A 128,990-nucleotide genomic window follows, 5' to 3' on the forward strand; every position below is an offset into this window, starting at 1 on the left:
CTCCCAACCAGCCAGCTCCCTTTTGTCCTGGATCGTTGGTAAGCTCCTTGCATTTCTGTGTCCTCCGTGTGCGGAGGGATAAAGGGAGCAGGGTGCCGCACAGACATCTGTCCCGCAGATATGGTGCGAATGCGTCTCGGTGATATGGATATTAATGCACTCTGTGGATTCATTCAGGCTGTTCTATATGGTCTATAATGCGACACTCCTCCCGCTGAGGACACATCAATTCATTCAACTCCCCTGACAGTGCAGCCTATTGTTACAGTTACACAACTGTTATATGTGGACAAAGCCATATTGTTTACAGTATAGAATATGGTTTACAAAAAGTCCAGATGTAACCATAAAATGTTATTTTCATCATCATCCTGTAAATCCCCAGCACCCGCTCCACACACTCGCACACAGCCCTGCAAGATGAACTTAGATTAAGTACCTCTTCATCAACAACATTTATTATTCTCCAGAATATTCTAAATGTGCTTGAGATTAAAAAGGAATATTTTCACATTTCTTTTAAAATAGTTTTAAAAAAAGGTCATCCATTTATTAGTTTGCTGAATTACTTTAAGAAAAACATATTCTAATCCTTTATACTTTGATATGAAGCCATTTAGCCATTGTGTTTTATCTCTCCGTCATTGGCTATCCTTTACCGTTAGCTATTTCCACAGTATATCCATTACTTTTGGCAAATAGTTCAACTGTTTCTCCATTATAATAATTGTATGGAAACATTAGTTGACGTTGAGTATCTTGTTTTCTGAGTAATTGTGGCCAGTGCAAAAGCTTGGATCAACACCCAGCTGAGTCAGGCAGATCCCAGCTTATTTGTAGGAGTCAGAGTTCATCTATTCTTGATTCTGATTTCACCGACTCCTCTAGTTCTCATTGATCAAGTCCGAGGACTGTGATGGTCGTTCAAAAGCTCCAGCTTGTGATTCATGAAGTCGTTCAAGTTGGATTTTGAGGTTTTCTTTAAAAATGTTCATGTCAGTTTTCTGAGTCACTGCGGGACATCTGTATGCAGACTTTGCTGATGTTTACCAGAACCCATTATTCTCTCTATCCGTGTCACTGACCTTTAGCCATTTCACGATGTCGCCTATTTAACCAGCTCTCTGTTTTAACCCCTGCAGCCATCAGTTTATGGTAATAGCCCACTTTCTCTGCTTCCTTGCAATTGCGTTGATCTGCTGTCAACACAGCTGACTCAATAAGGGGATACTTATTCAAAGAAAACAAACCAAATGTTTGTCTTTTCTATTTATTCCAAATTATATGAGTTCCTCCACAAACTTCCCTCTGCTGTCTATGAATCACTGCTATAAATCACTAATAATAATGATAATTATTTATATAATCATCATTATTATTTCATGCTTTTTTTTCACTGTTTTTCACTTTTTCTAGACACCCAAGGACACCTTACAATATATCATAAATAAACATTGGAATAACTAAAGTAAAACCAAGTGTTACATTCCAAACTAGGCAACACAAGAAAAGTTCAAAAGTTCAACCAAAGTATAATGTCCCAACATTGATAAACATGGTTTACTAAATACATCATAACCCATCAAATGCATCCACATGCACACCATATAGTCATAAAACAGGCAGGGACTCTGTCACTGTTACATAACCCATCGGCTGCCTTGCTGCAGGAAGCTGAGGATCACCTTCAGGAGAGCCAGCTACCTCAGCACTACTGCTCGACTTGCCAACCATGAACCCACCAGCTCTAATCACCTGTAAAGCCTGTCCCAAGAAATAATGACGCAGCATCATTTTCCACTTTGGTTCAACATTACGACCGTTGCGACCGGTGTTGACTTTGAGGCCAGTGCCGCGCCTGCCGGTGCCAGCGGATCCAGAGGAACGTCAGCAGTGGCCACAGAGCAGATGCTGGCGCAGCAGCACGTCTGACGCAGATCACAGCTGGCAGCTCTGTCTGCAGCCGGCCTGACAGGTTACATCAGGTACACGGGCGGTTATGCTGGAAAACCGAGCCAGAGCCGCCTTCCCCGTATTTTCTCTTTCAAATGACCTAAAGATTCTTTGATGCCGAGACAAATCTCTCTCTCCGCCAGAGGGTCTCGATTAAAACCCTCCGTACCACTGCCAGACGCTGGAGCCCTTGCCGAGGCGGTGGAATTCCATGTCTACGGAGCGTGTGTGCGATCGATAAACTCCTGAGCCATGAATCTTCTTGAGCTAAGTCCCCTATATCATGAATAGACACCGTGTCTGAAACAAACAAAAAAAGAGCGTAGCTTTAATTTCACAGCTGTTTGTTGACAGTCACAGAGTTTGACAACACGTCTGGCCGTATCACTGTAAAAGCCCTTCAGAGAGCTCTTTTGTGTTGTACCGTCAGTGTAAACCCTTCACAGAGGCTCCCTGACAGCTCTAAAACCCTGTATTCTGTTCTACTGTTTATCCTTTACTGTAAGCTGCCGGCGCGTGGATAGAGATTCCATTATCTCCCGGGACGAAGCCGAAAATCCTCGAGACAAAAGACAAAACATATTTATTTCTGCAGCTAATGAAAAGCGTGAAGATTATCAACAGTATAAAAACATTCACATCCGCTCGACAAATGACAGTGTTGTTTGACTATAAGAAATGAAACCACGTCCTTGTTAGAAGACAGTAACTGTTTATTTATCAATTTCCTTGTCCATGCTAGTGGATGAATAAACCATGAAAGGGTACAAGACACAGTCGTACCATTAAATACTGATTGACTTTCAAAGAGCGCATCCTCAGGTTGACTAGACCCACGAGGGAGGCTGGCATGAAGAAATAATGGATGAACTGCGGCGCTGCTTTGTTTGCTCAGAGAGAAAACTAGCACTGCTCGTCCTAATGAACAAATTAATATCACACACTCAAAACCAGAAATGCCTGCAGTAGTCTCCATAAATTAGAAATAAAAATGAAATAAAACCCAGTTGTTTTGAGGACTAAGCCGTCTTTGACTCTGCTCGTGGTTTACACTCTTACACACAGAACAATTGCCCGCACTGTGCTCCAGCTCACAATCAATTATTCAGCATGCAATCCATTTTGGGGGCTGTATGAGGATGGAGGGAAAAAAATGAATTGTGTACATAAATGCATGCATGTGACACTCTAACTCTTTTAGCGGCTCTTCGGGTTAGGTCACAACCCTGTTATGAGTTGCGTGTAGTGGAGCCGCTGAATGGTCTGGCTGCGTGTGCTGTATACGCACTGACACAAATAAAAACTTGTTGTCAGCACAAAATAAAGCACAACGCAAAGTGCAGGGTTGTGATTCGTCACATTAGGCTGCATGTTTTAAACATTCTTGTAGTGCTGCTAAAATGTCCGGCAGGATAGCGTTTCTGTTCTCCTTAGACACCTGAGTGGGGAGAGGACAGAGATGAGCAGAAGTCATGACTCATGTATGTGGTCTGCAGATCATGTAAAATCACATTTTGTACTGTGGGATCAAAGCCTAATAGAATACAATGTCCTCTTTAAGATTATCCAACCAGATGAAATAACTGACCACTGAGATAAAACTGTATTCACACTGTCTGGTTACCTTGTATAATATGATAACTGCCCCCGCATAGTGAGGATTTTTGCATGACAATATCCATAACTGAGTCTTCCGTGATTAATCATTTTGACATTTGAGACCACCCTTTGTTGTTGAATCAGTCACGCATGATTTAGAGTTAATCCTGCTATCCGAGAGAGGGATAATGCAGGGCATGCCCCTTCTGCGTTGGTGAGCAGACTGACTGCCCTCCTAAGGCCAAGTGGGTGCAGCGAGAACAGTGTGCAATAGCTAGTGTGGGACTTATAAGCTCCTATACTGACCTAAATATATTTTCTTTACAGTGAGGACGCTGTTATTTGTACTCACGGCAAAGACCTTGACATCTCCCCGGCTCCGCACCTCTTCCACCAGACCCAGCGGTTTACCCTTGGGGACGGGGATGGTGCCCAGGATGGTGCAGGAGGAGCTTTCTAAAGTCTGTCTCACTGCTCTGATGAACGACTGGCTGAAAAGCTCCATTTTGCCAATTTCGTCAATGATGAACACCTTCCTGCTGCCCCCATCTGCCGCCCCGACCTGCACACGAGAGATGTTAATGTTAGCATTATGCAAGCAGCGCTGACAGTCGGGGCAGAGATTTAGTGTTAATCACATTCTGGAGATAAAAAGGAAGGTCAGTTTGGACATCTTTTAATAAAAAAGATAAGATGTGCTCCCCTCGGTGGCCGTGTGTCTAATCTAATGTCATCATATTTAAGTGAATCTCACTGACTGACAGGATGACTCTGACAGTTGTTGCATTTTACATGTAATGGTTGAGCAGTGCTTTAAGTGAGATGAAAGGGGAACACGTGCCGCCAGGACACAGACACCTTCCTTTACATTGCATATGTAGGAACCTCTCCGGGCTCATTTACATGCAGATTAATCACGGTCAGTGACAGCCAGACGGCACCGCTAACACTAAAAGTGTCACTCTGGAATTCATGTGTTTGCGAGCTTCCAATTATTCCATCAATTCTGAGAAAATCAAAGGTCTGATGATTCTTTAAGTGGGGGGGGGGGGGGCGGGGGCACGGGAGTGTTTAGCTCACTGTGATCTATTGATGAGGGTGAGTAAAAAAAGAAAAAAAAAAAAAAAGCACATATGGCCATCTTACATTTCTGAAGAGGGGGAGAGCCAGATTTTCAAATGAAGGCAAGTCGACCACATACTGCCCCACTGTGTACTCCCGTCCACCATGAGACGCAGCAGCTCCGTCTCTGTAAGTCGAGATGAAGTGAAGTATAGTCAAAACAAAGTGATGAAGGAGGGCAGATAGTGAGCTTCAGACAGGATCACAACCCCGGCTACCTGATTCTGGACAGGTGGCCCCTCTCCCCTGTCACGGTGACGACATCAAAGCCGACTCGGCGGCCTCCCTCCCTGACCTCCTCTGTGTAAAACCCCTCAACTCCCACGCCTGATGACACCAGAGCTTCACAGGCTTTCTGGACCAGAGTGGTTTTCCCCACACCTTCAATCAAGAACAAAGAGACGCAGGAAAACAACTGTGAAATCACCATTTCAAACTGGCATACACAGTGCTAAACAGTGGGAGCTGTTTAAATTATGCACTAGTAATGTTTACGCTTTCTTACGCCTTAATCAATTCTCTCGGTCAGTTATATACATAAATCTATGTATTGATTACCACATGGGTGTTCCAGGCACAGGCACATGGGTCAGAGAGGCTTGTGAGCACTAGGTTATAAAGCAACTGTAAATATTTCTTCTTTAAAATCTAGAGTTCTGATAAAGGACGATTCAAATTACCAAAAAGAGGCAAAAACAGACACCAAAACACAAAGGTGCATGAAATGATCACAAATATACACAAAGGAATCAAAAATAAAACGGCAAGTTATAAAAAATACACTAAAAGACCACAGTGAGACATAAAAGATCAAAAATAGTTTTAGGTATAACCACAAAAGGATGCAGACCAGAGACACAGGATCCTGTGTAGGCAGAGTGCGGCGCCTTCCACCTCTCTGTGCCCAGGGGCCCATTTTCTCATAATCGCTCTATGAACAGTTTATTAGGTTCAAAAGCAGACTGCTGCAGTTTACTGTAACAGCCGTGCAGTAAAATACATTTTACCATCATGACGCTTTATTATGTTCAGTCTGTCATTTATATCAGTGAGGGCAGAGAAAATAACTGAGACACCTCTGAACCACATAAAAATAATAAAAGTGGAATAAAATAGAGTTCATCAGCAACACAAACTACAGTCAGATCAACACCTGCACATTATAACATCCATGTTGCACATACATGAATTTATCTATGTGAGTATGACTGATTGAAAGCTGTGAAAATGCTGTTTAAATGGAACAACCTGTGTGAATAACACTACTGCACAGTTCGACAGCATCAGAATAAAAATAGTTCGAACTGGATCCTGGGTGAACACAGCGGATGTGGTGAGTTACCTGGAGCTCCTGTCAGGAACACGTGTCTGATCATATCTGTTTACACCGTCAACACGTTGCTGCTTCTGCTGCTGCACAGCTTCCGTATACATGGATGTCTGACGCATGCGCAGTTCGCACCAGACTCCGGCACTTTTATTTTGAAAAGCGTGACATGTTTGATTTCTTGGTGATTTGTGTGATTTAACCATAGACAGTATTTGACATACAAATTCAACATTGTTGACAAAAGAAACTATGAAACACTGTTAAACTACTGTCTAAAAATTGTTTAAATGTTTTTTTATACTTCGTAAATGAAAAAAGGTATATAAAAAAAGATTATGGTTGTTGAAACGTTTATTATTATGCATATTTCATTAAAAGTAAAATCCCTGTTTTTAAACACTTAACAGTTATATGTTTGTGGATTATTACAAATGCATTCATGTATCATCAGCACTTTTAAGTTTTACACGTTAACTATACATTTTTATGTCCTTTAAGATGCTGAGCAATAATGCATAGTATTTGGTATTATTAGTATTTTCTTTTAATCTTCTTTTAATATCTTAATCTTAAAAGTAACCAGTAATTATAACCATTAGATATTTGAAGCGGAGTTAAAAGGTAATTGAAGTGGAATATAATTATTTAGTATTTTCACCCAGTAAATCATTGTCATGGTTGAGTTTTTCCACTGCAACTCAACACTGTAAAAAGAAACTCTCAACACAACTGTATCATGCAAAAGACAACAAATCCGGTTTAAAACCAATGAAATAGCTTTATGCTTTGTTAATCAAATTATATTGGTGGAAACTTAAGTGGCCAGTACCCTGAGATCAGGAGCTGCTCTTAGAGAAGTCGGAGAGTTTCATTTTTTGATTATATTAAAAACTAAATCTTATCTGTAAAAGATTTCCATAAGCTGTGTGCATAGTGAGAGTTTCATATGTGTCTAACAGACTCATGTTCCAATGCTTTGTACAGATGTCCATTAGTCTCTATTTCCGCATAAAGGTTGTCTTTTTTTATTTAATCATCAATATCAACTTATTGAAAACATTTACATATTCATAAGATGAGTACAGGACAATACCATCTGTTTCACTTTTTCAAGAGAAATACTGTGTTTTTAAATGTGTGTTTCTTTACATTGTGTACCCAGGAAGTTTGTTGGCCACCAGCTCAGAGACGTGTTGATATTCTTTTCTAAAATCTAGAGATCCAAGCTCATCCTGCACTTCCTCTGCCACATGATGTTCAAAGGATGATGTTGATTCTACAGAGAATCCTCGGAGTGGACTGCTGTTCTTGGTCGACTTGCTCCTTTTCCATCTTGATGATACAAAACTCTCCGCATGGGAGCTCCTTTCCGCTCTGCTGCTCTCAGTCATCTGCTTTCTGGAGCATACGGTTCGCAGGGAAGCCGACCCGTCTCTGTCTCCATCATCGGAGGAGAGGCTGAGGACAGAGGCCTGGTTTCGAGGTTGAATGATGTGCGTGGCCTTCAGAGAGCTCTGTGGCGAGCTGGGAGCTTTGAGGGGCACAGGGACGACTGCTCTCCTCTGCACGGATTCAGAGCGCGAGTCAGGGTTGTAGATGTCGAGGCGGTCAGGAGACTTAGGGGTTTGGGCTCTAGAGGGCCCTGGGTCAGAAGAGTAGGCATCACTGGGTTCAAGACTATCAAAGTCATCAGGGTAGTCTGCGTCTTCATTTGCTTTATCGATGATGGCTCCTTCCTTGTGTCCTTCCCTGCTGGAGTCTGAAACTGACGACTTAGTGCTGCTGTGTCTGCTACTTCTTGAGGAATTACTTTTCTCTCTGTCTCGTTCGGACGGAGATCGATTTGACTCACTGTGATGCTTGCTCTGGTCTTTGCTTTGGCTACTCATACTGGGGATGTGAATCCACTTCAAGTCTCTCCTCTCCGAAAGAGAAGGTTCCTCTGACACCCTCAGAGGTTCTCTATCTTCCTTATCATGAACTTTCCAGTGCTGCTTTTTCTGTTGATGTATGGTTGAGTCCACCGAGATGCTTTGCATCATCGTCTCAATGTTTTCTTTGAAACTAAAGTTCTGATTTAATACTGATATCCTTTGAGTGGACTTCAATGCTTTCGGCTTTTCTTTGCTCATACTTGTCTGTTTTAAATTCTGCATTAATTCCACACATTCCCGATGTTTTTCTTTATGATGCGACACTTGCTTCAACCTCAGATTAAATGTTCTGGTGGTTCCATACACAAGCTTCTTCTTGGTAGGTTTACTGGAGCTTTTCCCCTCAATCAAAGCTTCTTCTCGATTGTCTTTCTTTTGTACAGAAGAAGGTGTAACTATTGGAGTAGAGCAGTTTCTCGGAGGATGTAAAAGTTTAAAACAGGGACTTGTCCCTTGTCTGTTTTTCTCCAAGGTTTTTCGTGGTGTGTCTCTGTGCTCAGCTGACAGCTCTGTGGATCCAGGCCTGTAAATCCACGCCAGATTGGGATGAATGGACATGGGTTGTTGTGGGTTCTGATTATTTAACTGTGACAGCTCAACTAGAAGAGCGTTAAGCAGAGGCAACTGTTGCAAAGTCTCCCCAAGGACATTAGGCCTCACAGTGCTTGTTTCTTGATTTCTTGATGCTTTTCCCTTAGATCTCACTCTCTGGTCCATCATCACAGAACTTAGAGCTTCCATCTCATTGTCAGATGTCTCAGAGCATGAATCCTCAAACGTAAAAGCATTTGAGTTTAGAGGGAAATGTTTGTAAACCCATCCTTCATTTTTGCTTTTTACAGAACTACTGTAGTAAAGATGCGGGGGGCAGAAAAGGCTTAAATCCTTCTCATAACAGTTTCCAGTTTCTTGGAGTGTTTGAGGAATTTGGGATCTTGGTTTGTCTTCAGTGGCAACACACACAACAACATCCTGCTTGTCCTTACAATTATTTGCACTCGCTGGGGCCGTGTTTGGGATGTTTCCGTCAGACTTGTCCAGTGTGGGTGAGTGGGCAAGACGCTGCGATTCTGTAGATATGTTTTCCTCCTCAATGCCTCCTTGTACGCTTCTGCTTTTAAGCCCTCTCCTGTCTGCAACATGTGGCAGTAAACTAGTCCCCAGACTTAGCAATTTATAACTCAGGGAAATCGACCCAGTTTTCTCCCCAGTGAGGCTGCACATACCAAAGAGCCCCCTTTCTCCGTGTGAGGAGGGAGCAGACACTCCGTGCTGGGCAACATCCTGCATGACTTTGTCCATCACTTTATCCAGCGATATGAGGGAGGAGCCAACTAGTCTGGGAATCTCCTCTTTCACGTCCAGCACCATGGCATACAGAGGGGTGCTAGACAGATGGCTGTGCAGCGAGTTCAGATTCATCAGAAAGAAACAAGACTTCCCTCTGTTGAATGGGTGATCTCCCCTCTCTGCACCCGGATGCTCACCGTCGCCATGGTGATGCTGGGGTTGATAAACGAGCAGCGTCGGGAAGTCCAGCAGCCTCAGCCCGAGAGCCAGCTCGTCAGAAACCTGAGCATCTTTATCGACTCGGATGTTTTCCACCCACAGTTCAAACGAGAACAGAATCTGGACAGTGTCATTCATTTGTCCTCCTGACATCCTGGAAGCTGGGGCAGCTCACTCAAAGCTAACTAAACACCTTAAGCTAATCCGAGTGGCTAAGCTTCGCTTCGGCTCCATGGAAACAAACAACCGTCGCCACTTTAATACGTCACACTACGCCCGCAGACACCTGGGAAATGCAGTTTTAGGTGTAATCCTTTGCTTGATCGTTTGGCTTCGAGAGGGATTTGAAATATTTTGTGTCTGTGCAGCCTTAAATCACTGTCCATATTCCCTACCCATACATAAAAGGTGCTGCTGGCTAAACCCAATATATAATCTGTAATTGGAGATTATATATATTTTATTTTATTCTTTAATGTTTTGTATTTTATTTATATAGTATGTGTGCAGTTATGCAATAAATGTACATATTTTTTTGATTCCCCTTACTACTAATGGGAGTCTATGGGAGCCTTCATCAAAGGAACGAGTGACAGTGTCAGTGGCCATAGATCACAGTTATCTTTGATCTTCAGCTATCGAAACCTTAGACAGTTTCAAAGGTGAAATATTTCACCTTTCTGAAACGGGCCAGTAAACCCTTCCAAGTTTATTTTGTTATATTTTGGGTCTGGTTTTCATAAAAGCCCTAGCTGCTTTCTACCACACCTCACTGGTATTTTGTATCATTTCATTGTATTTTGTATTTATTTACTGTGAAATAAACTTAACTAAATAAACTAACTAAAACCTACTTTTTGTGCTTTTAAAATGGAAACAGATTCCTGTCTTAAAACACATCTATCTCCTGCACTAGTAAAGCAGTGACCTCAGTGGTGCTTTTATATTTTAATAATGTATATTATTAATATACATTACGATTTTTTTCTTTACTTAATGATATTTCTCTCTACATATATATGAACCACTATCACTTCATATTTGATCGTGTGAAAACCCCGGCCATTTTTTATCTGTTTATTTCTCCCCGTTTGTTATGTTACTTCATGCATTTTTTATGTAGTTTTCTTTCTAATTGGACTTAGAAATAAAATAGATAAAGTATTGCTCATATTTAAATACAGATACCAGTCTAATCTATCTATCAAAATAAATAAATAAGCTAAGTTAATGCATGTAAAGTAAAGCCTGTTCATATTCGCATACAGTCCAAACTATCTCAAGGCACATTCAGACTCAACTCAGAGTTAGTGATAGATAAACGGATGATTGGATGGATGGATGGATGGATGGATGGATGGATAGATAGATAGATAGATAGATAGATAGATAGATAGATAGATAGATAGATAGATAGATAGATAGATAGATAGATAGATAGATAGATAGATAGATAGATGGATAGATGGATAGATGGATAGATGGATTGATAGATAGATAGATAGATAGATAGATAGATAGATAGATAGATAGATAGATAGATAGATAGATAGATAGATAGATAGATAGATAGATAGATAGATAGATAGATAGATAGATAGATAGATAGATAGATGGATAGATGGATAGATGGATAGATGGATTGATAGATAGATAGATAGATAGATAGATAGATAGATAGATAGATAGATAGATAGATAGATAGATAGATAGATAGATAGATAGATAGATAGATAGATAGATAGATAGATAGATAGATAGATAGAATGATTGATTGATTGACTGATTTCTGAATTTCAACATGAGGCATGTATGAATTTGACATGTAACTATTACTATTATTATGATTATTATGATTGTTATTAATTACAGCACGTGAGTGTGAATGCAGAGTAGAACACTTCTGCGGTGGACCGGATGGATGCGCTGCGGAGCTGACCGGGCCTCTCCAGACTGGAACCGGTCTGTGGTGACTGGTGAGGGTGAAGCACTGGACTGTGGTCCCGGGCTCATCACAGACCTTTAACCTTCGGTGGACAGCGGTCTGTTGATCTTCCAGCATCAACACTCACATGTGCCGGAGAATTATCTCAGGAGCCACAGACACCACCGCGGGGAGTGGGCGGGGCCACGCGTCCTGTACGTGCTGTCGTCATCGCGTCGGGCAGCGGATAGGTGCTCTGCCCGCTCCGTGGTTCCACTTCAGTCTGGAGGCTGAGCGCGGAGCAGCAGCGGGATGAGACTCGGACCAGCGGCTGTTCCGGACACACGCACCGCTGCCGACCCCCCCACCTCACGGATAACTAACCACCGGAACCCCGGACACCCCCCGGCACGGCACGGTAAGCCCCCGTCCGCCTCCTCCGCGTCCTCCGGGGCCCCGGCACAAAGTGAAAAGTAGGGCTGCAGCTGCAAAGTGAGGAGCCACACGCACAGTGAGAGTGAGCGACGCGGCTGGTAAACAGTGAGCGGGTGAAGTTACTCCACCCGGAGGATGGGAAATGGAGAGAGGTGGAGGATATCTAGAGTTTCAGCCTCTATCTATAGCCGGTGTGTGCGTCCTGTCACAGGGTGAGAGCTATGCTGCGGCTCGCCTGCTCACGGGGGAGCAAGGAGACCGAAGTCAGTGCAAAGAAAACATCCAATTACATCTCGGCGTGCCCGAGACTAGGATGTACCTATTTTAGTTTTCTAGAATATAATGTTTTTTACTGTCAGTGATGCTGCATGGTGACTTCATATTTACAGTGATAGTGGTGATGTGAGTGAGTGTGTGTGGGTTTTTTTGGGGGGTGTCTGTAAGTGGTCTGGATTTGCACTGTTAATATTTTTTGAATGGTTTTTGAGAGTGCTTCCATGTGCAGACGTCAGGGGGCGCTAAAGGCATCGTTGTCCAGCTGGTCATGGGGTGGTAGAGCCTTCTCATGCCCACTGTAGGTGAGCTAGTCGTACGGGGCCATATTTAATTGCACTGCCAAGTCCCAGCGTCTGTGTGTGTGTCTTTGTGTGTGTGTGTGTGTGATATTTTATTACTCCCCCCCCCCCCCCCCAAACAAAAAAGCAACGGTCAGAGCAAATCACACGCTCCACTGTGCATTGTGTGTTTATTCGGGTGAACTTTATATTTCTCGGAGCAGTGGGAGTTTTTGCACAGTGTCCAGCTGACAAGACTTGAGTTCCCCTGACATCTCGGTTGTTTGGATCTCTCCATAAATGAGATCCATCCGTGTGCGTTTGCACGGCATGTACAGTTTTGCTCTCTCGCAGGCGACATACATCGCAGCGAATACTCCTCTGAAAGAGTAAACAAGTGAAGTGTTTGTCCTTGCCGTCTTCCTGCAGGAAGTTTGTCCTCCACAATAACTAAAAACACCAATAAAGGGAAACAAGTAGGCCCAGTCCTCTGGTGGTGGCTGCAGCTGCAGACATAACAACTCCAGTAGGTGTAGTGTGTAAATGTAAAGTTTCCAGTGCTTAACTTTCAGTGCCCTGGGTTTATGTCCTTTGGCTTCACATATTCCCATCTGAACTGATCAAGCATAAAGAGTTCCCTGCTCCTGGAGAGTTAAAATCAATAAGACACCATTATTTTTCCCCAAGCGTTTTATGTCTGGGAAAGATTAGTTGTTTTTTCTTCTGTGGTGCTGAGTAGAAGGGAGTGTTTTAAGATGGCTCCAATATGTTCATGGCCCCGACATATTTCCCTTTAATGCCAAAAATGTTTGGCTTAACTCCAGCTGTCATAGGACTACAAATCAAGGAGGCTATCTCAACTGACCACTCTCCTGACTGGGAATAAAGACATCTGTAGTGATGTGTGAAGAATCTGCTGTTCTTGTGCACAAGAGCGAAAAACAACCCAATTAATCTGCTCATTTTCTCTGTCATCCTGCAAATAATTCTATTAGCGAACCAATTTTTCAACTGGATTCATGGTTTTCCTCATTATCTTTTGCACACAATGCTTAACCTGTATTGTCGTTAATTTAGAGGCATTCACGTGATTCCTTGCTTGTTTAAACTCTGTGTTTGGGAGGGCAGGCAGTTTCCAGACGGATGAAAGTTAGATTAAATACAAGATCTTCCCTGATGTGGATGTAAATGAGGCTGCCGAGGTACCCCATCCCACCCGCAGCCAGCAGTGCACTCCAAGAGAGAGACCTATTCAGCCGCCATAATAATGACAATGCCAGGGAAAATCTTTCAATCTTACTTTGAATGGAGATCTGTTGCATGCTGCCATCAATAGCGTGCACACAGGGCCCCCGAAGAAGAAATGTGTTCTCGTCTATTTCTAAAAAGCACCTTCTGCATGAATAACCAGACAATGGGTAATTGAGCCGGATAGATATGTCTTTCAAAATAAAGTTATGTGCACAATGTGTGCTCAGCTGAACAATGAGGCACCTGTCAGGTTTGGCAGAGAGACGACTTCCTGTGACATGCCCACAGGCCATATCCAGTTGTTACCATTGCAGAGCTGTTAAGGATGTCTCCTGGCCTTGTGGGCTCGGAGACGCCCCACTCCAGTTACAGCCGTTGTGTCGCGTTTGTGACACAAAAATTGCCTGTCAAGATATTACCATAACACACAGCTGTTTGGGGGCTTTGTTTAGGTTTGGGGAGATTACCTAACAGTGGTGGGTCATTACTGTCTTCCTGTGCACCGACCAGCCAGTGCACCAGACACTCTTTATGTCTCTGTTCCTAGTCATGCTTTTGAGAACAGCGGAAGGAAAAAAACGCTGTTAAAAGACGTTTGTTAGAAGTGATGCATTTCTCCTTACTGTACCGTGGAAGCACGCCAAAGCACCATTTTCCAGCTGATTCCACACCCCATGCATGTGACGGGGATCAGGAAACCTGGTCTGGTCTGTGCCGGCTGACCGGCTGGCTGACTGGCTGGCTGGCCAGGAGTCACAATAGGCCTCTCCATCCAAATCCTGTTTCTTCAAAACCAGCCAACCAGCAGACAAGGGGATCACATGCTGCCCGCTCCTGTTGTGAGAGCCAGACTCTCTCTACGTCTTTTTTGTCAGCCTTTGTTTTGATTGCAGTCTGGATTTGTGGAGGGATTTAAGCCCACTCATCGCTGTTAGGGAAAGTACAGATGCCGTCATTGGGTCAATGTGTTGTTTTTGTACGGCTCAAGTCCCAGTTTCAACAGGTTTCTATTAGTGGTGATGTGTGTGATTTACTGAGAACTGGGCATAGAAAGAGGTTTCTCTTTTAATTAGTAGCATCAGATTGATGTATAATATGCACAATGGCGTCAAAGCTCCTGAACTATCTCGCTACGTCAGTTCCAACAATGCCTCTCATTAGTCTGGAATAAAAAAGAAGCTGTAAACCCTTCATATGATTAACCGAGGAATGTTGAATCATGGTTTCCATAAGATCTGGCCACTCTCACTGCTTCAGGGGTCACCGTGTTGGGCCCTCCTTCGGTCGTTCATCATGTCTGTCTGAAGTTCACATTGCACAGCTTCTTGTGTTTAATCAGTGTAATGGCTTCGAATCGGCGTGTTTAACTGCTCCGGCGCAGGCGTATGCTAGCGTGCATCTCTGGGTCAGTGTGCATCTCCGCGAACCACAGGAAGAGGCCTGCAGCCCTTCACGGCTCCGTGTTTCTCTTTGTGTGATGCGCACAAACGAGATGTTATGGTTTGTGGTGGGTTTCTTAAGGACGTGAGGGAATTGGCATCCTCATGTGCCACTTCACTTGTTTGTTTGTGTCTTGTAGATGCATGATTGGTTAACATGACCTTTTTCACATAGATAAGCCATTTAGATTAGACGCAGATGGGCAATGTTTTTGTTCATTATACCTTACATGGTTTTTAATGAGGAAAATGACAGTTTTCCACATTTTCAGGATTATCCTTTTTAGAAGACGCTGTTACTGGATGCAATTATCTCAGTAAAATCAGCCAAAATAGCAGACACATTAACCAGTCCCTTGTGCCTTGTATGTCTCGTAACAGTCCTTCTCTTTAATTTTCCCACCCTCGTGCCACTCATCTGGCTGCCTGCTGTCGAACTGGCCACATTTGAGTGAAAAGGCGGTGCCGTGGCTGGAGGGGCAGCTGCGGGACGGAGCTGATGGTATAATGACAGAAGTCAAATGCCAATTGTGCCGTTACTGGTGACGACACCGTCAACCTCTGCCGAAACACAGCCGAGCCTCAGAAGGGAGGAGGTGAGGCGTGGGGGCAGAGGGGTTAAAGGTTTGAGTCCTCTGATGACAGACTCTGCCGTCACCGCCTGTTCATGCATTGCTTGACTTCTAATGGGAAAAGATTAGGTGTATGATAACCTCAGCCAGAGCAATGGATGATAAATGCTTTCCACGTTATCCACTTTAAAGCGGGTTTGAAGGGCCTGTTTGCACCGCAGATTACATATTGTAATACATCCATGCATTAGATTGTACTGTTCTATCACTGGTTGTGAAAACATCATCATACAACCAGTTTGGATCAGCTCGGACATCACAGTTTGAAGATGACCTTTTAAAGCCCTCACGCGATTTCCTGGCCTGGAAGCTCCATCCTACACACATGACTGACAGATGGAGCTACATATGATCCTTTCTGTTTGACGGCTCACAGATGTAGCCCTGAAAGACAACACAGATGTAGATATAAGATATGTTTCCATCTGAGGGAAAACCATTAATCCTCCTGATCTGATCTGCAGACGTGATCGTCAAAGGTTGGTCATCTGAGTTTGTGATCAGCATAACATAAATCAAAAAAGAGGCAAACCACAGCCTTGTCCTAATTCAGTGAAGGCACAATCTATATCATGATGGCCTTTTTAATCCTTTCACAGCAAATCCCGTGCACTGTGTGTGCAGTACAAATACCCAGTGTCAGAGCCGTGAGAAAGGGAGAATAGGCATTTGTTTCACCAAGCCAATAATTTAATGTCACTCCGAAAAACATCATTTTCATGCATTATGGATTCCCACTAGTGGAGCATGTAGCAAAAATGTGTCTTGCCAAGATGAATTATGTCTGCACCTCCTATTCCCTATGGGACTCATTAGTGTCCATATCAGGAATGTTGGGGAGAAGGGCATTGAAAGTTGCTGACTCTTCCTGCATGTTTTGTCTGCATGTCTGTCACCGGGTTACAATGGAGAGAATGAGCGCTGGCCAGTCATTAACCCGACCGGGACCAGGCTTGACCCGTGGGGTTAACTCTGTCTGCGTTCCACTCGGCAGGCCCAGACAATCAGGACTTCTGACCTCTGTGGTGTAAGCCAACCTCCGACGGGAGATAAGAAGGATTTGGTTTAGTGCTGGCGTGCATACCTCCTCCCTACTGTAGCGAAAAAGAAAGGGCCTGTCTGAATAGGCGGACTGGACTAGACAGGGTGTGAGCCATACTGCCAGAGTCCATACTGCATTCCATCATGGCCTCTACCGACTCTGTGTCTGTTGATTCATTCATCGAATTCCATTTAACTATATACGGCAGGCAAGGGGGTAAAAATGTAGAATAAATACGCCTGTGTACTTAGACAAATATGGATATAAACTCATAAATTCACAATAAATCTTCCCATTTAACCAATCATCTGCTATTAAAACATCCCAATATGTTGATTAATTCTCTTGTATTATTCAAAGGATTATTGTTTTCATAACACCTACGCATGTAATAATAGCCATATCAGAGTCATATCAGGTGCGGTACATTGGACCTGTGGCCATAAAATCTAGGCCAATACACGGGAGACGCCTCCTGCGAGCATCTGTGCCCTTGACTGCCAAATCGACCTAGGCTAAAGCAAGGAGCAAATAGCCATCGGATGAGTTGTTTTAAAGCGTTAAAAGTGTGCTGACTGGTTTCTGATAGAGGTTGATTGTAATTAACAAGTCAAATGGAGCAGAGCTGTGACAGATGTGCCATAAAGTGCTCAGCTTTAGTGTGTCTCTCTGTGTGTGTGCTTGCGTGTGTGTGTGTGTGTGTGAGTCATTGAGGCATTGCTGCTGGAGCCAGTATCCTTCACTTAACCTCACCAGTGCACTGCAGTGCTTCCACACTGTTGTTGAGCAGGAGGCTCTGTGGAAATTCAATTTAACCCCCATGAGCATCAGGGTTGCATCTGTAGATTTGACACTGGAAAATGTAAGGCAGGTTTTGTAAACATTATGTGTTGCTACAGTCCTCAAGGTGTTAAGAATAGAAGTGGAAGGGATGTTTGTTTTTTTCTGTTATTCAGTGGTAGCCGGGTATTGTTGTTGTGTTGTCCTGTCCGACTTTGTGCTCAGTTCAGTCGGGAACATAAACGTTTGTCCTGGTATCAGCCTTTTTGACAGGAAGGAAATTTCCCCTAAACAGGCCTTTTATCAATTGTGAGAACTGGCTGTTTTGTTGTTGCTTCCTTTCATGTTTGCCAGCTCGCTGACACGAGACAAATTAGAAAGTCCTGTCATGGTCTGTGGTCTGTCATTGTGTTTCTTTTTTAAATCACTGACGAAACGTATTTGGAGGAGGATGTTACTGTTGTTTGTGTTTCCACTGGCCCATAAATCAGATGATAATGGGGTTAGGTTACCGGATATTTGTGGTGTATCCGCAGGAATCCATGAATTACAGCAAAACTTTGGCCAATTCCAGTTTAATTTTCAGTGTGATGCATTGTATTGTTCTTATTTTAGATTGACAGCTATTGCAGTCAAAGTCTTTTTGTCTCACTGGCTGAAAGAAATCGAATGTATACGTTCTTCCTGTAGTAATTTTTTCTCGCAGTGGCGGCAACAGGTCATGGGCAGGGGGCACTGGTGAAATCTGATTGGCCCCTGTCCTGTCAGTAGTCTTAAGATACTAACAATAAATATGTTAATTTTTATTTAACTTTTTTAAGCACACAATATGTTCTGACAAGGAATTCAAAAAGTATATATATTCAATGAAGTGAAGCTTTGCTAAAAGCCACAGAGCTAACAGTAAACATAGGATGACTTCAATGTGCACCTTACTGAATCAGAAATTGTTCATGGATGTTGGACATATAATTGGACCGTCTGTGTAAATTTTGGCCCGTTTATGGCCCCTTATGTAGAAAAATAGATCAGTAACTGTTCTCTAGCTCTTCGTGGTCAAAATAATGTCTATCCCGCTGTCAGTATCCTTGAAACAGAAATATTTTTTACTCTTGTAGTTCAGATAATTCTGCGCTTTTGAATTATGCACACCATTAAACCAGGGCATCACCATGTAGCCTTTGTATCCACTTACTGAAGCACAAAAATGCCTGCATACGCCGATGCCTTTGGCCTATTCTTGTGACTTGCTGTTTGCAAAGACATGGCAGTCCGTGGCTATTTTCAACGAGCCGGAGATACTGGAGTTACTGGTGTGTGCGGGAATCACTTTTGCTCAGAGTGGCGGCGAAGGCTAAATCGGACAGGAGCTGAACTGTGCCGGCCTCGCACTCAGCCTGGCCTTTTCTAGTAAACGGGGCTGCAGCATGCAGCAGCGGTATGATGCGTTTGAGGAGCACCGGTTCAGCCAGGCAGAGCTAATTCCACGCTAGAGTAGTATATTCCATCTCACTTGTTTTTCCTTTTTATCCTCCCTCTTTGCGACATCATTTTGACCGGCCTTCATTTTATGCGATTTGTAAAGGCTGTTGACGGAGGATAATGATCTGGAGTGACAGTGGCCTGATTTTTTTTCTTTTCTTTTCTCCTGCTTCTGTAATCACACTGTCTGTCAATGTGTATGTGTGTGTGTGTTGTGGGGGGGGTGAAAAGCTCCCCTCCTCCTCCTCTCTACTGCTGTGGACGTTGCAGTTTAGCCACAGGGGGTGGGACGCTGTGGGATCCAGAGCCTGAGGGGCAAAACATTTGACACTGAATGCTCTCCTTTATAAGGGTTTATTTCCTTAAAAAGAAGAGGGAGCAAACGGAAAAGGAGATTGCATAACACATTCAAGCAAACACTGTCCCAGACACTATGTGGGGATATTAACAAGGGGCCTCTGTTTGAGTAATTTGTACAATGCCTAACAGTTGCACTGTGTGTTCATTCAGTGCTTATACCTTCCCCGGGCTATGTTTACTGGAAGCCCGTGGAACCTCTCTGAAATGTAAACAGGACTGTAGGGCCACATACAGTTCAGCGCTGAGCTGCATCGACACTGGCCAAAACACAATGAAAACACACAACTGCTGCAAACACGGCCAGGTGCTGTATATCTGACCACAGGAGCAGCTGTATAATTACACTGTTTCAAACTGTCTCGAGATAATCTGTGTTTACACAAACACCAAAGGTCAGAGGTCAGAACTAAGCTTGTGTTGATTGACCAACTACTTAATAAGATTATTTTAATATACTTACAAACGGCTGAAAGTTTGGCCTTTTTCCCCCAGTGATATGTTCCTTGCCAAGTCCTTTGTCGTTCATGTAAAACTCCCCAACAGCAGAGTGTTCGATGCCAAGAATTCAAGTTTTTTTTCCAGCAAAAACCTTCCTTACCAGATTTCTCCTGCCCCCCCTCCCGGATCAAAGAAACCGTTTCTCATTAAACGCCTCTAGACAAGGTTAGCGCACAAAGCCAACAATAATCAGGTTAGTTAGATGCATGTAATCACTCTCGCTCTCATCAGGTCACACACGAAGATCCGCTCTCTCAGGTGGTGACATTTGACATTCTTCCCGGGGAGGGCAGAGGGAGAAACGAGTGTCAGTTAATTGTTTCCTGTCATTTAGTTTAATTTTCACTGAAAGGCGGTTTAAGTCTCGGGGTCCCAGAGGAGACCAGACTCTGCTCAAACAAACCCTGCTTGCTCCGCACTGCTGCTCTGTTTGTTGTCTTCATGGACTGCTGCTATACAATTGCTGCTACACAATTGTTCTGTCCCCCTTTATTGTTTTTGTCGCTACGCTGCAGAATTATCATTGTTACAATGGTATAGGATTACAGTTTGTAATGTGAATGGGTTTTTTAACATTTTCTTTTCAAGGGCCGTGGACAATGTAAAAAAAGTTAAGACACTGCAAACCTGGAGCCTCAGCTTGATAGGATTCTGCTCCAGGGAAATCATTCCAGAAGACTGGCTGTTATTGATTTACTATTGAATGTTATTAATGTCTTTCTGAGTCGTATCGAGAATTGAAACATTTTGTGTTTCTGAGGTGCTATTTCAAGGTCGTATTCACAGTGCCAGAGGCCCCCTGTGTTTCTTATTAACCAGGCAGGTTGTCTTATTTATAGCAACAGCCTGTGGGAGTCGTCCGTCTCATCAAACCCTGCTGGTTATAATACTGCGTCTACAGAAATGAAAGCAAGACTTTCCGTTTGATTCTGCCAGTTTGCTGACCCTTATGCATGTTGTTCAGCTGCCAGCGCCTGGTGTTCTCTCCGAACGCTGCCGTCTTCGTGACATTCTTCCGAGCCTGCTGCAGTTACGAGATAAGGAAGTGAGGAATAAGGAAATCAGAGCTTATTTGGGATGCGGTGGTAAAGTCTGGCCAGCTCTCTGATTAAGGACAGACACCTTCCTGCGCACTCAGCTTGAGTGCGGTGGCAGTACATTAAAGAATCTAACTCCAGCTCTTTTCATGCCATTCTGAAATGCATAAATATTAATGCCAGAGGACTTCCATGTGTCTCTCTGGAGGAAATGCTGCAATATGTAACACAACTGTACGGGATGTTAATCTTTCTTCCAAACCTTCGTCCCAGCCGTTGTACGCTCCCTTCCCCCCCGTCATAAGAGCATCTCATCAGATCGTTGGCCTCGATCAGTGCTGAAGGTCAAAGGTCACCTGATCACTGGGGGCCCTAACGTCAGGTCAGATTAGTGCACTTGGCTCCGGGTGGAAGGAATGAATTCATCCGCACTCATCTCCATGGACACTTTTCCCCATTTAGTATTCAGGAAAGGGGGGATGGTGGGGTGTAGCTGTTGTGCCTCGGTGGGTCCAAGAATGGAGAGAAGATGCGAAGGCAGAAAAGATGATTATTCTCATGTCTCTTCTTCCTCACAACACTTTTATTTATCATGTACAGTATGAACAGAAATTGATCAGGAGATGATGATGACCAGTTGACTGGAGGAATGGGAGGTGAGGTCTTTTTTGTCGATGGCAGCTGACTCCTCTCTAAATCAGTAAGATTGGGGATTTGTTGACTGGCAGTAGAAAGGGAAGCTCATTTAGAGTGTTCCCCTGATGCTTCGGTATATCATTAACGCTATTAATCTGCACATGGGAACAAAAGTTTGTACTTGTTAATGCGAGGGCGTCTGTGCATGCAACACCGCGTACATTTACGTGTGTTTATACGTAGCTGAACGTGTGCGGATGGCCATCAGTGGGTGGTTAGTCTCTGACACCCTTTTAGCCACCACACGTCCCTTAGACACACCCACTGCATGCCATGCCAGCTGCAGCTGTTGTGCCTCGGTGCTAGAGATGGAGGAAATTCCTCTCCCTCTGCAATTAGAGCTGCAGATTGCTGAATAGCGCACATAGCGATGTCCTAAAAATTGCACTTGGTCGCCTTTCCACCACCAAGAACCCTGAGTAAATAGAAACTGATGAGAGCGAATCATGAATAAACCAGCCCCGTCTGCCTCGGAGTTGACAGATTGTGTTTGGTGCAAGCTGCTCCTTGTGATGTGCTGTTACCCTGGTTAGAGGAACCAAAGGGTGGAAAAAAAGGCCTCATTGATGGGGTGGGTTTCTCACGCCTGACTGAGAATGTTCGCTTTCCATCGAGTCAAGTGGTGTATTGTGATCTCAACCAAAGAAATGCAAATATATAGAACAGATGTACTACCTCCTTTTCCCCATTTGTCGGCAGGAGTAATCCCTCACTCCCGTGGAGATTGTGCTGGGTGCGCTCTGGGTGCGGGACTAAAGTGTTAACAAGGGAAAAGCTGTGTCGCTCTGGCACATGTGATGACTGCCCAGCCTTTCAGGGCATTTTCTCAATAAGGCTAGATGCTCAGGATAGATAAATGGAGGCTTTTGTGGCCTTTGCCAGAGGCGAAACCACACAATGAAGGACACACACAGAGCGAGGTCTTTTCCAGTGAAAACAGCTAAAAGCAGCATTTCTTACAGTCCCTCCTCCCTTTTCTCTCACTCCCTCCTTCACTTTCTCCTGTCTCTCACTCTTTACTTGCTTCCCGAACCTTTTCCTGCTCCGTGAGAACTGAACCTTGCTCCCATAATGTTTCCATAAACGTGCTGAGGGAATGGAAATAACTCTGAAGACCATTTCCCATCGCCTCCCTCGATCCACTCTCCCCCCACTTGCAGTCTCTTTACAAGGCTGTGGACAGTACTCAAGCACACTTCCACTTAATGATGCACAGTGTTTTGCACAGCTCTGAGCGCTGGCAGAGTGCACATTTAAGCATCTCAAACACAGTGGACACAGTAGCATTAATATCGCTGTGATGGTGCCACTTCTTCATCAGGCTTTACCAGGCTCTTTCACTGCTGCTTTATACAACATGGAGGTCAAATTGACGTTTCGCCTCAGATGTTATGTACAGCTGTATGTCCTTTTTAATATGGAGAAACTTTAGCCTGGAAACCTTGTGTCTATTCACTTTTGCAGATGTTTCTTTGCCATTGATTTCCATACATCCTAAAACTGGTCAGGTCACAATCATATATCTGGAATGAGCCGGACAGACTGACAGAAGAGCGCCAAGATGGCTCTCACTGATGTGGTGAGGTTTGTTGAATTTGTAATCGAGATGGTATCGACCAAACTAGATGATACATTCTCTCTAAAAGGACAAAACAACCCTACAAGTTGTAGTTTGTTTACATGTTTCTGTCTCTCTGCACTTTGGCAAATGTTACTTTTTTGTGACTGATAATAACAGCCATTGGAAATCAAAATTTGCAGAAATAGTTGAAAATGCAAATTGATCCTGCTATGCCAGGCTGAGGAGAAACCAAGAATGACGAGATGTTACGTAGTTATTCAGTTTCTCTTCCTCCTATATTTCTTTATATTTCCATAACTTTCCACTCTGTTTGTCTTTTCTTCCCTCCCCTCCGTTTCCCTCTGTTACTCTTTGGCATATTGTTGTCTTAGCTGTCACGTTGTGGCTGTCTGGGGTTTTACATGTTCATTTGCATGTCGGTTGTAACGTACATCTGTAGGCCATCCTGCCAGGACCAGGAAATCTCTCATGTGGGTGGCTGCGCTGGGAACAGATGTTTTTGATGCCACTTGTAGCTTTGAAAGTGACTCCATAAAAGAGATGCCAGCTGCATGACAAGCCAGGGCCGCCTAGTTCTCAGGAATTCTTCCAGAGCCTTTTCTGTCTGAGCTCCGTCACGGCCTGTGGAGAATAAGAAGAATTTTCACTTAATCGGACTGTTCCCTTTGGAGAATTTCATTAATTACCGGAGGAAGTTGTTTCACTGTAACATCTCTGGATGTCCATAGATTTCATTTTTCTTTTTAAAGTCAGATTTTCTTGTTATTGTTATTTTTGTATGTACGTTCTTCAACACTGGTTATTTCGGACACTTACTGCGTGTCAGGTTGATACATATCTGGATGTAGCATTTGTTCATAACTTGTATGCTCATAATGTTGTTCTCCTGTTTACTAGCCAACCATGATGCAAGCTTCTGGCATCCTCACTCCCAAAAGCACTGGCACTTTGCAGATGCTGGTGTCAGCAACATGGTTTCCAGCGTTAACTTTATTTTGCTTCCTGACTGCCTGCTCACATCCATAGAGCAGCACCCCTAATCTGGCATGTGGAACTCTCGCCCCTGCCAAACTTCAAATGAAAACCAGTGCTCCGGCCAGTGATTATTATTCCCATTTTAATTTTAGCTTGTGTAATTGTCACAAACCCTCATTATGTACCCTATGTATGAAACATGTGATCTCTGCGGCACTTAAATGTGCCGAGCTGGATTTGGCTGGTGTCTGCCAACTTTTGCCAAAGTATAGTTTGGAGGTTGTGGTGATAATTCTGGTACTCTGCCTCAGGAGTTTGGTACAGATCCTAATCATATGTTCATAGGTAATGAAAGAGCATGTGCAAAACAAAGCTGGGATCTGCACAGAACTGCAGAATGTTTTAGTGTTCAAAAATTAAAACATTTGTTAGATTTTTAGTGTGATTCCAGCAACGGAAATTGAGGAAGTTGCTTACAACTATGACAGACTATTTTCAAGAGCCCTGTTTTTAAACTGTAGCTCTCATCATTTTGTATTGCAATCCCTTAAAAGTATGCAATATACACTGTCCACCCAAGAGTAGAGAAAATGGTAACGGTACATGTTTTATGCTCAAGTTATTTATCTCATTACCCCTCCGATTTATCGTGAGACCCATATAGGTGATGAGATTGAAAATGGCCGCTTTGGAAATACCTTGCTTAATTTGATAGATTTTATAAAGTTTGTTGCTTTGTGTAGCTGGAAACGAACCAACAATGCCTCTGCCCTCACTGTTCACCCGATCACCGCTCATCTCTGTGCTGCTCCCTGCTTCTCTCGCCTTTCCCTCCCTCAACTTTCTGTCTTTGTCCGGAAGGGAGGTCTGCTGTCACTCAAGGCTGTCATAGGCAGAAAATGTTGCCTAGCAACAACATGTGGGATGTGAAGCCCCTGTTTACTCTCCACCCCCTCACCTCATGTGCCCACTACCCCCTTCTCTCTCACTCACTGCCTCTGAGGGAGAGACGGAGTGGCATTGGAGGACAGTGGAGGCAGGGCAGCCTCCTGCCCGCTGATGAATCCAGACAACAGATACAGAGAGGCGGAAAGTAGGTGTGGAGGGAGAAGAGGTGGGGGGCGGGGAGGGGAGGCTGACATTCAGAGATGCTGTGTCTGCTTGTTGCCTACCAGCTGCTGTTCCTCCCTTCCTCTCCGCAGGAGGAACAGGCCATTTCCCTAAACAACTCCTCTCCCACTCTGCATAACTAAGGAGAAACTTGTCTTGCCACAGCATGCCGTTATCAGCAGGACTAAAAATACTGGACTGCACATTTATCACATGCCTGTATGGCTCTCGTCCCACCCTCCTGAGAGAGAGGCTCAAACTAAGCGGATACAGGTGCCTTTCGTTCTCTCCGGATTATTAAATGTCCCCTGGTGGAAGCAATCAGACAAAAAGCCTTTGTTCCTCACCACATTAGGTTGTTTTAACTTGTTTGGTGCCGTAATTACGCAGCAAGGCTGAATGACTTCCACACTACCATACTGAGTGCAGTTGTCAGGTTGACCGCAGAATGACAAGAGGTGGTTTTGTTTCGAGATAATAGACTTCACTACAAAGGTAAAGTAAGGATTTGTCAAAACACATCAAGATAGAGATCTCGGTCGTACATAGTTTGGTTTGATCGGACTAGTAACTCTACATTGGTAACTTATGACTCTGGGTTATTGACATTGACTCCTCTTTTAGACCAAAATTAGCGGGTGCCTGCAGTTTTTAATATAAGGCAATTGATTCCTTTCCCATTGCCAGTAGAAGAGTTTGCCTTTCTGTTTAATTTCCCTGGTGCGTCACAAACGCTCTGATAGCTGAGGCAGGCTCTCACCTCACTGTCTTGCCAAATTAGCAGGTTCACCAAGCTGTCTTGTTTCCATCCCCGACGATTCAATCCCAAGTCGATTAAAACCTGTGTCAACTGCAGTCATTTGAAACCAGGGAGTAAATGCTCAGTGAATCCACGACGTGTTAGTGGGTGTTGCTGGGTTTTTTGACCAGTGATAAAGGGGCTTCAGTGCAATTGGTCAATTTTATAAAACATCAGGTGTCACATGTAGAAAATTCTGCACTGTGGTAATGCATCAAGGAATTGTTCAACGTTATATATCATTAGTTTTTGGAGGAGACGATACTACTCTTGCAAGTCTGCTAAAGCTGAAGCTACAGGCTGGAGACTCCTATCTCAGCATAGAGCAGGTTGAAAATCTCTCCCTTTCTGAGCTTATCTCCAAACTGTCTTACTAAACTTATAAACATGAATTGCACTTCTTTTTGCACTAACAACCTCAAGTACAAAGCCTAACCTCTTTCAAAGCCAAAAGTAGACATTTTTAATGTGTATTATATAAGTTTAAAATGCCTTGATGTGAAGGGGAAACCAATGGAAACTTGGAAACTGTTACCCAACAGGAACTTTGTGTCCTGCCAAACATTTCCATCTTCTATATGAATTTCTTTGTGAATAAAACAAACCACATCTCAAGTGTCTAAAGATAAACAGCCTGCCACTAAAAGTGCACTGTTTTTGTTAGATTTCCGCCTCTTTTATCATACAGAGTTATATGAACTTTGGCTGAGCCCAAAAAGTTCAGTATATTTCCTTAAATGAGCCAACACTCCATGAGCTGTGAAAGATGTTGTTTTATTTTTAGCGAATGTAGGTCGTCTTTACATCTAACCGTTTGTGTAATGACTAGCCTCGGTATGTAAATTACCCGTCAGGCCCGGTCGTCCATGTGCAAATGAGCAGTGTTTGTGGGACAGCATGTTTCTCTGCAGGCCCTGCTGCACATGTGTGTAGGCTGATGAATAGTTTGTCTGTTTGCTGGGATGCAGTGACAAGAACTGCTAAGTGTTACCTCCTGGGGCTTCCCACTCTTCAAATAAAAACTCCTTTCCTTCCCCTCAGCTCAAATCAAAGCCGAGAACCTGCGAGCGCAGGCTGGATCAAAGGCGACCGCGCCACAAAGACCTGCACTTGCTGCCATTCATTGAGCTTGATTAAAGTCTGTCATTTCCTGCTATTAACATGCTCCTACCTCCAACCAGAAACAGAGCAAAGCAGTCATCAGGAAGTGGTTAAAATGACACTGTTGTGTTTTTCCCAATTAAGGTCCCTGAAACTCAATTATGTTGCACTGTGCAAGAGGAGAAATATATCATCAGAACTCAATTATCCCACAGAGTTGTTCTTTATTTAGCTTTTATGTGTCCAGCAAATACTAGCTTCCTCAGAAATACCATACTTAACACATACCTGGTAATTAAACAGTGATGTTTATTTTTTAGGGTTAAAAGCATCCGGCTCAAATGCTCCTCAATGGTTTACGGATGAGCTTTTTGTCAGTCTCCACACAGTTAACAGATTTCAACCATAAACCTACAAAGTCACATTCTGCTTCACTGACTGCAGTTTGAGCCATGACACACTATGCTGACCCCCAAACAACTAGTATCAACAAACAGCAGCTAATCAAACACACTAACAATGGCAGCTGAAGTTTTCTTGATGCCTTCTGTAACAACACGACATTTTAACATCACAAAGACGACGACTTACGGGCAGCTGAACTCTGCTAGCATTAGAGGAAAAGACTACTCTGTAGATGTTATCCCAAAAAAAAACTAACACTAGCTAAATATTTGAGACTTAAAACAGAAACCTCCATGTTGGTTGGCCAATAACAGCGGCCGATATAAGCCTTGGACAGAGATACCGCTATCGGTGTGTGTTTGCTGATATGCACAGAAAAAAGAAAAAAAAATTACAAAATAAACAATGCTAAAAAGATGTTTATTTTGTCGTACTGGTGTTTTCTTTTCACAGTTATCAATAATAACCTGTAAAATATCGAGCCTCAAATACTTTTTTTTCTGACAAATACATATCAGCCGATGTGTTGAATCTGAAATGTTTTACTTCATAATAACTGTATCATCATCGGTTTTGGTCGGGATTTGGATTGTTTTTGTAAATATCCAATCATTATCCAAGTAAAGCATATGTAAAAGTGTCTTCTGCAACTTTTTAATAGCCCTCAAAGTTATTATTTGCAGGCGCATAATGCACATGAAGGGGGCATCATGCTGTCAGCTGGAGTCTTTGCTGTGTGTTTCATTAGAAGACATGAGGAAGAACATGATTCAGTCTGTGTTGGTGCAGCTTCTTTGGCTTGTGTGTACGACGGCTCTTAAACTCACAGCTGTTTGCCGTGAAGCACTGGAGAGTAGCGCCCTGCTGAGAAGAAGTCCTCCCTCTGAGGACAATCACAGCCTCTCCCCTCCCTCCCTTCCTCCTGTCTGTTGTTCCTGCCTCTGCTGAAGGTAAAACATGCGCAGATTTAGCATATGGCATGTGGATTAAGGGGATTACCAGTCCAGGAACATCTAGTTTTGATATCCATAAGAAAATATATTTAAGGCACCAAAAACCTCCTCAATGTACTTTTACATCTCGCTTCTCACGCTTCTCTCTGGAGCTCTAGGATGAACAGGGGGTTTTTGCGGCTGTCTCTGAGCCTCTTTTGTGATTGGAGTGACGCACGGCCACGTCTGGTTCTGCTGCAAACACCTAGATCATCATCTGGCAACATCGGGTCGATGGGCTGTTACAATGTCCAGGTCCCATGCAGGAATGGTGGAGCCCACCACCCGTGCCTTCAGCTCACTCTCCTCAGCTGCCAGACCCGATACAGTGCCAGACTTCAAGTAAACACAGAGAAACAACATTCTTGGGTGTTGAGTGTGGGTCGACTGCATTGGAACTGTAGCTGAAGTTGGTGACAGTATATTCACGGCATCTTAAAGTAAATTTTGTCAATGTTTTTCACGCTAGGCTTCTGAATATAGGCTGTGTGCATTGGATATTTCACTGTATTTATATAGCACACAAACCGAACAACCTAATTTCTACAATTTGGAACATCCATGAGGTGGTCATGCTTGCTGTGTTTGTCAGACAGACCTTTGTACCAGGCTGTGGTTCCTCGAACAGCAAAACAGATAAGTGGATTCTTTATCTCCCGCTGCTCCAAATGTCAGCCATCGCAAGGAACTTAGAAGGTCACAGGCTTGACCTGGGCATCTTTCCCCTGCAACAATAGCTTCTCCCCCTTCCTCTCTTTTCTTGTTCTTCCTGTCAGCCAGAGAAGCTCTGAATGTCATGGTCCACCCCCTCCCCCCCAGCCACCAACTCCCAGCAGTCTCTCTCCCCCGCCACCCAGCACAGCCACCTACTTTCCCTTACATATGCTAATGCTGCAGTCTCATTCAGCTGTTGGTGGCTTTGTCACAGGGGGAGGGAGAGGCTTGTGTGCATTAAGGGGCAGCTGTATGCATTCTACTAAATTGACTCCCCGGTGGCTGGCGGGCTCGTCCTTATTTTACTCTTTTCTCCAGTTTCTTTCCAAACTAGTTGCTGGATAACGGTGCCAAAAGGAAGAGCTGCGGCGTTGTTGTTTGTTTTCCTGCCTTTCTGCTGAGACGTGTGGTGGATTTCTCTCTCCCTTGTGTGTTTATGGGTGGCTTGTACTCAACAAGTGGCTGATGGATTTAATGCACTTGGATAGCGTCTCCATTTCCACAGTGGCTCACAGGGCTTTGTGTCCTCTGCTCATAGGATTTATGGCTCTGATGAAAGGAGTTTCTTAAACAGGTAAGCTGGCAACTTTCAGTGTCTAGAGTTGGCTCGTCCATGGAATGATTTGTGAGGAAAAAGCTAAAATGCTTAATAATACATATAGACCTCAGGTTTATATGTATTTGTGAGCAGAATGAGCCATTTATAAAGTGAGGAAAGGCTTGTTTTGCTGACAATGGTATGTATGAGTAGTCTAGCCTGTGGTGTGTATCAGAGGAGGCATTCTTGCTTGTTTCTTTTTGGCAGACACAGAACAAAAAGTTCTTACAAGGTGAATAATTGTGTGACTCATGGGTAGCTGGGTTCACTTCTATCCTCCTCACTGTTATCTTCCCCTTGCATCCTCCGCTTGACTAAACCTTATTCTGTGTCAGCTGCCAAGCTCCAGCTGTTGTCTAGAAGTCCAAATTGTCTCTGGTACGCCCGATTTCTGTCGGTAAAACCAGGCCAAGTGTGAAAATTTAAATTTGAAAAGAAAAAGAGCACCTAGGAAGAGAGCAAGAGGAGGGAGACACGGTCCCTGGCCTCGACGGATTGCGAGTATGAATTGTTCTCCCTGAATGACGTGTGTGAAAGTTGGTTCTCAGTCCTAACAGTGACTCACAGCTTACCTACTTCCCTGCTCTGCGTCAGTGTTTCTCAAAGATAATCTGACAGTGTGGACTCTGACTGCCCACAGTAGAGGAGCAGAAGCACGGCCGTTCTCAGAGCTCTGGATCTGAAACACTCACAGCTCCTTTCACACTTAGCGAGATGAGAACGCACTTCCTACTAGTTGTCTCCTGCTTGTTTTCTTTCTTTTCTTTTTCCCTGAGAGCGTGCACTCTGCTGACAGGCTGCTGCTGGTAAGGAGGTAAGCAGCAGGCGGCTGGGAAGCAGCGAAGGGGGTGTGTGTGCTGATGGAAATAGGTGGTGGTTTTTATTCTGGACGCCTGCTGGGCCACTTCAACGTTGCTCGTCACTTTCTGTCTCCCCGATAGCACCGAGGACCAGTTAGGCTAGGCCCAGTTTTGGGGTGGGGGGGACAGATGGTCCCCTTTGGAGAAGTGCCACAGCACAGTGCTCTGTGTTCACGGGGCTCCGCTGGAGCAGCCAAGAACAAACATGTTCTCCTTCTGTTGGGAACATGCAGTAGCCTGAGAAACCTGAATAGACTCTGGGAGCTACATCTAAAACTAAGCACGTGTATCTGGGGAGTGATACCAATGCTGGTTCTAACATAATGGTAACTGACATTCAGCTAAGTGCTTCATGATAGCACTGCAAGTCACATTTCTATTAACACGATATTCCATTAGTCAAATTAGTCAGTATTCATTAATTTTGTATACGAATGGGGACTCGCAACTTAATTTGTAGCCAAGTTTACAACATTACTTGTATCTTTTAACTCGGTGCATCGCGGGTCTCTATCGGCGGAGCTTGTTCTTTGTTCTCGTGTGAACAAACAGGGAAAAATCTGTTGTCCTGTCTATTTTAATTCTCAGATCACCCTGAAACAACGAAAGGACAATAGCAGTGTGCTGCCTGGCAGGCGCTGGGCAGGTAGCCAGCTGGCAGAGCAAAAGGCCAGGATACTCCCATTTTCACTGGAGCCAGGAGGAGGTCTGCCTCTCTCTCCTACACTTGATACAGCCAGCACCACCTCTGTTGAGCGGTTTCATATGAGGCTCAGTCCGACTTAAGAACAGGGGCTCTTTTCTATTCACAGCACGACTGAACCTCTTTGCTCAGCTCCACACCTTGTCAGTGTGGTTATGTGAGGCTTACATCAGCGTCGTGACTGTGGTGAAGGTCCCGCTTGATGGATTGCTGTAAGTGATTGTGTTAATCTTGTCGTGTTAAGGTGGTCGTTCCAGTGTCACAGCCGATGCATTAGATGTATTTTATGTTTTCACAAGAAAATGAGTGACGAGTGATGCATCCGCTCAGCTATAACAAAGTGATCATTTTCAGGTCTCCTAAAGAAAGTTATCATGTTTATTTAATGTGCACATAGAAAACACAACTAGGTGATTGTTTTAGTAGCATAAATGCTGCATTTCATCTATTTACATACACAGCCTTGTGCCATGATGTGATGCTCGACAATACACTCAATTACTTTGAAAGCTTCGATTGATGTTTCCAGAGCCATTTGATCATGTTGCATGGATCAGTATACACATAATTGGATTTTCCTTGACTCCCTCTCCTTGTAGCTCACTGGCGTCCCTACACAATCATTGTGTTTCAATCCACTTACTTTTCTGGCAGACTCATTTTTCTTTGTCTGTAACAAAGCATGTGGTCGATATTATGAGATTTGAATTGTGTGCAGGAAATGAAAAAAAAGAATTCACCACTTTGCAGTTTCTGCTGGGTAAATACTCGCTACTCCCTGAACCAAGTAAACCGGAGTTTGATCACAGGTGACCTCCGTGCTTAAGACTCAGCTGTAGCGAGCACATTCCAGATGGAGCTACCGCTCGCACAAAGCAGAGCACACTCAGGGGTGCACTGGTGTAGGAAAACAGACTCGTGTTCATGTAAGCTGCCTCCAAGATAAGACAACAGCTAGAAATAACCACCAGCCCAAAACACAAAGTCCGCGGCAAAGCAAACTGCTATCCTTTGTTTAATTTTACGCATGAGGGCATAACTGTTGACAGATGAGGTGTGGCGGGATGGCTGTTGGAGGGCAGTGATTGAGTCAGGTTAGCGCTGCAGCCATTGGAGCAAATATCCGACATTATGGCTCATAACTAATCTCTTCAGCCTCTTGTATAACAGCTGTTGTCTGTCTTATATTTGTGGAAAGCTGCAGTTTTCCTCGGTTGTTTGCGAAGCATCTAAGTCTTATCCTGGTATGAAGCAGCTTCCTTTTAGCACAGATTCCTGTCTGGTCTGCTCAACCCAGAGGAGAAGCAGTTGAAAGGAGTTTTATATAGATCAAAATGCAGACCGAGCATACACAGTCTCTTCTGATGTAGCACTCATGCCAGACGTTAGACTCCTGCAGGCTATGGCGTGCATGTTTTATCGAGGCTGTGTTCTCCTTAAATCTGTACCTGGGGGCACTGACTGGGCATTAGTGAGGGTGGGCATTTCCCACAGTGCATTGTGAGGCAGGGCGCTTGAGACATGATGAGACAATGAGCGTATATGTTTACTCTGCACTGTCTGACCTCCTTTTTATCTCTTCTTCTGATTGTTCTACTGCCGTTGGGTCAACTCAGGTCTGTGTGTGCTGAGATGTAAACAAAGAGCCTCTAATCGTCTCTCGCTCCCACAGAGACTGCCTCTGCTCAGCCCCTCTCTGTTTATGCAAACACACACACACACACACAAATACACAGTGTGTGGGTTTATGTGATTGTGGACATCACCAGGTAAATTGGATCATGTCAGAATGGTCAGGGATGAAGACATGACACTCGTCTACTTTCAGGGGAAGATTTTTGCTTAGAAACAGTAAACATGCACAGGCTGAGACGAGATTGCAGATAAGAAGAAGTAGTAGTCAGACTTTCAAAAACAGAAAGCTGTTTGAAAATGTCATGTGGTTATTGAGAAGTTGCTTTTGGGTGCAAATATGAAAACAAGATCAATAAATTCAAGCAACTTTGAAAAACATTTTTTACGTCCCCCTAGGAGGTTATAGTTTTGTTGTTTGTCTGTTAGTTAGCAAGAGTATGCAAAAACTACTGAACTGGATTACCACGCAACTTGGTGATGGATGCGGTGTGGGTCAGGGAGGAATCCGTTAATTGTTGGTGTGGATCCAAATAAATGATCGGATCCACAAATTTTGTTTCACTTTCTCTGCAGCGCTTGATTTGAAGGGTTTAAAGAAAAAATTGTTCATCACTTAACTGTGGCAGGACAATATAGAATATGGCGGGCCACCACAGTCTGGATAATTAGTAGGAAACTCAGCTTTGATATCCGAGATAGAACATTAGCCTTGGCAGAGGTAAGAGCTCTGAGAGCACTTTCTAGTTTCATTTATATGTTCCACAAATACACAAGGATCTACCAAGATCCAAGTTATTATACATTGAAAACTAGTAAAAAAAGCAGATGGTACTTGTCTGTTATCACACATTTCATATTGACACTGGTTATGTGTTATATTTTAGCGTTTACTGAAACCTGATATTATCTATCCTGGGCCTGAATCTTAGCCAGAATACAAAAGATAGTGTGCCAAATAGTCAGTGTTAGAAATATCCCTTTAATGGCATTAATACATTTAATAAATAACATCCAGCTTACATACTTGGACTGCTTATTGCTTGTTAAACATAATTAATCGATTTTTGAATGTGATAAATAGCAGATGCTTTTTAATGGAAAGGGTCACTTGTTTTTGGCACAGCTTCAAAATAGCTGGCACACATTCCCAACATTCATCTGCAGCAATCTTCACTTCTGTTTACTTGTTCAGTCAAGGGAACACACACAAAGCGGCACCAGGACCAGGTCGAGATAATCTTCTTCCTCCCCATCATATGGGTGAACTATTTATGCTCCTGGAGCTGGTGCATCTATTTATAACAAATTTCATCATCAGGATTTCTGACCTTACGTCTGTGCGATTCTGCAAGGACGGACCTCAATTCGCACCCAACAGCGTTTCATTTCAACAGGCAAATTTGAATTCAAATTGGATATCCCAGAGTTCAAATTGACAGGAAGTGATTCTTAAAAAGAAGAGGGTCTGATAGGAGGGGGTAGGGGCTAGTGGGCCAATGGTGGATGAAGTTGAAGCTGCTGTTGACAGGGATGTGGTCCGTTTGGTTTGGCACAGTCACATCTGAATATCCTCTCTAATGGATGATGCTGCTAAATTAACACCCATCACTACTAAAGTATCATTTTTAATTCTGTCGCAATCCCACTTAACCTAAATAAACATGAAGCATCTGTTGTTGTCTAATTCTCGTCCACAGCAATATTTTGAATTTAGAACTAGGTTTGGATGTGGTTCGCTGTTTCTTTCCACATATCAGGCTGGATAATGCAGCTGGCTGGAACTCATTTCATTGGTTTCCTTACCTCCCACTGAGGGTGTGACCCTCCATTCACACTAGGCATTAAAATCTCAGCAATACACCCTGCAGGCAATATTGGCACATTGGGCTGTTTGGTTGGTGGTCTGACCACAATAAAGGAGGGAGGAGTTAGATGATTGTGTTCTTACGGGCTCAGAAATAGTTATCAGTGCTTAATGGAAGGGGGAGGTTTGGGCAATAATGGCGGGGCTTTAGCATCAGTGCTAATTTGAGTGTCAGCTGGTGGGAGATTCCTCCCTGTTGAGAGGTTGAATTGTGGGACCAGTAGATGAAAGAGGAAGAATCTGAATGGTGCTTTTGGTTTTCTTTGGTCCATACTTTCATAGCCTCTGTCGGTTGTAGTGCAGGCGCACACACAAACACACACACACAGGCGCGCACAAACACACACACACGCACACACACACACACACACACACATGCTCACGGCCCTCATATCCCTTTACGAGTCTTTTCTGGTTATGGTGGGACTTAGGAGAGATGGTATGCCCGGTTTCCCAGGCCCCAGTAATGAACTCGCCAGGATAACATCGCCCAATTAATTGGTTCTGTGGTTTAATTGCTTGAATCTCTTTGAGCAAGGTTTGGCAAAACTCCCATTCTTTTTTTTTTTGCCCACCCCTCGACTTTTAATTGTCTTCTTAACCCCACATTCTCCTCTGCAAAAACCCAGTTAAGGTAAAGAAATGCTCCACTGAAGCAGAAACAAGTGTTTTCATCAGATTTCCAATACCACATATCTGGTTGCAGACATACTCCTGCTTTCGCTGCAAGTGTGATGAATTTAATATCTGTCCTGCCCAAAACCACTGCACATACCCCTCCCATTCCCACCGCAAGTTTGGAACAGCTGCCGACAGTACAGTATTGAAAACAGAGCTCCCACGTTGTTTTAAATTAACTCCTCAGAGGGCGAAACACTAACACTCTGTTCAGCGCATATTTGATCGGATTTGAGTGTGGAGTGACATGGAATGTGATGCGTTGTTTTTATAATAAGTTTATTGAGGAATCAAATGGCGGGCATTGATGCATAATCAACAGGCCTCCAGGTTTCTTTTCTTTCCGCTTGAGTTTTTTTCCTTCCTCTTTGTTAATCATAAACACGGGGTGACAGATTCAAATGTCTGACTGGCTGCAGCCTCTCAACATCAAGCAGTAGAATGCCGGTAACAAAGAACTGAAATAAATGGGGCTGTGAATGCACTATAAAGTAATTGTGGATTTATTTCACATAGCAAGGCTGCCTGACTCACTATATGATGAAGTCCATGAGCTGGAAAATTGGTGTAATCATCCTGGCCTCTAACCTACACTGCAGCCTAATTTGGCTGCGGGAGGGGAGAATGACTGCATCATGGCTTGGCCTCACCTCTGGAGGTCGAGGCTTCTTGGGAACGAGTCTGGCTACCACTTCCTGTTTGCAGAGAACAGAGGGGTATTAATATGACTCAATTACACAAGGCTTTATTAAAGATAATTGGCCATAATCACAGCCCTGGGTTGTCCCCAGGGCTCAGAGTGGCCCAGCAGCTTGGTTGGGGCTAAATAAACATGTTTGACTTTGACCCGAGGTGCAATTAGGTGGACATTGTGGAGGACACCATGTTTTGGAAGAATGTGAAATTTCAAGACAGAATCATGGCTCGAATGCATTTGTCTCACTTGTAGGCCAAGTGCCTTCCTTTACCAACAACATTGTCTTGCTTTAGCTTTACCAGTGCACTGAATAATATAACAACATGATACTTTGTTATTACATTATTCTATATTCATGTACTGTTAGCGAACTGGCAGAAACAAGCAGCTAAATTGGGCGTGTGATGCCCATACATATGCAAATTGTGATATTTTTGCTCAAATAATTGTGACTTCTTTGTGACCTTCTGCTATTTAAAAAAAACGGTGCAACATCAGTTCCCCTACTTTGTGCAGAATAAGATTCTAAAAGGTCGAAGACGTGTCATTATGTGACATGTTTGGCTTTTCAGAAAATCACTGCTACCTGAAACCAGCTTTGTTGCCAACAAATCAGGCATGTAAAGGGTTTGGCATTCCAAACACAAATATTTGTTTAAGGGCTCATGACCTCTCCCTGCTTTCTGAGCATGCAATATCTGAATAATTTCCCGAAGTGCCATCAGCTCTGAGCGGATTAGTCCTAATAATGTTCACAAAATGTGTTTGGGACAGGCATTGGATAAAGCTTCAATTTAATTTATGCAGTACTGTTTCACTTAATTTCCATAAATCGTCATTGTATTTTTTCCTTTCTTTCACTATTAGTTCAAGTATCTATGGACATTTGACTCATTTGGCAGAACTACAAGAGAGCTGCATCCAAACCCAACAAATGGTCAGCCTCCAGCTTTGTTCAGAGGGATGTCCTTGCACAGGGACAGTATTGCGGAGTCCTAGAAGTGCCTAATGAGAAGTCAGTCTGGTGAGTCTTCCAGAGCTTACTGACATCATGCCTCTTGTCCTGCTTCGGTGACATGGCCTATCAATGATAGCAGAGCATTAATCTCAGGATGGTGTGCAGAACCTACTCGCTTTTCTGACATCCTATTAATATCTGCCGGGTCTTTAATCAGGCCACAGTGTCAAAGGATTATTTTCAGACCTGGCAGAAGTGCTGGGCCACTCCTCTCTCGATGAACCAAGACGAAAGACAGACTATCTAACATCAGAGACAGAATATGAGTTCATTACTGTAATTAGGGTCTATACTTCTCTCTGCTTCTCCATCCCTTCCCTCTGGTCACCAGGCCTTGTGTCTTAAACACCCATAATGGTGATGCATTACTCCTGTAATAATGGGCTGTTAGCAAAGCAGACCGGCCACCCTCCATCTGCTGCCTCCCTTGTACCCACAGCCTCAAAGCAAAGGACAGAAAACAGCCTCCTTCAGGTCACACAGAGTATGGATGCTGCTGACCAATAGCTCATGGCACACTCCTTTGGTAGAGGGGGTTGTTGGTTGGACTAGGAAAGAGGCATAGTACAACTGTGTTCATTAATCACTGTCTTTGGGAAAGTAGCTCATAGAAGGCATGAAGGGAAAGGCAGACCAACACGTCCAGTGGTTTATGCTGTCCTGTCCTGGACATGAAATAAAGGCCAGCTCACCCTTTCCTGACCCCATGGAGCATCACAGTCTGGGAGAGGCCTGGCAGTACGAACATAAACACACAAATCTCCTTCGTCTGTTGTTACTGTGAATTCACTACCAGTGGGAAAGATTGGGTCCAAAACTTGGCTATAATACACAGCCAGGAACGAAAGGAATGTGCAAGGATTTAAAAAAAAAAGGAGCCCTTTTAACATCACCTCTCACCACACTGCACCCCTCTAACTTGTTGAGCTGAAGTCCATCATGCTGTTTTGTTGTCATGCTTTGACATTACAGTGTGTCACTTTCTTTGTTCATCCTGATCTCAGTCATCCGCGAAAGTCTTGGCTAGAGTGTCACCACAGATGAAGCTGTTTGCACAGGTGGCCCATTTTGCTGTCACTTGCTCTACTCGTGAGTGTGAAAAGACAGTGTTCAGTCAACGCTTGACATCTGGGTTATGGTCAACATGAGGCCCACGCTCACCTCTGCTCCCTGTCGTGTGAGAAAGCGATGGAGATGGATGATAGTTGACACCTATACGTCAGAAACAATACTGTCTTTTTAAAACTATTACAGGATTTACACCACACCAGTTCTGCATAAACCGCTTGTTGTGCTCCATTATTACAGATGCTTCAAGCACCAGATTAGGCTTCATGAGTTGTAGATAAACCAGTGTTTGAATTTGAGAATTCATTTGTGCAAATCAGATTAATTGTTTCACTCAGAGATTTAAAAAAACCTGAACCACTTTGGCTCTTTTTTTAGATGCAGTCGTGGTCTCTGTTAAAAGTGAGTGGCTTTGGCCTCAACTACACTGCAGCCAGTATTTTAATCCATTATTCATAATTTGCCAACTGCAACAGACAAACATATTCTCCCAGAACAGTGCTGGTTGCTACATTATGCATTCACATGACAACCCAATATCTTGCTCTCCTCTCAAAGCCTCGTGTTAAATACAGGGACACAACAGACGGTTCCCTGCTTGTGAATTAAACTGTGTTCATAACCAAACCCGTCTGTAATGAGAGACAGGATTATGGATAGTTTGACAGTAGACTGAACTCAGAAGGTATCAGTTTATTCCTACACATTTAGGTCATGCATACATTAACCTGTATTTGGCCCAGGCGGAGCCGCATACTTTATTATTACAATGTTTCTGACTTGTCCCGAGAGTATTTTGTCTAGTCTGGCTTGAAGCTAATCTTGATGTGGCCCACATTTTCTTCCCAAAATAGTCCATCCTCCTCCTTATAAGTAAACGACAGAGAAATGTAAACAGTTGTCTGGAAACAGAAGCTATCAGGTTAAAGGACAGCTCACTGAGCTGAAGTTAAGACTGGGGCCGACTTAATGCATCATATTCCCATTGAAACCGTACAAAGAGAATCTCTTAAACCGACCTCATCATCCTCACTGGAGCACAACAAAACAGTACCCTGAGAGTTGGGGGTGATTTGGTAACTTAAGAGGGTTTCACATGGTTGCAAGACTAGGAGAAATGCTGGCACACCACCAGATACAAGGAAAAGGCATTTAGGTCAACATAGAAGGGCTCACATTCCCTTTTATTGGCATGACATGGTGTGGTGTAAGCTTTCATGCAGAAGTCAGACATTGAGGAGATGAATCCAGTGTAAAACCTCACACACTTGGCCCCGGTGGAACTACAGTATACCTAATGGGATAGAATCGATTGGAGAAGAATGTTGTGCTGAATTGCTCTCTTCCTCTTGGAGTCTTGTGTCCAGTGTTTGCACACTACAGTCCTAGTTAGTGTCTTTATTACATTGTTTTTGTAAAATCGTCCTGCAGCTGAGTGAGGCTATTTGACCAACAAGTGTATGTGTATGATGTTCAGGGACATTACTTATGGATTGATATAAAAAACAACCATATAAGTTCACAGCACAATGTAATTCTGCTTTTGCACTTTACCCTAACTGCAAGAAGGTTTTTGTTTTAAACTCCGGTTCTTTCTGTGTGAAGTTTTTTAAACAGGTTTGTGTGGGTTTTCTCCAGGTACTGGATGTATGGATGGATTTCAGGGTCGTCCAAGCATTGACAATACCTGTTTACCAAGTGGGATTGGGATTTTTACGTCAGTAGTTAAGGATGGGATGAGGTTTAAGCTACATTAAGAGGTAGGGTTAGGTCAGCTCAGCAGTGGTCAAGGTAAGGGTTAAACTAAGTCTCCAGTAAATCAGAAAGTCTATGTGAAGCCCCCAAAGGTGATAATGTGTGTGTACTGTATGTGGGTATGTGACGTCTATAATAGAAGTAACAAAGTCATTTTTCAAGGAGAACTTGTTTTCACTCTCCTCTCTGTCCTCAGATGTTAAGGTTAATGAATAAAACTGCTCACGTAAGCCTTTATATTTTCCCAGTTGAACCAAACTTAACAAGGGGAAAAGGATAAACATGAAAACTTTCTGAAGTCACTGTAGTAGAGTGCCATACGATGTGTTTCTGTGAAATTCCTACATTTCCGTTTTTTATTCATCACATCCGATTAACCTCTTCAGGTCAGTGTTCATTTTCCAGCTAACAAACCGCTGCATATAGAAAAGGAGATATGGAATTGGCGTTGAATATGCAACACTATCCCTACTGTATAATTTGCAGGCTTGATGACGCTGCTGCAAGCGGTTGGATGAGATCTCGGTACATGTGAACACTTAGCTGAACATCTGCCTCTTGTTGCTGTAATTTGCTTCACCACCATCTGTTTGGCATTGGCTGGAAGCACCAACAAAGATATGCATCTATCTTGTTATAAACCCATAATGTCATCAACTCTTCTCCAGTACACTAATTAACTGCATTTTGTGATGCACTATATAGTTTCAGAACTAGTGCAGCTCTGCGTATCCATGGTGGGAGTTTATAACACGATAACCAGGTCAATAGACTATTCAAGTTAGCATTATGATCATTTTCACTGTTGAATTGTTGCTGTTTTGGAATTCATGTATTTGTAAATGAAATTGTCTCACATAGTATAACCCACTAGCTGTGTTTTAACAATTTCTCTTGTGTTTGTTTTTGTACCATAGGTCCAACTCTTCCAGCTGTCGTTCTGCATTGACAGCGCGCTGTGAGAAAAGACTCAGGCTGTGCCCCAGACACTTTCCTTGACACCCAAATGCTGTGCATCGAACATCGTGCCAGCCAGTCTCTGTGAGTTATGACGACGGTTGCTTCATCGGCTCAGGAAAGAGGCTCCTCCTCCACTCACCACTGAGTGCAAATCACATGATGTAAAGTACAAGGGTCCTAAAAGTCTGCTCTTCAAGGAGTCTGCCAGCAGGATATGAGTATTTTGAGCCCTGTGACAGATAACAAATCAAACCTTGTGGGAATTGTGGGAGGCCCAGAAGAATACTCCAGAGCCATGCAGTCGGAAGAGTTATTTAGCCGGAAGCTCAAAGCTCTGAATGGTAGTATGGGACCACCAACCACCAACATGCAGGGGAAACCTGATGTTTCAGGCAAAACAAATGGTAATCCAGCCATGCCTAAAATGGGCGTCAGGGCCAGGGTGACCGAATGGCCACCGAGGAATGATGGATGGGATGGACGGCCTTCACCCAACTATCAGAGTGTGATACCAGTGTTTCAGAATGGACAGCATGAGCATGTAGTGGAATTACTTGAGGAAGGTGAAGAAGTTTGTGTAGAAATAGACTATACAGACAAATACACACTAAGTGACCTCCTCTGCCACTCACCACAGAGGGGTCTTCACCCAATCCGCCAACGCAGCAACAGCGATGTCACCATAAGTGACATTGACTCCGAGGACATAATGGACCAGAATGCTGTCAATCCAAACACAGGGGCCTCTCTGCACCGCGAGTATGGCAGTACATCCTCCATTGACCGTCAGGGTCTGACTGCGGATGGCTTTTTCACCATGCTTAGGGGCTACCGAGTGGACACCTTAGACCACCGTAGCATACCACCTCTGGGTTTCCCCGAGTTGTTGCGCTGTGATACCGCCCTCTCCCCCAGCCTGCAGACAGCAGCCCAAATTGCCAGGGGAGAGATCGTCCACATTCCAGGCTACGACTACATAGACAATTCTCTCCTCTACACCCGGGAGCGGGAGAAGTCCTTCATGAGGCGTCTCAAATCAGAATCATCTGAAACGTCTCTGTTCAGGAAGCTGCGGACCATAAAGAGTGAGAGTGATGCTTTGCGGCTGTCATTAGAGGATGACCGGCGACCGCTCAGCTTCCAAAAATGCTTTGCCCACTATGATGTCCAGAGTGTTCTTTTTAACATCAGTGAAGCGGTGGCCAGCAGAGCAACCCTCAATCAGAGGAAGAACACAACCACCGGGGCTTCAGCTGCCTCCGCTGGAGCTATCCTTGGAGGGGTCCCTGGAGCTGTTGGAGGTGTTGGAGGTGGAGCCATACTTGGGCCTGGACCAGGATCAGGGGCAGATTACGGAGCAGCAGGATGTAGCAGTGGAAATGCCCCCATGTTTGAATCTCCATTAGGCAGCAGAGAGGACTTGAACCCCAAAGAGAACCTGGATGTTGATGAGGGGGATGGGAAGAGTAGCAATCTAGTGCTGAGCTGCCCACACTTTCGCAATGAGGTCGGTGGTGAGGGCGAGAGGAAGATCTCCCTCTCCAGAGCCAACAGTTCCAACTACAGTACGGTGTCAGAGAGCTGCTCTTTTGAATCATCTTTAAGTTCCCACTGCACCAACGCAGGAGTCTCTGTCCTGGAGGTCCCACGAGAAAACCAGCCAATCCACAGGGAGAAGGTCAAACGGTACATCATTGAACACATTGACCTTGGAGCATACTACTACCACAAGTACTTTTACGGAAAAGGTAAGGAATACTTCTACTTTGTTATGTGTTCATAGAGATTGTGTAGTGATGATACAGGAGTATTAGAATGACTCACTGTTGAGAATTAATAAACTTTGCAGGCCAAGTCCATTTCATTAAATTTATTTTGGACAATGCTCTATGAGAACTAGGTCCCAAATGGAACAGCCTTCGCTTATAGGGTCAGATATCTTGACAGCCCAGATATTTTTGTAGGACTAGATGAAATAAGGTCCAGAACAATAGCAGGCTTGTGTTTGGTGCAGGGGTGTGTGTTTCACTTCCTTGGGAGAGGAGCGGTCATGTCCTCCCTGTGATATTACCCTGAACCCTGCAGAGACGCTGTGATTAGTCATGTGAGAAGAGAGGTGAGCGAGAGGGTGCATTGCAGCTGTTCCCCTTGGGGGTTATGGGGGTGTGAGGACCCCTCATATGAAACTTTAGGGTCAGCGAAACTACGCCAAGGTCCCAGCTCCCCTCATTAAAACACCTATGCGACTGATGCTAGAAATACCATGCCAACCCGTAACCCTTCACCGCATTATACATATCTGTCTTTCCCACTGTCTGTGCGACTGTGTTTGCTGCTCTCATCAGATTGAATTACCCGTTCTTAAGCCCCCTAGAAAACAGCTGCTTCACCTTTCACTCCCACACATGCCTGAACGTCTTCAAAAGATATACTTTGAATTCAAATATTCCTCTTTGCAACAGTGTGTAACCGCACACGGGGTTCACTGGAAGTTAATGAGACCATTACGGATCTGCTCCACTTACAGTACATTTGAATGTACCATTAAGGTTACTATGATAATCATTTATTGTGAAATGTTGCCTCACTCACTACTCATCCCATAACTGCTGTAGCTGTATTGTGTATTTAATCTCTTCCTGTAGCAACACAGGTCAATGCATAATTGAAATGCCCCTTGTTGCTGTCAGATTAGTTTTGATGATGATATTGTTTTTTACGGTAGATGGCTTTTTCAGTTTGTGGATCTAGCCCTTGCCCTTTTTCACTAGGTGTTTTATTGGAGCGACAAGACTGTCGTCACCTCTGCTTCACCGCAAACACACTCATGAAAACAGGCACATACCCACGCACACTCTCACACAAACATGACAGCATGTCAGCACTTTCGGGCAAGCTTTTATCAACCTGGTCTGAACATTGATCCCATTGATTGCCTAAAGCCCTCCCTCCCTTAGCAACGGGAGTGTTTCTCCCCAGACAATCCTAATGGACACAATGTTTCATTCACACCCCCAGGCCAAGCCTTGTTACACAGGTCATGGTCACGTACTGCATCCGATTAGACATATATAGATGAGATATACTGGGTATCATATGGAATGGAAATATGTTACCTAAAAATAAAGTTTTGGAACTTCATGACTTTAAAGTCAGTACCTGCAGTCAATATAGGACTTTTTAAAGATTTTGAAGGCAGTTCTGCAAAGTGTAGTGACAGCAAGAAGGAAAAGTAGCATTATTTGATATGACAATCAAAGTCATCCATAATGCAACCTTTGGCAAGCTGTCAACAGCAAGTGAAGAGCAACAGTGACATGTTAAAGAAATGTGTCAACAAAAAGCTTCCTTCCACAGTTGACTCTCTCTCGCTGTGCCATTGGTATTCGGATGGCCAGTGGCCTCATATGCATACACAGCCCTCCTACCACCATTTGACCTTATGCCTCACAGAGCATTTCCCCTCAGTCCACTGTCCCTGACAACCCATGCATTCCTCAGACGGTTAACCCCGGGTTGCCTCCACATAGTTAATTCATTATTCATGCTGATATGCGCTTTGCCCCAACGTTGATGCCACAGTGAAAAGAACCTGTGTTTTTACATGGCATGCTCTGAACATGGATGCAACCTGTGCAGAAATCTCTTGGCGAATGTCATTGCTCTGTCCCTATAGAGGTTTTTCTTTTGTTGTCTGTTGAATCCAGGTCTTTCTCCCTGGCTTTAGCCTGGATTAGGGAGTGTTTGCTCAAGGCACTGCTATGCGTGTGCAAAGCTCTGCTTCTGTCCATGCCCTAACCAACCACACACACATTCACACACACACAAGCTTGCCTTATTTGACAACTATAAATAATATTTTGTACAATGATACTACGCATTTTGAGATACTCTGTCTTTATTAAAACTCAAGAGAATCATTGGAGACCAGCATTCACAGTGATTTAAGCAGTTAGAATGCATTTCAAATAAAAAAAAATATTATAAGGAGTAAAAGGCATGCAAGTGACATCCCCCCCATTCATAACGTCTCCGTAGAAATCAGTCTAAAATATTCAACCTCTCAGGAGCATTATCAGGATCAGTACGTTTCATGACAATCTGCCCATGAGGTTAGGATTCATTTTCTGCACAAATTTACATCTTGACTTGAGGGTGACGAAAATGTCATTGAGTTTTTTACAAATTAAAAATTGCTCATCCTCCCAGGGGCATAAAGGTCGCCAGGAAATTTGATGAAAATCTGCCTATGCAGTTTTTCATTTTTTTGTGTAGAACAGGTGAAGAGGTAACCCAAACATTAGATGAGTCTCTCTGAGCACCATGAATTTGACCAGGACATTTCTTGAGGACTTGCCCATCAGCATGTGAGATAAAGTGTCATGGATCAAATTGTAGGGCAGGGGAATATTACAAATCATCGTTATCATCTTCACTGCTTATGTGTTGTAACTATCATTGAACCAGCTAGCTATTCACCAATCCTGCTTGTAAACACTGACATCACTTTTTCTTGACTGAATATACTCGAACATCCTGGTGGCCTTGTGGTCTGAGGCACATACCATGTAACATCATTGTGGGTTTATATCTAGCCAGGAAACTTCGTCTTGTCTGTCTCGCCCATATTTCAATCCACCCACCACCGTCAATTATCCAATAAAAGCAATCTGCCATTAAAGCAAAAGCTTTATTCCTGTACCATTTACTTTTAGCATGGCTGGTAAAGCCTGTGTTCTCACAAGCTGTCTGTTTGTACTGGTGTGAGTCAGGCGGTCCAGGAATACAGATACAAAAATCCCCAAAACATAAGTTCTCTTGCATTTCTGTAGCATGCATGTTGTCTGATTTTAAATAAATCACTTTGGAATAAATAAAATAAAGATTTGTGTTTTTCAACTTTAACACTGAGTAAAGCTGATCACATTCATATCCATGTGCTCAAAAGTCCTTTGTTTTAACATTTGATTGTAGCGTGAGACGTATCTGGGGCAGTGATGGGTCAGAGTGAGTCCAACTTTCCAGGGCTGTATTTTGATTAATTTATTTACTTTCTAAACCCAGTGACACCACTACACGCCAGTTTATAATCCAAACCTGAATCAATTTCAAATCTCCACTGGACCCCTGCTGCTGTCTGTAATCAGTGGCGCAGCTCGCCCGTGGTCACGCCACAACGCGTTTTCTAGACAAATGGACTTAGTAATGTGAATTGATATAGAAGTGATGTGAAATATTTCTATGAATTAAGGGTTTTCAATTCTGAGAGTGTGATGTGAACATTTAATGTGATGCTAAATGTGTGTTTAATTTGGATTTTATTCTTGTTCCATCCCCAGAGCATCAAAACTATTTCGGTGTAGATGACAATCTGGGACCTGTGGCAGTCAGCATCCGCCGCGAGAGGTTGGATGACGGAAGAGAGAAAGAGGGAATGCAGTTTAACCATCGGGTCACCTTCAGAACCAGTCAGGTAACTCTAACACACGGACGAGTACTTTGTCTGCTGCCTAATGTCTTAAATCAGTGTAGTGCTATTATGGATGCATGGCGGGAGAAACCTGCGTGAGTTCCATCCCTCTATCAAATAACTGTTCTCTAGCTAGAGCATGCTTTTAAAGGATATTTGTCATCCTTCTCATATACTGTATTCAGCCAGACATGTTAAGGTCACTGAACTCAGGGCTTAGTCAAGCAGCACACTAATACAGGAATGCTTCGGTACTCCTGAAAACAAGAGGAGACATCTCGCAGCTTCTCTTTCCCAAATCTGCTCCCTAATGTGTCCAGGGATTCTGTGCCAGTTGTAATTCTATAAGAGGCAGCGTGATCGCCTTTGTCTTGCTCACATCCACGTACAGTACCAGCACAAATGTATGCGCCTGCACACACACACACACACACACAACATTATTAATCCACAAACTGAGATGCACAGTCTCACAGTCCCTGGGGGCTTCAGAAAGTTCTCCCCTTGATTGATGCTGGGTGGTCTCATCCACTAAATAATTCAGGTGCAACAGATGTGTCAGGCAGGGAAATGTCACTGATATCTAGTGCCATTCTTGGTCTAAAGCACCACTCCCACGATAAAACAATGTATCTGGGTCATGGTAGCCCTGCAACTAGCACGCAGACAATGTTTTAACTCCCCAACCACTGGAGCTTCTATTTGCATGTGCTCCCATCATTTAGCCCCAGAGCTCTCAGCCTCTCTGCCCCACTCTCACTTCACCTCCCTCTCTGAGTCTGTTAAGTAATCTGCTTTTCAGAAAGCCTCTGTCGGACCACCATTGACTGCTGACGTTCATGTCCACAGGCCGTGCAGATGGAAATGGGATTTATGGGTGTAAATCTGTCTGCGATGCTGCAAACAACAACACAGGGTTTCAGAGTGGGTGTTTGGAAGCTGTTTGGGTCAACGTTTACAGGAGCGTTAATGGTCCTAACAGCAAAATACCACTTAACAACTTTTGTTCAGTTAGCCTGTCTTAATTATTTAGACTGTGAGATCATTATGCTTTCCAATGGAGCTGTAATGGAGCCATTGCTCTAAATAACAAGCCACAACATTAGAGGATATTAAGTCCATCTCACAAACCAGCCAGCTTTTCAGCACGGCTCCCATTTCCGACATTTTGGTTAATGAAATGTATCCAATCTGCTCCACTTCAACTTTAGTTATACAGTATAAAAGAGCAGACCTGAGACTTATAAGACACCCAACAGACTGTTGACCTAATTAACTGGAGGTTCACCTTCTTCCCTGACAGCTGACCACACTTCGTGGAGCCATCTTGGAGGATGCCATTCCATCCACGGCGAAACACGGGACGGCCCGAGGCCTGCCGCTGAAAGAGGTGCTGGAGTACGTAATTCCCGAGCTCAACATCCAGTGTCTGAGGCTGGCCCTCAACTCTCCGAAGGTCCCGGAGCAGCTCCTGAAGCTGGACGAACAGGGGGTGAGTACCTCTAGATCTCCCTCATGTCCGCCACCTTTTGTGACCCTGAAAAGCTGCTTTCATCCCTGCACGAAAGACTGGAGAATCTCCTGAAAAATATCCAGAGGGAATGCACGTGAGAACACAAATGTCTGAGTCAGTTGCTGCGGACAATCTTAACACGTCTGACCGCAGACTGCTGTGTTCTCTGTTTGTGATTTTATTTTGCCAAGCTAACTGCTGGTGGCTCCAAATAAGCCAATAGTTAATTCCTCAAAGGAAGGGAAAAGTGTTATCTATCCCCCCTTTACCTACACATCTTTTCCACATCTTTTTTGTAAAGACCCTCTGCTCCAGATCAGCATTATGAATAATGTTTTGGGTGATAGCATGACTGACTTTACTTATACTACAGTAGAGATTTTGCATTTTAAAGCTTATCTGTCTGTTTCTGACGTTTTGACAGCTATAGAAGGAGGAGAGATTAACTTCAGATTGTGGGAACCTTTGTTCCATATGTGGGCTACTTATTATAGATGGCTCCCAGGTGGTGGCATTAGACAGCCAATATCACACTTACATAGAATCAATAACCCACTGTCTGTGGCCAACATTGACTACTCTGTGTAGTAAAAGGACACGCAGGCAGCTCAAGCAAACTCACTTTTGACAACTTACTTCCTCTGAGAGCGAGTGATTTGGTATTCTGCCTGGATGGCAGGATGTCACCTTGCATTATCTTTGTTTGAAGAAAGTGGCCATTAGTGATATGGGCTGTCTATATTCACAGGTGTCAGAGATGGATTCACTGTGTGATCATAAGGCCTTTATTTTCTCTTCCAATGAAACGGCATGATGGAAATGAGTGTGTGTGTGTGAGTGTGGGGGGGGTTGGGGGGGGGGCGCTTGTGCTGCACTGCATGTCTTACAATCAGAGCATTGGTTGCTTATTAGTGTAATTACTTTTGATTGCACAAGCCCATCCTTCCAACTGACAGGGGAAAGGCTCTTATAATAGAAAGTGTCAGCCATGTCCCTCTTGTATATTGGATTTTGTTACACATATAAACAAGAGCAGTGAAGTGTCCGCTCTAAAGCAAGTAAGAAGCTCTCAAGACCACGACACACATTGTGGATCCAGTGCTCTCTGACATTTCTTGCTGGCAGATCTCAAGGAGCCTGTGCAGGAGTTTGTTCACCTGCATTACAACTCCCCATGCCTTTGCTATGAGAGACTGTCTGCAGATAAACAGAAACTGAGGCAAATGCGATAAAGTCACGTAAGGAGCTACTTTCAGAGGTGGAGGGCTCAGGCTAAGTGGGACTTAAAGTTCCTCCAACTGGCACTCCCCCTCGCAGACCTCAAACCAAACGCCCAGTGGAGGCCGGTTTTATATTCGGACATCAGTATTTTTAAACACCCCTGTTTTAATCATTAATTTTATGCTACCCATGCAAATGTGTAAAATAAGTCAAGCACCCGCTAATCTACTTTTCGACTTCTGCAGCCGTAATGCATTTGTGTGAGGAAGCTAATGTTGTCGGGAAAAAACCAGAGCTGAGTCCTGTGCCAGAGCTATTTTGTTTGAGTGCATCATTTTTTTCTTCCACGGAAAAGCTTCATCTGTTCTCCATCATAGTATTTCAGTGTGCGTGTGCAAAGGCTTATTTTTTGGTGAGAACAGGAACCAGGTCTGGTGAGAGAAGGTATCCTGGAGCAAGACAGCCTTCACAATATCCTCGTGATCAGTTCTGCAGAACGAAATATCCCTGAGAGCAGTGTAGTCTACCCTGCTGTAATGACCCCGGAACGTAAGCGGAGAACGGAGCATATGTGAATGTATTTTAGATCACATTGTAGATCACAGTGAACTGACTGTGTGCACACGGACTGGAAAAAGCATTAGGCAGTTAATTTGATTCTGAGATACGATGTAAGGTGATAAAAATCACAAACTGTACGTTTTTCTAACGAAGCCATTGATAATAAAAAAAGTGTATCTGTTGTTTCAATCTTAAGTAAAATAACAGAATTTGTGATTAATATAAACATAAGTTCATCAGCTGCATCTGTTTCAAAATTAAAAATGTTGTTTCAGCTTTAATGTAATTATTGCAAATAACAGGTTGATGTGAACAAGATAAAGTTGAGCCTGATGAAGTCCCCATGGCCTCTAGAAAATCTAACACAAATAATAATGTGCAATGAAAGCAGGGCAGACAAAAGCTGCTGATCATTACCTCTCAAAAAGGCTAAACTAGTGACATTTCTAACCCAGAAAAGCTGTTTTCACTGCAGCGCTCTGTGTAATAACACAAACAAAGAACATTTTCCATTACCAGCCCTGCTTTTCATGTTTTGCTGTGGTCTTACAATGGTCAACAGGTAAAACCTTTATCCGTCCTGATTCCCATAGCAACAGCCCATTTCTTTCTTAAGCTGTTTTCGGACATGAACTCTGGAAAATGTCAGGATAATGGGGTCTGGACTTTAGAGTCTGCTGTGCAGATCATGTGTTTTTGTTTACAGCACCTCAACACTAGCATCAGCCCGTATCACAACAAGCCCTCAAATGTTGGTGTCTTTCCAAGTCAACATCTTCTTCTGTGTCTTCTTCGCCTAAAAACACCTCTATTTATACTGAGATATTTGTAGTCTTTTAGTCCCATCCCCCCCAAGTTTTACTTCTGTATTAGAAATGTCAGCAACTAGCTCTCTCGCTCAGACTAAATCCTCCGTAGGATCTCTGACCTTAAAGTGAGATTTGATCCTCATGTTGAAGAGAGTAATCTACAATCCAACAAGGCTGTTATTGCAGAGAGCAGAAATCAATTCCTTCAGGAAACCAGTCCCCTGTCATACTTAAACTTGAGGATTACCTCAGTGAAATTATGCGGTGACCTTTTCCTTCTTTATGTGTTGCGTCCATTGTTTTCATTCCTGACCCAAAAGCAGGGATAGACTTTGTTTGTGTGTGGTCGTGCGGTGTGATTGTAGCCAGGAGGATTTGGGAGCCACGTTTTGGATATTTTGCTGCATTGGGACACTGCAGTGCGGACAGATGTCATTGTGATGTTGTGTGCTATGCCAGGACACTGCTGTATCCCTCAGGTGCGTCTCAGCTTTCTCCTGGGGGAACGCTGTCCTCGTTTCTCTCTCTACCCACAAATTTAGTGTTTTTTACCATCTTTGAATTTATTTTTTTAACGTTTTTTAAAGAGGGGAGATGCAAAGTTTTTCAACACCCTGCAGCAGTGCATAGATGGATAAAGAGAGAGGTCAAATGGGAGGAAAATATATTAAGAGAAAGAAAATAACAGCTTTCTAGCAAATTCTGCTCAGATTTGTTCTAAGTGGAATATTTTAGTTAATGGCACATCTTTTAAAAGGGCTTTTTTTATGGCTGCTCTACCTTTTTTAGAAGCTGATGTCACCAGAAAAGACATCAAAGCCGGTTCCAGAATCAGCCTCACCTCAGGAGCATTACTCATCGGTGTATGTGCTGTGTGCCCTGATGTGCTTGCACTTTCTGAGGCAGCGACAAATTCGCAACCAAAGGGCAATGCGATTGTCCTTGCCGTCGGCCAGTCTGTTAAGAGGTGCAGCAGGTTAAGTGAGCCCATATAATGCGGGATAAAAAATGGAAGACCACATCATTGCTCCTCATGCCATTTCCACTGGGCTTGATGGTATAATAGCTTTGCTGCACCGTGGGAGCTTTAGTGCCGTGCACACTGCCTGAGAGGGGGAAGTCACCATGACAACAGTGTCAGGAGCGCACCGGGAACTGATAACCTGTAACGGAGGTAAAAGACAATTCTGATTTGTTTCAGTATACAGGCCATTCATTGACTTTCACATGGAGAGGGACCCGTTTCATCTAGCCGCTTTGACACATTGACCCTGGGTCAAGATCAAGGTGCTGTCCTCAGCTGTGAATATTGGGTAACAGGTGCTAAACACAGGGGGCATTTTTTCATCTTTTTTTTCTCCTTTGACTCTTTTTTTCTTTCTTGGCCAGCATCAGTGAGCCATAAGCCATAAATGCCATAAATAAAAGATTGATGCCGGTGGAGAGGGATTTTGCTTTCACCGTGCAAGAAGAATCACTTGGGATGTTTTATTTCTTCCTGTCTTCTTCACAAGTTCACATCAGACCTGTCGGTGCTGCATAATATTAATTCTTGCAGTGGAAAGCAGTGATATTTGGTTTTCTGATATTTGTCTATGAATACTCCTATGTGAGAAGAAATTTTTCTCTGTTGATGTTTTATTGAGAATTACTTGTATTAGTGTGGTGGTTGTGAGAGCAGCGTATATATATATATATTATTGCCATTCTGTGAGGACTTAGCCAAACAAAGGCATTGCTCGAGGATGTCTTTTTTTTTTGCAAGGATTAAAGTTTTGTTGCCTGCAGTTTATGAGTTTTCTACCATAAACCAAAGCGATCCTGTTATATCTCTGTAATTCACTCCCTCATTGCTCTACAGCTGCTCTTAAGTAGCTGCTATTAGCTTGGCCTGATTTATGCCCTGCTTCGAGCTCCTTAGAGTTCACAGCCTGGATGCACAAAGGCAAATTTCACCTCTCTCTCTCCTAGAAGGCTTATGAATGCCTTCATGTTAGCTGTGACTTGATGGAAAGTGGGCCTTTGCATGCCTCTGAGTGCACAATGTACAGTATCTATGAGTGTGGCACGTAATATATCTCAGGCAACAGGAAATGATACTCACTCGCCGAGTGTCTGCGTGTGCTTCTCGTTCCAGCTAAGCTTCCAGCACAAGGTGGGGGTGCTCTACTGCAAGGCGGGCCAGAGCACAGAGGAGGAGATGTACAACAACGAGAGTGCGGGCCCGGCGCTCGAGGAGTTCTTGGATCTGCTCGGCCAGAGGGTGCGGCTCAAGGGCTTCACCAAGTACAGGGCCCAGCTGGATAACAAGAGTAAGATAAAGAACACATCACACAGGCACCAAACTAAACATTCACAAAGAGCAAGCCCACGCACTTTTAATCCTGCTGTGTGCAGATGTTCTGCTTTGCTGGCTTTTTGGCAGCGGTAATATTTCTTTAAAGCCTATGTATCTAAATCTTGTTTTCTTTTCGATTGCATCATCTGCATGTTTAATACAACAGCCTTTTGTAGTAGGCCTGAGACCATAACTACCGTCTTTCCTGTGTTGCAGCCGACTCCACGGGCATACACTCTCTCTACACCACCTATAAGGACTACGAGCTGATGTTTCACGTGTCCACCATGCTCCCCTACACGCCCAACAACAGACAGCAGGTCAGTAAACTCTACCCTTGGCTCCATATCCTCTCCAACAGGCCGCTAGGTTTGCTTTTCTGATTAGTGAGCCGGCCACTAATGGAGTTAATAAGTCCCTGAGCAGCTTCCTTTTAGGATATCTTCTACCCTGTCTCCTGCCAATCTTCCCCAGCGGCTCATTTCGCCACGGTAATGACCTATCAGTAGAAAGCACGAGAATTGCTATGGTAACGGTACCCCTTGGAAGGATTTTAATCAATGCATCCCCAGGGGCTGGATCTGATGAGGTATTAGATGGGCTACTGTTTCCGTCTGCACTAACAAGTAGAATTAAGTGGATGTAGCGGTGGACTGGCGAGCGATGGCCGGATAAAGCTCCAAATACTGAGGTTTATCTCAGTCTCTGCTCCGCTTGTATAGAAGTACTTTTTGACCCCATAATGAGAAATGTGGGCACAACCCTTCAGACGTATATACAGGAGAATTGGAAAGTGACTGTGTGGAATAAGGCAGTATCCTCAATGAACCACTGCAAAGACCTAATCTGCCATGTGCGTATGGTTTGCAGGATTTGGGGGCAGGGGGGGAGATTCTTTGTCCTTTCTTTTCTACTTCAATACTGTTCCATGAAGTGGGATAGTTTAATTTAATCCACGGTGGTAATCTTCCACTAGACCTAAGCAGAGCCCCACTCATCTCTTCATCCTTCCCAATTCACCTCTGTACCCTTTAATCCTGCCCGTTTTTGGCTCTCTCCGACCCTCATTGACAACTTTATTCCAGCCAGAGAATGAGGTTAACTATCTGCACAATCCAACAATACAAGCAGGCTAAATTGAATTTGGGAGAATACGTCTCCTTCATTCAAAAAGCCTAAAATCTCCTCTGCCCCAAAAACCTTTAATCCTGATTTTGGATGGAATATTTTAGGTTCAAAACATGGAGCTATGTTGTTGTCAATGAATAAAAACCTGCACGATAGCTTTGCAAAGAATTTTTTTGCTGTTTGTGATCCTTCTACAGATGACATGGACTATACATTAACACGCAGATCAGTCTCAGAGACTACTGACTTCACCTGAGCTCGTGTTTGTTCCCACTTATGTTTGTATGACTCCATTCAGATGTGGTCAGTGCTAAGTAGAGGTGTGAACGTTCTCAGTGTTCCTCAATGATATATTGATCAACCAACACATAATGACTGACACTACGGGTAAAATCTCTCTCACTCTCACGCTGACACACACAAACTTTGACATTAGACACAACTAACTTGTGAGCGGATCTCTCAGGTCAGATCTTAATACCAGGTGTGACCAGGGCCTAAGATGTGTTTTTTTATTCTCATTTCCATAAATGTGATTTTAAAACCTTCCACTCTTGATCTATGTAACAGTATCCACCCTTTATGTTTTTTCTGACCTCTTTTATTTGACTCCTTTTCTTCCTCTTTTTTTTTTCTTTTTTACAGTTATTAAGGAAGAGGCACATTGGCAATGATATCGTCACCATAGTGTTTCAGGAGCCCGGGGCCCTTCCTTTCACTCCAAAAAGCATCCGCTCTCATTTCCAACATGTGTTTGTCATCGTCAAAGTCCACAACCCCTGCACTGAAAACGTCTGCTACAGGTAAATAGGACAAGCATGCACCACACGCCTGCAAGGCGCTCTCTAAGCTATTTCTGCTATGTAAGCTGACAAAGATCCAGGAGAGGAAGAAGAGGGTCGAAATGCAATATTTGAATTTGGTGTCATCGAGTCAAACTGCCAAATAGAAGTGAACTTCACCACAGCATAAGAGTCGCACTAATATCCTTAAGACAATTTAGGGAAATGTGTTTATCTTTTGATGAGCTTTGCATAAATGTCTTCATGCCAAATGGCTCTTCATGAACTTTGAGCAGCACTTAATTTGAAAGGATAATAATAATAATAGCCTGCTCAGTGCTTTCTGTGGTTTCTGTCCCGACTTCATAGTAAGGTGCAGGAGTCTGGAGGCGCTGTTTGATCTGTTCCGTGATGATACAGTTATTATCTTCAGAGACACCTTGAAATGATGACTTACGACTCAACTCGAGTGTTTCTGAAGTCATGACGACGCTTCTTAATAACATAGCATTTGCTGAACAGAGCGAGATTAGTCTGTGCTGCTCTGGCTCTTTCCACCAGAAATAATTTCTCTCAAGCCATATACTGTAATTTCAACACATCAAATGGCTGCTCATTATACACCCAATTCAATTCGCTCTCTAATCTTTACAGTTTCTCTTTAATGTTACCAATTCATTAGATTTATTGGTTCTGCCCTGTTTTCCAGTGTCTCTGTCTCCAGGTCAAAAGACGTGCCTCCCTTTGGCCCCCCTATTCCCAAGTCTGTAACGTTCCCAAAGTCAGCAGTTTTCAGGGACTTCCTGCTCGCCAAGGTCATCAATGGAGAAAATGCCGCTCACAAATCGGAGAAGTTCCGAGCCATGGCGACTCGTACACGGCAGGAGTACCTGAAGGACCTGGCGGAGAACTTTGTTAGCACTGCCACTATTGACTCTGCTGTCAAATTCAGCTTCATCACCCTCGGAGCTAAGAAGAAAGAGAAGGTGAAACCAAGGAAGGACGCACATCTGTTCAGCGTGGGGGCCATCACCTGGAGTGTCCGCACCCGGGACTTCGGCCAATTGATGGATGTGGACTGCTTGCTCGGCATATCCAACGAGTTCATCGTCCTCATTGAGGAGGAATCGAGAAACGTGGTCTTCAACTGCTCCTGTCGCGACGTCATTGGATGGACCTCAGGGATTATGAGCATTAAGATCTTCTATGAGCGCGGAGAGTGTGTCATGCTGTCTGCCCACGACAACTGTGGAGAAGACATCAGGGAAATGGTGCAAAGACTAGAGGTAAGACCCTTGAAGGCTCAATTATTATAATCTCTCTCATCTTTAAGTCTTAATGTCTGCTGGATTAAAGACGAGCAGAGGCTTTTGTAGCACAGTGTCTTCAGTGCTTGTATCAAATAATACCACACAAAGAGATTTCACGGAACAAAAGACTGATAATCAGTTTTCAAGCATCGCCCCCCTCTGTTCTCTCTGTTTGCACTGTGTTTGGTTAATTGAGGGTTGCTTCTTAGTGTGACATCCAGTTTATTTAAATGCTGTTAAGTTTGTTTGTTTGTATCTCCTGTTTCTCAGTCTGGTCACTTGTTTTGTAAATGACAAGACAACACAATTGTTCTCCACCAAGGAGGTTATGTTTCCTCCCCTGTCGGTTGGTTGGTTGGTTGGTTGGTTGGTTGGTTGGTTGGTTGCAGGATTATGCAAAAACTGCTAAAAGGATTTCCACAAAACTTGGTGGAAGAATGGGACATGGGCCAATAAAGAACTTATTAACTTTTGGCATGATTCCAGCAAAAAGGGCTGATTCAAGACTTTGTATTTCACTTTCTTTAACATTGCAATATATGGCCCCTTGGCAGATGCACAATTTAAGTGCCATTCTAGTTTTGCTGTTGCAGCTTTGTTGAAAACTGATTATACAGCTTTTAAGAACCTCTTGGTAGTACTTTCAGTACTAATATCTAAGAATGAGAAAGATACACCCTTGTTTTGTTTTAAAGGAGTTCCCTAGTGTATTTTACCCAAAAAGTGATTTCATGAGAAGGGAAATAGTAGTCTGTCATCGCAATTGCCCTCTAAGTCTAAAACCCATTAGCTGCATAGCGTATAAAGGAAAATTACCTCTTTTGCTTTAAATGGTGCAGTGAGTCTGGTAACGTTAGGATAGTTGTGGTCCCTCTGTGGTGAAACAATACATTCTGCAAATGCTTCTCCTGCCATTGTAGCTTTTCAACTTTTCACAAACCTTGTTATTTTATTTTCCTCATTAAGTCTGCAGAACCGCTGCTTACTTAACCTATATGCATCCTGTCAACTCTCATGTCCGCTGAGGTCCTGCTGTTTTATTATTTTCTTCCCTTCTGTTTGTTTCACTGCCTTTTTTCCCCACAACATTGCACGACTCTGGCTTTCAGAAATATTCCAAAAATTCCCTAGTTTCCCTCACTTCTTCTTCCCGTTCACCTGGTCCTCTCTGGGTTACACAGGGACAGGAGTGTCATTTGAATGTGAAACTGTGCAGTGAGATTGACAGGGTCCAGAGAGGATTATAGACCTCCTGTTGTTTCCTTTGGCTTTCTTTTGCTCGGCGGTCATTCAACCGTTTAGGTCACACAGATATAAATGTTGCCCCTCTCCTCATCAGGACAAACCATTATGAAACATCACAACACTGTCATCAAAAAATCAAAGCCGGAGCTGTCCCCTGCTGCAGGCGGCACATTTAATGGAATTAAAGATTAGCAATGATGTGATTTTTGGCTATGCTTGTGTTGTTTGGAGGCAGGTACAGGAGGAGGCAGCTTCAACAGGACACTAACCCAGTTTCGATGTGGAGGAGAGAAAAAGCAGACACATTATTTGGGTCTGACAGACTAAGAATAGAGGACACTTGACCTCAAGACTTCGTCACTCCAATTGAGATCTACCCATTTAGTCCCAATCATCAAGGCTTGTTTTTCCTGTTTAGTGTCTCCATCGTTTGTTTACTGAAATTCTCATCAGGCAACCCTTTTTCCCGTATAAATAATATTGAGGTTGAATCCCACAATCCGAACCTGAGCTGTGCATGACCTTATTTCTGCCTGCCCGCCTGAACTCTCATCCACTTATCCCTTACAGTCCCTCTTTGGCAGCCTCAAATTTCCAACAAACCCCAGGCAGAAAAACACTACTGCAGCCAATGACATGGTAATAACAATCAATTTCCTGCTAAACACCGAGCAAGAATGTCATTCTTCTTAGGAAAAGGACAGACAGATATAATTGCACGTTTTTTCATTACCCCATTTTGAAACAAACTATTTTAAGGCAGGCTTAAAAAAAAGGGCTTTAAAAAAAGCATTCAGGTGAGCACTAAAGTCCTGAATATCCCAACCGCCTCAAAAACAACTAGATCCCGTGGAATTATTTACCATAATTAATCTATGAAGGACACGGATGTCATTCAGTGTCTTCACCGCTCATCATAAGAAAGGACAGAGCAGGATATATTATCATTTGTGATTAGCCAAAGGACATCACTTCCTCATTCTTTATGCAAATCTCCTCTCACATTTACTGTCCACTTACCCACGGGATTTGTGAGGGATATTTAACTGGAGAAGCTCAGAATAAGTATTAACAAGTTGGTGGCTGTTGCTAGTCCTCAGCCTATGAGCCGATTGCGCATTTTTTCCCCGAAAGGTGTGCATGCGATTTTCTAAACGACCCAAACGTTGACTCGAATCATATTTCATTGCCGGGATTTACAGGCTGCCGGACCTGTGATGTAATGTGAAGCAGAATGAACAGATTGTCCACTGTAACACACCGAGGAGCCGAGTGTGGGAGCACAGCTAAAAGCTTTGTGATAAAGCTCTCCAGGGTGCTGCTGAGCTGGGTGGCCGCGTGTTCGGCTTTTATGAGACAAGTCATCTTGGCTCGGGTGCTCCCTCATATGCTGTTTTATTTCTTTTGTTTTGTTTCCAGAACAAAGTCAAAGTGAAGCCACTCTCCTCCATTTTGTGTGTATATGTGTGTGTGTGTGTGATCATGTGTGCATGTGGAGTATGTAGCCTACTATAGATTTCTGTGACTGAGGCCAATCAGCAAAATAATAAAGGAAGAATGTTTTTCTGCAAACTGAATAATTATTAACAGCTCACAAAGGTATTACAGTTAAATCCTGATAAAACAATACAATATCAGAAAATTAATTGGCAAACAATGATAATGAGTGCAAGTTTCCCCAATGGTTCAATTAGTTTTTAGTATATATGATGATAAACTGAACCTAATAAGGACTTTGTACACTTTGCACTTTGTTTTCTCACATTTTCTCGATAAAAAACAATTTATAATCAGCAAATTAATAATGAGAACTTTAATTAAAACTGTCTTTTGGTTATACACTGCCAACAATTCGAGTTGCATAGAATACAGATACAATCACCTCTTCTGCTCCTGACTGGTGGTTCCTGAATAATGGAGGTCACTATGACTTTGACTAAAATCTAGTCAGTTTATCCAGCGTCCAAGTGAAATTTTTTCCAAGTTTAAAAACATTCCCTTAAGTTGTACCTGAGATATCACATTCACGAGAATCAGACGGACATATGGAAGGACAGCCAGAAAATAAAACAATACCTAGTGACACCTCATATTTTCTTGTTTTGTCCAACTAACTGTTGAAATGCCAAGTGTATTCAATATACAATGACAAAAAGGGTGGCATGATCTTTTAACATTTTGCTACTCAAATGAATTGAATGATTAAAAGATCATAAAAATACTGTTTTGTGGTTTGCTGACCCAAATGACTTGCTCTATTTCTTCCCCTGCTCACGGTCATAACACATTAGCAGACACTGTCTCAGATTTAGATATTGCCAATTTACTGTCAAAGCTACTTCTGACCCAGATCTCTCGCTGAGGATCAATGCCAGAAACTCTAAGTGACAACAGACGACTGAGGCTGACACTGTTTGTTTCTTAAGGGCAGAGTTGTAGTTTTATGTCACCATTTGTTAGAGCCCATGATTAGGCTCCGTTTGGACACCCACTAGTGTCACCTTCCCCATCAAAATAACTTTACAGGCCACAAGTCCCTCCCGTTAGATAATGAGTGTCCCGGTAGATTCAGCCGTTATGGATTCGGGCCACTCGGAGCAGAACCTTGGCACATTCATTTTGTGCTTGGACTGGATAAAGGTTCCTGATGAAGGCATTTAGAAAGCCATTATTTAGCCTAATGGATTTCTAACAAAGGGCAATTTGATTCATGGACCCTAATACCCAGGACTATGTCATCATCATCACACACAGGCCATTTACACCCAGACTTTGCCCCTGGAGAGCATTCAGACGTCACATCTCTGGGTTCTCTTGACCTTGATGCTTCAAGCAGAGTGATTGTTTAGTCTGTCGTCCTAACTCCTCTGGTTTGAAAACTGGATTTTCAGGTCAGTATTTATTACAAAACTGAGGTTGAGACCGTGATTGAGCTAATTACAGGATGAGTTTTGGGGTTATCTCTTATTGGTAGTCAATGCGTGGCAGTCCATCATGGTTGTCTCGGGTCCCTCGTCACACAGTGGGATAGGATTTCTGCCAGTGTGAGAATCTGTTTGAGTGTTGACAGGCCGTAGACTGAGTTAATGTGTCCCTGAAGCCAGCTGCCACTCTGAGGCAAATGGAGGCAGTCACCCACAACTGAACCAAGACTAATCTGAAGGGTGATTAAAGCTCATTGGATGTACTGTGATTTTTTTTTTTTTTTAGGGCTTGTCACAAAAAAAAGTAGAGGTCCAGCTCTGCTGTGTACCTAAACTGCAGCACCGCCTCAGTCTCTTCCTATCACTGTGGTGAACATAGGCTACAGCTGCTCACTTCTGTGGTTATGTGTTTAACTGAAGCAAAAGTGATGCCTGAACTTCAGCTGAACCTGAATTACATTAAAGCAGAAGATTAGGCCAGGCCTCCCCTGAGCAAAGTGAGCAGCTCATTTTGCATGCGAGTCCACGATTGGACAAAAAAAAAAAACTACTTTAGGGCTTTTCATCCAAGAGCACAACAAACCAAGCAGAGCCTGTCCACCAAGTAGCCATGGGTGAAGTCTCTGGCAGAATTCAGAGAACAAGGGGTGAAGGAGATCGTCACAAGCTGCCAGTTGATATGTTTCTGTATAAACGTTTCTCTCAAGGTCTTTCCAAGTCATTAATTCTGACTAATAGACTCAGATCTGTGGACAGGTCCATGTATCAGGGGCCAGTTAGATCCTAATTCCCCCAAGCAGCACCCACAGAGCTACTGTAGCTGGTGTCCAAAGAAACAGGTGTCTATTTTGTGCAGTGTGTGTGTTTTAGCTGTTTTGTAGATTTTTTTGGGGCTGAAGCGTTAGCTCTGTGATGTACCCTCTCTCATTAACTTCTGTTTTGAAGGGTTCTTTGAATGAGCCAAACAAACATATTTGAGTCTAAGGAGAGGATTTCCACTCCATTGCTCTAAATGCTCTAATAACATTATTCCTGGGTGTGTTGACACATGAGTAGTACATCCCACACATCCATTAAAAAAAGATCCAAACTGTACACTGTGGAAGCCCATTGCTTTGATACTTGGCTTATAAGGATCCTATTAAGGGATATTAGGATCACTCACTGTTTTCTCAGTGTGAGTGTGTGTGGTTACTGCCTATTTCATGTTTACACTTTGTTTTCTACCAAAGTCTATTGGAAGTCTTGTTGTCTTTATGTCAGAATCAGTGCAATAAGAGAAAAATCTCCCTTTTTGGTACAAATGTATATATTTTTTTCTTCCAGATCACTACCAGAGGCTGTGAAACATCAGATATAACTTTGCGTCGGAACAGCCTCGGCCAGCTTGGTTTCCACGTAAACTTCGAGGGCATCGTGGCCGACGTGGAGCCCTTTGGCTTCGCCTGGAAGGCGGGCCTGAGGCAGGGCAGCCGACTGGTGGAGATCTGCAAGGTGGCTGTCGCTACTCTCTCTCATGAGCAAATGATTGACCTGCTGCGCACCTCCCTCGCTGTCAAAGTGGTCATTATCCAGCCTCATGAAGACGGAACCCCACGAAGGTAAATCCTCTCTATCATCTCTTATTTTTAACTAAATACTTTTAAAAAACAGTGTTTTCAAAACAAAATAAAATCTCTATCCACAGGAGTGTGTACACCGCCCATGCTTGTGCCTCTGCACACAGATTTCTTGAATAGTAAGCTTGTCTCCTCCACATGTAAGCAATTATATTGTTGAAAATTGCAGAATTGAACTGCACAACAGCTGATTGCTTCGGGAAAGGCAGTCCTGTGACCGGAGCCTGACAAATCAGGGAAGGTTATGTCATGTTCAAAAAGACTCTGCTGCGAGTGTCTACGACATTGTTTCCGTACATCTCTGTTTCTGCCCGTCCAAACTAAAATGCTGCCCCATAGTTTAAAAAAAAAAAAATGGGGCTAGCAGTGTTTCTAAATGTTTCCATTTTATCTGCTGTTAACCTCTGGACAGCTGGCGTATCAGATTCGATTTCTTATTTTCTAACTCAAGCATGGTACAATGGATGTAGTCTAAACACACTTGCAGACTTACTATTGTCATTGAGTTGAGGCTGTTCTGCTGCGGTTTGTGAGACAGAAGCAGGTGCTCCTCAAAAATGTATGAAGTGGTGTTTGTCTCATTTCTCCATGCAGCTGGGGTAAATTAGTTTGACATTTGCTCTCATATTTGAGCTGATTAGCATAAAGAAATGCTTACATACTGTCTTTTGCTGCAGCAGGGCTGATGTTGTTCTGGCAGATTTCTCTGGAGAAGAGCCGCTCTTTGTATTGATGTTGCTTTGTCGCGAGGAGAAAACTCCAGCAGCGGCTATGGAGTCACGCAGGCACGGACAGTCAGCGTTTCTCCCTAATGATAATGAGAGGAGCATTTTGATTAATGGCTCAAATCTCGCTGCCATTGTCTGACAGCTCAAATTTGCGGATTGCTTCTTTGTAACCTCACCCAATCTTCCACTCATCAACGAGGATGGGAGTGTTTCCATCGCCCTGTAATAAAGAACAAGGGAATATCTTAAATAATCTTTTGTGGGAAGAGATGAAGTTCTGTGTGAAATGCTTGTTCTGAAAGCACATCTGCTTGTTTTGTGTGTGAAATCGGATCCATCACTTGTTCTCACTCACACTTTCAGCAGCTTTGTTTTGCTTGAGCTCTTGGCCCACAGACTTGTGTAGCAGCAAATGCCGTTCCCACTTTCTCACGGACATCACTGTGCAGAGACCAAACCTTCACTTAATCCCATTCTCTGTTGGGTTATCATTTATATGAAAAGCCTCTTGATGACAACAGTTAATGAATCACGATTTGTGAATTTTGATATTTCACTGGTGGGTAAATTAGCTGAAATCTGTGTCTATAAGATTAGGTTGAATGCATATTTGTGTATAATAATGTAAATGTAATCCTTGCTAAATATTCTGGATGATACAATCTTAAACAGCTGAGTGTTTATATATGTATATGTGTCAAAGACTGAATAGTCGTCACATGTTTAACTGTGTTTCAACTTTGCGCTCTGGTTTGGCAACAAGAGGAGTAACATATTTGCTCTCCCAGATGGCGGACTAACATGCCTCGTCTGTGAATCCAACACAGAGGCCTCCCTGGCTGAACCGACTTCTAATCCTCTTACCACGATCTGTGATGATACATGATGATACAAACATAATCGCGGTGCAGGGAAGGAGAAAGCAGAGCAAAAACAAGCATCTTCCAAAACTGGTTCTGTGGCGATACACGTGTCCTGCTCCCTGGAGATGTGGTGACAGTATTTGGCAAAATAGTCTCTGTGCCAGAGGAAGACATCTGGCTTGGTTTGAGTGACACGACTGAAGCCTGTTAAGGAACTTGAGACTGCCAATAAAACAGTTAAAAAAATAAACATTCTACATAGCACTGTGCCCAAAACTATGCTCTGTTTTGCTGTTTGTCCATAATGGGCGGTGCGATGCATGATGGACTGAGCTTGACCCATATATGGCGTTTGCTAACAGATGCATGTGGCAGATTAGTAGGTATTATAGTAGAGGACCATACTGGTGTCTGACGTTGAGCCCTACTGGGAGATTTGATACTGAGACACAATTTCTCATCTTCAACCCATGGGAACCAAACGCTCCAAGGGCCCTGCACATTTTTCAGCCATAGCTCCAATAAACCAAGAGGTGGGCGGTTGGGTGAAGAATCTCGAGGACCCTCAACTCTTTTCGCCCCTGCGTCTTTGAGCTGCTAAAGTGCTGCAGTCAACAATAAGTGCTTCAGTTTCTCCACTATTATCTCAAAGGAAAGGAATTCTGCAGGGGCCAGAAGGCCCCAGTCAGTCCCCCGTGGCCAGAGAGATGGAGGTTAGTCTAACAACAATGGACAAGAGTCTCATGACCTCCAGACAATGCACCCTGGCTCCACACTGCTACTTTGACAAGCAAAAATGTTTTCATAAGCACATGCAGGGGCTGGAGGGAGAGTGTTTCCTCTTCACTGTTGATACATCGTCAAAAATTATTTATCCCATAAAGATTGCGATTCATTGAGGACTGATGGGCTCATCCGGCTGCTAAGATTCTGCTGAATGAATGTGTATCCCTGTTTTGTGGCAAACCTCCTGAAGCTGTTTATATCCTAAACTGTTTTCCCCAGCTCTCTCCGTCAAGAGCCAGAGACTATATGGCTCTAATATTAGCTTTACCTAGTATTGAATTTATTTACACTGGAGGCAGGATGTGGTTTTTAGCCCAGTGCAATACCAGAGGCTTTTCCATCATCACTCTGAGAGGCTTTAAACAAGTTCAGCATGTTAGCCTTGGATCAAACTAATGAGAAAAGGATGAAAAAGATTAGCTCTTTGAAACAGGAATGCAATGCACAGAACATGGCACTGATTGTATGTTTTGGTATATGGTCATCAGAGATGGTAGTGTAAACAAAGGGATCTGTACAATATGGACTAAACTGAATGATTACTACAAGACAGAGAAACATCAACACAAACAAGAAGCATGTGTGTTTTAGAGAACCATACTTTTATGCTTTTTATTACAACATATTGTACTTTGTAAGATTGGTGGGTAACTTGAATCTAAATGGGTTCAACTTGCACCAGACCCCTGCTGATAATGGGTATTGCCTGCGACACTCAGAAGGCCACTTGTGACCTTTGCTTTGAAGTGTCATCAGACTTGTCATCATGGATTCTCATCTGGACCAAAGTTAAGCTGGATTTCTCACTTCCCATGCCAACACCCTGCGAAAGAGAGAGCCACTAAACCAAAACTCAGAGAGTCTGCATCACAAATTGCTCACCCTAATCCCATCACATTATGCACAGGAGCCTATTTCCTTTAGATCAGTTTGCAAAGAAATCACTGGAAAGTTGTTTTTTTTGCAAACCTATGCACATTTGAGCACACATTATTTCATGAAACTCTTGACAATAGTCTGCAAAGGGCTGGCGGAGGTCACAACCTCTGCGGCTCTTTACTGTGACATGGACTCTGACTGTGGGAATGGATTAGCCCGTCCCTCAGTCGCTGGCCATGTCATTAGAGTGACAGCTCTCTGACCGAGGTCTAAGGTCCTGTCGTCACACTGATCTATTGTAATTCGTTAAGAGACAATGGGTGTAGGAGCTGATTGTTCACCTATAACAGGCCACTAACTGAGCTGAACTCCTGGTTCTCTTTTAGTCATGTTACTTTTCTCTATAAACCAGTCTGCTTGTAAATATACAGAATCTGTAGGCAAAGGAAAAGTTGTTGGCGCTGGAAGACCTTGTGTTTCCGTAGTTTGACCAAACAATGAGCAGGCTGTGGTGGCCTGCAGGTAGACAGTCCACATTGACAGAGATTAACCTAAATGTCATCTGGACCTAAAGCATCTTCATAAAGTGTCACTGTTTGTGTTATGTGTAGCGGAACGATCGACTTGTATGATAAAAGAAACTCATCAGACTCTGAACAGTGTACGTACGACTAACAGAGGTCCGAGTCTCAGCCCGGATACCAGATACAGCAGTAGCCCCAAAATATTGAACACTGCCCCCAGTGGCTCATTCTGTATTTTTTGTTCTTTTCTCTACAAACTTATGTAGGCCAGTGTAGTATAATTTATATTGCCTCCCACTGAGTTTGAAGAGTGCAACAGCAGCTCTTGGTGGAATCAAGAGGAAACAGACTCTCCTCATGGCTGGCTGACTGGGTCTAACAGCATCTCATCCACCACCAGCCTCCAGCTCAGGTTTAAGTGTTGACCAAACACAGGCTTCCTGCTGTTTTCTCCATGATTTATACACTGAGGCTCAGTCACCACCATATATGTTACCAGCAATAAGCACGTTCCACATATACGCCAGGTCAAAAGGACCGAGGCGTTTCCACCTCCAGCTAAGCTTGTGTAACTGGGAGGAAAACATTAGGATCATAAGAGAAATTAATTTTGTCAGTTCTTAGGCCTTCTGATGCAAAAAGCACAGCGAGAGGCAACGGCTGAGACCTTTCCTGTTGACAAGCTGTTAGCAAGGTTTAGCCTTTTCAGAGATTAATGATGTGTGGCAACCTGGCTTGACCACCTACACACACAAGCACACACACACACACTCTCTCACAGTTAATCAAGCTAATGAGTAGGTTAGCAGTCTTGTTTAAACTAATTGACCAATATTCAAGGATTTAACACTCCTGTTAGCATCCTTTTCCTCTGACATGAACATAAAGATATTGAAAGCCCTCACGGAAGACAATTAGAATAACAAGATAATTATTTTATCTGTTAAATCTTTTATATCTGAGGTCATAGTACATAGTTATCTATTTTACACCAAAATTTGCGGATATACGCTGTTTTTGTAAACGTGGGTAAACCTGCTTAAAAAGAGGAATGACTCCTCTCCCATTACATATAAAAAGCAAGAAGTTAGAGGGTGCGAGTGAGTTTTTTGACCAGCGGAAAAGGGGAAGATAAACTCCTCTTCTATTCACGGAAGTGGCTGTAATGCCACTCATTATGCTCGCTGTCCCACATATCAGGCCAGCGATGCATGCTACCTACATACAGCCAATGAATTATGTAAAGAGTGAGATGTAGCGGACGTAGAACATGCCATTGACAGCCGTTCATCTTTGATGAGGCCGGCCCGGCGTTGACATTGACCAGATAAGAGAGACATGTGACGACTAAAGATGATCTTATAGTTAGATCTTATAACACCCACTGCCCCAGCAACCCATGGCCCAGTTTGATGAAAGGGTCTCTGAGAGGGATTACTCGCCCCCTCCACCGCAGCCGTTGCAATCAGCCAGTGCGCCCTCCTCATGTTCCGCTGTGTGTACACCTAGGACCACAGCAAAGTATACACATTTTCCAGTACCCCACCACCACAACCAATGGATCCTGGAAAATCGACTTTGGAGGGGGAGGGTGGTGTTATCATTAGGGTCATGCTTGAGATTCTTTTGGAGAGCTAGCAGAGTGCCCAGGCTGTTTAAACCTGACCCACCATTCTGTAACCCCCCCCCCCCCGTCATTCCAAACATACACATCAAGCCTCTGCCCAGCCCCGAAGATTAATGTTGCATGAAATGGCATCACAGGCCGTGTCCATCCCAGAGATCTTCAGTGTTGTTAGCAGTAATGGGATGGAGATGGAAGGGGGCTAAAGCCTCCTGTGTGGAGCCACTCATGGGAGACCCCCCCCATCTCATTTAACTGCAAGCTGAGATTTTCAGTTCTATTAAAAAGGGCAAAGTGTTTTCCACAGTTTTCCAGGTATCTCTGATGTGTTCGTAAGCCCTCGGTGAGCACATTCATGTGTGTGCCTGTTGTTATCTGTGTGCAGGCATGTGTGTGACACTATCTCTATATGTCAGCCTCGGGCTAAATATTTCTGACAGCATTAGTGTGTTGTGGTGTAGTCATGGTAACAGAAGGGACCCCTCCTCACCAATTTTTACTGAGGAGATCAGGGTCAACGGTTGTGTACAGTAGCTGGCTATGTGTGCAACAGAAAAATGTTATTTGATTGTCCATTTAGTTTAATATGAATATTATATAGGAATCCATAATAATATGTAATGTAAAAGAATGATATATCTATATTACCTATAATAATTTTAATATTTTACTGGGGATTTATGCAACAGTTACAATGGCGATTAATGAGCTATTCAATTCTTCTTATTCTTAAGATTTTTCTTACATGATTAATAATGAATTAACTGTAGATATATAAATACGACTGAAGTTCTCATAGTGGAATAATGTGATATTGTAAACTGATGGATTCTATTACATTTGAATGCTTTGATCCAGGATTAATGTACTAATCACGGGGTACTTTAAAAATAGACACCCTTAAGATTGTCTTAAGAGGTGATCTGAGATTGTAGATGCTGTTATCGTAAGAGACACTTACCATTAAAGTAAGATGTTACTATCACAGTTTCCTCCTTCACCACTGACCTTTAACCCTTCTTTCCTCACCCATCCTCCCTCTCTCCCTCTCAGGGGCTGCTCCGAGCTCTACCGCATACCCATGGTGGAGTACAAGGTCGACAGCGAGGGCACACCCTGCGAGTACAAGACCCCCTTCAGGAGAAACACCACCTGGCATCGCGTGCCCCCGACTGCCGGTCCGGCGCTATCCCGAAGCTCGCCAACGCAGGGCCCGGATCGCCTGCAGTGCCAGCAGATCCTTCAGCAGCACCAGGCAGGGATCCCACGAAGCACCTCCTTCGATAGGAAGCTGCCAGATGGGTCCAGGTAAATTATTTTCTGTCCCTCCATCTGGTTTTCTTCTGATCAGAGTTGTACATATGAATTAGTGAGTGACAGAATGTAGAAACAAAAAATTCCCTCGATTTAGTTGGTTAAATCAATGCTTCATTTAGAGTAATCTGATTACAGGAAGGTTGCATCAGAAAAAGATATCGCTAGGCTATGAAATCCTATGATTTTACATTATTCAAGAAATTGTATCCACTGCTTTATATTGCTTAACACACAATAAAGCAATACTGCACTGAGTCAAGGAGTATAATATCTTTCTCAAAGGTGGGGTTGGTGATTTGTGTCTGAAACACTTATTCTCATCTTATTTATTGAAATCCTCTTCACATCCCGATGGCATCAATAAGATAAGAAAAGAAAAGAAGATGGTGTCTGTCGCCCTCGCATGATTTATAATTTGTTCTAAATAGATGCAAGTGGAGAATCAATGCAAACAAATTTAATTAAACAAATGAGCACATTTATGCTTTGAAGACATTTTCGGAAGTCGTGCTCTCTATACGAGGGGTTTTCATAAAAGCTTGACTGAGCAAAGCGTGTGCGTGAACATCACAATGTTTAAAAGGTCCAATCCTTTTGAGATGAAATCTTTGAACTCTCCGCCCTTTCTCACAATTAAGTAGCCCTTCAAAATAACACTTTGAGGGTCTGTTATTTTGCTCATTCATTTGCATACATACTGTTTAAATGGAGCGTTTTAGTAAAATGAATTCACGGCCTTCATCTCCCTTTTAGATGATAAGGCCACACTCCGACTTTGTTCTGTCCTCGGCTTTTGGACATCTCCATCCAGCCATGTAAAGCAGTGATTTGTTCGTTCTAATGAAACCCCCTACAGGCCTGATAACCTCTCCAGTGTGTCACACCGACCCCCCCTGGTGTTGCCTGTACTGACTATGCTGGGATAATGGCCGCCTTCTCTGCCTAATCAGAGTTCCTGGCAGTGGGAGCACTCCATTCTCCTTCCTTCCTTTTTTTCCCATCTCTCTCTCCTTATTCGCCCCCCTCCTCGCTCCCTCCCTCTTCCTGCACCCTGCTGAGGAGGAGGTGATGGGGACACTGACACGGCTCAGCTCATCTCATCCAATTACTACAGAAACAAAGAGAGCGCTCTTCCTGGACCACGATATGCAGCACCCCAGAGGGAGAGGGAGTAGAGGAGGGGGCTGGAGGGATTGTAGACTGAAGAGGCCGGGAGGGAGGAGTAGAATATTTTACAGTCACATATTCTAGAAAAATATATTAACATGAAGCTTAATTGAGGGAGAAAAATGTGGTGTATGTGCTTGTATGTCTAGCTTATGCTTTTTCATTTTTTCATGCTGTGAAGACATGCAGAATAAATTAGATCATCTTTTGTAGTGACAAACAGTAAATGCAAAGATTGTGGTGAGGCTCAACTAAAGAAATGAAATGGTAATTTAGTTTGAATACAAATCCATATATTGATTTAGTTGTAACATTTGAACACAGGTATGTGTTGGGAATAAAGGGCATGAAAACTAGATAACAAAAGACAGTTAACATTAATGGAGTAACAGATGAAACAGCTCCAGGTAGCTACTAGTAGTCAAATTAAATAGATGTACTCGAGAGTTAGTATGGAATGAGTTTATTACTGATGTGGAACGAAAACACTTGCGTTGAGGAAGATTTTTTTTAACTTTTGAAACGCTTTTTTAAAACAGAAAAGTATTTGTTTGTATGTTACCTCAAAGTGGAAGTAGTACAATAATAATTTTGATCAAATCAACCTAAACATTGGGTACATTTAAATGGTCTTAATTATATCCACTTTTAGATAATTATGAGTAAAATTACACCCAGCTTAAATACAAATGCACATTTCTGTAACAGGTGGTTCTTCTGGGGGGGGGGTCTGACAAAAACAAATGATTGGCAAACCACTCGTCTATGGGTTACATGAGTTTTTACTGCTTCAATAAAAAATCATCCCATCCTCATAGAGCAGATCCAGATTTGGTACAGTTAAATATGACACCTAGCATGCAGCCAACCGAGACCCACTGCTAATCTCTGCAGCCTCAAGTGTTATTTCAATGCAGAGAGAACATAACATTATATGTCTAAAGGAGGAAGAGACAGAGAATAAGAAGCAGCTGCTGCTGGTTCAAATTTAAAGTGCCTGCACGGCCCCGGCAGAGAAGACTAACACTCCAGCCAAGGCGGAAATGTAGCGATCTGGTCGAGGTGTTTGATGATGTGTGCTGCGATTGAGTTTCTGACAGTCGGGTGAGTTTCTCATGGAAGAAACAAAGGAAACTTGATGACAAAGCAGAAAGGGCTGATGTGAAGGATTCGTCAGCTCCTTTTATTTCAAGAAATTGTTTTGGCATTGCTGCCTTTTTTTGACAGCAACAGGAAAGGAAGCAAAGAGAGAAGGTTGACATGTAGAAAAGGGCCTGGCCTGGATTCAAACCCAGGCGGCTGTGGTGAGGAACCAACCTTGATACATGTGACGCACTTAACCAGGAGAGCTACTGGTGCGCCCCCCCCCTTAGGAATCTGTCAGCCTTTGAGGGCATGTTAATAATGTGGTTTTGGAATAATAAAGTTTGATTATTTTTTTTAGATTTATCTGCACATTCCTAAAATATAAGGAAAAGACAAAGCAAAAATGAACAGTATAGAATGTGTAGCTAGAGACAGAATGTGAAAGCTATCCCGTCTATGTTATTTCAGCCATATTTCCATCTGGTCATCCGAACCCTCTTCGGTGTATTTGGTGTTTGGCCCCCTGGCAGCAGACATAACTCAAATCCAGTGTTTATTTTTCACTCAACACCGTCGCCCCGGCCACGTGAAGACGCAAAGAAGCCTCTCGTCTTAGCGTATTGAGCCGGTTCAGGACTTACTGAAGGACAGTGAAAACACACACACATTGGACGAGTTGAGCTGAGATCATGGTCAAAGTCAATGGAGATAAACGTCTCAACAGATCATGTGCAAGTCGACAGCTCGGAAAGAGAGTCAACTTTATGTAAAGCAGAAATCTCAATCATCCTCTTACATACAGAAGCTACTTCTGCCTTTGCTTTGCACAGACACACACACGCACACACACACACACACTGAGGGCTCTACCATCTGGATTAGTCGCTGAGGCTTATTACCATAACTAATCTCTTCTTCTGTTTGTCTTTGGAGAACAAGACACCTTCTCCCTCACTGACAGTTCTCACATTTGTGAGAGATTTTCCACGGCACTTACAGGAAGTGACTATTCTCAGAACTGACACCCAATGATATAGACATTAAAATCTGACAGCAAGGAAAAGAAGGATTTTGAAGTCTGTTTGAGAAGAGCCACTGGAATCAAAATATATGCATCATGTAAAATTAAATTAAAAAAAAAAAATGAGTAAACTAAAAATGTAATGGTTAATGTAATGTAGCGGTTAAGTTATAATAATTATAGTAAATATTTAAATTACCCCAAAATGAATGGAAATGTTGGCATTTAAACCTTTTCTAGTCGGGCTATAATCTTCATGCCTAATTAATCTGTTCGCACACATTCATAGATCCCATTCAGACAAACGATTTTCACATACAACACCATCAGAGGCAATTTTAAGGCTCAGTTTCTTGCCCATAGTCCTGCCAACATGTAGACCGGAGGAGCTGGGGATCAAACTACTGACTTCAGTTATTGGACGACCCACTTTACCTATTAAAGACACTGCAAATATTTTTATTTAAACCGATTTATTAATCGATTCATCAATCAAAATACCCACATTTGCATTTCTTTCGTATCTTAAGGGAGGAATCACTGATTGTATTTGTTTTATATTGCCGTATATCTAATTTTGGACTGTTGGTTTAATAAAACTAGCAAGTTCATAATGTCTTCTTGACTCTGGGAAATTGTGAGCAATTAGACGCCCCCTAGAATAAACGGTACATGGTTTCATATACAGCCCAAGTTTTGACCATATGTGGCAGTGTGATTAACCCAAGCATTTTTTTTTTCTGTTTCTGCAGGACAATGCAGGATATTGAAAATCCCCAGGTCACCTCATGCAACAAGGGGGACCAGCACTACCGCAGCTCTCCCAGTAACCAGTCCTCCTCCAGTGATCCAGGACCCTGCGGCAGCGGCACCTGGTCCCAGCAGCCTGGATACGACGGGTATGGCCCCCCAGCAGTGATACTTTTTATTTGAAACAGCCTCATGAGTAGTCCTTGCAGGATTATGGGTTTTCTGACGTGATGAATGCAGCTACAATCAGCCCCGGTGCTATTTCTGAGAACTTGCAATTTTGCTAAATGACGGCAATTTTTCCACATGAAATGAACAAATCATCGAGGCACATTTGACCAGTTGTTATACTATTTTGCAGGAAATATTCCAACAAAATATTAAAAGGATTTTTTCTGTGGTTTAAAGCCACACTCAGACATTAAAATAGAGAAAATTATGGAGGATGATGAGTTTATTTAACACGTATTAGTAAAGTTGCCTTTCAGTCAGTCCAAAGCCTTGGGTTCATGATTTCTCTGAGCAGAACATGAACGTCAACTCAAACATCGATGAACACAAATCACCATATAGTTTTTTAGCCATTAGATTAAAGTCTTAATTTTAACCCAAGCCTGGTGCAGTATTTTTCATTTGAGTTACTTTGAGAACATCTTTCTTTGTCTTTTCAGGAGATTTTGAAAGGATGAGCACTTAAGTATAATAACAAGTGATTACAAAGATTTATCTCGTCCTCCAGTGTCTCCTACTGTGACTAAAATGCCATTTAAGCAAACTACTTTGTAATTTAGGAGTTGGCCGCTGAAAATAATTTTTTGTTAAAAATATCACAGAAATGTCAATTCTGGAGAAAGCAGACAGAGCTCGAGAAGCTTCTGCCAACATGACTTTAGCCACCACAGTTTCTTTTTGTCGTCATGTATTGTCCCGTTTACAGCATTTATCAACATGGATTCTCTTTGCAACATGCTGCTGTTTTCCCCCCACTTCCATTCATATGATGGTTGGCAGGGCAGCGCACTGCTCAGGTGTAACATCTGTCAGTCTGAGACTCAAACATGAGCAGAATCCATCAGAGACCACTGTCTGTGTGTAAGCGGTTACTGACCATGACAAGAGGCTTAGCTCAATGCTGCTGCCTCCCTGTCAGAGGCCTCAAAAGTGCACCCGACTCTCTGGGATCACCGTGCACCGTCAGAGCTGCCGCCATGCAGAACAACTCACACGCTGACTCGCCCACTGAGCTCCAGCTACAGTCTTTGTTAAAGACTGAAGACATCATGAGACACTGTTGCCTCTGTTCATCTGTAACCTTTATTAGCTCTTTAAGATTTAATTAAGAACCACTTTGAAAAATGTGCCTTTTGTCGAGAGCAGGAGTTTTCGAATGAAAGGAACTCACTCGTCAGCGTTGTCTGGCTGCTTTTTGATTTTATTATAGGCTCAAGTGATTCGACCTTAAGCGATCAAGTTAATTGCTGTGTGTCTGTGGTGAATGTGCGGAAGCCACTCTCTGAATACAATACAGAGCTCGCCCTGTTGTGTAGGAAAGAAAAATAATTTACAACTATCTTTGTTTCTGCAGGTGTCCTTCCCCTATTCTTCATGAGCGTGCAGGGGACATCCAGGGGGGAGACGGGGAGATCCACAGGGAGAGAGAGCCTACTCTGGAGAGGACCAGATCTGCAGGTAAATCTGTTTTCTTTAGGCAACTTCAGGCATGAACTGCGGCGAATGTCTGGACAGTGGGATTTAGACTTTCTCCAGAGTTAACCTCACTTATAAACATGACATATGAAATCAGCTGCAGAGATCATGTATCACAGGAAACGTGTGAATCTCGTTGTCTTCTACTTCTGTTGCATCTCTTTTTCCTCCTGAGATATTTGTATTGTATTGTTTTTTTTCACTTTTTCAACTGTCGTGTGTTTTTACATGGGGCTGACAGGAGAAACTCTAGAGTATGTCTGCAGCATCTCATTCTGACATTAGTGTTCTCAAATACAGCCCTTCTTGATCATTTCAGGAGATTATCCAGTTGTTAACCAGTCCTGATTCAAGTGCATATAATGTCTAAAAATAGCCAATGCTTGTTTTAAATATTTTTTTCCCTTTTCTTCTTGGTGCACAGAGGCCAAATGGCACATCCCCTCCACCAAGATCCTGAACCCTCTGAAGCAAAGAGAAGGAGGAAAGGACTCTCCCAACAAGCTGTCCAGGGTAAACGACTGACCTACTTTCATTTCAGTACGACAGACGCTGCCCACATAGCATGTACTGGAAATCATTGTCAACTTGTTCTGGAGGGCACAGCGTTTGAAAGTTTAATGCAGCATTGACAGTGTGTGTGCTGTGTTTGCAATGGAGTGTTATGAGTGCTTCACTCTGCACTGTCAGACCTGGTTTACCCCACACCGCTGTGTGAATCAGGGTGATTGTCCTTGTTTATGGGATTTGCAGCAATCAGCATTTCAATTGGGGTGTTCAGCCTTGTGTCGTCCCCTCTCGCCGCTCTTTGCACTTATCACTTTGCCTTCATCAGCTTGCTAACGGGCGTCTCATCTCATCACCATTTGTGGTTGTCTCACACTTTTCTAGGACACATTTTCCTCGAAGGTTGAATATATTAAGTGCTTCATTCTCTCATTCTCCCCTTTTCTCTCTGTCCCCGCTATCTCATTTATCTTCTTTTTTTTTGGCCCATGTACTCTCTCACTCTCTTTTCTTTCTCCTTGATGCTGGAGGCAGACACATGCAACTAAAACTTCTTTCAATGCTTTAAGCATTAACTCAGGCCAGTGGATGATAATTCATTTATTTTCTACGCTGTGATTTCGGTTGCTTCCATAATTCAGCAGCATTAAGCGTTGCATAATGAAGAAAACATGACAGGTCGCAACCCTGAGGTCAGTGTTGATGTAATTAAACATTGCTGTTAACCCCGTCCACATGGGTTTTTTGTGGGTCAACAAATTGATTTGCGAAGCTGCTGATCTACATTTTGGAACAGATGAAGTAAAGTTTGCCGGATGAGTGGAGCTTGTTGATGAATAATTATCTGGTTTTCTGGTCAGAAAGTAGTTGATAAAATATAACAAACCCCCTTTGAAATGGTTTAGGGACCAAATCCTTTGGATTAATCACTGAAATACTAGAAATAAAAAGGTCACAAGCCAAGTATGTGACATTCAGCGTATTGTGTTTCTATTTCTTCTTATTAATCTCAGCTAGTGACAGTATCAGGGGCTGTCACTTCAGTCAGACACACATGAACATGTAGACTGATGGGGAGACCCCTCCCTTCTGGTGTGCCAGGCATGTTAAAACACGCGGAAAAAATGATTTGCAGCTGCTGTTTGGCCTCATCTGATTTACTGCATTTCTCGCTCTCTGTGTTTGCACCAGACGGGCGATAAAAACTCCAGCCACTCCAGTAGCAACACTCTGTCAAGCAACGCCTCCAGCAACAGCGATGATAAGCACTTTGGCTCCGGAGACTTGATGGACCCGGAGATGCTCGGCCTCACCTACATCAAAGGGGCGTCCACAGACAGTGGCATTGACACTAATCCCTGCGTGGCCCCCGGGGCCCGGGTGTTGCTGCAGGGCAGGATGGGGGAGCAGGGACACCCCTGGGTGTCGGAGCACCACGAGGACGGGGCGTCAGAGGAGGATCACGGGAAAATGTACTTACCGCAGGGATACGCTTCTGCTATTATGTCAAGTCACGCAACGGAGGGCAGCATCGGAGACCTCAGCGAGATCTCTTCACATTCAAGGTACAGCACAGACGTAACTTTTATCTGTTAAATGTGTAATTTCAGATTCTTTTAGGGTCAAACATCTGATGTTTTGTTGCTCTTTGTATTAGTGTCAAATTAAAAGAAAAAAATGTATAATAAAAGGAGATTGTAGAGGCTTGCACACATGGTCAGAGGGTATGGAGTCATATGCTTTTGCCTCAGCAGTCACCAGATCCAGTCAAACTCAATACCCCTGGGAGATTTTTGATTGACATGTTAGAAAGCGCTCTCTCTGTGCCAGGAAGCATCAACGGTGAAGACACCCACAAAGACTTGATGTGGTTGGTGCGTTATCCGCAGCGACTCTGATGCTTTTTCTTGTCTATGGGCAATTACTTCATTCTGTATTGACTTAATTCATCTGTGTGTTGGGTCATTGCGTTTCCCACTGAGTAAAACCAACACCCTTTTCATGGTATATGGCTCAGAGCACAATCCACTGTGTTCAAACATGTGAATGTACATTCATATATACACCACCTCCGCCACACTATTCAGCCCATTATCCGATCTGTTAAACATACACACACACACAAAAGGATGGTTTCAGGCTATTAGTTGACCTTTTCCCCTTTTCCGTGCTCCCTCACTCCTGACCCGCAGCCTGACTCATCCAGCTGTGCTGAAGCCGCTGGGTGGGGCTGCTGTCAGGCTGGAGCAACATGGGGGTCGTGGGTAGGGTTCATCACACCGTGGTCCAAGTCCTCCTCACCAGACTGGGGCCCAGCTGGGAGAGAGGAGGGGTGTCAGAGTGGGGTTGGCCCCGAAGCCACTCACAGTCTGTCTTTAGGAAATAGCACGGGTATGTCTTTGTTTATGCCGTGCAGCATTATGTGGGAGCAATCTGTTCAGATCACCGAGCTGCTCGGGAGGTGTCGGAGCTGTCCACTCCAGCATATCATTCAGAATTTAGGAAAGAGCACATGCCATCACCTTGACCACCCCGATGCTTCCCACCTTTAATGTGATGGACTTTGTCACCCGAGTGTCATCTGAACAAACAGTGAAGCAGTAGGAGCACACTTTGGAGGGTGTGGCCCAGATGGTCATGAATATGGAAACATGAGTTTATAAAGGCACCACCTAAAGCCAACGGTGAAGTCTCAGGGTATCTAAGCAGAATGAGAAGTGTTTGATGAAAGTTTGTTTGCAAATGAAAAAAAAAACTAAAATGTAAAGCTGTACAGATTATTTGAATCTCTCTCCTGTAGCTAACAGATACAAACTCAATCTGTGCAGGGGACATGAATAATGAAATACCCTCACTAGTATTAGCAAGGAGATTTGCCTTAAAATGCCAATTCACAGTGTGAGTTAATTAGTCCAGAGGCATCAAATAGAAAGCGTGTTATATCGTTCATAAATATAACTAGAAACAATAACAAAAAAAGTTTTTTTTAGGGACTTAAATGTTAAGAATTTGATGGAAACCACTGGGAGGAAGTGGAAACATGTGTCTGGGATTTGAATGCACTGACCCTTTAATCCAGTTTGTCAGTTGATATTTGACTAAATAGTGAAAGGACAAAGTTCAACGGGAACAGTCACATGAGAGACTGGATGTGAGTCATATTCCAAAGTAGGTTAGAGGTGAACGAGCTGGAATACGCGTGTGTGGAGAAAGTAAAGTCACCCCTGTCCAAGCCAACAGCAGCAATCAGCTTCAAACATCATCATTGTTCTCAACATGAGACGTCACTGCACTGCTGGAAGACTCTCTCATTTTTCATTGTTAATGCTTTCATATACTTTCAATCGCCATTTTAGTTGTTTGTTTTGTTACCTCATTTTAAATGCATTCATTTCCTTGTCATTTTTGAGTTACATTATGCTTTTTTTGCCGTCCGATCAGTGGCTCACACCACTCTGGCAGTCCCCTCGCCCGTGGGGCCAGATACTGTATATCCGCTGACTCGTCCAAGGTGTACACCATCCCCCAGACCAGCAGCTCAGGGCCAGAGCCTGAGCCGGGGCCCAGCTCGGAGGCCTGTGGACAGACACGGTCCGAGCTTGGCTGTACACTGCTGCTGGGGGCGAAGACTGCTGGCGATGGTGATGAGGGTGATGATGAAGACCGCAGCACTGAGGGACCTCCCAACATTTCAGAGTGTGGGTGAGTGTGTGCATGTGTGTGTGAGAACATCGCCAAATATGCTCTTATGCCACAAAAACAAGAGTTTGGTGTCAGTTCACATGGGTTGATATAAAGTTCAACACTACCTCATGCAAAGGTACATGTCATACTTTTCAGTCACACTCATTGACGCCATCACCTTTCTCTCACCGCTGAGCTGTTTCCTCCCAAACTTACCATTGCACGCGTCCCAAACCCGTTCCAATACAAGTGTCCCCCTCCATCAGCCCGCCCAGCGTGTCTTAACTGGCTCTGATTGAAGCCGACAGCCACAAAATAAATAAGCTCAATGAAGCCGCGGACATAATACACTTGGCACATGTCACTTGTGGTTATTGATTGTTCCTCTGAAGCCGCGTCCCTGTGGACTGCCCTGTTGAGCCTCCACCAGATCAGCATCTCTGCTGGGCAGCCAGGCAACGATCCAGACATCAGCCCGACGACACCAGCCACAGAACAGCCTGTAGGGAAATGGATGTATGCAGTTATTGAGGCATGCTCAAAATGTATACACTCCCTTCAGACTTCATATGAACAACTACAACTAACTGTATCAGTCTGATGATTAAATCCTTTGCCGTGGAGAGTAGGGCCATTGATGGTGAAGCTGAAACACAGCTGTCTGTGTGTGTGTCTGTGTGTGTCTGTCTGTGTCTGTGTCTGTGTGTGTGTTTGAAGGTGTGTGTGTGCTGGGCTCGGGGCATATTTTGAAGGAAAGAATGTGATATTCGCCCTGAAAGAAAACCCCCTGCTCCTGCTCCCAAGTAATTTCATTGAGGCTTTGAAATTTGCCACTTAAGGCCCGTGTGATTGATCGCATGCACTGAAGTCATCTTCTGCCAACTTATGAAAAAGCTCTGTAATTCAGTTACCCTCCCCGTTGTTTGTTTATATATTCCTACAGTTTTATTTCATCTTGCATAACCGTGCCTCGTGATGAATGGCCTAATGTTACTCACAGATATTGTTCTAACGTAATGAAGTTTCTCTTTCTCCTCATTCTAAAAACTTTGTTCCTCTGCTTTAACATTGTATGTTAACGCAGGATGTGTAAAAATGCTCCTAACCCCCGGCTGTTTCTCTCTTGCTGCTGCTTCCTGTTCCAGAGGAGCGGAGAGCTTGTTAGCCTTCCTTCTCAAAATGCTGGCTGATCGCTCAAGGTACCCAGTCAGTTAAAGTCAACCCCGTGGCCCCGATCTGACCCAGCCCACCCTCCGCACCTCCCATGTCCTAGACCACCACCCCATTCCTCTCATCATGTGCTGGCCCGGCCATGTGGCACATGCTGACAGTGGAAGGCGACCAGCTGTGGCTCAGTGGCTGTGACATTTCTGCTGTATCTCCCACAGAATCCCACTGCTGTGTACTGTCCACCAACACTTCTTCCTGTCAGACCCTCATCCAACACACTGCACACACTCCTGTTTAAGGACAGAGGCAAAGTTATGAATTTTCATAATAAAATGTGGGCTTATTTGAAGCCTGTGACAGTGTTCGCCAGCAGGACAGTAATACCTTGTAGACCGTAGATGAGGCAGAAATAGGTTCTGCCACATCAAGGTGCAATCAAAAAAATTCCACTTCCAACTCTTTGCACCTCAGCCAAGTCTCAAAACAAGTAATCATTATTTCTGAAATTGAGACGATGAAAGTAGCCGGTGGATGAAAACCTACCTTTTTTTCTCTCTCACTCATCTCACGACCCGCTGTGCAAAAAAAGCACAGATTTCGCATTGTAAGCATTTAACAGAGGTTCCCATGTGGTGGAATAATCTTTCATTGCTGAGGTCAGGGCCTTAGCGATGTTGCAGATTTCCCATAACCACAGATTGATCACGGAGGAACAAATTGGGCAGGAGCTCAAGATTCAGAGGGAAATTAAAGTTGTTTTTCCTAGCACCAAGTCACGAATACACAGAGCTCAGTAAATTGCACTTCTTCATCCTAGATGCAGCCTTCACAGCAGAGTAATTGTTTTTGAACAAGAGATCTCCTGGATCAGTTAGAATGCATCTGGCAATACTCGTCTATGTACTCAGGGCTTGGTTGCCATGGTGCCAAAAGCTTAAAACAGGGCAACTCTCAGCAATAATGTCTCTAGGTAACCATCACGGCCAGGCTGTCCCATCGTCTCGCCGTCTAGTGTATCCCCCTGTGGCCATCTAGCACCCTGCCAACAGCACTCAGTGTGTCATGCTCACAGGCTGCTCACTAAAAGCAGAGGTCTCACAGCCACACAACTCCAGCAGCCGTGTCGCTCGCATCGTCCTCGCACTCCCTTGTCTCAATTTTCCGTCCCTCTATTTTCCCTTCCTCTCTACCTTTCACAGTGCTTGGCTTCGTTCGTTACAGTCTCTCAGATCATTTGTTTGGCAGACAGAGATGAGCCTGGGTGTGGGGTTTGAAAATAAGTGTTTCCTTCCGAGCTCCCTCTCTAACCCCGTTTCCCCCACGATCACGTGACTAGCACCGAGCAGGGAGGCACCTGATGTTGGCATGCTAACACGGACTTCACCCGAAACCCCTTTGTCCGATACTGACATTATCCTCTAAATAGCTGGGGACACCTGTCAGCCCGAGCTGCGATGGCTCGAGTTCTCCCTCGCAGGTTTGTGGATCGTGTGACCCCCATCTGATGAGCCCTGCTCTTCTATGCCCTCTGTCTTGTCCACAGGCAGCTGTACGCACAGGAGGCCGCCTGCCGGCTCCAGGATGCGGAGCGGGATGGGAAATCGCTGCAGAGACTCTCAAAAGAAGAATACCTCAAAATGATGCTGCCCGACAGCCCCCCGGGCGACGACAGGAGTCGGAAGGTGAGATCTTTGTGGCTGACTGAGTCTCTAAATGACATGATAATTCAGACGTTTTTTAACACATGGACAAATTAAACCTGTTGATACTATGATGCTATGATTGATCGCATAATTACATGACAGTGTACTGCAGCCCTTAAGGCTACTTTCTCACGCTGACTAACAGACGTGGTGCATATGAGGCCAGAACCAGAGCAGATAACCTCGTGCTGGGAAGCAAGAAAAAGCAGGAAAAACATCTGCTGCCTCTCAGCTAGCCCGTGCTGCCGAGCACCTCGACTCTCCCGACACACAAGACCCCTTCAGCCCCCACTGACTGGCACACAGTGTTTGGTTAATTTAATTTATAATGGACCTGAGTCGGATCAGTCGGGATGTCATGGATTAAAGGCAGGAAGTTGCAGAGAGTGCATCGATGTTTGATGATCCTGGGTCCTGCCGACTCTATTAATTGGATCTTGAGTTCCCGGTGCCGTCCCCCGTCCCCCATCCATTATCTCCGAGGAAGGGACCCAGGATACGTACAAATAAGCTATTTTTGGATGCCGCTCAATTCTAATACAAATGCATTTCATCCCCTGAGAAGACAAACATGTCCTCTGGCGCAGGCAGGCCTTGTCTCTCACATGAAGAAGCTCAGTGCACTGATTAGTTTGTCTCGCTGTCATGCATCGTGCTCACTGTATAGAAAACGTGGCCCCGGTGAGAGAACAGGCTCAAATGAAAGCAGGTGTATCAGGGCCTTTGCTGTGATTTTCTTTCAGTTGGATCTGTTTTGTTTCCCACAGAGAAGAACAGCACAGTAACCAGTAGAAAGGTGCACACTGCTGCCTATTGGATTCAAAGAGGAGTATGGTCCTCGTTGTAATCTCAGTCTCCAGACGGAATCTGTGCAATAAAGCAGTGTGTGGAAAAGCGATCTGGGAAAGCGATGCATGAGGGAGGGCAGGATGCCAGACACTCAGACCATATACACATCTGATCCCAATGAACACATACTGTTCTTTTCTGGGAGCAGCTTCTCTGGGGCTGCATGTTTTCAATCATCAGCTGGCACGTTAAAGGAATCAAATTACAGCAATGACAACGTTGGAAACACGGTTGATTTATTGTTGATTTCTTACAATCCGACTCGCTTAATCTCCTAAGTAATTAAACGTCTACGGTTAAGGATAATGCGTGTGTCACTTAGGTAGTCACCCGACGCCATTCTTTGTCTGGGTGAGCAGGTGCAGAGAGGTTTTCCTCGCCAGCCGCCGTGTCCGCTGGGACGCCCCTTCCACAGACAGGCAGACTATTGTGTGGCTGACGTAAAGGAAAGGCCGCTCACCGCTTATTCTCCCACAGCATTCCACTTTTGAACCTCCTGTGGGAAAGAGAAAAAAAAAAAAAAAGTGTTTGAAAAGGTGGCTGTCCAACACATCCTCCCCAGTGGCACGTCAAAGGCTTCCAGAGCTGCTTGTTGTCCTCTTTGTTCGGTGTGGGCAGCGAGGACAAAAACAAAACTCCGGTGGATGTGTCACCGCTGCCTCAGCTGATAAGAGTGTGGCTGTTGTACAAAAGTGTCAAATCAGGACGAGGTGCATTTATACTCAAGTCGTCTATAATTGCAGATTTCGATAAAAACAATATTCTGTGTAATGTGCACAGCAGGTTGAGCCAACCAAAACCATGTTGTGTTCACGGAGCCTTATTTTAAACTGTAGATTAAATAAATTGTTGCCTCTGAAAAACATTTAAGCCTGATTGCAAATGGTTTCATTCGCCGTGACTCAATTTTCTGGAGTTCCTGCGTCTGTGGTATTTTTTTTTATATAGGAGAGCAGCAAACCCTGTTTAAAGTTGTTTTGATGAGCAAGAGCCTTATGAGGTCTAATCTTGTAAAGTCGGGTGGGAATCTGTGCAATAAGAGACACCCATGTCGACTTAAAGCCTCTGAGATGTTCTTTCAGAGGTTGTGCGTGTGTTTGTGTGCGGAGCTTCGCATTCCAGTATATATATCACCGCTTTAAAGACGTCCTAGATGTTTGTGAAATTCTCACCATGAGATTTGTGAGTCTTTGAAATGGAGATGGCTGGGTGTTGGCTTGTGGGGATACCAGTCTAATGTTGGTTACAGCTGGGAAGCCAAAGGCAGACATTTACCCATCTGGCCGACTGCCCCCCATATCATTTGTGGCCACTTTTGATGTCACTCCAGCAATATTTGTGTAAGCTAAACGGGACAATGATAGATGGGATGGGTGTTTGTGGTTTTGTGTGTTTAAACAAGAGATCCCCTGTCAAAAGTGCAGCCACGGTCATGTAACTCTAGTATCTCTGCAGTGGTGTGCTGCGTAACGCTCCTCTGTTCACAGAAGACTTCCCTCAGGATTCGGCTGTTCAAGCCCCTCAGCTTGTTTAACTTTACTCCTGCAGTTTCCTTTGACCACAATGTCGTCTCCAATAGTTTTCCATACGTCGTCGAGATTTGTTCCCTCTTATTTTAGAGAGCGTGCACAATTTGCAATAGAAATGTATTCACTTTACTTCACGCCCCCAGGCTTCACTTAACCGTGCTCATCGGTTTTCTGGTTTGTAAATAAGGAACCGAAAGAAAATGTGTACTGACTTTATGAACAAATACGATGATCACTGCGTTAAATCCGCAAATCCAGGAGTTCTAAACCTCCCTTGACACGACAGCTCAGCATTTAGTTAGAGGACAATTCCGGTATTTTCCAACATGTCGTTTTAAATGTCACCATTGTGATTCAAAGGTTTGCGCTAACTTTCCAATAACAGCATGTGCTTTTTTTGGGGGGGGGGGTATCGTGTGAAAAGCTCCTGGTGATTCCGTCAGCTTTCTAAATAAACCTTTTCACAGAGACATTTCAAATGCTTGTCTCTGAGTCCATCTGACAGCAAACACAGAAGGTAGCAGCCTGAATCAACCTTCAAAGATATGATCTGTTGTTTCCTCTGCCAAGCTGGAATGCATTTGTTTGAAAGGTGCAGGATTATGCAAAAACTACACAACTGATTTCCAGGAAATCTTGTTGAGAGGTGGGATATGAATAAGAGGCCATTAAATTGTTTTTCTTTCTTTTACATCGTACGATCGGGAATTTTTAACATTTTCATGGCTTTCTAAGGGAATAATTCATGAGTCTTTGAGTAATTTGCTGCTGATCCAAATTAAACCCCAGATCTGGTGAATTTAAATGTGTTTTCATAAGGTGACTGTTGGGCCTTGATGTGGTTTTCTGAGTGCCATTCTAGTTTCTTGTTTTATTGGCAGCTCTAGGATTTAATAAAAGGATAATAACAAGTACTCCACAGGACATTTTTTTGACAGTAGTGTTGATACAACATTACATTAATTCATATCAAGATATTTTTATATCTGATTCCTCCAGTTTGATATAGTCCTTATCATCCTTGTAATATGTTTGCTTAGAAGACAGGATGAATATAAGTTGTACTCACACATAATCAAATGAGTGTGGATGAATAAGTAAATTGACCTGGATGTAGATCTGAAAGCACAGGGCTACTTCCTGTGGTTCAGTCATACTCCGAGACAATCGTGTAGCAAACACTGAAAAAGTTGTGAATTCTTGCTCCAGTATTCTCCTGGAAATACAGACCATGGTATTTTTATATTCATTTAACTTGAATTTCTCACATAAATTACATTTTAACATGTTTTTGTTTTCATAAAAATAAAGCACTTTGAGATGCATTTCTTATATGAAAGGTGCTTATTATCATTATTATAAGCTGTGGGACTATCGGTTGCCTCAGTGCAGTGACCTCTTGTCACCACCTCCACAAGCCCGGTCCGTTCTTTTTCCCGCTCTGACAGACACTCGCCAGCTGTGCTCAATCCATCTGCATTTCCCTGAGAGCACAGTCTGTAATTGATTCCTGAGACTGCTCCCTGATGTTCCCTTCCCTCCTCACTGATCCCAGCTGCCTGCCCGTGTAAACGCGCTGTGCAGGGAAGGTGCAGACAGGGGGCCATCGCTGGGGGTTTGAAGATCAATCTGTTCTTTGCATTCCTGCGAGCATCTCTTAACTTAACTGTTCTACTTTTCCATCTCGCAGGGGTCGGCTGTCGGCAGTTTATCACCAAGACGCTCCCTGTACCGGACGCTGTCGGACGAAAGTGTGTGCAGCAACCGCAAGGGTTCGTCCTATGCCAGCTCGCACAGCTCCATGCTGGACCAAGCCATGCCCAATGACATCCTCTTCAGCACCACCCCACCTTACCACAGTACACTGCCCCCCCGCATTGTCCACAACCAGGGAGCATCCAACCTCAGAAGTAAGTGCACAGTGATTTTTTTATTTATTTGCCTTTATTTAACCAGGTCTGTCCCGTTGAGATACAATGACCTCTTTTCCAAGGGAAGCCTGGCCAAGACAGCAGCATACAAAAAATGTCAACAGTCACACAGAAAACACACAGAAATCACATAACACAGATAAAATACATTAAAAAAAAAAAAAAAAGATAAGGCAACAGGACTAAAGCTCCGGATTCACACCAAAACAAGAACAAGTGCAGTATGAAGCCGCTCCAATTTCTCTCACACGAGTCTTCAAAGTTTAAAGGTTTATGAGCTCCTTTAACTTTAGAGTTTTTTTACAGTGCATTCCAAGCAGCAGGTGCAGCGAACTTAAAACAGTGCTTACCAAATTCAGAGTGAACTTTGGGCATAATTAACAAATAAAACTCATTTGACATTCACATGGGGCCACGTGGTGCTAAAGAAACATCTAAAAACTAGGGCTGGGCAAGTTAACTCGTTTTAATCGAGTTAACTCAAGTGATGAGTTAACTCGATTGTTTATCCGCCAATTATTTTCTTTTTTCCAGTTCTGCAGCAGTCAGCAACAGACTTTCACAAAATAAAAGCCTGACTTTCACAATAAAACAATAAATAATCAAACCTGAGTTAATGCGAGATAAAATAATTAATCGAGTTAACTCATCACTTGAGTTAACTCGATTGAAACGAGTTAACTTGCCTAGCCCTACTAAAAACATGTAAAATATTAGATTTACCCAAGAATATAGCAAAGTTGCTTAAATGTCAGAGAGACAAGAGGACTTACTTCAGCTGTCTCTCTGCATGTGGTTCTCGGATGATGAACCTTCTTCTGTGGCGTCAGCATGAAGATTCTTGTTTGAAGAGCCACTTGTGTCATAAATCTCATTAGCACAACTGCTGAACACTCCAGCATCACTCCTCAATATAGCCAACTAATTCGAACCGGGTGAAGTAGTGTGCAACTTGCGCCGTCTGCATTAAGCAGACACCTGTCACTGCTGGCGAGCGCTGCCCTCTCCACTGTTCACTGAATATGTATCAGCAACGAGAGGTGTGATGTGTCCTTCCTGCGCCGCTGCAGGTCGCCAAGATCTCTGACATGAACATGCCTATTTTTCCATCAAGAGTGTCACAATGTCTGTCATACATAATGTTTCATTCACTCATCAGTCCCTGCCTGCCCCCCCCTCTCCGTCCCTCCTGTCTCATTACCATACGGCTCCTCGCCCGTCTCCGGCTAACGTCCCGAGATAGAAAATGGCTTTTGGAAAGATGCTTCTCTCTCTTTAGCCTCTCCTGCCTGTCAGCCTGATGGATTCCTGATTGTTTTGAAGGGTAGCTGAGCACACAGGCTCGCTGGAACGGCCCAGTTTGGTAAACAGAGAATCACTCCAGCTCCGAGATGCTGGATAGATTGAAGGGAGAGTGTCAGCATCACCTCAAGCTCTCTCTGTCTGTTCTCTGCTTCTCCACTCACGATTTGTTGTTTTTTTTCCTGAACACCCCTCGCTGCAGAATGGGCGCTTGTTTATTCGGTTCCCTGTCTTTCAGGGCTGAGAGCGAGCGAGGGTAGAGGGAGACGGAAGGGATGGAAAGGAGATATTGATTGAAACATGAAGACATTCACTTAGACAAGTCATTTATTGCCTCTCAGACGGTGCCCTTGCGTGCGCTATGCAGAGATAGCAGTCGCCAGTCTGTCATTCTGTCACATTTATAGAAAAGCATTCCTTCCAAAGTTAAATTGTTTACAAGCGTAAGGAGGATTTCTCGTTTAAGGGCATTTAGATCAGAGGTGGAGTGAGTTGATGGTATGATTGGATCCGAGCGACTAGTGAGCACAGGCGAGCGAGGTGTCCCGATGTGCAGGGCTGGAGTTAGGTAAAGATAATCTCCTTTAGCAGTGATGACTAGTTTGAATACAAACCCCCCCCCCCTCTAAGCCTCCTCATTCTCCCGACCCCTCCTGTCTGATGCAAACTGATGGGTGACTCAGATTAGTCCTTGAACCCAGGCCAGGCTCAGACACTGATGGGAGTGCCTGCCTGTCTCTGCAGATGACTTTTGGTTCTCTGACGGCTCCTTGGCGGACAGGTCCAAGTTCAGCGACCCGGGCCTCATGCCCCTCCCAGACACCGCCTCGGGCCTGGACTGGCCCCACCTGGTTGATGCAGCCCGAGCCTTCGAAGGTAACCAGCCTGGCTGAAGCTGCGGGCGCATTGTGCAACTCCCCCCCCCCCCCCCTACACCACCGCCTTCTCCCCCCCCCCTCTAGACGTTATAGCTGCTTAGCACGAGTGTGTGTGTGTGTGTGCGTGTGTGTCGGCAAACTGCAAGTGCTCGCTGGCTTGCATGTGTAGGTCTGTTTTCGCTGCGTGTTTGTGTTTCCTAAGTGCTGCAGGAGGTGACTTTTGGGAATCCCTCAGCTTTTTGCGCCTCCACTCTAAGCCCCATTGCAATTCCCATCGAGCAGTGTAACTCGGAAGAATGAACCATCATGTCTCTGCACGGACACAGAGACAATTCTCACACCATGAAGGCAGCAAGTCCCCACTCAGGGAGGGCTCTCAAAGCGGTGACTTGTACTATTAAGCTCTTGGGTTGATAGTTTGGGGGTAATTTCAAGTCCTCTCTCTGCCTCTTGCCCATTAAATTTGAATACGGTCCACTGGGAGGATGTTGGGTTTTTTACTTTCTTCCTGAAAATGAAGACCGACACATTTAGACAGCCCGAAGTGGCAGATTCTCCCCTTACGGATAGAAATCTTCACTTTTTAGATGGACAGTTGTTCCTTATTAAATGTCTGAACAGCTGATTTAGAGCATTTGTGTTTCGTGATGGCACCTGATTCTGGGATGAGGGATTTAGGAATCAAGCACTCACATAAATGTATGAGGGTTTATCGAAAATGAAAGCTGCCTTTTCTCTCGGTCTCTAACTTGAACACATCTTATCACTTCATGATCGACATCATTATTATGTTTTTTTCTAGTTTTCGACCACGCTCATGCTAGTCTATCCCCCATCTTTCACAAAATCGTATAACATGCCACGAGTTTCCTTCCGCTTGAACTCAACCCGACCCCGCGACCAGCGAGCAGGCAATGTAGCATGTGACCGTTCATTCGTCATAATTAATCAATCCTCGAGGGAGTTTCTCCTTTGATACACTTCCTGCTGCTTCGCCTGGAGCATATCATTTAACAAGAGTGGATTCAGTGGAGATGATGCAGAGTCTGACTGGCAGCAAGAAGGCAGTTGTCACGTCACCAGAGCTGGCCCAGAAAAAAAAAGCGCTGTGTAAACCTGAGGCTTGTTGCCGAGCAGAAAGTGGCTCCAGGCTGCCATTGTGCCATCATGTATGTTTAACCCAACTCTGTTTACAGCACGGAGAGAAAGAGGTTGGCAGAGATGTAAAGCATTTGTAGTTTTCACTACCGTGGTCCTGTGTTTCCTGAGAGACGATTCATATTCATGATGCACACAGACACTTTGGATTGGCTTCCAGCAACCAGAGCAAAAAAAGCACTGTGCTGTCCTCACCTTGGAGAGTAGAAGCTGTAGAAATAAAAAATGGGTGTTAGTACATCCCAGCAACAAAAGGCTATTTGTGGAATGACGGAAAGCTGTCTTTATAAACAACTGGGATATGTTTTAACATGAACTCAGAAAGAAGTCAAGCACAGCATGTTCACTCACATAGATTGTCGTGATTTGTCTTTCGCGTAATCTGTGTTTGTTTGATTTTTAGCTGCTTGTTCGCTAAATCTGTGGAAACACGGGGTCACGCAAAAAAAAAGAGACAAGCCGCTTGCCCGCGCCTGACGCCGTTTTCCTCGAAGTCTTTAATCTTTCTGATGCAGCCATCGAGTATGATGAAAATGTTCATTCATATGTAAATGAAAGCATGGCCTCCCCTTTCCTGCCTCGTCTGAGCAGCCGACTCCGGGCTGCATCAGCTTTTGTCTTGGAGTGGATTAGCTTTCATTTGGGGGCTAAATTAATGGGAGGGTTTCCTTAATCTTTTTCATGAATATGCAGATCCTCCTATCTTTAGTCTCAGACCAAGGGCTTGAGTGAGAGTGGATTCTAAAGAAAAGAGCATTATGCCTCCAAACTGAGCAGTCCCTGAGCGTAACATGCCAAGTTTGGGCTTTCCATGGGGCTTTGAGGGAGCTTAAGGGCCTGATATGGTAAAACAAGCATGACTGGTGCGTTACAGCTCTGGGATTCAGCCCATTATGAGCCAACCAGCTGTCAGAGGAGCCTCGGAGGGGTGAGGGCACCGGAGCGACCCCCCGAGGGACGTACTTGATCTGGGATAGTCAAAAAAAGGCTGTTTACCACCTTGTTCCTTATTGACGAGTTCATTCATATAAAGCATGAATGAATGAATCAGCCCCATCCTGTCAAGTGCTTGCGTGTGTGTCATTCTGCTCTATTTTAGCTGCATGTGGACACCGGGACATTTTTGAACCAATTTCCTGTTTTTGTATATGTTAAGGGCAGATAATGACCTGTTACATCACCTGCTCTCTCCCTCCAGATCAACGCGTGGCGTCCTTCTGCACCATGACGGACATGCAGCGCGCCGAGGCTCTGCAGATCTCCAGAGAGCTGACCAGACGTGTGGTGGAGGCGGAGGGAGCGGCGCTGGAAGCAGAGTACGGCCTCACAGACAGACACAAACACACGAGCACCGATGAATTCGGGAGCAAGTTAATAATTGACTCTTTGTTCAACCGTGCACCCAAATGGTGATCATCCAATCGTAGCTTGGCGGCCGTTCCCTTAGCACAGCAGGCCTGTCAAAAAGATTTCTCCACATGATGAAGCAGTGTGCATGTAACTCTCACAAGAGCAACACTCTGTATTTCAATAGCAAGGATGGTGGTGTCACCCTGAAAACAACTCAAGAACAAAGGTGTACAGAGTGAATCAAACTGTCTGGCTTTTTTAATACCGACAGACAAACACCTGTGTAGGAGTAGAACATCCACAGTGTTGGTGTATTAGAGTTTAGTGAAACAATAGCAGCTCTGTCCTGCTCTTTATGCAGTTTGGAAAAGCTCCAGAAACTTCAGTCAAACGGGTTTTAGATTGTGAAACTTTTGGCAAGCGCATTGTTGTGTCTCATCTTCAAATATGGGTGACGGTGAATGTTGTATGTCTGCTAGAAATGAGAAGCCTGTTTGTTTTACCTACTCTTTAAACATCAATACAAACTAGTGCAACAGGACTGTTTGGAATGGGTTGTTTCCAGGGACTGTGGTGATGCTGGTTGTAAGTGAACTGCAGTAATTGAGCTGTTCATTCCACATTCATTCCTGTTTGTGGGTGCATAAATAGTCACGATCATTTGAGGTGATCACCTTTTTTTTAGCAGGTTTTTAAAAAAAAACATGGATATACCTGCTGATTTATGGATGTTACAGGAATCAGTTGTCGTGAATGCACACGTTGTCATGAAACACGCTGTTGTCATGATTGACAGCATCATTTACATTAATGAGTTAATGAGTCCAACCACCACTGCCACAGAGCCCGGGTCACCTGTTTAGTCACAGTTTATTCACATTCAACATACCCGGGGTCCACATTTGACACTGCACTTCCTCGTTCCCTTAACAATAGACAAGTGTGACGCCGATCAATATGAAATTAGTTCAAGTTAAAAATGCAGCAAAAGCAACATTTTGACTCAAGATCTTCATCTCAAATATTTTGACGAGATGCAAAGTGCACAAATGTTAACTTGACCTAATTGTATATTTAGTAGTATTTAGGAAATGCTACAAAGATGCATCAAAATTCTGCTCTGCAATGTGAATACTACAAAAAGAGATGTTCTGCATTAACATTGTTGTATGATAAGCAAAAAAAACATTATTCATGTCTTTGGCAGAAAAGGCTTCAGAGGATGAAGACTTACTGTTGCATTCTGTGTTTTTTCTTTTAATTTCTCAACTCCTTTTCTTTTATAATGTGTTCTTATTTTGTATAAAACTAAAATTATGAGAGATTTTTAATATATTTTATGGAACAGCTCTGGAGATACACGAGCCACAGACAGATAGAGATGAGATACAGGCAGAGATTTCGGCAATTGTTAGGAAGAAGATGGATTAGATCGAATTCACCAGTAAATCTGCCTCCATAATAATTGTAGACTGCACACTTACTGTGTGAGAAGAGAAATGTTGACTGGCAACAGAAGCTAAATGCAGGGCACAACAAGGTGTCCATTATTAGCTCCTGTATCCTGGTAGAAACTCTTCTGTTTTATTTCTGTGATGTTTCTGTCTCGAGTCTTGACTCTTAACTACAAGCTGCGCTCTTCTCCTCTGCAGCGGCTCCCCCTCCACGCTAACCGGCAAAGTCAACCAGTTGGAGGTGATCCTCAGGCAGCTGCAGCATGACCTCAGAAAGGTACGTGTGTATATCAAACTACTTTATGTGTTCACCAGCAGTTTTCTTCCTCTTCTTCTTTGCTCTCCTTTTCACATCAGCACTCTGTGCATGACTGTGTCGCACAGCTCAGGAGAGTAAGACACTGAGTAATGGCTGCCCTGAGGTCTGTGTAATATAAACTCATCCACTTAATTCAATATCCTGCTTCCTTTCCTTATTGTGTCCCAGCCCAACATTTCCCCACCTCCACCAATGTGCTTGAAATGGAGAGAGGAAATGCACTTTTATCAGGACAGAGAAAAGGCTGCTTTTCCATGTTAATGCCTCCCATTTACACAGCACCGACGAAAGATGGATGTTCTCGTAATAGCAGGGGCTTTTGTCAGCCCCCTTCTGTAACGCATTTATTTTTGCTCCGGTTTCCCCGGTGTTTATTGTGTGTTTGTGTTGGTGTGTTCAGGAGAAAGAGGACAAGGCGATGTTGCAGGAGGAGGTACAACACCTGAGGCAGGATAACATGCGTCTGCAGGAGGAGAGCCTGTCGGCGTCGGCTCAGCTCAGGAAGTTCACCGAGTGGTTCTTTCACTCCATCGACAAGAAGCCCTGAGAGGGACGGAGAGAGAGAGAGAGAGAGACCTGCAGAAAGAGGGGAAGAGAGGGCGAGATGGTCTTCACTCCTCCTGGGCACCCACTCAACTCCTACTTAAGCCTCCCAGACGATCCACAGGCAAACAAACTTTAAAACAAACCTTTACAGGCCCCGAGAGAAATTAAGACTCTTTAAAAAAAAGAAAAGCCCTGTGGCTTCAGGAGACTGTCGTGCAGCCGTGTGTGGAGTGACTTGAAACCCTGATCTGGACCTTTTAGCTTTGGGATTGTCCTCTTGTCTGCAGTGCGGGGCTGTTTCTTGCGTTAACGGTTTTCTGTGCTGGCAAATCGGACTCTGGGGAAGCGTCCTGGTATCCGGTGCTGGAAGGAGGAATAGAGAATGGCAAACCCCGAGGGGCCCCCTGCCCGTGTCCCTGAGATCTTCTTACAGTAGTGGAATGTAAAGCTCATTTACTGTAGTCAACATATAATCTACCTACGTATGTCACGTCAGTCTACTGTACTGTATACTCAGCTGTACTGTATCATACTGCGCACACTGTCACACAGCTGTTTCTGTGCCGGCCTTCACGGACACAGGAAAAGTAGGGAGGGGGAGGTGGGGGAGGAATGTACTGGACATAATGAAGTGGTACTTACTGTCTGCTTGCACCAAGAGGAATCCACATGAGTCGGGTCTTGAAACGTACCGTGGTTGTTGGGATGGGGGGGGAGGGAAACATGAATGTAGCTCAAATGAGACCCTTTTATTTTCTTTGGAAGTCACAAAAGAAGTTTCAAGGTTTGATGTTTTGGTTTTCGTTGAATTAATACCACTTTTACTTTGTCCTCAGTGTCGTATCGTAGGGTCACACGGCAGTAATTTTGATGTTTCAAGGTGCTTTTCCCTACACACACACACATACACACGCATCTGTCTGTAGATTTTTTCCATTCACTGTCACAATGTCCTAGCAATAACAAAAGTGGTAGTTTCAAAACTGTGTTTTTAAAAAAAATTAAAAGAAGAAGAAGTTAGCACAAACGTGAAGAGTTCCTGTTGAGAAGCAGTTGTATTTGACATGTATTTATAAAACTGTGCCTAAAGTTCTCGGTTGTAAATGGATTGTTTCTCTTTGCTTTTAGTCGTCTTTTCTAAACACAAGCCTTGTCTGTGGCTCACTGATATAAAATCATGTGTGTGGATGATGATGATGTGCGTGTGTGTGTTTGTTTGCGTGTGTGTGTGTGTGTTGGGGGGGTTAGTTTCACAGCAAAATGTGTTCTTATGCAGTGGTTTCTAGAGCATTAGAGCAGGCGCCAGTGAACCACACTTACAATGCCAAATGTGTTTATTTCTGTACATATCTGCCACAGAAGTGTCTTGTATTTAACACTATTATTTAAGCCTATTTAACCTAAAGTTGTTTATTTTATTAAAGGTATTTGTTTTAAGGTTTTTTTTTTTCTGCACTAAGGAGAGATAAAGCTCTGTGGATGTTGTAAAGTGTGTAGCTTGCCAGGGCAAAAAAATATATATATTTAAATATATAAATGATGAATTTTTTTGGAGGTTCCAACATTTGGATGCTGCTAGATTACAGTTTGCTGGTTTGTATGCTTTTAAAAATGTCTCTCTCCATAAACTGTCTCATCCCTGGTGGGACACTGGTGGCTTTTTGTTTTTGGTTCTAATTTTTGCTTTGTTGTTTTTGTTTTTTTAAATAAATGTAGTTGTACAAATAAGTAATGTTGTGGTCTTTATTACAAATTATACTTTTCCAGACACCCATTATATAGCAATAGCCATAATAATGACAAAAATGCAGTAGAACCTTCTTTACATTGCTAACTTCAGAAAAGAGTATCAACAAACAATGATTAAAACAGGTGCTAAGGTCAGAGCTAGATTAAAAGCATATCGATTAATACATAAGAATGAAAAATTGTGATTTGAATGTGATTTCAGACCCGAGGTCCTAAGAAAGCCCCCTATAAAAATGTGTCTTTAAGAGCAGAGTTTGCCTCCTCAGTGGGATTGTTCCAAAGCCAGAGCCCTAACAGAAAATGTGGAATTGTGAACAGGGCTTTTACGGAGGACTTGTGGTTATGACCAGGTGCAGGTGAAATATATTTAAGTGCATGTCCTGAACAGATTAAAATGTCCGAAAATTTACCAGAAGCCAATGGAGAGGAGCTGAAATCTGAGTAATAGGCTACTGCCTTTTAGACAAGCTGTCATTTATTCCCAATGCTGTTAAAGGAAGAGCTCACGTTTTTAAAGTGTCTCAAACTGGTCGTTTACACAGAGCAGAGCTAACCATGTTTCAAAACTGGTCGTTTACACAGAGCAGAGCTAACCATGTTTCCCTAAGCTAAGAGTTTGCACTAGCTTTATTTTTACTGTGCCAATCAATGAACACATTTCCCTTATATGCTTGTGTCTACTCTGCGAGTCTCCTCTCCTTGTGGGAAGTTATCCCTTCCTAATGCATTTGTAATGACACAGATCCACCATCTTTGTTCTGTGTAAAAAAGGAATTCCTCTGATCAGTCAAACGAAGTGTGGGTCTCACAAAGCTGCAGCCTGTTGAGTGTGAAACACCATTTACTTGCATCTATCCACCACCACAGCCGAGTAACAAAAAAAAGACTTGATTTGTGAATCTCTCCTCACAACGTTTCCAGATCTCAACAAATTCTTACATCTGCCTTCTATGTGAAAACCTGAGCTGCAGAATCTGACACACAAATCATTTGCTAGTTCTGCTTTGAATTTTCTGTGTGTGTGTGTGTGTGTGTGTGTGTGTGTGTGTGTGTGTGTGTGTGTGTGTGTGTGTGTGTGTGTGTGTGTGTGTGTGTGTGTGTGTGTGTGTGTGTGTGTGTGTGTGTGTGTGTGTGTGTGTGTGTGTGTGTGTGTGTGTGTGTGTGTGTGTGTGTGTGAAGGCAAATTTTGGTTCTATACCATCATTGTGGGGACATTTTGACTGGCCCTCACAAATTCAAAGGACTGGTTGAGCATTAACACTTTGGTTTTAGGGTTAGAATTAGGTTTAGGTTAGGCATTTAGTTGTGATGGTTAAGTTAGAGAAGAGTAAGGGGCTAGTGAATGAATCATGTGGATGAATGTCCTCACAACTACAGAGAGACAAGTGTTAGATAGTGGGTGTGTGTCCTCATCAGTGAACTGATACCTGCTCTCCAGGTGCCGGCGAGAAACAAAGAGCTAATTTCGAGCCGTGGATTTGCGGAGCTCCCGCAGGACCCGGCGAGAGATTTTCCTCCAGACTTTTCCATCCTCTTATTTTGTCGACAGCAGGTGTGCTAAGACTATCCAATGGAAACACGAGACCCTAATGTGTTTGTGACTTGATTCCCCGCGTGTTGGTCTGCTTTAAAATAAATGACAGATGCTGCTTTTCACCTCGGGGACGGCAAAGGCTGAATAATTAATCATAAGCCTTTTTGGGTGCGGAGGAAAAAAAAAGAAAACAATTAAATTTGTTTGCTACTTTCTGCGTAAACCTCCAGCCCAGCTGCTGAAGTGTGGTCCAATCTATCACGTCCTCCCGGGGCTGGTGGGTGAGCAGCTGCAATGGATTGTGGGTAGAGTTGTGCTGGCAAAGTCCTTTTTGGCTATTTTGTCTTACCTGTGAGGGATTTGGAGCCAATTGATGTAAAGATATTTCACATGTTTTTTATTTCTGCACCACCTCTGAGTCAGCAAACAGTGTGTGAGACCGATGGGAGAATAAAAGAAGTAGCTTCATCACTTCCTGATGGACCTGGAGGTTGTGACATCACCTGGCAGCTTGGCTGAGCTCCTGAGAGGCTCCTGATCTCTGTCTGACCTCTCTCCACCAGGCCGGTCCAAACCAGAGCTGCCCGCAAGACGCCTGCGTGGTCGCATGTGTTCATGGACGAGCTCCGGGTCTGGCCAACAGCAACGGGCAGTGAGACGAGATAGTTAATCTACGTGTGTGTGTGTAGTGCCAGGACAGCAGATGGGAGCCCACACTGGCACAGGACGAAAGCGTGAGTGTCTGTTATAGACGGAGGCGGATTCCAGGGTGTGTTGCGAGGGGTAAGATCAGGAGTTCGACCAGCGACCGAGGAGAGGAGCGTAGCCAAATGGCTCTGGCACGAGAGGAATCTGGAGAAATATCCGGGGGATGGAGGCAGAGGTTGAAGATGAAAAACAAGCTGCAGTGGGAAAAAAAGATGCATGGGACCATTCCAAGACTACAATGACATACTGGAGTTTTATTAGCCCTGCAAAATATGCTGACAAGCAGTAAAAGTTAGACCCAATCCATTAGGGTTGCGAATCTGCACTAACCAGATGGAAGAGCTTACACCCACGCGAACCGTATTGATTTCTAATATTCAACCTTGTCAGCAGTTAGAGGAGTAAAGGCTGGCGGTCCAGGAGACACGGCCGTCCACTGCTCCACAGATTTGTTGCTCATCACACATAATAACATGTGACTGGGACGCAGTTGTCCTGCGTCCACAGTCCCACAGCAGATGCTCCTCCGCTGTGATTGCCACCCCGGTCAGGATCACGTTACCCAGAATAGGGTTCAGTGTGCCCAAAGCACAGCTGGCACAGCACAGAGGGAGGGGGGGGGGGGGTCAGTGTGTGGAGGTCAGCCTGTAGTTATTGCCTGCAAAAATATCAAGTATCAGTATCAGCTTCATCTGAGACAATGGGTTTGATTTTGTGTCGCAGTTACTGACAACATCCAATCGCTTGGATTTCGGGGAATTATTCATAAATATCATGAGAATCTGTGGATGCATTATTCAGAGCAGCTGTTGTGTGTATTCCTCGGTTCAATATCTTCATACGTCTTTTAACCAGAAAGTCGGTTGTGCACAGTATTGACCACGGCTCAGATATTAAGCAGCGAGGAAAGAAAAATTCAATAAGCATGCCTTCGGTGTTGCCAGACAGTTATGAAATCTCAATCGTGTTGTGTGCCTGCCAGGCGTAACGGCAGGATTAGCTCCCTCACCTGCACTGCTTATCTGTGCAGCTCATCTCTCCTCTGCAGGTGCTTTGAAACCCCCTCCCACTCATTGGGGCGGTGCGTCACACACACACACACACACACACACGCACAGTACACACACACACTCGCACACAGCACAAAAGAACAGAAATACGAGAGGGGAAGAAAAGAGAAGAAAGATCCTCCAAAACAGCAGAGAGCCATCTCCCTCTCTATCTCTCTCCCTCGCTCGTCTGCCTCCGGGGTCCCCACGGTCTGTCACAATCTGTCAGTCAAGTCACAGGTGACCAAACCTCTCAGCTGAGCCTAGTGAAGGGCGACATCTCATAAGCCGCTCGCCTGCCTCGCCTGGCCTCAATAGAAATCAAAAAGGGTATTAAAAAAAACAGAAAAGAAAATAATTTTCCAGAAAGGTCACTGCTAGCAGAAAAGCTTGAGATCTCTCCCGCCCGGCAGAGACAAATCCGCTTGACCGGCCTCTTGTGCTGTCGCCCTGTGCCGATGAAAGTGCTCTATTGTGTTCCCTGTGTGTGTTCTTCCAGCGCCAAATTAGATAAAGAGACAGGAACAAACAGATAAGACAGGGCTGCTGAATTATCTTCATTGGTCGAGATGTCCTTGACTGTTGTCCTTTTCAGCCGCCGAGCAGCAGCGAGCGCCGCTATCGATTCTCAATCGGCCTCCTCTGGTGCAGACGGCCCCAGCTGAGAGGAGGCATTCAAGGCGTGGGGCAGGTGGGCGAGTGGGCGGCGGGTGGTGGTGGTGAGGAAGAGGATCTAAGACCCAGATCACTACACTGACTTTCTCCTCTCAAAGAAGAACAAGGGAGAATCTAAGATATTGATTATGCAAAGTCGCATTAGTCTGGCCGGGCCTGTGTGGCTGAGTAGCCGGGTTGATTTTTTTAAAGGGTCATGGGAATATTGATGTCCGGATGGCGAAGGGTATGTGTGGGAGTGTGTGGGGGGGGGCGCACAGTACAGAATAACGAACAACCCCCACTGACCCATCATCAGCAATAAAAGCTTAACTGGAGAAGAAATCGATGCCGTGTGTGAGAGGGGGGGGGGGGACACGGAGACACTGGAAGGTCAAACCACAAAGAGCTCAGGAATGAGGGACACCAGGGTGCGTCTGCCTTCACCCGGTCCCACGCACGTCACACTGTGAGAGAGAACGCATGCTGACCTGTCATCACCTGCAGGTAACATCCCCCAGGGAGGTTCTGCTCTCACCCCCGTCCATCTGTCTGATGGTCTTGTAAGCAATAGTATACAAAACTACCCGACTGGTTACTAGGACACTGGGTGGAAGGATGGAGTATGGGTCAGGTTAGAAGCCGTTACATTTTGTAGAGGATTCGCGGATTTTATTTTTGTCTTTCTTTAACATCGCGAGATTCCAAGTTTTTTTACATTTCCGTTGATCTCCCAGAGAATGATTTTCAGATCTTGATAGAAAAAAGTCTGGCATATAAAGATCTGGATCTGGTGAATTCAGAAGTGTTTTCATGAGGAGTGTGTCGGGCCTTAGCGTAGGTATGAGTGCCCTTCTACTTGAAAAGGTTCTGCACAGTTTATCGGAATGTGGGGAACAGCTCAAAACAGAACAGAACAACAGAGCTAAATCAAGGTATTGCTGGAGTCGTTTGGTTTCATCCTCTGGGGACCATGAATGTCAGTATATTATCATTATTTTATTTAAAACCTTGGGAGACACATTGAGGTAGAACCCTGGTGCTGAGGTACAGCAACACAATACAGGGCATACGATACATTTAAATAGTAACAGCAATAACAAAAAACATGGTTATACCAGTAAAATAAATTAAAAGTAATGATGAATTTATATGATAAAATAAAAATAAAACCAGTATATTAAAATGAAAAGCTAAAATCAATGGTATTGTCAATTGATGCTCAGAATTGCCTCTATGGTATCAATGAAGTCAAATTGATGTTCTGTTGGAGTCTATTCCAATTGTAAAAAAACAGAATCTCACGTCTCTGTGTGGATCTTTGGCACCTGATGGGTGGTCGGGTTAAATGGCCACAGACAAACAAACCCATAACGATCTCCTGGAAACAATTATTTTTCATGTAAACAGAGGAAAACAAGATTTGTTAATAAAATGTAATCCCAGTTTTATTCTGAGCCCGGTCATATCAATGTGGACTTTAAAGGTCAGATTCTTGTCGATGCAGATGCCAAGATATTTGTAGTATTGCACTCTTTCAATTGTAGACAAATGTCCCGGTATATATTTGTTAGAGCATTTATTGTTGTTTTTGTGTTCTCGACTGAACAGATCGTGCTGTCTCGACCAAAGTGGTGAGTCAGTTATCCAAACAACATTAGCATGCACAGAGTCCCGCTGCTAACGTGGCTAAAATGACCTCTGTCGGAGGTCATCGTCAGTGCTCACATGATCCAAAATGTTCTTGAAAGTAAATTTGTAACCTCTCGTCTTACACTCCCCACCTGAGGAGTGTGTATCCTAACACACCCCCGCAGTGATTTTTCACATGCCAGATGGTGACATTGTGTTCACTCAGCACGTTAACAGAAGTCATGCACGTATATATATGAAAAACACACAAAGCGGAAGATCTTGATTTGTGATTTTAATCAGTCGGCTTAATCGCAGGACGTTATGTTCACTGGGAGCAATGAAGCAAACATGGAATATTGGTATTTTCCTGAACTGCTCATTAACCGCTTCAATGAGTACAAATGAATGTTGGCTTCTTCCTTGGTGACAGCTCAGTTTATGATGTGGAGGAACAAAGCTGCGATGCCAAGGCCCAGTGCACTGAACGATCAGATTGACCTGGATCACTCAGATGACTTCACCATTAAAATGACATGTGATCTATAGACTTTAACTGGCATATTTCAAGTATGCTTCATAATTACAATTACCTATTTAATGCTAAGTTTATACTGAACTGCTATTGATGCATTATGACATCTAACCCACACATGACATCATTATATATAAATTACTGTAGAAATGAAATGAGGCAAAATTGCAGATTTCATGTTTGATGTGATGATAAAGATATGAGGGCTAATTTCTCCAGCTCCACACACATGCCTGAGGAGGACCTGTTAAATTTGACCTCTGACCCCGGTCATTACTTTACATTGATTGCTTGTCCAATCAATAATAGACAACATAATAAGGTGGAATGCATTTGCATAAAACAGCCATCTCAACCTCTAATGTCAGGGAAACAAAGTGACGCCGCTCCAATCCTCTGACGTGCTGTTATGTTATTTACTCACTTACTTACTCACGACTTATTCGGTTTTGTTCCCCGGTGCGAGATAACACTTTGACAAGTGCTCACCACGCCGCCGGTGTAATTTATATGTGCAATAACAAAAGTGCAAAGCCCTGGTGATCTGTACGTCAAAGACGAGCGAGCTTTCTCTGCCAGATCCCAGAGGAACAAGAGACTCTCACTTCTCTGTCAGCTTTTACTCTACCTCCATTCCACATGACGCCCCCCTCCTCCTGGTGTGAGGTCTTTTCTTTCTTTTGATGTTTCGTTTTCAGATCATTTTTACTTTATGTTAACAATGTTTCTGCTATTGTGCATTTTTTCCTTTAACAAATAGGTTGTGTTTTCTTCTTGATTTAGTTGGTTTCACCGTCTGTTAGTAAGAAGGGTTACACAAGAACAATTCAACAGATACAATGAAACTTGGTGAAGGGAGAGAGCACATAAAAGTTTGGTGTGGATTCGGACCAAGGGACCAATCCAGGAGGTTTTGTTACAGAGAGTGGTTCATGGATCTTGATGAAATAAAATCCAGTACATTTCGAGGACTGTGTTGGGCCTTGGTGGAGGTTTGTACTCTACTGAGTGCCATTACAGTCTGGTAATATTTTTTAAAATAAGAAATTCCCATCAGCTCAGCTATACTTTGTGTTTATTGGCAGTCATTTGATCTAACCATCCATTATCTATATCTCTTCTCCTTGGAGGGTCCTGTTTACTCCCTGGACTGGTAGCCAGAATATCGCAGGGCAGTGGCGGGTCAGTGCATGTGCGGGCACTGACCCGCCACTGGGAGGGTCAGTAGTTTGATCCTCATCCCCCCCCTTTCCGCGTGCTGAAGTGTCCTTGGGCAAGATACTGATACTGTGCCAGCAACATCCACTTAACCTGATCTCAATCTGCATGTCTTTGGACTTTGGGAGGAAGCAGGAGTACCGGGAGATGACCCAAGTGGAAAACATGCTAACTCCGAATAGTGGAGCTGTGAGGCGACAGTGCAAACCACTTACTCTATATTTGATCACTTTATTTTATCTATTTGCTTAAATCTGTCGTTTTTCTCTGTAAATCTTATCCCAATAGATGACTTCCTGGTTCCTTGCTGAAGCAGGTTGCTTAACGTGATCAGCGTGTTGTCCCTGTGACGCATGTCTGGTTAGCAGCGTTAAGCATGTTGGGCTAACAACACCGTGCCATAGCTGCTTACGGAGGCTGCTGCCCAGTGCACAGATACAAACTTCCCAAAGTCTCAGAACACAAAGCTTTTGATGTAGTGTGGTAGTAAAGATTTGAAGCAGCGAGATAACATGGTGCAAAGATCAGAGAACAATGGGAGAACGAGGGGTTGATGATGGGGACCACATTTCTCTCTCTCTCTCTCTCCTCCTCCTCCTCCTCCTCCTCCTCCTCCTCCTCCTAATGCCCGGGCTTATCAACAAAGCCAGGTACCAATCTGACTCCCTTCTACTGCATTCCTCCGTGAAAATGACATCTAGTCTGGATGTTCTGCAGCTGAACATCATGCACTCTCCGGCCAAGGCAAACACACACACACACGGAAACAGAGACTGCTTTTCTCCAGCTCGTAGATCCTGTGATTGTGGCCTTTCTCATCCAGTCTCTAATCAGCCGCCTCGATCTGTGATGGTGTGACAATGTAAACTGGGCAGAGAGACAGCGAGAGTGACACTAAGTGCAATTGTGCGCCTCTCTGGCAGCTTGTGTGTCTGCGAGCAGCTGGACGGGCTCAAACCACAACAACATCTTCAAGGAGCAAGCTCAGGTTTCTATCACACCACCCACTACGCAGCAGGCTGTAACAGGGCAGGTGGGCAACAGGCCGAAATTAAATTACGAATATAACTCTTGTTCATCTTCATATTCGCAGAGACTTAACTGTGTTGTATTCATGAACACACATTTTTTTTAAAAATGGTTTTATTGTCCCAGTGCTAGAAATGCTAGTGTTCCTGAATATACGAGAGGATTCACCAGGACTGACAGCCAGAGTGTGTGTGTGTGTGTGTGTGTGTGAACAATTCATCACTCAGTTTGCCACCAGCCGTCTTCCTGTCACTCTCCTCCGGTGTATTGTGCAGCTGCAGCAAACACAGGCAGTAAACAAACAGCCCAGATATGCACCTTGCAGGTCATTTTAATATAGTTTTACTCCGTTTGCAGAGTAAATTACTTTTTTTTTTCCGCCGCTTCAATGACTTTCATCTTTTCTTTCTATATATGCAGCGTGTCCCATGGCTCCTTGGAGATCATGATGGAGGAGCCAAGATTCAACTTCAAGAAATAATCTGTCTTCTGAATAATTTTCCTACAGAACTTTCTCACTTTGTCAGTCCTGCTTTCCATATTCACTCATTCAATACTTAAAAACAACTTTAGAAAACCCGAAAATGTTTTAACCTCAGTTAAAGTGAAGACTTCAAATGTCTTTTTTTACTCTGTAAATCGACTGAACATCTTTCATTGCAGGATTAAGTGATGTCTCCTTATCTTGGAGGTCATGCAACAAGTGACGTTTATATTTTTTGCATTTCTGGCTCAAACTAAATCATCTTCAGACAGAAACTCCATAAAATGTTTAGAAATACAGACGTTTTCTGTAGTTTTCACACATGAAGAGCACAGCAGGAGATTGTTCCGGTCAGACGTGTTCATGACAACAGGAAAATGTGTCTGGAACATTCAGGCGAGGGATGGCGCCTGGGAAAGACATGCAGGAGACAGGACATGACAAATAAAGTCAGCTGTGGCGTCATCATCTTGTGACCAAAACCATGTGTTTTCCCAACGGTTTCCTGCTGAATTCTCACATCTGATTCATCTTAATGCTCTCTGTCCCTTGAGGGTCATCAATGATCTGCCTGTGGTGTCCATCTTAGGGCGATTAGACGTTGTTTCCACCAACGTCTGATCACACACTTGTATGTTCTTTATTGAAGTAATCTCACGTGGGCTCACTAAAACATTTTCTTGGCATTTTACCAGGGGCATGGCAGGAGATGTTCTTTTCGCTGGAGTTTGATGGAATGAAAATATATTTATGTAACCTTGACGGAACAGATTTTAATTTAGCAACAGTACTTATGTTTTTTGATTAAAACCATGACTCACTCCTTCTTCAATGTTTCCTCCCTGTCCAGCAAACTGCTCTTCTGTTGCTACTGATAACACAATCTGCTGTTATCACTCGTCGCTCCAAACACACTTCGAGTGATCCACTGATGAAAGAACTAACAGTCACACGTTTCAGGGATGTTGAGAGGCACTCTGGGAAATGAAGGAATTCACTGAGGTCAAGTGGGTTCATCGGCGAAAGCAAAATAAAGCGTGATTTGCACATGACAGACTGTTGATGCAGTTTACACTAATGAAATATAATCTGTCATAAAAAAATGAAGAATGTCAAACACAAAATAGTACAGAACAGATTTAACTAGCGTACCCTGCTCCCTTTTATTTAGAGATTTAAACACAAAGCTAATTCATCTTTAAAGGGGATTTGGTATTTCCGGCGTTCGTACTTTTATTCTGGTTCACAGCTCAAAAAGTCTAAAAGTCATTCTTATTCTCAAGCAGCTTGTCAAACGGCACTTCAGTTGAACCTCAGACTGAAACAGGAAACATTAGCTCTCCTTAACAGCCCGCTGTCTTTTGATTGGCTAAAGCCCTTCGAAAGGCCACCTGTGAGCACCACATCATCCTCTCAGCGTTAAAACTTAAACTAAACTAAACTTAAGTAACTAGTAACTAAAACTAAGTGACAGAACTGATTGCAAAATGATAATTCTCAGTCATTCGTACCATGTTAAAGCTTGAATCAGATCTTAAATATCTGGCCACACGAACTGTTGAGTAATTATCGTTCTTTACCTGCTCAATGTTTGAATCATGTGTGGATTTAGTCTTTCACAATCTTATATAATATAAAAGCTGTTGTTAATAGTTATTTTTGTGGAAATGTGCTGTTGGGTTATAGAAAAGCTGATGTTGCCAGTAAAATGGGTTCTGCTGTTGCCACACGACTGTGTAGTAAACCTACACTGTCAGTAATTCATATGCTACAGCACATTTCATCCATATAATACAACAAGTGCTTTGGGAACGTGGAGCAGATGTACATAGAAATAAATCTGTGACCAGCTGGCATTGTAGAAAACCTGGTGTACAGTTACATTCGTTTACCTCATTGCATGAATACAAGACCAGAAAATAAGGACTGTCGGACAGTATGAAAACACATTTCCTCCCATAATGCTTCACTCTGCTGTCACTTGGCTTACCCTGAGGAATGGAAGCATTATGTGGTGTTGATGGGAACAGCCCTGCTCCTCCTACACTTCTCACCAAACGCACAACACACAGGATCTAATGGCACAGCACTGTGGCTCCATCCCCAAAGTACAGATCCGAGATTCAGTGTTAGGCTTCAAATGATGTTGAGCTAAAAGAGATGTATTTTTCACCATTGTTATAATGTAAGAATTAACATCAATTGTCTGGACGCAGAATAATCAGTATTGTTTGTTAACAACACTGATTATCAACAAAACACAAGTGCTTCTAATCAAGAGCTCAAGTCTGTCCATGTGTCGACGTTATGTTAATATATTCATGGTGCCATTAAATCCTCATTTATTCCATTTGGCTGTATAAAGGAGGGCAGGTAATGACAATTTGTGCTTGTGCTGTTATAGTTAAAAAAAAGCTGGAATTAATTCCTCTGTGTGCACGAAGGTAGAGCGATACAGACAGCCGTGGGTTTGCACATACAATAGGTCTAATTCAGCACACAAAGGCAGCACATTGTGCAGAGGAGATGTGAGCGATAGCAGGAATGAATAGCAATTGAAAGGCGTGAGTGGCATCGCTGATTAAAAGCAAACACGCAGAGAGGTAAATAATCTTCTGATCCTGACCATTCTTGCTTGTTTTGATTCAGACTTCCACGCTGATCTCGTGTGAGAGAGCTGTCAGCCACACAATCACTGCTGTTGGGGTTTTGATTGTATGAGAGGCAGAGAGAAAAAGGTCTGCTTTCGACTACCTACCCTGCTGCCAGGGCACAAATGAACTCTCCCCTCCAATGCAGGGTTTGTTGTCACCCTCCAGGCTGAGCCGTTGCCGGGTTTCCACGGTGACGGAGGCATGAAATGTGCCCGGTAGCCAGACTGTACAGTATGAGTGGCCATACTGTCTGGTTTCTTTGTCTCCTGACCATTCAGGATTGTGTGAGTGGCTCGCAGCGGAAATCAATACAGCCTCGTGCACACATGCACGCTGTAAGTTCTTATGAGCACAGCTCCGTCTCCAGATTTCCTCAGGCCTGTTAGAGTTTCTACAGGGTAGAGATGGAAGGGTGAAGGTTCATCTATCTATGTTTCTATCTATCTATCTATCTATCTATCTATCTATCTATCTATCTATCTATCTATCTATCTATCTATCTATCTATCTATCTATCTATCTATCTATCTATCTATCTATCTATCTATCTATCTATCTATCTATCTATCTATCTATCTATCTATCTATCTATCTATCTATCTATCTATCTATCTATCTATCTATATAAATAGATGTATATATATATACAGTATATATGGTAAAAGCATCAGCTAAAGCATCAGCTAAATGACATGTAATGTTTGGGGTCACTTAGAAATGTCCTTATTTTTCAGAGAAAAGCACTTTTTTTTTCAATAAAGATAGCATTAAATTAATCAGAAATACACTTTATACATTGTTCTTGTGGTAAATGTCTATTCTAGGTGGAAACGTCTGGTTTTTAATGAAATATCTACATTGGTGTATAGAGGCCCATTTCCAGCAGCTATCACTCCAGTGTTCTAATGGTTCATCGTGTTTGCTAATCGCCTTAGAAGACTAATGGATGATTAGAAAACCCTCGAAAACCCTTTTGCAATTATGTTAGCAAAGCTGAAAACTGAGAGAAGCTATAAAACTGGCCTTCCTTTGAGCTAGTTGAGTATCTGGAGCATCACATTTGTGGGTTTGATTATACTCTCAAAATGGCCAGAAAAAGAGAACTTTCATGTGAAACTCGTCAGTCTATTCTTGTTCTTAGAGATAAAGGCTATTCCATGCGAGAAATTGCGAAGAAACTGAAAATTTCCCACAACGGTGTGCACTACTCCCTGCAGAGTACAGCACAAACGGGCTCGTACCAGAGTAGAAAGAGAAGTGGGAAAATTAATAATTCAAATAAAAATTATTATTTCTAACCTTGTCAATGTCTTGACTATATTTTCTATTCATTTTGCAACTCATTTGATAAATAAAAGTGTGAGTTTTCATGGAATACACGAAATTGTCTGGGTGACCCTAAACTTTTGTATGGTAGTACATCCATCATCCACTCATCCATCCATCCATCTTGATACCTACCTTCCACTGATCCATCAATCCATCCATCTTACTACCTACCAAGTCTTCCATCCACCGGCTCATCCATCCATCCATGCATCCATCTAATTAACTAAATATTAATGCCTCAGTGTGGTGTGTAACCTCTTTGTATCACTGAACCAACAGTAAAACCCAAGCCAACAAACAGAAGTCTCCTGTCGTTGACGCTGTTTCCCGGGTGTGTGACTGTTTTCCTTTTCAAACCGCCAGCTCAGCAGTGAGTCTAATGAACTGCTTATTGTCTTTGTATAAGAGCCTGCTGCTGATTAGATGTGGTCATGGTTACATGAGTTGTCTTGACTTCTTGGTCTTTGCCAGCTGCTGAGCGCTGCCACACAGACCTATTAGCAAATTCTTCTGTGGGCTTAACGTCACTTCTGAGCAGTGGGTGTAGACGGGATTGCTCATATTTGGGCATGTGTCCAAATACTTAAGTAAAATATGACTGTGTAAGTCATACATCTCTGCCAGGATAATCCTGATTTAATTTTGGTTGACTGATTAACATTATATCTTGCTATCTATTTGCTGGAGGTTTCTCATGGGGGCTTTGTTACATTTAAAAGATGGTGAAGGTAAGAGAATTAGCCTGCATTACTCTGTAACTGATCTGATTTCAACTGGGAGTATCTCCCTTTCTCTAAGATCAAGGCGAAGGGTGGAATCTGAGAGCGCCGTGGTCATTGCTTTATTGTACCGGTCGCTGCACTTCACTGTGATGAGATAAAGCAGATTAAAGTTACAGGGAGGGATGAATTCTTTTGGATTGGTTTGATGAAAGACATAAGAGCTCTGAGGTCATTTTATATCAGAAACAAGGGCACGATCCTGAAGGGGTTGCTGAGTAATCTCCTGCTCCAGTAAACCGAATTTGGTCAAAGGGGGAGTTCTACATTTTTGGAAATACACTTGTTCCTTTTTATTGCCGAGGGTTAAATGAGAAGATTGAACCCCCTTGCTACAGTCACGAGAGTGGTTTTCATTTTGCAACTCCTTTGTTTGCTTTAACTGAGCTCTTTGACTTTCAAACAAGACTATGAACTGATTAACAGTCCCTTAATACAGGGGCTGTGGCTCAGGGGCGAACTCTGACCTCTGGGGCCCCTGAGCCTGATCGGCTGTATCCTCTTTACTAGTTAGTGCTAGTCCTTAATAACATTGTGTAACAAATTATTTTGTTTGAATTTAACAAGACCCTGATGAGAGCAATCTGATATGATGACATTAAATGCAGAGCTGCAGCTCTATATTTCTTTGTCAAACAACATTTTATACAACAACAAAAAGCTAACTTCATCACCAGTTTACTGTATGTCAAAGCAGCAGAGCAACATAATCGACGATGGTCAGTTCTCACATGGATTGCAGGTTTAATCTTCATCAGAAGTCGCCTGTCTGTTTTTGTTAAGTTACCTTTTTATCCTGCATGTTGGCTTGCTTCCTGTTTCATTTTGAAACTCACATTTTGTCTCATATCAGCTCACTTCACTTCCTGCTCTCCTGATGACCTGCACCTGCTCTAATGTGTCACACCTTTGTCTCTTCTTTAGTTATTAGTCTCTGAGTCTCTCCCTGCAGTGATCTTTGCCTTAAGCCTGACGATATCGATACCTCTTCTGTCTCTTGGACTGATTTTTGTGTATTAACGACCTTGATTTTGATCCTGTCTCTGACACCTTTGCCTCCGATCATGTGACAGGCTCTAACGTCATCAACATCAAATTCTATATGCATCCGATTCTATGCCAAAAATACAAAGAATATCCTAAAAACAAATCACTATCACTTATTATAAAAATGCTACAATTCTACTCTCAAACTGCTCAGCAGCCCTATCGAGTGTCCTTGAGTAAGATGCATCATAATTATGAGCTGTGTCCCGATTAAGGGGCTATTTTACGGAGGATTCGGTCTGCATGGCCCGTGAAGGAGGCGGCCTTCATGTTCCATGTAGACCGTGAAGGCTAGACCGAAATGACAGAGTCTGGTCTATAGAGGTGGTTTGCCATCGGCATTTTCTCTTTGAAAAACAATTTGTCAATGAACCGCAATGAATCATGAATCCTGGGCAAGGTTGGCCTGAAAAGGACCCCCCCACCACCACTTTGGAGCCTTCGTTGCTTAGGGATGAAAGGACGCATTTTTTGCATACCTTAGAAATGGGACGAGATGTTGATCTACTCATATAGGCCTAACTCTTAAGAAAGTAAATTTGTGAATTTCCCAAAAGGTCTAAATCAGGTCTGTCACTGACAATACCTTTTGTTTTAAAGATCCACTGACACACTTCTGTTATTCTCACTCATTCTGAACACACAGCGAGTTTACATAACATTGAACGTGATCTAATGAGGTCAGAAATAGAATACATCGCTCACTGTTGTGAATGTACAGTCGCTGTGGGGAGCCTGCAGACTCAGCCTCGCAGCACCAGGCAGGTTGAATGAGGCCAGAAGAGAGAGGGTAACTCGTGACGACAGTTGGAAAGAGCAGTCAATGTTCTGCAGTGTCATGTTGTGATCAGGCATCACAGGCACTTCTCCTCTACAGCTAAAAACCCACAAAGAGCCTGACAGAGACGGCAGAACAGAGGAAGGAGGGAGCGGCCTCTCACTCAAGTATACGGCGGATCGAGGGGAGCATTCATACCAGGCACCACTTTCACGTTTTAGGTGGATGACTTTGCTCCCTCACTGTCTGCCTGTGTTTTCTTTCGCTCGTGTTTCTCTCTCTCTCTCTCTCTCTCTCTCTCTCTCTCTCTCTCTCTCTCTCTCTCTCTCTCTCTCTCTCTCTCTCTCTCTCTCTCTCTCTCTCTCTCTCTCTCTCTATTTCTCTCTCTCTCTCTCTCGCTTAGCTCCTCACTCCGCCTGAGGCAAAGCTCGAAATCAGCTGATGCCTGCACAAACACAATGACCCCGGGTCCTGTGTGCTCTTGAACCGGCAAAGAGAAGACAAAACAGCAAAGAAAGAAGAAGGATAGAGAGAGCGGTTGTTGGGAGAATTGTAAAAAGCACTTGATTTAGCATTCCAGCCCTGTCACTGATAAAAATCTTCCCTGGATGGCAGCCATTTTGTCAAAGGCCCCAGGTGAATAGAAGTCTGACTCCTGCTGCTCATTATTATTCACCCCAGTATAAATGAGGTCAGGAGATCCAGGTAGCACCTGTCTGGCAGATACATAATCTGTCACTTCTCTTTCAGTGTTTCAACCACAAATGTTCTGCAAACTTTTGTCTCTTGTTTTTTTTTCTGCTTTGCAAGTTGTGTTTTGGTTTGACGACACAAATGGCAGAGGAGGCCCAAAGGTATGGTGCACTCACCTTAATGTCACTTCCTATTTAGGTCAGGAAGGTTCAGACGTAGCAGTGCAACAGGTCACTGACCATGAAGAAATGGACATCTCTCCGTTCATCTGGCGGCGAGTGTGCATGTGTTTATACCTGCAGAGAGGGAAGCAAAGATCTTGAAGGAGTATTGTTTTATTCATGCACAAGACTTAAAGGTCAGGAGGGAACAGGCCCATGTGCACAGCAGGTAAAAAGCCCCAACCTCTGCCACACAGAATTCTTCATTTGTTGGTGTATTGTGCAGTTCATGGTGTTTGTGTTGGTTTGGCATTTTGGTTGTTTGTTTTGCATTTGAATTTCTCCCTTTATATCTTTTTTATTGTGAAGCAACTGTTTTTGTTTGTTTTTTATCTCTTTTTGTCTGTTTAGTATCTCTCTCTAGTTGTTTTGACTGAACTCTACAACTTTCAACCAAAAAATATGAGGTCACTTCATACAAAGGCTCTGTACAGAGCTCCCAGATGGCTGATAAGAACATTATCCATGGCTATCAACATAACCGGTTTGTTCTCGACCAGAGGCCCCTTAACCTTTGCTATGCTAAGGATGAATAAATCTTTCAAGAAAACGTAATCTTCGGTTATACGGTAAGCTAAAGATCTGGGTTACAGTTATTAAAAAGGCAGATCATTGTCGGATTGCGGCACACGCTGGACCTCTCCTCAGTTTATGAAGGATACATTTCTTCCTGCCTTACTTGGCAAAGGACTGAACTGAAATTGAGAGGTGAGGAATCATCCCAAATGGATCTAATTCCAAGGTATGATTGGATCAACAAAACAAAGGCCAAGTCAAACCATTACACACAGTCATCTCTATACCCTTATTTTGAATTACTAAATCATTTATTTCACACATTGTACAAATGTATCAAGAATATCTGAAGTCGATTGATGAACTTGGTTTGTAAAACATTTTGGACCATTCATAGTGAATATTCAACTTAAATTCTAATAATCAGTGTCTTAAATGTGTCTTTAGATAAAATAGATAATGTTTACAATGTATCAGCTGCAGTGGTACTTATGTTAACTATATCAGTTTTTTTACTACATCTGCACTGTAAAACACCAGGTCCCTCTCATCTCAGCTCTGCACTCGGTCACTTACAGATTGATGTTCTTAACTATTGTCCCCTTGTATTTGTCAAACCGTGACTTTCTTTCCCACCAGAACGATGAGATGCCACCAACAGTGTGTATTGATGGTGATGACTCAAAAAAACTGGAATTATTTTGGAATAATCAATGAGTCTGAGGTTTTCTAATTCTAGTTAAATGGATTCAGAATTATACGAAAATCACACTTCGGAGTGACAAGAATGGGAAGCCAGTCAAATTATGTCATTTCAGCTTTGCTAATGTCAGGTGGTTGGTCCATACTTTGATCGAGACAAAATATCATCACTCATTTAATGAGTGAGAGGGACGAGTGTGCTGCTTTCAGAGAGACATGGAGGGATAGAGGGAGCGTAACGATCATGGATTGATGGGTCAGCTGTAATCCATCGCTCCATGCTGGAGGTCTGGCTTTTATTCAAAGGTCGCACTTCACAATTAACACCCAAACCCATGATCAATACGTTATAGTCCTGCACATTACATGGGGCACAATAGATCACACAACACACTCGAACAATTGCATGTGGCAGTGTTTTGGGCGATAATGAAAGATACAGCTTCAAAATTCCAATTTGCTAATCTGTGTTCGCTGTTCTGATGACATCCAGACGTGCTGCTTCAGAGCTGGTCACAAACATCCAGTCACACACACTTAAAAGTGACAAAAGCAAAGCACATTGTAATTGAGCTTGTTGTGGAAGAGGAGGAGGTTGAATTTTCTGGACATCACCATCATTTTATTTCCTCAACTGAACCACTTTCAGTTGACTGGACATTATTTTATCAAAAGCATTTAGGAGGTTTTGTGCGTTGAGACATTGAATATTTCAGGCAGTGTCTGGATTCACTTTTTCAATAATTGACTGGTTACATGATTTAACACAGAACTAAAGGAAAAGAACAGCTGGAAATAACTAACACTTTTCTTTGAAAAGTCTTTGATGCAAATAGAGTTGATCCAAACTTTTCCTCAGATCTTTATATTCTTACAAGTCATCCATCAAACCACAATCCTCCCCTCAAACAACACGCAGGAAAGAGGAAAATTCCTGGGTTGATTCAGTGAATTTATACTATGAACAAGATGATACATTTTTACCATTTTAGATGCCCCTATTTTACACGGCTTCATATTTAACTATTGTACTTTTTAACAAAGCACACTATAAATGTTGGGATGTTTTGAGAAAATGCTTCTGAAAATGTCCTTTTGATATTTGCAAATGAATGGATGTTATGGCCATGGAGATCACATGGAGATCATATAGAGATCACATGGAGATCACATGGAGATCATGTTAAGATCCCTTCCTTGTTTGCTGTCAGAGGGTTGACACCTTCAGTTGTCTCTCTGAGTTTGTGTTGTTGGTTTTGCTTATCCCATGATTTGTCATGTGCCCAGTGTTATTCTCTGTGACTACCACAATCTTTTGGTTTTGGTTCAATTTTCGTGTTGTTCTATCTGTTTGATAGCTTTTTAAAGGGTGACGGTTAGAACTATATTCGCACAGTTACCTTTTAGAATCCAAGGACCCAATAACTTAGTTTTGTTGCAGTGTTTTGTTTGTTTCGCCAACAGCGCCCCCTGTGTACCAGGCTTTGAGAAATGTAATGATGGATATATAAGTTAATATCAGATATATCACATATATAGACCTATGTAGAAATTTGTGGCAAAATATAACGTGACATATTTACCCCTGTTGTTGTTCTGGCATCACACTGGAAATTTTCTTTTGAATGTTAACTTGATAACCTGTGAACTCTGAGAATCAAATATAATACATGAATAGTTATCATTTGGTGTTTGAAGAAAATAAATTTTATACAGAACAAATAGACCAAGAACATGGAAAAAGTGTGTATGACACAAAACGCAGCTTAACTTACAAATCATAGCATTGCCCCAGGGCATGCTGGGAGGTCCCATCCATCATACACCCCAGGCACGCTTCATTATTTATTTCATTTTTCTTTTATCAGAGCTGCACATACATTTGCTGGGTGGCTTGGCCTGTGAATGTATTTGCTTAAATGGTTATCATTCTAGATTTTATCTTTCTTTGATTAGATGCATTCGAGAATTTATAGCAACTGAACTGTTCATGTGTTTCATGTCGTCCTTTAATTTTCTACTGTTTCCCAGAATTCCTCTGTAAATCTGTCATCACTGATTTCTGTAATGTTCACTTTCCTCTGCTGGAGACTGGTCAGCAGGTGGTAGAAACACCCAGAGTAAAATTTCGGTTCATTTTGTTTGAGTCATCGACTGTCGCTCTCCTTCACATTAATTGATTCTTCACAGAGATGGAGGATGAAAATCATTAGTGGCATGAACAATATATGATCAGTCTCAGCAATTGAACATCAATCAACAACAACCCCCTTTTAGATAATGTCTCATTGTAATTCTGTCCCTTATTGTAGTATGACTTCACAAATGGAGGGTTGCTCGTCTCCTTGCTTTAATATTAACCTCCGTCTCTTCTAACCCAAGACAAAAGCTGATTTAAAAAAGCTTCTCATAACCTAAAAACTTCAAAGAGGTTTTGAAAAAGTACATTTCCTAAAGCCAAAAGATTTTTTTCTCTTGAGGTAGAAGGAACCAGAAAGCAGAAGGAAAGACATTTATACATCATGCGCCAACATCAGAATGACGGCTGTCCACCCACGCAAACACTGCAGGTATAATCAGATTGTCAGTCTGCGGGAGCAAGGGCAAACTCATACCACAGTCATAGTAAATGTAGGTCGTGGATTTATCTATGCATGTAGGTTAAAAAAAGAAATCCTGGTGAAACATGCCGCTGGATTACGGACACATCGGCCCAGACTGAGCTCCATGCTGATGCCGAGAAGGTGTAACTGAGTCCTCCTGTCAGAACACTAATCCCTCTTTCGGGCATAGATTTAGCCGCCTTTCCTATCCAGCTTTCATCTGGGTCCAGAGCGTATGTCATAGAGACCGCTGCCCTGGCTAACCGAGTTACGTTAAGAGCAAACAGCTTCACACCTGCTTGGCATCAACACGAAAACGACCGGGCGTTACACACGATAGCCGGCAGTCCGGGGAACGAGTCAAGATGTTGCGGGAGGCGACCAAGGAAGATTTGGAGCAGGTCAACTGCGACTGTCAAATGCCAACGGGGCGTGCTGGTGATGAGGAGGAGATCTGAAGCAGCCTCAAAGCTCTGAGCAGTCATCCCCATCTCAGAACCCCAAAACCCCCCCCTCCCCCGGTGCCGTCTGCGGACACCCTGCTCCCCACACACAATTACCCTTTAAGCTGTTCCCGAGCACAATTACCTCCGCTCCTTAGCAGAGCAACACATGGTAGTGCAATAATGTATGGAATGGTCATTGGTGGCTCCAGTGTGTGTGTGTGTGGGGGGGTAGTGTTGAGTTAGTAACACTACCCTTTATTCTTTCTCCCGGTTGGAAAGGCCACACTGTGATCAAAGTCTCTTTGAAGGTCTGTATTTATGGAGTTAAAATGGCCACTCCACCTTTAGTGGGGCTGGTGGATTTGGTTGGGGGGGGGGTTGGACATCTCACAGTGTGTTATCTCATAACAGTAATCTGCCAAAAACAAACAAAACCCTGGGACAGGTTGTAACAAACCATGTGGGTTTTTTTTTTTATTCATGCCAGCCCCACAGCTCCAGGGATGGAGGTGTTGATCAGTTGGTTCATCACTTTGGTCCAGACTGAAATATCTCTACAACTCAATGAATGGTTTGCTATTGAGGCTGATACACAAGACTCAAGTTGCCCTCAGGATGGAGCCACACAGGAACACTAGGCTGATGCACCAAGCCAGGTTCTTAAAAGTGTTGTGACTTTGTATTTCAGGATCGCAGGAGGATTTTAGTCAAATAAATACGAATTCCAGTTTAACATTTTCATTTTTTTATATATGACCAAAAACTTGGAGATTTACACGCACATTTGTGAGCTTGCAAATGGTGTGATTTTGGGAAGCATTGCCCTGTATCTCTGATAGAACTCTAAGCTGTTTGAATTCTTTTTATGAGAGCATTGCCTCGTCCGCCAAATCTAACTCAAACATCTATCGTACATTTCTGTTTTAATTACACATTTACTGATGCAAGTGAGTCTGACTGATATATCAGCTACAGCAACACTCCACCCAGTGTGCTCCACAAGTTAAGCGTAGAGACCTATTGATGACCAAAGCAACAAATATGAGCCTTGTTATAACGATTAGCTATGAAAAGTCCACAACTCTGCAGATGTGTTTAAGGGTGTGGGTTAGGTTGAGAGGCTCTGGACTCGTGTGTGTGCTCCTCTCCGAGTGCACTTCCTTTGAAAGGCTCCATGCGCAGCTTGGTGCCATCAATTGTGGAGATGGTGGAGTGATTAATTTGTGTGTCAGGTCTGGGGCTGATTGGACAAGCCTTTGGGGATAGTTGGATTGATTGGATGGTTCCTGTTTCTGTTGAGCTGCAGTGGTTGTGATGATGGAAAGAGGGAGGGGGTATGAGGAGGTACAACAGTGGGACTCTCTCTCGCTCTCTCTCTCTCTCTCTCTCTCTCTCTTTCCTCGTACTCTTCCCCCCAGAGATCAGTTGCAAATTAATACAAATCAGAGTCCTCTTCTCTGTCCCTAACCTCGACGCTCACCTTCCCTCCAGGTAGGAAAAACGGAGAGAGGACGAAGGAGCAGGTGTAGCTGAGTGCGGAGCAATCGGAAGAGAAATGATTGGAATATCAGTGAGTGAGTCCTTTTGTGCTTTAGAAATGGCGTGTGTGTGCGAGAGAGAGAGGGAAGAAATGGAAAACTATCACCATATAGTCTTTGAAACACACATACTGAGGCATATATAAATGTATAATAGATATCATTTCCTGGTTAAGCAGCTGGAAAGATGTTTGAATTTTGATCAAAATATATATCAAATACAAATCATGCAGGCTGTATATATGTAGAAATGTTTCTTATAAGATGAACGTATCGCTCCCACGTCTGCATATTTATATACCGTATTTATTATTTAATTGCACATCTGTACTGTTTCATTGTATTTGTTGTACTGTCTACAACATACAGAGCTAGTAGACTTGTGTGCATACTCTAATGGTGTATATCTTCATGGTGGTCATTATTATTTCCAGTTTACTGCATATTTTCCTACTTTTTCTTTTCACATGCAATGATCCAGTACAGTCTGGAACATCTACTATTATAATGTAAGTATGTGTGTACCATACCTTAGTTTATTTGTTCATTTTCTATATTTGTATGTCTATTTCTTTGTAATTACACTAAGCGCAATATAATACCACAGTCAAATTCCCTGTGCACACATACTCTGCCACTAAAGCTGATTCTCATATATTCACATATTGACACGGGGATAAACCATTTAAAAGTTTTGATCCCTTTTCTGTCCCTGTGAATCAGTCTGGATTAAAGCCTGTTCAGTGTTTTGTATGATGGTTTTCATATCAGGCCACACAAAGACATGCAGTAAGTGATGGTGGCAGAGTGACCCCTTCTGGTCTGATGCCCGGCACAGTCTGCTCCAGTTTGTGTGGTCCCACTGATCCCCCCCTCCTCCGTTTGACTCACTGGTTTCTTCTGCTGGGTGAACGATCCCACAGCCTCTGTCATCACCACACCAAGACCCATCAATGCCGTTTGTGTAACAGTTTAGTCCACATCTTCTTCAGCCTCACAGCTCTTCTAAAAATCTGTTGTGTGCTGCATTTTATTGTGTATTTTTAGGTTTCAATTCTCCAGTGGTCGAGAGAGCTCAACGCACGGCAAATTCAGAAAACAACTGCATCAATTTGATGACGCCGTTTGCTGAAGAAAGTCACAACAAATGCAAATACAGTCGAGTTATTGCAGTCAGAGGTGATGGAAATTTACAAAGCATTGAAATACAGCCAGGTCCATCACTTTTGGGTCCTCTTGAAACATTTTCGTTGTTGTTTTCGCAGTGTGCATGTTTTTTCTTAATTTGCAGTGTGTTGAGCTCTCTGTCACTAAACCATGCTTTCTAAAAATACATTTTCTGTAGTATGGACATTGGTTAGCAGTTAACTGCAGTGTGGACCCAACAAAAACAATAAGTCAAAATAAAGATTAAATAGCACTTTGAATATAGTTCATGTCGTCCGCTTGTCTGGATTCTCCATCCCATGATGCAGTTCAGATTCACCCCATTTGGCTTTTTCATTAAGAATCACCTGTCTAGTTTTACTAGAGACCAGCAGGAACATGTGGGTGTTGTGTGTGTGTGTCTATGGGGAATGTGACATAATCCGTTTTATTAAATGTGAGACCTTGTGTGGCGCTAATCCTCCGGGGACAATCGTGACACTTCAGTTTGACAAACACTTTTCATCACACTTTCATAACACAGTGTGTTTTTGTGGAAGAGGGTACCTCAGATAAACCACAGCCTTTAGCTCATGTCAAGTCCAGCTCTGTGAGAGTAACCTCGGACACTCTCCCTCGATGCTGCCGACGCAGGGAGATCAGCTGCCTGTCTCAGTCCAGTAGCCTTTCTCTGTGATGATGCCTTCTGTCAGGTGGTGGCCTACATGAGCCACAGCTACAAGACCTCTACAGAATTCGGTAATTGCAGAATCCACCAATAAAAAACTGTTAAAAGAAATACCAGCAGGGCTACAGCAGCATATTGAGAGCATTTCTGTCCCAGTTAATAGTGCATGGTTGGTGTGGGACTAACAGTGGACAAACACCACCCACTGACATTATGGCCACCCAGATGAGGCACAACATTTTACTCAAATGTTAAGGTAGGATTGGGAGGCAAAGTACACATTAGCTTGTGGCAACTCCTGCAGCAGAATATGGCCGTTGCATCCAACTTGCAGCTTCATAAAATGATGTTAGACTAACTCGGAAGATATAAATATCACATAAACAACAACATAACTCAACGAAACCTTACACCATGATGCCAGCGGAAATGAAAACTGTATCTGTTAGATTAGCATAACACGCATTTCTCATTCCTTCTAACTCTCACTGCATGACTACTTTAAAAACACTTATTCATTTATCATTTAATATGATCGTGTTCCCCGTGCTCAAGAGAAGAGTCCATTTGTGATCGTCCATCTTTTTGATTTTATAATGCATCTGAGGAAAATGTTGATATTTCCAAAAGCCTCATTTTTGCTCTTTCTTATTATACTTATAAATCACTGCAGTATCTTACTGCTTACGACTGCAGATTTGTTGGCTTTTAGATGCTGACATAAATATTATTAGTTGTCTAGCAGCAGTGTTTTCATGACTTAACTACCTGTAGACCACTAAACATGATGTAGGGTTTAATTGTAAAATCTAATTTAGTAAATAGCTTATTTTATAACCTGCTAGTTATTGATAAAGACTAAAAGCTAATTTATGCTCAACGTTAGAAATGTGTACAGAAATTGACAGAGCGTGTCCGTCCGTACTCTGCCTCCGACTCTTACTGAAACAGACATATATCTTATCCCACATACAGGCAGCATTAATGAGCCTTCGGGGAGCAAGCGAGTAATTAAAGAAATCCTTTATGAAGGTACTAAGTGGACACAGAAAGGGGCCCGCAGGTTGAGCCCAACTTGGACGTATAAGAGATGGGATAAACACACTGTTTGATGTTGTTTCAATAAGCCATTAGTATCACACGTGGGGCTCACTTTGTCATGTTGGTTATTTTATTTTAGAGAATAATCTTCCACTGGGCTTTCACTTCTGTCATTCACAACCCTTAAATTCAATCCGCGTGTCATAGACCAGAACTCCTTTGGTTTAGGAGTCAGACTTTACTCCGATAATAATGCTTCTTGTATGTGGGTCAGTCTGTGTGTAGTTGTTCTTGTTGCACTTTTGTCAAAGTGCTGCCTTGTTTGAAAAAGCAGCAGCAGGAGGACTGCAGGGCCACAAGTGGGTTGCAAGGGGAAGCTTTCAGCTCCCTTGTTCCTCCTGTGCCCTCCTATCCTCTAAAACGCCCTGTCTGTCATCATCCACACCCGAGTGCTTCTTTATGGTTTGGCCTTTAGTGAAATGGTCCATTGTGCATCAGTGTATGAGCTCACGAGCCCTCTGTGCCCACTGGGGAAATCATCTGTCCACACTGGAGCAACAGTACAGTTAAGACAAATATGCCGGTGATCACTGGCTTTTTGATTCAATACAGTAAATTCAAATCTCAAATCGCCTTTATGTTTAGCTTTTGTTCCTCAGGATGCTTTAGGGCAGTGGTTCTCAAAGTGGGGGGCGCGAACACTCTCCAGGGGGGGCGTGATGTCACAGATGAAAAAAAAACAAACATTTAAAATTAAAAAATGACCGCCGACCTATCACTGGTTAGTGAAAGCTCCCTCGGCGAAATGCAAGGGTCTGGACTGACACAAACAAACCAGCCTTCTACTTAGCTAACTTCTTCCAACTGCAGCTAGCCCTTTTCTCCTTAACACCTACCTTTACATCTTCAATCATCAACCGTGTTGCAACAAATAAAACAACAGCACTTGAATACTGTTCTGTGCTGTCCCTGTCTACATTGTGTACTGTTCGTTTTGTTAGGAACCATTGCCTAGCACAGCCTTATTCATTATTAGTGTGCAAGTTTTTTTGCAAACATTGCAATTAGAACTTTATTAACTTCACACACACTGTATAATATAATAATATGTGTCTGTATGGGCCTAACAATAACAATAGCCTAACCTTGACATGTCAGGCTAGGGTTGCCAACTCCCTGAAAAATAAATAAGGGACACCTCATTGGCAGGGCCGGCCGACCCAATATCCTTCACCCTTCCTGGCTTGGTGAATTTTTTTAAGCCCCTTTTTTACTATTTGACCCTGAATTGTATTAGATGCATATTTTTGAGTGACAGGAACACATGTAAAACAAATTATTATCCAGCAATTCACTTTAATAATAAACTAAATTAACTGAATAAAATAAGAATCTTTCTTAAACAGAAACCTGTCTTGCTTAACTTAAAACTGTATACATTAATATAAAACAATAGAAAGAAAGCAGAACATCCATCCTGAAATAGTGCATATTTTTAGTGCGGTGGCGGGCGGCAGGGGGCCCCAACTAACCCTAACCAGCTTTGGGGGGGCCCCGCTTGTAAAAGTTTGAGAACCCCTGCTTTAGGGGTACAAAACTGTCCCGTCTTGGTCATATTTGCCTTTATCTCAATCCTGATGAATTGTGGCTCCAAATCCTCCCTCGAGGCTATTGTGCCCCATGAAATGTGTATGTCCACAGGGTAGAACACCATGCACACCCCTCCCCAAGGCACCACTAATCACCCCTAAATCGGATGCCTTCAGCACTTTCACAGGACAACAGTGTTGCCACTGTTAAACCCTGCAGGCAGATCACCATACACAACGAGAGCAGGAGGTATCTGTAGATAAATTGGAGCACCATATGTTTCTCAAATGTTTTCCCTGATATGAGCACACACACACACACACACACACACACACACACACACACACACACACACACGCACACACACACACACACACACACACACACTCAGAGAGAGAGAGAGAATGGAGCCTGAATGGCTCAGGGAGAAAGAAAACCCTGGACCTGCTCACTGGACAGGCTTAAATGATGAAAGCCCTGTAAGTGTCACTGTCACACACAGAGCTGTTTCAGCTTCACTAAATGCTCAGTCCCCTGCATTGGACATACAGTATATTATAAAAAATAGCATAAAAACCCATCCTGGACAGGTCGTTTGTAAATCTGACATGCTTCTTCTACATCCTCATCGATTCCAGGTGAGTTGCTTGGCAAACTGCAGTTGAAAAAAATGCTAAACACAATTCAAACATCATTTACATAAAGATATAACTCAACATTGCCGGAAACCCATTCGCTGTCACCATGAAGTTGCCAGGCAACCCGCAGAGACTCGAGGAAGTGACAGCATATGGCCAAGAAGCAGTGTTGAACATGGCCGCTTGTCAAGCCAAAAACTTGTTTTTACACTTTTTTTGTGCAGATTAAACAATGAAATATAATGTGTTAATTTGTGAGCTTCAGAGATGCCAATATTGGCAGATTCTGTTGGATAGAGCTGGTGCACTGTTTTCACTTTATACACTAAGACAAACTCCCAGACTGCTGGCTGTGGCATTATATTTATTCTACCAACAGTATATTTCACAAAATATTGAACTATTTCCCTCAAGAAATCAAAAGGGAGAGGATTTGAAAGAAGATGCAGTGTCATGGACGACTCTGTGCAGTTTCAGACAGGAACGCTATCAGCAACAGAGTTGTTGTGTTGATGTGTTCTGACAGTGACAGCAGAGGGGATCTGCTGTCACTCTGAATGTCTCAGCCCAGCAGGCCGGGCAACCAATAAATCCAAGAAGAAGATGGAAGATATTCGCTCATTGAAAATTGCAACTTCTGTGTCTAAATCTACTTCATAAAAGGCCTTACTGCACGGGGGTGATACTAAATATATAGACTCTGGGTCTTGTGCTGAATTGTGATATCGCAATGAATTATTCTGCCATGGCAAGCGAATCTGCAGTTTGCATTTCAGAGAGAAAAGGTGAAGGTCAGTGACGGGCGCATCAGTCACATTCAGATTGTGGCTGCACTGGAGATAACGCTGGCTCCTGCTGAGGAGGAGAAAGCCTCGAACATCCCCTTTCACCAGATGGGGGTGTGTTTGCAAGACAGAGGCAATTAAGCCACCTATAATCCTCCATCTGCTTTCCTCCTCCATCGACGTCCCATCAGCCAGAAACAAGGTTGCCCCCAAAACCGGAAGACAAGCAGCATAGCAAGAAAAGCCCTGACAGAGCACAGAGAAACTAAATCAACCCTGTCAGCTATTTTTTTTTCCTTTTAGTTGCAAGCACCTAGTCTTTCCATTTTCCTTACCTGCACCTGTTTCTTCTCAGAACACTTTCCTCTTAATTATTAATGTTTTGTTCACAACAGAGGTGTGGGCATCATGTGACTTAAAGATATGTGTGTGCATCCAGTGCGCTCTTCTTTGGCAAACATTTTGTCCCCATCCAGTTTCTAGTTCAGTTCTCTGGTCATGGTGCCACAGCAGGAAGACATGAGGTTAAGTGGCTGAACGAGAAGTGAACCAGCAGAATCAGAGCTAACAGAGCAGCATGAACCATCGACAGCAGATCAGGTCTGAGCAGAAAATACATAGCACATCCTGCGATCATGCTCCAAGTCTGTGTGTCTGATGAGAGTCTTTAGGTGTCAGTATGATTCACGTGAAGGGTTTGACAGGCTGTCAAACAGCATCTGACACACTTCTCCAAAGTCACGGTAAAAACTTTTGTAACTTTCCAAAACTGACAATCTGACAGTCGTAGCTACTTCGCTCAGTGATTGAGGTGAGAAGGTGTGTTTGGATTTGAACTCGTCTGTCAAGTTTGGAGGCAGCAGACTGTTTGAAAGTGTGTGTGCTGATGTTACCATTTAAGGACACAACCAAATAACAAATGTTCAACATTCAGAGTTAATAAGTTCAAACATGCTGAATGTTCGACAAAGTCCAGCAAGGTACAAAGCAGTGATGACGGAAAAATGTGACTTGAAGAAATCTATGGGTGCTTTAATACCTTGTTTCAATCAGATCAAACTGAACCAAGGTTTGGTTCCTTTTTGAGGTGAAACATTAGTTGGACCAATTGCAGGATTTCGAAACAGCATTAAACCATAGAAGAAGAAAAATAAGGTATAAGAGCGAAACCTTTGTCAAGTATAGGAAGGAAGGAACAAGGTTCAGCCCACGTAGGTGATGATGACATACATATGTGATACAAATGTGCTCCCTCAAACAATATAACAAAACAATGTAAAAAAGATTTGACGCCTGGTTCAGACCATGGTCCGGACTTTAGTTTCGAAAACACCCTCAAAGTTTTGTCTAATGCGGTCACTGCTTTCTACATCCTGCAACATTAACTACAATTACCACAAGGTTATTTTAATACATAAATGAAGCCTGCATGGCTCCCAAATAGCAAAATCACTGTTTTTCAACTTTGCCAAAATGTCCTAAGAGAAAGAACAAAAACTTTCCACTGTTTAAAAAGCTCCCGATCCCTGCAGAAACCTACCTCCTTGATTGGATTACATTGGTGCTGAACTGACCTTGCCTCCGGGCCTCCGTTGTCACTGATGAATGTGACGGTCTCACATTCACTCCCCCGTGTTTGAATCAGGCAGATTTCGGTACGGATGGACAAAACCAAGCAGAGAGAAAGTCACGATGACTGTGCACAGACTGAACATTATGAGACCATCTGCTGGATTCCGCTGCCTGTCTGGGAAAGACATGACATTTGCTGGCTCATTTGAGCTGTCAATCACATTTATTTTAACGTCTAAGTGTCTGTTAGTGGCTGTTGTGATTATGTGGATTTTAATGTGCTTCAGTAACTACAAATGTAGATAAGAATAGAATAGGCGTGTTTTGTTACATAATTGGCTATTATCTATAAAATGAAAAACTGACAATTTATGCATGGTGGCTTCAAATCCTCAGTGTATGTCACTCCAGAGTGTGTGTGTGTCTGTGTGATATACACACACATATACAGTATAAATGCTAGCCTCACTGCATTGTGGGACAAACATAGATACAGAATCTGTATTATGGGACAAACATCCAGTGTTGTCAGCAGAACCAGGGTACCCTATATATCATACACAGGTTGCCTTTCCTATCTGCCCCAGGGAGAGTGTACAGCAACAATTCATGATTGTTGCCATTGCCACCAGTGGTGCGTTGACCTTCTGCAGTAGTAAGAGGTCACAGGGAGAACAGTTCCTGCCTCGGGACTAATCCTCCAAAAGCTAAACAGCCTGACGGGAGGAGACAGAAAGTACATACCAAGCATTCATGTCAATCAAATGAATTGCCTCTTTACTATTTTTAGCTGTATTTAGCACCTGGCGCTGCGACACCGCTCCCTATTTATGTTAAAAAATGAATTAAGTCTTGATTCAGCGAACTCCAGAATGCACACTCACCAGAATGACCAACTCCCACAGGAGACGGAAAATGATTCACTCAGCTGGAGAAAAAAGAGAGCCCTCTAATGTGTGGTCATGTTCCTCCACTGAAATAGAAAGAGGCTTTTCTCCCTCTGAGCTGTATGGAGGTTTATTCTATCCGGCACTCTATCCGGGGGCTGCAGCGTTACTGTCTCAATGCTCTGCAGGAACACAGGCTGAGGGGTCAGTGCATTAGTAGCTGTTACTCTCCGAGTCCACACCCCAGAGAAAGCATGAGAGTAGTAGTCATGTTAGGGGAAGGGTTTGAGCTCGGCATTTTGCTCACAGATCAAACATGTCTCAGCATAATAATGTCAAATAATGTGTACCAAACAAACGACAGCCCAGTGTGGTGGGAGTATGTAAACCTCAGAAGCAAATCGAATGAGAGTAAATGACTCAATTAAGGCTTATATTATAAGTAAAATACGTTTTTTGCAGGGTACTATGCTAATTGGCCGATTAGAAAACTATATGGTCAGAAATGAAGCCAAAATTTCCCGGACAGGTATGCTGCCATCTTGTACCATCATTTGGTGCCAGATTCTAAACAGTAGTGAAAGGGGGGTGGGGCCATATTAGTGAGGTCCCAAACCGTACACACTGGTCCAAGCTGTCAATCAGGACCTGGTTTCCATAGCATCAATTAACCAATAAAATAAATAAAATGTATAAGATAAATGAGCACTTAATCTGACTTCTACGTTTGATCCACGTCCCATCCATTGATGTGGAGAAGGCAGATTTATGACCAATACTGCAGCCAGCCACCAGGTGGCAATCGAGATGCTTTGGCATTTTGGGGAGCAGTCAGGTTGTCCATCTTTATTTACAGTCTATACGGGCAGCACACAAACTATAAACCAACACTAACACATATACAATTCTTTGGTGTTTAATGTTTTGGCTTAATTACACGTGTACACATACAGTAGTAACGAAACCACTTTACATTTATTTTAGGTTTTGGATGCTCATCAACAATCACTCCCAGTCTTAGCTCTGTTTTGGTCTCCACCATATAGAGTCTATGGTCTGCACTAACTCCTGTGTTGGGTGATAACTAATGATTAGCCTGCCAAAAAATGGTTACTCATAATACAAAAAAATACTATGCATTACGTTTATGATCGTGATAAAACAAACTCATGCAAGCCAGATGCTAAAACATTTGTGTGGAGAGATTCAACATTTGATGCCTGTTCTCAAGGTGGAGCACATTTTTAGTTTGTGCAGAAAGAGAACTATCCCTTCTGGCACAGAGAGATAATCATCGTGTAATAAATATCACTCTCACATGTATCTTGATTGATCACTGGCAGAGGCATTTGGCCTCCCGGCATGCACTAGTGGCTTAGGCAATCAGTGTGGCCATTGCAGCACTTGATGAAATGCCTTCCGAAAAGGCCATCTCTTCACATTTGTAAAAGTCACCTTCCATTATCGTCCAATTGTGTGAGTCAGGTGTTCGTTGAGCACGGTAATGTTATCTCTTACAGATGTGGCAGGACCAGCCTGACATTTGTAAACAGACACTTTTCTTCTCATTCCGTCCATTCGATGTCTTTATGAACAATCACATACGGCTGCTGTTCTCCAGTCAGCTGGGCTCACGGTGAGAAGCCTTCCAGAGCTGCACTCATCTCTCTGGTTAAATACCATCGTGTTATCAGGCTGGTATTCCACAGAACATTATGCGTCTCAGGCTTTTCTACCAAATGTGAACCTATAAAACATAGACTGGACTGATAATAACACAGCAGTGAGACTGGTTAGTGGCTGATTTTTGTGTGGGTGAAATGCAGCAATGTGTAATTGGCAGAGAGAAGTGGAGTGTGAAAACTGAAGGTGTGAAAGACAAGCAGCAGTCCTCTGAGCATATTGGAAACTCTGCAAGAATCTGCAGTCTGTTTTGATTTTAATGATCAGACAAGAGTCTCAATTTATTTGATTTACGCGAGCAAGAACCAGTCTCATTGTTTTCTGAGTGAAACACTTACCCTGGACATGTAATCATTACCATATCATGATAGATGATCCCACCCTTTATTACAGGTGTTCCTGCTGTTTTTCATATTTACAAGCTACTTACTGTTATTTAAAGGACGACAGACTGTTGACAGATTACTCTTTCCACACTGGAGGGAGTAAATTACTTCTGGGCCCTCTGGAAATGAGGTCGATGGGAGCAATGAGCGTCAACCTAGAACATGTGGACTGTAAAACCAAAACAATGAGCTGAAGGATGACTCTTTCCTGATTAGACCACCAGAAAATGTTTGGGAAATTGGCTACAGATAATTTCAGTTACCTTCCTCATACAGTATGAAGAGCAGGAGCAGGAGATTACCCGAATCAGACGTGTTCACAACAACAGGAAAATATCTGATACATTCAGTCAGGGGTTGGTGCCTGGGTAGAACATGCGTATAAATTAAACTGCAGAAGTTTACAGCACATCAACACCAAATCTTGTTGTCTTTTCAAATTGACTTCTTTGTCCATGTCTTTGTGTATTCATCCTGAGATATTTGTATTCTTTCTGGGGGGTTTTCAGTTTTGCTTTAGAAATATCATTAATAGGCCCACTCGCTCATTCCATTTTTTTCAACCATATTCCTGCCATATTCTCAAATGGACAAGGTGGATGTTCTGCCTTTCCAAGTTCTTGGTGTATGTCATGTGTAAAGGTACCTCTTTATTTTCATTCTGAGGTATTTTTCTTTTTCTTATCCATCCCGTGTCAGAAACGTCATCAACCGGGCCACTCACTCTGGATGACTCCTCCTGAATTCTCACATTGTCTCACTCTACGCAGGTTGCAGAAAGTTTACATACATACGGGTATTTCACCAATTGCTAATTTAAGAATTTCAGCTATAACTATATAATATATCAGCTATATATAGCTATACTTATTTTTTCACATAAAATAAATTGGAGCCTTCAAAATATATAAACCATTATTGTTTAATTAGATCCTCCTAGTTCTATTGTTTCCTGAATGCAGTCCAATGCACATTGTTTATACCCCAGTTGTCTGATTATCTAAGTGTACTCACAAAAAAACAAGGGCAAGTGTGGTCATGTTAAAGGTAGTGTAGCTGCCTAGCTGGATCCTTTGGGGCGTGTGCATGTAGAGGAAGAGGAGTTGTTCTTTCTAAACCTCCACTGGTAGCAGCTAATGTAGCATGGAGACCCCAGAGAGACGTTCTGCATGCGGTGTCATTTATTTCTATTATCCCTGAGTGGGACTGCCAATGGAGATATCAATCAGTCCGTGGATCCTCATGCTGAAGCTGTCATGTGCCACCATGCAAGAGTGAGCTGTCACGGACAAAGATGGATGACACACCGACACAGGGAATATCCTAACTGTAGAATAATTAGCCGAATGCACCAGCAGGCCTGGAAGGTGGTTGGATCTAAATTTTGGTTTGTGTGGGAAACTGAGGCGGGGGGGCACCTGATAAAGCTCAAGTGACCTGCATGTTATCCTCCAGGACCGAGCGTCAGAGTTACGCAAAAAAAAAGTATTTCCAGAGTGATGCTGCAGACACTAACAGTGCCCATATGTTTGTTACCTCCACGCGTGTCCGGGTCCACCAGCTCCAGAAGTAGGTCATGTTGTGGTTCAAACACCTGAGCCAATCGCCGGCTGGCAAACAGGATCATGGTGCTCTCGCTGGAGCTCTGCTGCTTTGACGGAGCAGCGTCAGGTGTCTTTTCAAAAGACTTATAAATAGCACGTAGCTGCTCCCCGAGCTGCGGATCTGTCTCCCTCTCAGTGTCATTAAGCCCAATTGGAGCAGTAATTGCTTATAGCGAGGCAGTCAACCACGTCGCTGATGGATGGAACAAGACAAAATGACTATTTTTGG

General features: G+C 43.4%; 3 protein-coding genes across 3 annotated transcripts; 1 reads left to right on the forward strand and 2 right to left on the reverse strand.

The window, feature by feature from the left end:
* Nucleotides 1-2,664: 2,664 nt before the first annotated feature.
* ntpcr (nucleoside-triphosphatase, cancer-related) lies at nucleotides 2,665-6,099 on the reverse strand. Its single transcript, XM_061087470.1, has 5 exons — nucleotides 6,017-6,099; nucleotides 4,893-5,055; nucleotides 4,699-4,801; nucleotides 3,905-4,114; nucleotides 2,665-3,391 (listed from the first exon to the last, which is right to left on the reverse strand). The coding sequence occupies exons 1-5, from the start codon at nucleotides 6,048-6,050 to the stop codon at nucleotides 3,314-3,316; spliced, it is 588 nt and encodes a 195-aa protein (XP_060943453.1). The 5' UTR covers nucleotides 6,051-6,099; the 3' UTR covers nucleotides 2,665-3,313.
* Nucleotides 6,100-7,135: 1,036 nt separating this feature from the next.
* map10 (microtubule associated protein 10) lies at nucleotides 7,136-9,600 on the reverse strand. Its single transcript, XM_061086671.1, has one exon. It carries the CDS (start codon nucleotides 9,598-9,600, stop codon nucleotides 7,150-7,152), a length of 2,451 nt encoding a protein of 816 aa, XP_060942654.1. The 3' UTR covers nucleotides 7,136-7,149.
* A 31,501-nt stretch (nucleotides 9,601-41,101) lies between these two features.
* On the forward strand, nucleotides 41,102-93,430 carry LOC133020595 (signal-induced proliferation-associated 1-like protein 2). Its single transcript, XM_061087215.1, has 20 exons — nucleotides 41,102-42,839; nucleotides 46,431-46,564; nucleotides 47,865-48,053; nucleotides 52,803-52,977; nucleotides 53,220-53,323; nucleotides 54,777-54,934; nucleotides 55,623-56,199; nucleotides 61,719-61,993; nucleotides 68,469-68,723; nucleotides 72,759-72,905; nucleotides 74,342-74,445; nucleotides 74,888-74,976; nucleotides 76,162-76,535; nucleotides 78,412-78,672; nucleotides 81,368-81,506; nucleotides 85,596-85,815; nucleotides 87,883-88,014; nucleotides 90,373-90,490; nucleotides 92,177-92,255; nucleotides 92,698-93,430. Exons 1-20 carry the CDS (start codon nucleotides 41,306-41,308, stop codon nucleotides 92,842-92,844), a joined length of 5,211 nt encoding a protein of 1,736 aa, XP_060943198.1. The 5' UTR covers nucleotides 41,102-41,305; the 3' UTR covers nucleotides 92,845-93,430.
* The last annotated feature ends 35,560 nt before the right edge of the window (nucleotides 93,431-128,990 follow it).

The sequence above is a fragment of the Limanda limanda genome, chromosome 15, assembly GCF_963576545.1.
Source record: "Limanda limanda chromosome 15, fLimLim1.1, whole genome shotgun sequence".
In the NCBI taxonomy this organism is placed as follows: Eukaryota; Metazoa; Chordata; class Actinopteri; order Pleuronectiformes; family Pleuronectidae; genus Limanda; species Limanda limanda.

Coding starts and splice junctions, on each gene's coding strand:
- map10 (XM_061086671.1), bottom strand. CDS start 9,600: ATGTCAGGAGGACAAATGAATGACACTGTCCAGATTCTGTTCTCGTTT.
- ntpcr (XM_061087470.1), bottom strand. CDS start 6,050: ATGATCAGACACGTGTTCCTGACAGGAGCTCCAG. Junction 4,115..4,698: donor CTCTCCCCCTCTTCAGAAAT/GTAAGATGGCCA, acceptor TCTCGTGTGCAG/GTCGGGGCGGCAGATGGGGG. Junction 3,392..3,904: donor GAGATGTCAAGGTCTTTGCC/GTGAGTACAAAT, acceptor CTCCCCACTCAG/GTGTCTAAGGAGAACAGAAA.
- LOC133020595 (XM_061087215.1), top strand. CDS start 41,306: ATGAGTATTTTGAGCCCTGTGACAGATAACAAATCAAACCTTGTGGGA. Junction 74,446..74,887: donor GGAGAGGACCAGATCTGCAG/GTAAATCTGTTT, acceptor CTTGGTGCACAG/AGGCCAAATGGCACATCCCC. Junction 78,673..81,367: donor CCCAACATTTCAGAGTGTGG/GTGAGTGTGTGC, acceptor TCTTGTCCACAG/GCAGCTGTACGCACAGGAGG.